The sequence below is a fragment of the Rousettus aegyptiacus genome, unplaced genomic scaffold (assembly GCF_014176215.1).
Source record: "Rousettus aegyptiacus isolate mRouAeg1 unplaced genomic scaffold, mRouAeg1.p scaffold_m13_p_5, whole genome shotgun sequence".
Taxonomy (NCBI): Eukaryota; Metazoa; Chordata; class Mammalia; order Chiroptera; family Pteropodidae; genus Rousettus; species Rousettus aegyptiacus.
The window spans coordinates 88595277-88737689 of NW_023416308.1; the positions used below are offsets into that span (position 1 = coordinate 88595277).

The window sequence follows — 142413 nt, forward strand, 5'->3', positions numbered from 1 at the left end:
TGCACTGGCGATACTAAAAAGATGATTCTGGGTGAATTATCTCAATTAGGGATTAGCAATTCTTTTCTGTAAAGAGTCAGATAGTAAACACTTTCGGCTCTGAGGGCCATATAGTCTCTATCACAACCACTCAACCCTGCCATTATAGTACAAAAGCAACCATACACAATACATAGACAAATGAATGTGGCTGCTGAGTATGAATGTGTTTTAATAAATGCGTTTACAAAAATAGGCAGTTGGTTGATTTGACCTGAAGGGCCATCGTTTGCTGACTTCTGATCTAGACAATAGAACTAGAAGTCTTGGTTCCCATGCACAGCGCACTGTTGACTTTTCTTTGTTTCTGATTACTTACTGTCTCTTGAAAATATGCACTACTGCCTCCCTCTTCCCTCTTCAGAACACAATGAAGAACTTAACTAGTTTTGTTCAGTGGGATCCTAAAAGTGACAAGGGGAAAAATTGAAGTGTTAAATTGACAGAATCTCCTTGACACCCTTTTCCCCCGCTGGAGTACCAAGAAATGTTATATGGGGGTAGACTTCACATCAGCTAGTTCTCTGGAGTTGTTTCCCTTTAATTTTCCCCTGGGCTCTAGTAATCTCATTTTGAGCTTCTCAGCTGAGCCAAGGGAAATCAAGGAAAGATATTTTATCCCTGTTTAGACCAGGTTGAGGAACAGGTTCTTGATAGCGGTGACATTGGTAATCAGAGAGGGGTTCAAAAGTAACAGGCTGGGGGTGGCAGGGGAGTAGGGGATACAGAAGGGTAATAATATCTAATTGAGCATCTCCTAGCACTTTACATATATCATTTGAATCTGTACAATAAATTCAGTATTATGATCCCAGGTTACAGATGGAGAAACTGAGACCAATATTTTTTATGTATGCCAATCATCACTTTGCTTTACAAATAAAGACTCATTTAATCCTCATATTCTGTGAGGTGGGAGCTATTATTGACTTCATGTCAGAGATGGGGAATTTATGCTATGAAGAGAGGTTAAGTAACTTGCCAGACATTCAGCTAATTAAAGTGGAACTGGGTTTTTAATCCAGGCAAAGCTGGGACCCAAAGCCTTGTTTTTTTCCCTTGTACAGTGTAGTAGGTATGTTCTTCAATCCTCCTCCCCATCAGATTTTCCATCAGCGTTTTACCTATTAAGTGAAATAACATTTCCTCATAAATTCCTCAGATCATAGGCTATGTTTCCGGGGCTCACTATCAACATTCCTATTTTTCTCTACCACAAAGCAATCTTTATAAGAGATGGTGTCACCTGCTTTATATATGCACATGACATTCTGAAATATTTTATTAGTGATAAATATTAGTGATCTCCTAATCCTGCACCTTGCTATTTGTTTGCCCTGTCTTCCTTGTTTTCTTTTTCCCTCATCTCAGAATATTGCTGAGAATAATGCTGGCATCTCAGTCAACAAGCTAGTGTTTATTATCCTTTTCCTTTTACTGTATTGTTCGACTAATCCAGTCTTCTCACTTTCCATTCTTTGTCTGCGTTGGGTTACTATAAATGATCTAGATAATTATCAGATAATAATCTATTAAAGTGTCTATCCCAAATTTTAGTGCCTAGACCAGGCACTGTGTATTTGGCTTAACCTCAAGGCACTGTTCTAAGTATGTAGATGAAAAGTATATGAGTAAAGATCGCTGGTTTTGGAATCCAGAGACTTAAGTTATAGTGCTAGCTCAGCCACTAACGCGAGAATTGCTAATATTTACTATGTGCCAGTCACTTTTTTATTAACTTCTTATGCTGTAAGGAGTGTGGTATTATTATTCCTATTTTACAGACAAGGAAATTGAGGTACAGAGCGCTTAAGTAACTTGCTCCAAGTCATGGAGTTGGTTTGCGATAAGTAGAGTTCGGTTTTGCAAATGAGCAGTTTAGCTCCAAATTGGTGCACTTAGCGAATACACTCTCTTACTTCCTGATAAAAATCTAATATTAATATATGCAGCAGGTTCTATTTTGGTTTTCTGGAATGTTATCTCATCTAATCTTTGCTAACAACTCTGAGGTAGGTGATGCCATTTTTCACAAGTGAGAAAATTGAGGCTCAGATGGGTGCTTATTGTTTAGCAGATGCTTCGAAACCAGCGTCAGAGACTCGGAAAGCTTCTCTAATCCGCGAGCCACGTTGATCTTTGAGCCTGTTTCCTCATCTTTAAAATGAGGGTTGTAGAGTAGATAGATCTCTCAGTCCTATGAGGGGAAGGTGTGGAGATAAGAGATATGTCTGCAAATGGGTGTAAAAAGGTGGAGTAAAAAGCCACAGTGGCCGAGGCCCCAGCATAAGGGGGATGGCTGCGTGAATTTACAAATATGAGTAAGTCTAGCAATGGAGGAGGCCTGGGGGTATTAGACACTAGCGAGGTCTATGGGTGAAAATGGGCCTGACAGCACGTCTCTGACCTGTCTGGGCTCTTCCAGCGCAGGCCAGCAGCCAAGGGGGAAGCGATCTTTGGGGCCTGGATCCCGGGCAGCACCTCACCCGGCCAAATCCTGCTCTACAAGCTTCATGAAAGCTAAAGAAGGAAGGGGCGCGGCTTCCCCGCCCGCGTCGCAGAGCGCCACGTCCCTCTTGGCTCAGACTCCCCCAGGCTTCTTCGCGTTCGCGTTCGCGTTCCCAGCCGTCCACCTCCCAGCCCGCCGGCGCGGGCTCATCTCCGCTGCCACCAATCAGCATCCTCCGTGATCCTAGTCGGACCAATTAGCGGCTGCCTAGAGGCGGGGACTGTCGCCATGGCAGCGAGGAGGCGGGAGCGCGCGGTGGGCAGAGGTACCCAGCAAAGCTGCGGGCAGGGGTTTGGAGAGACAGGTCGGTGCGTTGCAGGCATTCAGCGGGCAGAACCTTGCGCGCCGAGACTGGGGCTAGGTAAGGGCGGTGACCCTATGCTGGGTACGGATCAGTACTGCGGAGGGCTGGGGCGAGTTCTGAGATAAGGCTCAGGTCTTTGCCAGCTCAGCCCCGGCAATGAGGATGGCGGGGGCCGCACAGTGGGCCAGCACGGGTGGGAGGGGGCTTCCATATCGAGCCTAGGGTGCGGAGTCCCTTCTGCTGCTCCACTCACTGCAGGGGATCTAAGCTTTTTGAGGGGTCGAGCGTGGCCGGCTCTTGACTGGGAGCATGCGGGGGTGGGTGCAAGACCGAGACTTCGGCGGGATTCCAGGCTGGCCTTGGCAGGTCGATGGGTGAGGAAGGTGCCAACTGGTAAGGAGGGTGTACCCACCAATTCCCAGCTGATGCATACTACCCCCCTGCGCCGCGGAGCAAAGCTAGGCCGGTGAATCCTGCTCTTCTGCCCGTTCTGTTAAGCCGGCAACCCCTATTACTTAGGAGGGGAGAAAGTTCGTGTCAGCTGTGATATTGTTTTCCCTTAAGTGACAAATCATTGGGTTTCAGATGAGCTCTTTCGGTTTCAGAGTATGAGAAAGATGGCACTTCCTTGTTGCACCTGCTAAGTGGAAACTCAGTGAACAGATGTGGTTATTGTTGTGGCTGGTGCTGTCCACTAAACTCCTAAATTGGATAATGTACATTTTACACAATTGAATAAGTAAGTGCTGCCATCTATGCCTTTTGTTAAGGCTTTTAAATCCATGGATGAATATGAAAACCAAATGAACACCTTGTTTTAAAAAAGGTGGAGAGAGGATGAGGTTAAATGCAAATATTTCTAATAGTCAGTTTTGTTTGAAGGAAATTGTGAAATTTCTCCTTAAGAATTGAAGGAATTAATGAGACATTTGCTTTAAGGAATTCTTTAAAAGTGGCGTGACTAGTGGTATAATAGCTTTAGATCAGAATACCTATAGCTTCTTTTACAACCTATTAAAATTTTTTGTTTCTTAAGGCCTTCCCTGGTGAATTCTGTTAAATAATTAGAATTAGACCATATCCAGAGTTTAGCATTGTGTCCTGCATAGATATTGTCCTAGGATTCATCCATATTTAATCTGAGTGTGAGTTTGTGTTTTATAAAACTTGAACAAGTTCAATAAATGTTGAACAAATAGATGTTTCAACAAACATTCACCCAGTTAATAGAGTCAAGACTTTAAACAAATTAACAAACATGGACATTTAGAATTAGAAATGAAATCTCATAATATCACCATTGTTATTAGAGTGAACATGGAAATTTCTCTTTTTCATCTTGGTCTGTAAACTCCATGATCTGGTCCAGTTTTCTAGTATGAGTGAAAAATTAATTTCTGTCTCTTCGTGTTTGGTTACTCATACTGTTCTCCAAAATCTATTCTAATTTTACCCATCTTGCAAGGCTTGGTCCTCTTATGTTTACCTTTCTCTGATCTCCTGAGAGACTTATTGTTCATATCACACATTTTGTATATATCCTTTCAGTATGCTTTTTACCAAGTTGGTTTGTGGTCTGTAAAGACCAGTTAATATGAAATGCACAATTAAGGCAATGAGGATAGCTTTCAAAACACTAGTTATTGATTATGGGCACTAATATAGAGTATCAATAATATGATTAGTACCAGTGTCATTTTGTCTTGGCATATGTTGCATATAGCTCTATAGATATACCAAACTAATTTTGTGTTATTTCGAAGAATACTTAAATTGCCTTCCACTTGTACAGGATGCTTTGAATGCCTTAGGTGGGCAAAATACCCTTGTAAGTGTTGGGTAGCTGGAAGAATCAGGTGAAGGATTTTAAAATGTATTAAAAATAATCCTTAAAGTAGATAAATCTTTTAAGCATTGTTCATTGAGTTGACTATATTTGGCATGATAGATGATTAATTTTTTCTAAATAATCGAAGGTCTAGAAAAGGGAAATTTATTATTTTTATATTTAATACATGCAATTAATTTATAGCCTTAAAAAGAGACTTCTAACAATTTCAAATACTTCGTTTGAAAAAAAAAAACCCTCAGTTTAATGATCTTCAATCTAAAGTTAAAAAAAAACCCAACTCACCATGATATGATGAAAAGTATATTTAATTAGAATTTGATGGCCAGATTCCCGGCTCTACCAAATGATCTTGGCCAGGTCAGTTAACTTTCTTGTGTTTTCTAAACTTTTATGAAAGTAAGGTCTGAATCAAACCATTTCTAAGGTCATTTCAGGTCCCAGAATTCTCTGATTGAGACAGCAGTTGCATGCTTCCATTTTTGGCAGAGTTTTTTGACATATTGTGTTTTAGTTACCTGAAGTAAGTATGTATAAATAATGAAGACATTGTAATTTTAATAATTTTTTTATTGAGCCATACAGAAGAACAATATCTACAGTTTATAAGCCTATTATCAACAATACTATAACTGATTGTTAAGTGGGAAAAAAGGGCCATGTAATGGTTTCTTTGATTGATGTCCTTTTCTACAGCTACAAACATCAGAGACACTAACATCTATACTAATGTCCTGACATAGAGAAGGATTGAAATTCAGCTCAGCTGGTCATACATGTCATATTTTATTTTGAACTTCGCTTTCTCATTGACTCTCATTTTCAGGGGGAAAAATGGAGTCAAACATCAGGTTACCAGTTGTCCTTGTCATTGCTGCCATCAAGAAACTTGGAAGCCATTTAGTTCTCTCCACCCACTCCTTTTCACTGTTAGAATTATGACATCAACAGTTAGATGAAGTAACTTAGGTTTCTTGGCTCAGGGGAGTGCCTTGCAGAAAGGAACCTGGGCCTCTTGCCGAAGCTCTGTTTTAATGCCAGGGAGGAAGAGATTGTGCTCCTCTTTTGTTAGACGTATTCTTTCATTGTACCATAGCTGCATCAGGACTTTCGTTGTGGCAATGCTCAGAGGAGAGCTCTGAGAGTTTTTAAATTGGCCCTTTAAAAACTGACTTTTAAAGGTTATATGTCAAATTGGTTTATTACTTTTTAAGGTTTAGAAATTTAGGTGGTTGCAGAACAGATTTTCATTATTTTAATATATAACTATTTCATTTTCAAGACAGAAAGAGCATTAATATTTATTGAGCATTTACTTTTGCTGTGTACTGTGCTACTCATGTTGTATTCATTCTTATTTTCATCTGATCAAAAACTTTTGAAGACGTATTAGTTCAGTTTTATAGATAGGAAAACGGAGACTGAGAGAGGCAAGTAGCTTTCTAGTAAATGAGAGTGGTTAGGATTCAATCTGCTGTTTGTTTATTTTTGACCATACTGTGCTGATAAAAGCCATATGCCTTTCCCACATATATAACATGCATATGATCACTCTCCTGCTCATATGATTTTATAGTAATTTTACCATAAAAAGAAAGAAATATATATATCCTTATAATTTGGAGATATTTTATTTGGTTATTTTCTTACATACTGCTTAGAAATAATTGATTGTGTTCACCAGTGAGTTTGCATGTGAGCTAACTGTCTTGTATCTTACAGTTAGGTAGTGGGGTTTCAAAAAAGAGTTTGAGATGGTTTGCTTTATTACTGATCTCTGACTGAGACTGGGGCCAAGGTTAATTTTTAAAAGTGATGGTAAAGATAAAGAAAGGTTCCGGTTAAGGATTTAATGGAAAAACAACATTTTATCTTGATGTTTTATTGCTGAACAAAATAAGCTTTTAGTTGGAATTCTTATTTAATTGAAAGGGTAGCAATATGGTAAACCTGGGTACAACAAATCAATATCTTGTTTATTCTGGTCTTCTGTTTAATATATCTTTCTCCCCTCACTGCTGGAATATGGTATAATTTAGTCTTCTTCCACATCATAAAAACTTGGTACTGACAAATGCACACACTTCGTGTGCCATTACCACGTGATAAGGCTAAATTTATGTTTATAGTTAATGTTTTCATTTAATTTTTTTTTTTTTTTTTTTTTTTTTTTTTTTTTTTACATTTAGAACCTGTTAAGAGTCAGAAAAAGCATTGAGCTTGGAGCCAAGACCCCGTTAAGAGTCAGTGAAAAGCACTGAGCTTGGAGATAAGACCTACCTCTTCACGAGTTTGATATTGTATTGGTCATCTCACCTCTCTAGTTCTCAGTTGTCTCGTCTGTAAAAAGGAGATACAAATTCTTTACCTAGCTCAAGGTAAGTGATCAGTTAAGAAAGAAAAAAAAACCCAAAAAACAAAAAACAAAAATAGACAATGATGGCTTAAACACACAGTATTTATTTTCTCATTTGAAATAATTCTTGAAGTAGGCTGTCTACATTAGGTGTTATAGCTTCATGAAGTCATCAAGGACCTAAGCTTTTTCCAGTTCTTTTATTTGCTATTCCTAAGGTGTGTCCCTGGTCCTTGTAGTTCAAGATAGCTGTGAGAGCTCTAACTATCACAGCCAAATTCCAGGCAGTGAGGCAAAGACAAGGATGTATCCTCTTCTTTTAAGGTGACATTCTGAACCAAAGCTCAGGCTACCAGAAAAACCGGAAAATGTAGCTGTATGCATGGCTGCCCTGAATAAAATTAGCTTTTTTTATTGAGAAGGAAGGGAAGGTTTGGATGTTGGCAGGCAAATAGAAGGCTCTGCCATAGTATGGATCTTTTTTCTTTCATCTCTGAGAACTGTAAACTACAATAACTGCTCACAGAAACTTTAGTACTTTGCCATGGCAGAACCTTAATTTGACCTCGTCCAGAAGGAAATAACTTTCATCTAATAAATTGTGTTTTTCTTTCTTTCTTTCTTTCTTTCTTTCTTTCTTTCTTTCTTTCTTTCTTTCTTTCTTTCTTTCTTTCCTTCCTTCCTTCCTTCCTTCCTTCCTTCCTTCCTTCCTTCCTTCCTTTCTTTTCTTTTCTTTTCTTTTCTTTTCTTTCTTTTCTTTTTTCTTTTTTTTTAACCTTTATCCCATAATTTACTGTAGATGCCTTTCTGTCTCGGTTGGGTATTTATTCTGGTTATCTTTTCAAATTACCTATAAATGCTAATAGATGTTCGTTGTGCAATTTATGGATGTTTTAAAGAAGAGATAACTTTTTTTGAGCCACTTGCTTTATGTAAGACACTAAAAAGATAAGTTATCCTAAGGGTATCACATAACAAATAATAAGAAAGTAAATTTACATTGAAAGGTATAATCCATTTCCAGATACATTTAAGTTCAATATGGTCATCTGAGGCACATTTTTGCCTTCCTTATTATTTAGAAGTTGTTGTATTTTCCTTTAACCACTTAACTTTTACCTGTCTTGAAATGTCTTCTTAATTAACTATTAGTCCTTGCTTAACTTACTTAGGTATACCAATATTTTATTTCATTCCAGACTTTTCTTTGTTAATATTATGTGAACATACCCTACCCTGTACATGTCATGTGAAGTGGTTCAGTAGCCACTAACTATATCTGTGAAGAAAGTGACTTAAAATAAAGTTTCAAGAAAAGGAAATGAAAATTCAGAGAATGGAAATTAGAGGGGGAGACAATCTAAGGATTCAGTTACTCTTTTAGGGATATTAGAAGGATGATTAGGAGCAAATAAAAATTTTGTTTCTATGACGTATGTTTGTGTTTTTACAAGGTTTTGAATTTTTCTTTGTGTAACTAGGGGCGAAGTATAGTAATTCTTTTACTATACTAGTACTTCAATTTCTTTTTTCTCCAATCTAGAACCATTGATCCCAAATAAACAGAATAATCAGGAGGCTTATAAGTATAAAAATGGCTTGGTTTTGTTTTTAAGAGACATTTAGCATTATTTGCTGAATGCAATTGTAATGCCTTTAAATATTTGCTAATTAATGGAAAAAAGATCATGCTATGCATTGTTTTGTAAGCAGCTTTTTTCAAATTGCAACTGTTTATTTAATAGGCTGCCTTCCATCCTAGATTGAAAGTCCTACAAGGGTAGGGATTATGTCTATCTCACTTATTTTTGTATCCAGCATAAAATTTCATACATAGTGGGTACTTAATAAATATTTGTTAAATTAATAAATACATACAACAGATGAAATAAAATGTACTTCGATTCAGTCTTAAATTTAAAAGGAAAAGGAGTAAAAGAAGAGAGTTAAGGGAGGAAGAGAGACTATTATAAGGAAAGAGATAAACCAGTTTCAGTTTTCTGTAGTCTTTACCCTTCTCGCCCATGACCATTCTTTTTAAACACTTCCAAGATATTTCTCCCTACAGTCAAAACAGGAAACTATCTGATACATACCTCTTCCCACCTACCTACCCACTAAGTAAACTTAACCTAGATAACTACTGGTATGAATCAATAGTTAAGAGATCTGTCTCTGTGTATGAATGGGAATTTTGATTTGGTGGAGACAGGGGAGGAGAGATAAGCTTCCTTTTAGGACCTGGAAATTTAGGGAAATCATTTTGTGTCTATTGAATGCTGTAATTTTGCTTGAGGTTTTAGTGCTCTTGGGATCAGTGCTTTCCATGCAGTCTTGAGATCACTGCTTGATTTGGAATTTCTAATCATTCTGGTTTGGATCAGACTACTGTTTCAGTGTAGTTCAGCCCAGTGTCTCCTCTTTAGATCTCTGTTCTTATGGAAGAAGAGGGTGGTAAAAGACAGGAGAAGACCATTCTTACTGATCCGATAATGGAAGAAAAGTAAGATAGTCTCCCATTCTGATTGCCCGTCCTTATCCCTCATCATTCCTTTTGTACGGACATTTATTTGTATATTATCGGGTTTATGAACATCTGTAAACCCTTCTCTGACACATTTGACATTATCTTGGTATTTAAAAAGATTTTTATGTCATTACTTTTCTACCTAATGTGCTAGAACATTTTCCATTTCTTTTATGACAACAGTTAACATTTATTGAAGCCTTATTAAGGAGTAGAGTAAATATTTTACTTAACTTTGGCCTTCAGTAAGTTAGTTGTCCTAATTATTTCTAGAACAAACACTAAAAGATTAGAAACTAGTGGTGGGGAGAAGTGTTTAAAAATTCTCTATCAAGCAAAAACAAAACAAGACAAAAAAAAAAAAAAGACGAGAAAAGAGAAGAATTAAATATTAAAGAGGCAGGATAATAGAAAGCCCAAAAGAAAATGTTACATTTAAAACCGAAGATGAGATATTTCCTTGACACGAAGACATGTTATATATACCATATAGAACGAAGCTGCCAATTACATTATGACACTATACTTATCACTTACAATTTCATTTTATGTTTAATGAAAGTGCTTCTTTAGGTTCAGTTAGACATACAGATTTTTCTCATATCATTTTTGTGCATACATAAATTACAAGTTAAATAAATTTATTAAAGTATTTCTAACAATTTATCACTTTCATACTTTCATTCTTTTAAAAAGCTTCCTTGATTCAGACCTGTCAATGTCAGTGTTTTTCCACAAAGAATCGTTCTTCCTATTATGGGGAGTGAGGGTGATTTTCTTCTGAAAATTTCTTCAAATCTCTTTGCCTAGAATTTTGTTCCAAGCCTCTGACACATTTTGCAAGCTTTGATGCTAGTGCTTTTCAAAAGATGACAATGGACATTTTTAAGATCATCATCTTTCCTCAACTTTTCCTTCAATGGTTTGTTGGCTGAAATGCTGAGGTGTTCTAGTTGTCTACACATGGTATGAGGATTAACATCAAGTTGTTATTTTTCAGGCAACTTATTCTTTAAATATTCAGATACACATCCTTAGAAGCCATCAAGAACTATACTAATACACTAGGCAGGTTATGAAGGTCGTTCAGACCAGATTTAGCCAGCCATCCTTTAGCTCAGCCATCATCCATTCCTTGCCACCTCTTCCCCCTTTTTTGCATAAAATAACATTTTGGGGAAATTATTTTGTAGTTTAAAATTTAACAGGCAGTAACTTTTAGCCATAGGCATTTATGATAGTGTTACAGTGATATACTATTTCGTAATCCATTCTCAGGATATCAGTCTCTGGCACCTTTAGCATTAGTGTACTGTTTTAAGGCATGTAAAAGAACATCAGGATTTTACTAGCATTTCCTATTGGCTAAATTCAGCTTTGTTTTTCCTCAATTACATGGAATTATGCAGCTTTTGTTCAATGTTAGTAGGAAGTTTCTGACAAATTGGCATTTGCCTTAATGATGCATGAATCCATTCAATTAACTTCATATTCCATATAAATTTTTTAATCATCAGAGGCATCATCAGTTTCTACCACCTTCATCTATAGTGTTTGGCTGCTCATGGGTATCTTGTTCCATTTCAATAACAAAATGTAACACAGCTTTGTCTACTCTTGGGTATCTTCCTGTCTAAAGTCAGGTAAAGCACTCATTTCTTTCACAAGAAAAATGTAAAGATGATGTTATTCCTTTAGCATCAAATATTTATTTCATGCATGTCAGCTGCTACATTACTATGTTTACAAAATAACTTTTCATTTCAGTGCCAAATTATAATTTACTCTTTTAAAGACATTTAAACTGGTAACTAAACTCAATTTGTGAAGTATCAACAATGTAAAAATACAATCTGAAGTTATGGCAATAAGAATAGCTATGTTAAAGTTCCTGCATGTGCAGACAGTAAAGATTATGTTGCTATTGCCACTTGATCAACCACAATTTTAATATTCCATCAGCTGAAAAGCGTTCTCTGATTTCTAAGATGTTAAATTGAGGAATTGTGCATCTTGGAATTGCTTATGTACATTATCGGTAATTTGATCAAATATAAATGGAGAAAATACTCCAGTTAGAAGACAGAGATTACTAGGCTGGGTGAAAAAGAAATGTGTGTGTCTACATGTGTATATTCAAGCACTAATCAAAAAAAAAATGGTTTAGCTATATTACTATCAAATAAATATACCTTAAGGCAATAGACCTTAGCTATATTACTATCAAATAAATAGAACTTAAGGCAAATTGGGGCCTCAAGGTCACTCAAATGTGATAAAAGAGTAAATCCATCAGAGAGCTGGAAAATCTTAAATTTGTGTAGGCTTAACGACATAGCCTCAAAATATTTATACTGCAAGATTATGACTTACTTTGTAGTAATGATAGTACAAGCAGACAAAAATCATTAAGAAGATAAAAACTGGATAATTATGAAAAGTTATAGAGTATGACTAGTTCTATACTTCTATATTCCTATAGGTTAATGATGGTTTGTAAATTGCATTTATTCCTTTTTTTATGCCCACATTTTATTGTATAAGGTCAGATTTTTGCTCTATTTTTTATTACTTCATTTCATAAAATCTACACTTTCAAAGTGTACAATTCAGGGGCTTTTAGTATATTCACAAGGTTGTTTACCTATCACTATCTATCTTTAGAACATTTTGGTTACCCCAAAAGGAGCCCCATTCCTATTAGGAGTTATTTCTCATTCCCTTCTTCCCTCACCAGAAGCCCTAAGCAACCGTTAATCCACTTTCTCTATGGATTTGTGTATTCTGGAATCATAAAATATGTGTTCTTTTGCATCTGGTTGTATTTGTTATTAATCGATTCTGTTGTATTGGATTTTGAAACAAACAAGTGTAAGTATCTCCTGGAACATTCAGTCTTTTTTCCTCTAAAATTATTAAAAAGTGAAACTGGTTTTGGTTTTGAAAAGGCAGTCATAATTCACTATCTCCTTCCTGCAGAAGTTAAAAACAAATCCAGCTTGAATGAAATGCGAGTCTGTCAATCTCCAAACTTAAAATCAAAGAGGAACCTATACTTTCCATAGAAGCAAGATGTTTAAGTTTGATTAAAGAACACAACATCTCACACCCTGTATTCAAAGTGTGAAGCAATCCTGGCTTTACCTCATTTTTATTATATCTAGATAGGAACTCTCTTTGATAGTTGATTTTTGTATTCTTTGTATCCTAGCACCTAGATCTTCTACTTGCTCTACCAATGTAATTTTGAGATGACTCATAAACAATATTTAGTTTGAAGGCATTTATAAATCATGTAACTCAATTTCATACAATTAGTATAAATGCAATCAATTTTATTAGTATTTTTGATGATGTAACAGAAAAGATCTATAACTTATTCAAAAGACTAAATTGATAATAGAATTTAAGAGCTTAAAGAACATTGAGATTTAGTTAAGTTCCTCATTTTTTAAAAAAATCCATTATTTAAAAAAATGAGGGAACAAACCGAGAAAGTTAATTGACTGAACTGTGATCATATAGCAAGTGAGTGGTGCAGCTGGACTTAGAATATAGACCTAAATGAAATTTTGTCTTACTTTTCTTAAGTATATGCCTGTTTTTCTTGTCCTAGAGGATTTAAATTTCCTTTTCAGATAAGCATTCTCTTTGTCTCCTATTGTGTGGAGGAGGTTCATGAATAATAGAGCAAAGGAAAGCTGTGTGTGGTTTCAAATGGCAGCATGAATCGCAATCACCAGTAGAGCTTGTTAATATATATTGTATCCCCCCCCCCCCCCGCCCCCCGCCTGTACCCTTCCACCCTCAAAGATTCTCTGATTTAGAATGTCTAGAGTTAGCCTCGTGAATTTGCATTTCTAGCAAATGGAGTGCTGCTCCCTGCCCAGGGACCACACTTTGAGAACCACTACTTAAACACAGACACAGGCTTTGGAGTCTGTCACTTCCGGTTCCAAAATCTGGCTTTATTACTTACTCCTATGTGACCTAGATCAAGTTTTTAAATTGATATGTCTGAGTTTTCTATACTTTAGGTTGAGGATAATTATATATATATATATATTACAGAATTAAGCATTAAATTAGTTAATATAAAAAAAAAAGCTTAGCATGCTGCTTGGTACATAGTAAACACTCAGTAGATGGTTTTTATGGCTATTTATAACAAGCCTGGGGCCCAATTAAAAGTTTATGAACCATAAATTCAGCCAATGTTTTAGAGTAGATATCCAGAGACTTTTAGTCACTTCGAGATGCTGTCAGCACGCGCGTGCGCGCGCGCGCACACACACACACACACACACACACACACACACATTTCTCTTTTGACTTGCCTTCTTATTTCTGGTAGACTTAGCAGAAGAGTGAGAGTAAAGTGACAAATTTGCCAAGCAATTTCACTTCCAAAATTGGATTTATTGTAGTTTACTTTTATTACTCTCAGGCTTCTATTGTGTGATGAAGTAAAGGTGAATTCTATTTTACAAAAGTGTGTTTTAAAATATGTGATATAGCTGCCAGTTGCTCAGACAGAACTGCTTATTAACTGCTTATGTGTGCTGTATGGTGGGCAGAGAGCCTAAGGCACGTTGGAGATAATGTGAGTTGGAGGGGAGGAGTCTATGTGAAAGATTCTTTTAAACTTTGGGTGGCTCATATTAAGGGATAGTCACAGTTTCTGTTGAGGTCTTCAAAATGAAGTTACAGAGGCACATAACTGAGTTGACTTTATATGTGCATATCATAAGAAGACTATTCCAATATTATTTTTCTGAGCAAGCCTGGGTTCCTGAATCAAACATTTTTACAATTATTCATATATTAGGAACCATGGAGACACAATTAAGCTCCAGAAGTGTGTGTAGAAGACATTAAAATTGATTTAAGGAGTTTAAGTCTTAATTTGAACTTTTCAACAATGATTACTCTTTAAACTGTTATCCTTTTTAATGGGCATCTGGCCAGTCTGTTTACAGTGACACATGGGACTTGCAAAGGTAAACAAAAGTTTCTATTCAGAGTTTGTTTCTTTGTTTTTTAGAAAACAACTAACTCAATGATACTTTTAAATTAACTTTTTTAAAAAAGGTAAAAGGTGTAGCTAATAAATATGTGAAAAGATACTCAACATCATTAGCCAATGAAATGTGAATCAAAATCACAATGAGATATCACTTCACACCCAGTAGGTTGGCTATAATAAAAAAGATAGACAATAACACATGTGGGTGAGGGTGTGGAGAAATTGGAAGCCTTATAAATTGCTGGTGGTTCTGCTGCTATGGAAAACAGTGTGGCAGTTCCTCAAAATGTTAAACATGGAGTTACCAAATTGACCCAGCAATTCTATTCATAGGTATGTAACCAAAAGAATTGAAAACATGTTAACCAATAACTTGAACCCAAATGTTCATAGTAGCATTATTCATAGGAGCCAGAAGTAGAAACAACCCAAATGTCCATCAATTGATGAATTGATAAATAAAATATGATATATCCATACAATGGAGTATCTTATTCAGCTGTAAGAAAAAAATGAGATACTGACTCATGTTGCAACATGGTTGAATCTTGAGAACATAATGCTAAGTGAAAAAAAAGCCAGATACAAAAGGCCACATATTATATTATTCCATTTTTATGACATGCCCAGAATAGGTAAATCTATGCACACTAAAAGTAGGTTAATGTTTGTCAGGAGCTGAGAGAATGGGGGTGTGGGGCGTGACTGCTAATGGATATGTAGTTCCTTTTTAGTGTGATGAAAATCTTCTAATTGGGTAGTAGTAATCATACACTAAAAACCACTAAACTGTGTAACTTAAAAGGGTAAGTTTTATGGCATGTGAATTATATCTCAGAAAAAAATAAAACTTACCTGCAGTGGGCATGAAACATGAATGAGAAATAAACTTTTGTTACCATAGAAAATAATTGTGAGAAGAGGAATTGTACGAATTCATGGTGGGAAGACATTCTATGGAGAAACCATCCTTCTTTAGAGATTCATAATACATAGTGCCCATCACAAGTTCTGAAAGTCTTACAAAAATGAAAACCGATTTAGCTTACCACTAGGCAACAGCTTTCATGCATTTCATCATGAAAAAACATTTACTCAACAACCATCATGTTGAGGAACTAGTGTCCTAGAGAGAGACTCTTGGCCTTGAGCATACATAGGTAGGTCTCACCTGGAAAGTTTGTTAAAACAGATTTCTGGGCCACATCCCAGAGATTCTGGTTGGAGCTGTTTTGGGTGCCGCCAGAAAATTTGCATTTTGGACAAGCTCTCAGGTGATTTGATTCTTAAGTTTTGAAAACTGAAGTCTGAGAAACATCTTAACAGAAAAGACAAATCCCATGTCTTAAATGGGTGAATTTTATGTGAATTGTACCTCAAGAAAGATGTTAAAATTTTGATATACTAGAAATAACACTAAAATGTAAGTTCTAGTGATTTCGCTAATACAAGAAAGTGCTCTGTAAATGAATTGTTTTAATTAAAAATTTCTTCATTGTAAAATGAGTCACTGCACTATATGCTACCTAGGGTTGTGGTGAAAATGAGGTAATGTACTCTGTGTTCTGTGGATAAAGACATGTTATTTAAAAAAAAAAATCCATGGCCATCTAAGATTTTGAGACTGAGTTAATGCATTTCCCAGAATGATGGTTAGATCACTATTCTTAACTTGAACCATAACATGAGTCTATGTGTATAAAATCAATTAAATATGAGGTTTCTATTCATTTTAATTCTTGTAGTAGATCCTCTGGAGCTACTCAGATCCTTATGGAGTGGAAAACTATTTGAATAAGCAAAATTTGAATCATATTGTGGGACCAGAAGTAGTTGCTCTTTGTTTGTTTCAACCTTGTTATATCCTGCTTGATATTTTATTGACCTATTTATTTGAAAAATTATTGCCCACAGTGAATTTTGGCAAATTGTCATTGGCTATGATAAAATAATGTTTAATGAGGTTAAGAGAATATTTGTAACCAGTTATTTGTCTCTTTCAATCAACATGTACATAGAGCACCTTATTTTCCAAATTAGGTTGAAGCTAATTAAATATCATATCTCTAATGTTTTAATTTAGAAAAAAATATGTAGTTTTTCCTTACGTCTCCCTTTCTTAAATTTGGGCTATTTATTTTTAAAAATTTTGAGTCTCTCATTGCCATATGTATTTGAAGCTTTTATAATTTACCAATTGTTTTCTTATAGTATATAAACTTTAAAAGTTTGTTTCCTTGTCTTTTTAACTTTGGCTGAAATGCATTTTTTTTTCCTGATTTTCTTTGGTAATCTATTTTAAGCATTAGTTTTTACGTTATAATCTGTTTTTAACATATTTCCTACAATTCTTTGTTATATTTATTTCATTAAATTGAATATATTTGGAAATGCATGTACATGTAGTGTGAAAAAATCTTTACAGGACCTTACTATAATTATATCTATTTCAGATGAGGTGGAGGACCATCCTGCTACAATATTGTTTTCTCTTGGTTTTATGTCTACTTATTGTTCTTGAAGCTGTGCCTATAGACATAGACAAGACAAAAGTAAAAAATGCTCAGCCTGTGGACAGTGCAAAGATAGAACCACCAGTAAGTGAAATGATAAAGATAACCTTGTGGCAAGAACCTTAACTAAATTATTGCAAATATTTATTAGTTACAAAATTGGACATTTAGAACCTATTTCTGAAATAGCATTGAAAAGAGTATTTGATAAGCATATGTTATTTAATAGTAGCCAGTGTTTATTTAATATAGTTAGTATATTAGATAGTGCATAGAAGTATTTATCATAATACATTTCCAATCTAGAGCTGACCAGCCAAGAAAACATTGTATTATATTCAAAGGAGAGACAGACAGCAATGAGGAGAGACAGGTAACAATGGGGTAAAAGCAATATTATTAAAGTTTTCATTGTTAAAGCTGTACAGAAAATCTACCTTTATGTAACAGTAAAACATGATTTCTGAAACTCTTCATTTAAGCTTTTTACTTTGTCTAAACTAGCAAAGTAGGTGTGTCTCAATGCCATTTTGTTAGACATTTCTTTTCCTTTTTTTTTCCTTTCTTTAGAATTGAGATCTTTAGATGCAGGGAAGGAAAAACTTTTAGAAGCATTATTGTTTGTTTCTTAATTTGAAGGATACTGGACTTTATTATGATGAATATCTCAAGCAAGTAATTGATGTGCTGGAAACAGATAATCATTTCAGAGAAAAGCTCCAGAAAGCAGACATAGAGGAAATAAAGGTAAATGTAATTAAATAATTATTTAACAAATATTTGAACATGTCAAACACTGATCTAAGTACTGGGGATACACAGATGAGATTCACTCCCAGCCCTTAAAGAACTCTCAAGGGAGAATAATATCCAGAAAAAGATTATTAGGATGAATATATGATGAGTATATGTTACATTTTGGATATACAGAGGATGAACACATAATTCAGTATGAAGCAGTGGGGGAAGGTGAGAAGTCATTTTTGGTAGATATTATACCAGTGCTTAAAGATGTGACTGAGAAAAGGAAAGAGACTGGCAGGCATCCTAGGCCAAGGTACAAGGTTATAGAGACAAGAGATATACCAGACACTGGAAATAGTAACTTGCTGGAATCTAGTCTGGGAAGTGAAGGCCATGATTGGCTAAAAGATGAAGTTGGAAAGACTCATGGGCCAGAGGAGAGAAGGCCTTGTACATCATGTTAAGGGGCTTGGATCATGATGTAAGGATGGTAGGAAGCTATCCAATAGGTTTTGTTCTCTTTAAATCAGTTTCAGATTCATAGAAGAGGTAATGGGCCATATAGTATGGAAAGGTTTAGCTATTTGCTTCCTTTCTAAGGACACTATTAGATATAATCCTAGCCCTAGACATCTCCTTAGTACTCATAATAATAAAAAAAAAAGGAGTTGTAAAGTTCTGACATGAGATTATTTTTTTTAATTAAATTTATTGGGGTGATATTGGTTAATAAAACTATATAGCTTTCAAGTGTACAGTTCAATAATAGATCATATATATATTGCATTGTGTGTTCACTACACAAAGTTAAATTTTCTTCTGTCACCACATATTTGACCTCCCTTACCCTTATCTGCTTTCTCCCTTCCCCTGCTTTGCAACTAAACTATTGTCCCTGTCCATGAGTCTCCATCTTGTTCATTTGTTCCTATCAGTTTTATATCTCACATATAATGAAATCATATGATTCTCAACTTTTTCTGTCTGACTTATATCACTTAGCATCCCTGAAGGGCAATGAATCAGTTTAGTTGGGTTTATTTTAGAGTCAGCAGTAAAAAAAAAAAAAAAAAAAAAGTTATACCTCTCAAGATAGTTTTGTTTGCTTATGTTATTTTGTTTCTTTTTAACTTTCCTAAAAAAATATCTCACCTATTTCTAGAATCAGAATTAGAGAACTTTGAAAGAACTTTTCTTGGTCAAACATCCTTCTTTTCGTCTCTGTCTGTGCTGTGGGGCCTTTGCAAGAAGACTATTATGCATCATGTTGTGGCAACTATTAACGCCTGCGTGTGCCTCTTAGTTCACAGCTCTCCTCTTAGAGGCTATAAACTTCTGGGGGGAAAGCATTATGCTAGTAATTCTCCTGAACTGCCTTTAGAATAATCATGTGTTTCCTTTGAAGAATTACTTTGATCTGTGAAATTAATTTCCTGGGGTGAATAATATTTAATGTAGAACATTCAATGTCTCTTACCTATTTAAATTAGGATTAAGAGCTTCATTTGGGAGTAACATTAAAATGTGGATAATAGTGATAATCAGGGAAAAGAAGACAACAAGCTTCCTGGTTTGGTATAGGGAATACATTTATAAATGTCTTCCTTTAGCAGTCAGTTCCTATTCCCTGCTGGGGAATGGGGAGGGACAAAATCAAGTAAGTTAACAGTTATTCAATGAAAAAAAATGAGTGAAAATAAAAAACAAGCCAATAGAATTATTACAAATAGCTTAGCAAAGCCTCTTGTCTCAGGAAAAACTGGAGAAGAAAAGTTAGAATTTATCCTTTCCTTTTTCCACAGGCATGTTGAAAAGGGAATCATACTACACTCTTCATCTCCTAAACACTGCTAACTGGAAAGATGGCTTTGCTTGCACCATTTCACTAAATGCACTTTTTTTGCGAAGGGTTGTCAGTGACTTCTTAATCATCAAGTCCAGCTATTTCATTTCTTAAATTTTGGAACATGTATCTAATTACTTATTGATGAAAAAAGTAGTCAAAGGAGAAAGCCTAAAATAGATGAATTTTGAAAAGTTATTTATATATAGGATGACTAAAGCTTAAGGAGGCCAAGTTACTTTAAAAAATAACTTTATTGAAACATAATTCACATACTATAAAATTTGCCCCTTTAAAGTATATACAATTCAGTGGTTTTTAGTTTATCCACAAAGTCGTGTAACCATCACCACTATCTAATTTTAGAACAATTTCATTTGTCCCCAAAAGAAACCCATTAAGCAAGCATTCCTTTTTTCTTCCTCTCCCCAGCCCCTGGCAAGCATTAATCTACTTTCTATCTCTATGGATTTGTCTATTCAGGACAATTCATACAAATGGAATCATGTTATATATGGCCTTTTGTGTCTGTCTTCTTTGACTTAGCATAATGAATGAAAACATATATTTTCAAGGTTGATCATGTTATAGCATATATTAGTACACTCATTACTTTTTATAGCTGAGTACTATTCCATTGTATGGATATTCCATATATTGTTTATCAATTCACCAGTTGATGGACATTTGGGTTATTTCTACTTTTGGGGCTAATATGAATAATGCCACTGTGAACACTCATGCATAAGTTTTTATGTGAAAATTTGTTTCAATTCTTCAGGTATATGCTTAGAAATGGAATTGCTGGGTCATATGGTAACTCTGTGTTTGAAGAACTGCCAAATTGTTTTCCCAAATGGCTGTACCATTTTACAGTTCAAGTTACTTTTTGAATTTCTCCTTTGTGCTTTCATTAGGCTTTTCTAAGTTTCACTCCTTTTAGACATCTTGATTTTAGAGTTACATACTGAGTACCTCCTGAAAGAAATGCTTTCATAATATCAAATTTATCTGAATTAGTCAAAAGTATCTATCAGTATTGTATTATAACCTTATTTTTAATATATGTATCTGTTCTAAAAATGCAATGTACTTAGTAAAATTACTTACTCTTTTGTCAACAGAGTGGGAAGCTAAGCAAAGAGCTGGATTTAGTAAGTCACCATGTGAGGACAAAACTAGATGAACTGAAAAGGCAAGAAGTAGGAAGGTTAAGAATGCTAATTAAAGCTAAATTGGATTCTCTTCAAGGTAAGTATGAAATAAAAGGTAGAAAAATTTCAATATTTGGTTGTTGAGGTCAGTCTCAGCATGTGCCATGTTCTTCTAGCCAAAATTTAATGGTAGTATTGATTTGTCTTTTAATTTTTAGAATTTAATTTTTTGAATAGGTAATACATTCACATCATTCAAAAATCAAAATGATTAGCCTTAATTACATCAATAAAAAAGAAGAATGAAAAGTAATGAATTAAGCCACTGAATTAAAAGAGGAAAAATAACATCAAAGCAAATCAAAAGATAGCAGAGGTAGAAAATCTAATTGGAGCAAATTCCATAGATGAAATAGGAAAATTGTCAGAGAGCTAGTTCCACAAAAAACACCAGGGCAGTGTCAAAGGGAATTCTATCAAATCATTAAAGAGCAGATTGTCAATGCTATTTAAACTATTCCAGAGCACAGAGAAAGAAGGAAAGCTTCCATACTCTTATAATATATTGACGTCAAAACCAAAATTATTTCAGGAGTGCAAGATTGACTTAATATTAGAAAATCTAATACTATAAACCATCATATGACTAGAAATAAGGAAAAAATATTTGAGTGCGACAAAGGAAATCATGAAGTCAAAGGACAAATGATAAATTGGAATAAATCTTTTAAGCTTGTATTTTTTTAAAAAAAAATTAAGACAATATTTTAGAGCAATATGTAGTTCACAGCAGAATCAAGGGGAAGGTACAGAGATTTTCTATTTCCCCTTTGCTCTCAAACATGCATAGCCTCCCCTATTACTAACATCTGTTACCAGAGTGTACATTTGTTACAACTGATGAACCTACACTGACACATCATAATCACCAAAAGTCCATACTTTACATTAGAGTTCACTCTTGATGTTATATATCCTGCACATTTGGACAAATTTACAATGGCATGTATTTACAATGATAGCATCATACAGAGTAATTTCATTGCCTTGAAAATCCTCTGTGCTCTGTCTATTTATCCACCCATTCTAAATTCAAGGACATTACCTTTGCCTAGAATAATGATAGGTACAGTCTTCTAAAAGGAAATGTGAACCCTTGATCTAAAACTTTGTATTATAAAATCCTATAGGATTAAATATGAATGCTTATTCTTATATATTTATTGATATTAATTTTTCTAGCTTCTCATAATTTATCATTTATAGTTTTCTCATTTTCTTTCAGATACAGGCATCGACCATCATGCTCTTCTAAAACAATTTGATCACCTAAACCACATGAATCCTGACAAGTTTGAATCTATGGATTTAGATATGCTAATCAAAGCGGTGAGAATAATTCCAAAAAATACTGTCTTTGTTGTGCCTTTGAGATTTTGTAATTTGACAAGTAAATTCAATGAAGTGGAAATATAACTTTTATATACTTTCTAGAATATATTTAGAGGGAGACAGCTTGACTTTTGTAGTATATATAAGAATTTGAACATATAGGTCTATAATCTCTTACCCACAATTCTAAAATTCAAAAAATGAAAAACTAAAATCTGACTTGTTTCACCCAGTCTATTTATAGTTATTATTTACCCTACTTAGTGAGTATTCATAGATTTTGCTAAAGAAGTACTAATCTTTTTGATTATAGACGCTGCACAGATATTCCCTAATGTGGCATATGTACCATATTCCCTTTCTAAATTCTAGAAAATTCTTTTTTGTTTTATTTTTTTGCTTCTAGTTTTATGGAGATATAATTGACATACAACATTGTTTAAGTTTAAGGTATACAACATAATAACTTCACATACATACATATTGCAAAATAATTACCAAAAAAAGTTTAGTTAACATCCATTACCTCATATAGTTACAAAATTTTTGTCTTGTGATAACTTCTTTTAGTATTTACACTTTTAGCAACTTTCAAGTATACAATACAGTATTGTTAGCTGCAGTCATCATGTTGTATATTATATCCCCAGGATTTATTTATCTTATCACTGGAAGTTTGTACCACCTTCACCCACCCCCACCCCTGCCTTTGGCAATCATAAATTTTATTTCTTTTTCTGTGATTAGTTTGTTTGTTTGTTTGTTTGTTTGTTTGTTTGTTTTTAACATTCCCCATATAAGTGAGACCATACAGTATTTGCCATTGTCTGACTCATTTCACTTAGCATTACATGCCCTAAGGGTCCATCTGTGTTGGCACAAATGGTAGGATTTCCTTCTTTTTATAGCTGAATAATATTCCATTATATATATATACACACACACACCACATTTTCTTTGTCCATTCATCTGATGATAGACACTTAGGTTGTTTCCATCTCTTGGCTCTTGTAAACATTGTTTCAGTGAACGTGGGGGTGCATGTCTTTATGACATAATTAATAATTTTGTTTCCTTTGGGTATATACCCAGTGGTAGAATTGCTGGATCATATGGTAGTTCCATTTTTAATTATTTGAGGAACCTCCACACTGTTTTTCATAGTGGCTGCACCAATTTACATTCCCACCAACAGTGCATGAGGGTTCCCTTTTCTCCATATCCTCACCAGCATTTATCTTTTTATTTTTTAATAGCCATTCTAAGGGGTATAAGGTAATATATCATTGTGGTCATTGTGGTTTTGATTTGCATTTTCCTAATGATTAGTGATGTCGAGTACCTTTTTACGTACCTGTTGGCCATTCAAATATCTTCTTTGGAAAAATATCTGTTCAATTCCTTTGCCCATTTTTAAATTGGATTATTTGTTCTTTTTGCTCTTGAGTTATGTGTTTATATATTTTAGATATTAGCCCCTTATTCGATTTGCAGATATTTTCTCCCATTCCATAGGTTTTCGTTTCCTTTTATTTATTGTTTTTTTTTTTTTTCTGTGCAGAAGCTTTTTAATTTCATGTAGTCTCACTTATTTTTTATTTTGTTGTCTGTACTTTAGGTATAATACTTTTAAAAAATCATTGTCAAGACCCATCTCAAGAAGCTTTTCCCCTATATTTTCGTCTAGGAGTTTATGGTTTCAGGTCTTGCATTTAAATCTTCAATCCACTTAGAGTTAAGTTTTGAGAGTGGTGTAAGGCAGGGGTTTAGCTTCATTCTTTTACATGTAACTATCCAGTTTCCCCAGCACCATTTATTGAAGAAACAGTCTTTTCTCCATTGGTTGGTTCCCTTGTCAAATGGTTGGTAGAAAAGTTGGAAACACATCTGGTCTCAAGGATTTTAGATAGGAGTTTATACACCTCTCACATTGTACTGTACAGAGTTATCAAACTAGAATGTTCTTGTTTTGATGCTATTAGATTTAATTAAGTGTTTAGAAACCAATCTAGTTTTTAATACTGTATGGGTTTGATACAGTCCCTTCCTTCTTTTTCAAATCACCTTGTATATTACTTGCTTATGAGGAACTTTCTGAACTTTGAGGTTCTTTGAATTCCTCCGTTTCTGGTAATAATAATGCCTAAAATAAAATGGTAGAATTTCAAAAAAGGAGTCCAGTATTTTTGGTCCTTCTGTACTACCTTCTGTTAGGAAATATGCAAAATGCAATAATGTCTTTATTTATATTTTTCAACCACATCTTTTTATTTAATTTAAATATTTTAATATAGGCTACAAGTGACCTGGAACACTATGATAAGACTCGACATGAAGAATTTAAAAAATATGAAATGATGAAGGAACATGAAAGGAGAGAATATTTAAAAACACTGAGTGAAGAAAAGAGAAAAGAAGAAGAATATAAATTTGAAGAAATGAAGAAAAAGCATGAAAATCACCCCAAAATTAATCATCCAGTAAGGATTTTGACTTTATGAAACCACGATTAGGTGAAAATACTTCTTTGTACCAGATAGTAGAATTTTATCATGTTATTAGTATTTAAATCTTGATTCTTAATTCCCTAAAGTTTCTCAAGTTTATGTTATTTTGATAATGTCCACACATTATCTTCTGAGAAGTTTTTATTTTTAATTTTTTATTGATTTACAGGGAAGCAAAGATCAACTAAAAGAGGTATGGGAAGAGACTGATGGATTGGATCCTAATGACTTTGACCCTAAGACATTTTTCAAATTACATGGTAACAAATCTGATACAAATATTAATATTTTTATCTGTTGTTTGAAAAATTATAGTTGCCTTACTCTTAATTGATTTCTGCCAAGGTATTCTATTGAGTTTTATTGATAGTAAATGTTTAGAGTTTTTCTCTAGCCTAATATAATAGTCTTTATTGCTGATCTGCAGTATAAAATATTTTAGGTTAGTAGTTGTATCTTTATATCTGCTTTTAGTGTTGAGTCATGTGACTTATAACGAGATTCTCTGTAAAATGAAGATATTTCTTTGACGAGGTAGGTTATATCTAACAAGCTTTATGCTATAATGTTAAATTTTATTTTTACTCTTATAGCACATTGCTTTACTTTATATTTTTGTAAAAAATTTTCAAGATATGTTTTTCTAAAAAAACTGTGATGAATTATAAATAAGTAGTGAATTGTTATTAGTTGAACTCATCTGAGGCTCCATAAAAAAAGAAGAGACCTTTTTCTGTAGCATATCAATGTTTCATGTCGGTACTACTTTTGCAAACCATTTGTATATAGTTGCACTTTAATTATTTTCTAAGGCATTAAAATCAATTTTTTGCATTGGTAACTTTAGATGTCAATAATGATGGCTTTCTGGATGAACAGGAATTAGAAGCCCTATTTACTAAAGAGGTAAATGAGGTCATTAAGTATTCAGTGTTTTTGCTCTCTTTTTTCCTTTTATTATCTTTCTTTTATGTTGGTTTAAAATTTTTTTTTTAGTTGGAGAAAGTATATGATCCCAAAAATGAAGAGGATGATATGGTAGAAATGGAGGAAGAAAGGCTTAGAATGAGGGAACATGTAATGAATGAGGTATGTCTTAGAAGTATAAGATATGTTATTTCTGTGGATTATTCAAATTATTGTAATAAATTTCACCATAAAATAGATAATAAATATACAGAAGAGGTATTTAATTGGAGTTTTCATTTTTGATGCAGAATATTTAGTAGATTCCCTTAGCGTAAGTAAAATTATTTTGTAACTTCTTTAAAGTATTTTAAAAGATTAAGATGCTACTGCATATCAGCTAAAAAACATTCTTTTAGGACTAAAAAATAATGTAGTCCAACATTTGATATCTTAAAAGCCTATTTCAGTTTTCACTAAATCCAAAAACCCAATACCTAAATGGTTTATAACAACAAATATTTATTTCTTGTTCACATTACTAAGCTGAAAACTGTGATAGAGACATCATAGACGGGTTGACTATTTTGCCTCAGTGATTTCCCCCTGACATTGATGAATTGGGATTTCTTTTGACTGCTAACATCCCAAGTATCAAATGAATTTCTTTGGCCATTACGGAGTTTACTTTTGTAACTGAATTTGCATAGTCTATAAGAGCCATTGGAAGGTTTGGAGAGGTTGTCAACTTCAGTTCTGATTTACTTAGTTGTTTGTTTTTAAGAGAAAATGTTGAAAGAATTTGAACTTAAACTCCTTTACTCTTGGCTACAATAGTCATCTTACTGGAAAGGTTATTTTTTTTTTTTCCCAAACACTTGGCTTCAAGAAGGATTATACATGCTGTGGTGAGGGAGGAAGACAATAATACCAGCCTAACCAGTCAGATTAGCAGACTCAAACTTGGTGATCTTCGGGGGTGTCAGGTGTATAGATATTTCACTCTATTTTCAAGTTTGAATTATGTAGAAGAGTAAGGTATCTATTTTCTGATTCTAGGATAGTGTTGAGTGTTCTGTGTTGTCTCTGCCCCCAGTTTCTGTGGATGTTTGGCTAGCTCTGATTGCTGTATGTTTATATAGTAGCATCTATTAGAAGAGAGTTTCTAGTGTTTAAATAATATTAGGGTTATTTTATTTTACATATACACTTTCCTTTAATCAGGTTGATGCTAACAAAGACCGCCTGGTGACACTACAAGAGTTTTTGAAAGCTACAGAAAAAAAGGAATTCTTGGAGCCAGATAGCTGGGAGGTAATAGAACCCACCTGAAGCAGGATGTATGGTTCAATAAATTCTACATCAGTCTATTCTACTTTTAACTTTTGTTCTCCATCATGTTTGCATGTATAGTCTTATCATTTTGGCTTTTCATATGAAGTATCACTTTAAAAATGAACTTGATTTCTTGGAAAGTTTCTGGTAATTGATCTCATGAATAATCACATTGCATATAATTAGATGTCTTTTTCTAAGTTTAAAATAACATTCATTCTCAAAAATTAGAAATTTAGGTAAATTAAAGAATAAATTAGAAGATACATATAATTCTGCCATCCAGAGGTAGACACTTAAATTGTGCATTGTGTTATGCCAATTTAGAATATTTAGAATATTTTGTATATTTAATATATGCATATATAGCGTACAGCATATAGTGTACCCATTTTAATTTACATATAGACATAATTCAAAACTATGTATTTTTTAAATGGTTTTTATAAATGCTTTGTATCTTTGTGAAATTCTGGTTTTTTTTTAAATTTATCATTATTTCATGAACATTTTGCAATGCCATTTCTCAAAAACATGATTTAAAAAATGGCTACTTTGCTTGCAATTGTGTGGTTGTAGCATAATTTATATAACTATTCTTACAGATGTAGACATTCTGGATCGATTCTACTTTTTTTTTTTTTTTTTACTGTAATAAGTGACACTATTAAAACTATTTATTTGTTCATATATTTTTGGTATCTATGGTGACTTCCCTAAAATTCCTAGAAAAAGAAGTATTCTCAAGGTTTATGAACATTTTTTAGTTTCTAAATATATCTGTCAAATTGCTCCCGAAAAGAAAACTAAGTTATACCATAGCTTACTGTGTATAAATTAGTGCATACACATCTTTAAGAGTGGTTGAGAGATACCAACCAAACTAGAATGAAGAAAGAATTGTTCTTTTCTATAGAATATAAAATTTAAAAATTACATTTTAATTAGATTTTTAATTGTCCAGAAAATAGTTTGAGATAGAGTAACCAACTGTCCTAGCTTACCTGAACCTGAAGGATTTCCCAGGATGTTAAACTTTTCAGTGCTAAAACCAGACAGTCATGGGAAAATTGGGACAGTTGGTTATCTTAGTTTGAGATTAAAGAAATCGACTATTTTTTTTGTTATAAATTTTTGTTTAAAATTTGAAATATTTCTGGACTTTGGTGAAACAGAATTCTAAGATTATTTAAACATGCATTCCCTTTAGTGCCTCTAGTGAGCTAGATTAATGGATAATCATATACTTTTCTCATTTTGACATAATTTCAGATTTATAAAAAAGTTATAAGAATAGAAAAGTACCTCCTGAATACCCTTTACCTAGATTTCTCACTGCACTACATTTACTTTCTACCCCTCTTTTCTCTTTCTCTTTTTAATCTGGGTGTATATGTATGTATGTATGACATATATAATTATTTGAGGGTAAATTATACACGATGCTGCTCTAACCTTAAATACTCGAGTGTATATTTCTTGGAAACATGGATTTACTTTACATAATCACAGTAAAATGATCAATCCTCTACACACAATACCATTCTCTAGACTTTATTGATGTTTTCGTCAGTTTTCTCGATATTGTTTTAAAGCAAAAGAAAACCTAAGGTCATGCATTGAATTTAGATGTGATGTCTTTCTAATCTCCTTTAATCTGAAATAGTTTCTTCATCTTTCTGTCTCATGGTATTGCTATTTCTAAGGAGTCTGGACAAGTTATTTTGTAGAATATCCATCAATTTGAACATGTTTGCTGTTTCTTTATGATTTCTACTTTGGTAGGAATGTCACTGAAGTGATGCTAAGTTCTTTGTTTTAGGAGGCATATGCTGCCAGTTATTCCCATAACTGGTAATGTTTATTTTATTTGGTGAAGATGGTATCTACCAGATTTCCTCACTGTAAAGTTACTATTTTACTTTTTGTAACTTAAAAAGTATCTTGTCAAATCTACCATAATGCCAGAATCAAAGTTAGCCTTAAAAAAAAAAAATATTCACTCTACATCATATCAGAAGTTTTTACAAAAATACTATTTGTAAGCATTATTTTAATACCTATGCGGTGCTTAACTGTTTTCTCAGGGTTAGACATTTAGGTTATCGTCAGTCTTTTACTGTTTTACTGTTATTTTAAAAAATGCTGCAGATTGCCAAGAGATGTAGACTTTCCTCTCTGAGAGCTTTTACCTCTAAGTCTGAGTCTATTCAAAAATGAGATTTTGTAAAAGTAACAAATAAATAAGATCGGACATCAAAAAAAAAAAAAAGTACTGCTATAAACACATTTTTATATAAAGTTTTTTAAATGTGTATTTAGGGCTATTTTATAGGATAAATTCTCAATGTAGCATTACCAGGTTCAAGGGAATATTTTTAAAGGCTGTTGATATACTTTGTAAAAGTGCTTTTCAAAGAATTATACTACTTTGAATTTCTACTAATAAGATATGAGAGTGTTCTGTTAAAAATTTATCTTTACAGATATAGTTTGAGACTCATTATCCACTAGTTTTAGCATTCACTGATGATTCTGGTCAGAATCAATTGTTACTGTGACTGTTGACAAATGGTGGGTTTTTTTTCTTTTTTAAAAAAATTTATCTATCTGTCTGTCTATTTTTATGGTGGTATTGGTTAATGAAATACAAGAGTTTCAGCTGTACACTTTAACAGTAAGGTATATATATATATATATAGATATATTTACACTGTGTGTTCACCTCCCATAGTTAGATTTCTGTCACCACATATTTGACGCCTTTTACTCCAGCTATCTCGCTCCTCCCCCCAACCTCCTACCCTCTCGTAAGCACTAGTCTATTGTCCATGTCCATAAGTTTCTGTTTGTTTGTCCTGTTCATTTGTTGCTTTTAGGTTTACATCCCACATATAAGGGATATTATGTGGGTTTCAACTTTTTCTGTGTGGCTTATTTTGCTTAGCATTATTTCAAGGTCCATCCATGTTGTCGCAAATGGCCGTATTTCAACTCTTCTTATGGCCGAGTAATATTCCATTGTATATATGTACCACAGCTTCTTTATCCAATCATCTATTGTAGGACACTTCAGTTGCTTCCATATCCTGGCCACTGTGAACAATGCTGCTATGAACATTGGTGTGCAGATATCTTTTCGGATATGGGTTTTCAAGTCTTTGGGGTAAATACCCGGTAGAAGGATTACTGGATCATATGGTAGATCCATTTGTAGTTTTCGGAGGAACCTCCATACTGTTTTCCATGTGGCTGTACCAATTTGCAGTTCCACCTGCAGTGTATGAGGGTTCTTTTCTCTCCTCATCTTTTCTAACATTTGTTATTACTCGTCCTTTGGGGTATGGCTATTCTAACAGGTGTGAGATGGTAGCTCATTGTGGTTTTGATTTGCATTTCCTTAATAGCTAGTGATGTTGAGCATCTTTTCATATATTTGTTGACCATTTATTTGTATGTCCTCTAGGGAGAAGTGTCTGTTCAGGTCCTCTACCCATTTTTTGATTGGATCATTTGTTTTTTTTGTTGTTATTGAGTCGTATGAGTTTGTATATTTCAGATATTGTGCTCTTATAAGAGGTGTTGCTTGCAAATATATTTTTCCAACTTCACCTTGTTGACAGTTTCTTTTGCTAAGCAGAAGCTTTTAAGTTTGATGTAGTCTCATTCATTTATTTTAGCTTTTACTTCCTTTGCCTTTGAGGTCAAATTCATAAAATCCTCTTTAAGTCCGAGGTACTTGAGTTTCGATCCTATGTTTTCTTCTAAGCATTTTATTGTTTCAGGTCTTAAATTTAGGTCCTTAATCCATTTTGAGTTAATTTTGGTGTGTGGTCATAGACAACAGTCTAGTTTCATTCCTTTGCAGGTTTCTTTCTAGTTTTCCCAGCACCATTTATTGAAGAGGCTTGTATGTTTTGGGCTTTTTTCTCAAAAATTATTTGCCCATACAAATATGGGTTTACTTCTGGACTCTCAATTCCATGTGTCTGTTTTTCTGCCAATACCATGCTGTTTTGATCATTGTCACTTTGTAGTATAACTTGAAGTTGGGCAGAATGATGCCTCCAGCCTCATTCTTTTTTCTCAGGATAGCTTTGGCAATTCAGAGTCTTTTGTGCTTCCACAAAAATCTGATGATTTTTTTGTTCTATTTCTTTAAAAAAAATGCCAATGGGATTTTGATGGGGATTGCATTAAATCTGTATAATGTATTAAGTAATAAGGTCATTTTAACTATGTTCATTCTTCCAATCCAAGAACACGGAGTATCTTTCCATTTCTTTGTATCTTCTTTGATTTCTTTTAATAAGGTCTTATAGTTTTCATTATATAGGTCCTTCACATGTTTCATTAGATTTATTTCTAGGTATTTTATTTTTTTGTTGCAATTGCAAAAGGAATTATTTTTTTCTAATCCTTTTTCTGATACTTCATTATTAGAGTATAGGAACGCTATGGATTTTTGAACATTTATTTTGTATCCAGAGACTTTACTGTATTTGCTTATTGTTTCTAGTAGTGTTCTTGTGGAGTCTTTAGGGTTTTCTATACAGAGAATCATGTCATCTGCAAATAGTGACAGTTTCACTTTTTCATTTCCTATTTGGATGCCTTTTATATATTTCTCTTGTCTGATTGCACTTGCTAGGAATTCCAATGTTATATTGAATAACAGTAGGGATAGTGGACAGCCTTGCTTTATTCCTGATCTTAGAGGGAAGGTTTTTAGTTTTTCACCATTAACTATAATGTTAGCTGATGGTTTGTCATAGATGGCCTTTATTATGTTAAGGTACTTTCCCTCTATACCAATTTTGTTAGGTGTTTTGATCATAAATGGATGCTTTATCTTATTGAAGGCTTTTTCTGCACCTATTGATATGATCATATAATTCATATTTTTAAATTTGTTTATGTGGTGTAACACATTAATCGATTTGTGTATGTTGAACCATGCCTGTGCCCTTGGGATGAAGCCCACTTGATCATGTTTTATAATCATTTTAATATGTTGCTGTATTCAGTTCGCTAATATCTTATTTAGGATTTTTGCATCTGTGTTCATGAGAGGTACCGGTCTGTAGTTTCCTTTTTTTCTGTTTTGTCTTTACCAGGTTTTGGTATCAGGGTAATATTGGCCTCATAAAATGAGTTGGGAAGTATTGCCTCCTTTTTGATTTTTTGGAAGAATTTGAGGAGAATAGGTATTCAATCATTGAATGTTTGGTAGAATTCACTGGTGAAACCACCTGGTCTTGGACTTTTACTTTTTGGTAGGTTTTTGATGATTGTTTAAATTTTCATACTGCTGATTGGTCTATTTAGATTTTCCAGTTCTTCTCGATTCAGTCTAGGAAGGTTGTATTTTTCTAAGTACTGGTCCATTTCTTCTAGGTTATTAAATTTGGTGTTATATACTTTTTCATAATATTCTTGTTATGATCCTCTGTATTTCTGTGATGTCAGTTGTAATTTCCCCTCTTTCATCCCTGATTTTGTTTATTTGTGTTCTTTCTATTTTTTCTTTAGTGAGTCTAGCCAGGGGTTTGTCAATTTTATTAACTTTCTCAAAGAACCAGCTCTTTGCTGCATTTATTTTTTTCTATTTATTTTTTTGTTTTCAATTTAATTTATCTCTGCTCTAATTTTGATACTTTCTTTCCTTCTGCTGACTTTAGGCTTCATGTGTTCTTCCTTTTCTGGATTTTTTAAGATGAAGTGTTAGGTTGTTTATTCAGGCTTGTTCTTGTTTTTGGAGATAGGCCTGTAACGATATGAACTTTCCTCTTATGACCGCTTTTGTGTGTCCCAAAAGTTTTGATATGTTGTACTATCATTACCATTTGTTTCTATATATCTCTTGATCTCTTTATTTCTTCGCTGTTCCAGTTATTCTTCAGTAGTATGTTGTGTAATCTCCATGTATTTGTGGTTCTTCCTGATGTCCTTTTGCAGTTGATCTCTAGTTTCAAAGCATTATGCTCAGAGAATATGGTTGGTATGATTTCAACCCTCTTATATTTGTTGGGGCTATCTCTGTGTCCCAGTATGTCAATCCTTGAGAATGTTCCATGTGCACTAGAGAAGAATGTATAAGCAGCTGTTTTGAGATGAAGGACTCTCTAAATGTCGATTATGTCCAGTTGGTCTACTGTGTCATTTAAGGATGTAATTTCCTTATTGATTTTCTGTTTGGATAATCTGTCCATATCCAGCAGTGGGTATTTAGGTCCCCTACTACGATAACGTTTTGGTCTGTTTCTCTCTTTAGTTCTGTTAGTAATTGCTTTATATTTTTCAGCGTTCCCTGACTGAGAGCATAGATATTAATAAATGTTATATCTTCTTGGTGCATGATTCCCTTTATCATTATGAAATATCCCTCAGTATCTTTCTTTACCTTTTTATTTTGAACTCTGATATTTCGTTTGATATTAGTTCCACTACTCCTACTTTTCTCTGAATTCCATTTGCTTGAAATATCATTTTCCACCCTTTCATTTTGAGTCTTTATTTGTCTTTGGAACTGAGATGTGTCTCCTGGAGGCAGCATATGGTTGGGTTTTGTTTTTTGATCCATTTTGCAACTCTGTGATTGGTGAGTTCAGTCCATTTACATTTAGAGTGATTATTGAAATACGAGGTCTTCTTATAGCCATTTTATCTTTTGCTTTCTGGTAGCTGGGTGTTTCCATTGCTTCCTTGTCCTTGTGTTTCTGTTTTCTTTATTTTGGTTGGGTTTGTGGGTTTTCCCTCTGGTCCTTCTTGTTTTATGTTATATATTTCAGTTCTGAATCTTTGGTGTGTGGTTACCATTACAAATATATAAAGGATAGTTATATGTATATATATAGTCATCCATTTTCTTCTGCTCATGCCTTATCTCCATTCTCCTTTGTTGAATTTGAATCTTAGAATCCTCCCCTTTTCAGTCATTGTCACCTCAATTTGTCCCTATGTATGCTGGACATTCATTACTATCTTGCTATAGCAAATTTCTTCTTATCATTTAAGCTTATATTGCCCTGTTCTTAATAAGGGTTACTCTCATCTGCTTCTATCAGCTTGCTAGTCACCTTACTCCTAATTATGTTTTTTTTTTTTTTTGTCATTTTGTTCTAGATGAGCTGACCCCTTTCAGCATTTCCTGTGATGCAGGCCTCATAGGAGAGAATCCCCCTCAAATTTTTTATTTTTGGAAAGGTCTTTATTTCTCCTTCATATCTAAAGGAGAGCTTAGCTGGATACATTATTCTTGGCTTGTATGGTTTGTGCTGAGAAGTTTGATGATAATCTAATGGGTTTTCCTTTATAGATTACCGTCTTCTTTTCCCTGACCACCCTGATAATTCTGTCTTTTTCAGTGATTTTTGATAATTTTAATAGAATGTGTCATGGTGAAGGCCTTTTTAGGTTGAAATAATTCTGTGTTCTGTTGACTTCTTGAATTCCAAGCTCCAGCTCATTCTTTAGATTTGGGAAATTCTCACCAACTATTTGTCTGAAAATGCTTTCTAATCCCTGCTCCTTTTCCTTCCCTTCGAGAATGCCCATGATTCTTATGTTTTCCCTCCTGATGGTATCTGCTAGTGCTTGTATTTCTCTTTCATTATTTTTCATTCTTCGCTTTCTCTCATCTTCCTTCTGATTTAGTTCTACAGTTCTGTCTTTGATATCACTGATCCTTTCCTCCATTTGGTCGACTCTATTTTCCAAGCTTGATATTTTATTTTTCAACTTTTGCAGTGTGTTCTTTATTTCCAGAAGTTAAAGAACTCATTCTGCTCATGTAATTGTTTTTTCAATTCCTGAAATTGCTGATATGATTTGTTTTGGATCTTATTGAGTTTTTTCAAAAATACCATCCTGAATTCTCTGTCATTTAAGTTTCATACTTCTATTTTTGTAAGCTTATTTTTTGGAGATTTTTCTCTTTCTTTCTGAGATGCCTCATCTCCTTTTTAATGGATGTATATTCTGCTCTTTTTCCCAGAAAGATTTATTATATAAAGGTCTCTCTAGCCTGTTGCAAAGAAGGTGTTTTTCTTTGATTTCCAGGACATGGCGTTTACGCCTCTTGGATCCCTGCTTTATATAAAGCCTTAATAATGCCTTTTTTTCCCTTATAGATATTTAATCACACTTGCTCCCCTCAGTCTCAGTCCCTGTCAGTGTTAGCGACAGTTTCGGTAGCTTTTCCTCTGGGGCTCCACAGTGTTTGGTCTCAGAAGATATGAGGGGAGGTGCGCTCTGGGTTGGGGGATGCAGGCTGTGGCTCAGCCTTGATTTTGCAACTGTGGCTGGTAAAAATCAACTGTTGTTTCTCTGCCATCCCCGCTTCTCTGCTTTCTGCCTTGATGAGCAGGTCCTGGCGCTGGCTGCATGGAACTCACAACATTTCCAGGCAGGGCTGTTCAGGGAAGTCACTGCACCTTCTCCCCTCCCCCATCCTCCTGCAGGGAGCTCTGGCAGCTGCAAGAGGCAGATTCTTTGTTTCTCCCAGTTCACCACCCAACACCCGGGGTTCTGACCTGTGGCAGATCTTATGCTCAGATCTCACACTCAGACGTGTTGGTGTGCAGTTCAGGTGTTTTATGTTGAGTTTTAGATGCTCAGCTTATTGTTGTTTCAAGATGAGAGACCTGGAGACATCTTTCACTCTGCCATGTTTCTAAGTGATTTTCTAATCTTCATTACTTCTACATTGATTAGTTGCCTTTCTATTGTAAGAAAAAGTTATCCCTTCTCCCTTTTCTGTTTATGTCAGTGTAGACTCATGGCTTCTTACTTTATTCAGTAAGCTCAGGTCCTTATTATATTTAATGTCGATGCTCAAAGTGTCCCAGATTTGGCTAGTGGGAGTTTCACAAATTGGTTTTTGTGGCCTTCTGGCATGTCTGTATCATTCTTTGAGGACTTTCTTACCTTTTAACATAACAGATTTTTAAGGCTCATCTTGTTCTTTGGCCCACCTCTGAAATCAGCAATTTTTCTGAGGAGCACTATTTTTTATTTGTTTGTTTGTTTTAGTGAGATTGATATTACTGACCAGGATCTGGCTATCAGATGTGTTCCTTTTTACTGGAGTGTCATTACTTCTTCTAGGCCTTGTCAGATAACAGACCTAGGGAAGTAAAAAAAAAAATTTTAAATATGTTTTTATTTATATTATGTATATGTTCATATGTACACACATACTTACACATACACATATCTACGCACACATTTTTATATAGTTAATTATCAATATATATTAAAACTCATGAGTTCACACTATCTCCTTAAATTTCAATCCAACACCTTTAATTGTAATGCAACATTTTATCTTTTCCTCTTCCCATATTTCATACAAAACCTGGCTCCCATTTTCCACAATACCATTCCACCTATTTGCTCAGTCCTAGGATGTACAAAGAATTTCAGAATTGCTAGTACGTGCCTCTGCAAAACAGGAGTTTAATATTTGTTCAGATTTTTTTGTTTGTTTTAAACCTCAGGACACATAGTTCAAATGTCGTGTTCAAAAGTTTCCTGGGTTAGTCCTCCCTGCCCCTGTCAGTTATTTTATTCACTTAAAATAAAACTACTGTTTATTTGCTTCTGATTGTATTCAATTTGGGTGCTTTTTCTGTCCTTGTGGATTTTCTTTTCTTTTTTTTTTTTTTGAGTATTTGAAATACTGTCCAAAAATCAAATCTGTATAAAAAAGGTGTATTCAGAGGAATGTGATTTCCTTTTCCTCATTCCCTTTGTCCTTTCTACCCAGTTCTCTCCCTTGTTCTGTAAACAATCTCATTAATCTCTAGCTTTTTGTTCTTGTTTTCCTTTTTGCTTAAATAGGTACATAAATATATTTTTTCTTATTTCACCTTCTTTCTTACCCAAAAGGTGTCATATCATATTCTATTGTATTTTGCTAATCATAGAATTTTAAAGCCGAATCAGATCTTATTGTTGTATTTCTAAGATTATTCTTTCTTCATTTTTTTTTTTTTCTTTTAGACATTGGATCAGCAACAGTTCTTCACAGAGGAAGAACTGAAAGAATATGAGAATCTTATCTCTTTACAAGAAAATGAACTTAAGAAAAAGGCAGATGAGCTTCAGAAACAAAAAGAAGAACTGCAGCGTCAGCATGAACAACTTGAGGCTCAGAAGCTGGAATATCATCAGGTAGTATTTTGTATAAGCGTTGTGGCTTTAAAAAGGATTTTAGGTGCTATGCTAAAAGCCTATGTTTTTGTAATGTATATTTCAACGTACTATTAGCTATAGTATTTTAAATTTTGGCATTTTTAAAACTGCATTGTATATTAATCTAAATTTTAGAATTTGAATATCTCATTTGGAGAGGATTTTTCATTTAGTTTGTTGTGATTTGTCAAAGGTCACACATGTCAGAAAATCAAATAGTACTTTCTTTCAAAACATTCTTTTTCTATTCACTAGGTTATACAGCAGATGGAACAAAAAAAATTACAACAAGAAATTTCTCCATCAGGGCCAGGTGGAGAATCAAAGTTATAGCCACGTAAGTAATTTTGTTTGCTTATTTGTTTAAGGAAATAAAAAATTGAATAAATTGAAATCTATATTTATTACAAATATAATTCAAGTGATTAATATCTATGTTATTTTCAATGTATTTGTGGAAATAGAGCACCCTGTATTACAGAAAAATGAAAAGGCCTCTAAAATTTTTATGTATATATATTTCAAAAGCTCTATAATTTGATAGCCATGTTTATAATGAAATAATTTATAGATTATTTGTAATTCTTTCTCATCAACTATTGATATTATTAGAGAATATATTTTTTAAATTGTTATTTATGATTACCTAAGCATATTTCAAAAATATTATATATAGAAGAAGATTCAGAATACAGAGATACCTTTAAAATGAGTTTTATTTTTTTCTGAACAGTCATTTGAAGTCCGAAGTCCACCAGAACTTGGAAGAAAACTATAAAATAAACATCTCTGTCATATTTTTACCTCCCTTCCTTTTTCTCTACTCAATAAATATTTTAAAGCATATATGGAATAAAAGAAGATACGTTTTAAATGAGAGCACTTTTTTTGGACACAGATATTTAAGGATGATGTCTACCAGAACCAGGAAGAAAACAAACTCAATATTTGCTCTCACTTTCGTATCTCCTTTCTTTTTTCTTTGTTCTCCTTTAGTGATTTAATTAAGTGGCCTTGTGCCATAATTTAATGAAACTATCACTAACTGTTTAAGTGAGAAAGCTCCATCTATTGCTTTTAACATCAATTGCTCTCACTCATAAAGATAGCTATCCTTTTGTGGGTGCTTGTCATCCCCTCTCTCAATAAAAGTCTCTTTGCTATTAATACTTCTTCTCCTGACAAGACCATAGTATTCCCCAGTGGTAACTTTTTCCCACTTTCAGCACCCTTAACTCTTAGAATTTCTTCTACTGAATAGTTTTTGCTACCATTTCAGGTCATTTTTTTTATTCATATTTATACTCTGATCATTTTAGATCAGGTTCTAATATACATAATGAAAAAACCAAAGATAACAGTGGTTTTAAACTAAACAGAAGTTTTTCCTTTTCACATAAAAGAAATCTGTAAGTAGGTAGTGTCCAGGTTCCTATCTTTCCACTCTGCTATCCTCAGTGCGTAGTTTTTATCTTCATGTTACCGCATCCTCACTGTAAGATTGCTTTTGGAGGAAGCAGGGAAGGGCAGGAAAAAGAACTTTCCCCAGCTTCCTTGTGGCAATTTTCCTGGAGAACCACACAGCATTTGAACTTACATCTCACTGGCCCACACTGAGTCACATGGCTATCTCTCTTGCTGTTAGGGAAGCTGAGAATTCCCTGTGGCATTGTGACTAGCTAAAAGTTACTATTCTTTAACTAAGGAAAATGGGAAGAAGGAATGGTTGGTAGGTAACTTTTAATTTTAACCCAAACAGCCTTGTTGGCCACCTAAATATCTATTGTACATTACTTTGAAACATATAGAAAACAGTCATTTCCCCCATCCCAAAAGGAGACCACCAAAATACAATCTGTTATTGCATATAGATCAAAGACCATGAAATCTGAATATAGTCCCCTCCATCAGGTTAGGATGTGGCTCTCTATGTTCTGGCCATCTACAAACAAAAAGCAAGATGTCTGCCCCATGAACATATGTATAATGGTGGGATAGGTACAAGATAACTGCAATAAAATTAACCTTTTTGAAAAGGGGAAAATGGGAAACATGGCAGTCCCTGATCCATAACATTAAAAAACAAAAAACAAAAAACAATACTACTTGGGAAATATAGCAAGATCTCTCTGCTCTGTCTATAAATATATTCCCTGGTTTTCCTATCAGGCAACTTCAGATTCACCTTTCTGGGAGGATCTTCCTTGTCTAATGTCCTCAGGGGCCCCTGACGTTGCCCTCTAGAAAGTTTTTATTGTCCATTAATTTTTAAGGACATATCTGAGTGGACATTGGAAAGGGTGCTCTTCTTAAAAGCTGGGCAGACTTAGCAGTGCGCTTCCTGTTATTTTGGGTTTGGGGATTGGGGGTCGTTTTAGGCTGTAGGCCAGATTTAGGGTTTTTATTTTGTTTCATTTTGTTTTGGCAAAAAAGTACCCTAAAAACTAAGTAAGTTTCTGGTTTGTTTTCCTCAGTGATTACCATGAGTAACTTCAAGATCTTGTCAAGACATAGTTTTTCACAAAGAACCTCATCTTTACTTGCTGGCCTCTGTATTCTCGTTCTCCCCTGGGGTCTTGAATGGCACCTACTTGGGTACCATTTTAAACTATAGGCTTGGATGGGATAACAACACTCTTTATATGACCTTTCTCCTTAGGATGGCTCTCTTACTTGGTAGAAAAGTCTTCAGATAAGGTTCTTGAAAAAGGTTAAGGAAGCATTAGCGGCCTCCTCAAAACCTTTACTTATAACTGTTTCAGTTTGAAGTTTGATGGTAGTTGACTTTTTCAGTCCTTAGGGGCTCCAGATTTGAGACTTTGTCAATTTATTTTGTAGACAGCAGTTCCCTCAACAAAGCTATATACCCTTCCATCTTTGCAGACTTATTAACTTTAGCTTGAGTCACATTTCTCCTGTAGGACTTTGCTGAAAGAGGCAAGAGGCAGCCCACACATGCTAGCATTCTGAAATTCTACCACCACTTTCTCTGACATCTTAACTTCAGTTAGCATGAGGTCTCACCTCTCAAAGCCCTACCTCCTCAACTCATCCCACTTCATATTTAAGATCTTTTTATTTTGCTGCACTTTACTTTTAGCTACCAAGTTCTGTATAGGTCAAGATTTTTGGTTGTAGATAATAGAATCTTCTTTAGCTATTAAACAGAATGGGATTGATGAGGGGTACAGATAACTCACAGAATCTCGAGAACCCTTTGAGAGGGTCGAAGAAACAGAACCTAGGCTGAGCTTCTAGGACCTATATCACAAGAGAGGGCTGCCAAGGAAACTGCTGCTTTTAGAGCAGTGAAGACTGCCTGCCAGGTTGGGCTGCTGCCTGTTAGATTAGGAAGACACAGGCAGTTGCCAGCTCTAGGATACACCACTGCTGCCATACTTTTTGTTGGCAAAAATGGATACCTCTCGTCCTGCTTTTCTCCCCTTGTAACTCAGTTCTGAGTGACAGTCTCAGGTGAGTGCATCTGATTGTTGGACCAATCATTCCTGGAACCCTAGCTGCAAGAAAGGTTGGGAAATGATAGTGTTTGACTTTCCTACCACTGTAGTATAGGAATGCATGTTTAAAGCTCTTGAGTGAACTAGTCCAGTTTAACACCTCATAATTTTACATTGTTTCTCCCAACATCAGTAATTTTTTAAACTCTCAGTCCTCATTTTGCAAATTTTAAAATATCATTGCATATTTCTCCAAATATACTTCAGATTTTTTTTTCTTAAATCATGGGTCCCCAAATTAAATATAACAATCTAGAAAAATTCTGCTTATATTCAGCTTAAAAGCCTCCAGAAAAGCCACTCAACAGAGTAATGCTATGTTCTTTAGAGATGGAGAAAAATTCCTATCTCTGTTGTTTGAATTGTAGGAAACATTAAAAAATGGTCTGGAATATTTTTTTGTCAATCATTCTACCTGTTCCCAGAAACTATGATAATACAGATATTCTTCTAGGGTAAACTTTTTTAGATGGTGGACTAGAGTTAAATCAGAAAGTAATTGGAGGAGAACTTAAGAGAAATTTCTTTAAATGCTTTTTTGGCATGAATAAGTAATGGATAGATATATAGACATACCTCACAATTTCCAGCAAATTATTATAATTTATATTATTTTAAAAACAATTGTTAGCTTAAAATTATTTATGGCTTAAGGAATTATAGTTCTTGTGAATATTGGGCATTTATAAGTGAATATTATTTCTTAGAGAGTGCCTAACAGTACTCTTTCCAGTTCTGTTATAAAACATTGATCCTATGCTTTTACACCATTCTTCACACTTTAGATTTTAAATACTCTTTGGTTTAGCTGACTTAGTGGTATGTATTGGTAATTTGGGGTTTTGTTTCACATAGGAATTTTTGTGAAGCATGTCAATTTTATAGTATACTTAGATCTATGTAATTAAATTTTTACAAGATGATGGGCCTTTGTAATATTTAATTCTTTCTAAAGAGAATTGCAATTTAGAAATAGTGGTAAGAATCCTTTGAGACATGGCTCTACATTTTTTTTTAAGCCAAATTTGTTCGCAACAGTATTATTTTTCATGCTAATTGAACAGATTTGTATTACCACAAACCTAAATGGAAATCTGGCCTTCACATGAGGAAAACATAAAGAAAATTTTAATGTGTTATGATAATGTGATTTTTAGGATAGCCAACCTAATAAAAGGGGGGCTGAGAGAAGTATTTTCTTTAGGGTGAAATTTTGACAAACTCAGTTCTGGTTAGTGCCTAAAATTTAATCTTTATTTTATAGCTGTGCAGTACAGTCAAGAAGAGATTGAAAAAGCCAGAGTTAGATGATGAGCTTCGTCCCTTTCATGCAAGATGTTTATCTTCTGAAGAATCTACTAGAGAGAAATCTACCTTCACCCTTAACCACTGGTGCCTCTAATTTAATACTTTAATTCATTTTCCTTGGAAATGAGAGACTAAGGTGTATTGAGTAAACCACGAAGCTTACTTTTGCATTCCTTTTGGATGATATAATGGAAGATTAATGACAACTTGCTTTCAAAGTGTGAGATAGAAAGGAAATGAGATCCTTTCCTTTCTTTCTTTTATATTTTAACACAATGTCATTAGCAAGATTCTAATCTTTCTCTACTTGTTTTCATTTATTAAATGAGTAGTTAGCTATGAATTAGTAGCCATTTCTTAGTAAATCTAAAAGCTGAGCCAGAACAATCATCTACAGCAAATGGTGAAGATACCAAATTGAAAAATTAGAATTTATGATTACCAGCACTGCCAACCTGTTTATTCAGGCATAAACAAAGCAAAACAAAACCAATGAAAACTTTGATTTAATTGAGGAATTTAGATTTTTTTTTTTCAAATGTGGCCTATAGACTTATGTCGAAAAACAACAGATGTCTACTGTTTTCACTGCAGAGCTTTTAGTATACATTTTAATTCATATTAGTCCGGTTCTTGATGATGAATGTCATGTACCGGCTTAGCAGTCAGCCAGCCCCTGACAATGTACTTTTCCTTACATGTTCACCCTTCTAGTTGCCTTCAGAGCTCTGCATGCCTTTAAACAAATTTTCTTTGGGTTATGTAATTTGTACATAATCTCTTGTAAGCAATAGCTTTGACTTTTCCTGTGCAAATTTTCTTATCCTCTTTTGTTTTATTCTTAAGACTAAATATATTTACCAAGGCTTTTCCAGGATTATAAATGCACATCTTATAATTAAAGCGTTAAAGTATTTTATTTTACAATTCTTATAATTTTGCTACTCCATGGAATTTAAAAATGAATAATAATTTACCAGATGATTTTTAAGTTAAAATTTATCTGAGTGCTTTAAAATTGAGAGAAAAAAAGTAAACCTCCATCTAGTTGTCTTTGCTATCCCCCATGGGTCGTTGTATTAAAATGTTATTTTTGTTCAATTTTAGTCCATTTTAAATGTTCACTTTTAGTGATATGAGAGTATCTGAATTAAATCCTTACCTTCACTTTAGATTCCTCCTCTATGGAGTATGAAACACATGGGCAGCCCATGCTGTATGTGTTTTGTACCATGTGGCTTTTCTTATTTTGCTGGCCACTATTACCCTTCAGTTGTTAAAGTGGTTTGAATTTGCTTTACTTTTGATCTTAACCCTTTCTGTTCTTGTGGTTGATACTTTATAAATATTTCCTTATTAGAGTAGTGATGTCTTATAGATTATTTCCTTTTAAAAAACATATTTGCCATGCCCCTTGATATTTTAAACATTTTCATTATAGTATTGAAGCATCAAACAACAATTTAAAACTCCTGTAATCTTTGTGTAGTGATTCCTTCCTATTCTATAGCATTTAGTAAGGTATCTTAGAATTTGTATCTTAATTTTTTTCTCAGTTCTAATCTTGTATACATTTCTTATTCCTTAGATATGTATTTATTTTCACTCTTTTATATTCATAGTATGTTTCATTGAGATTGATTCAACATTGATCTTGGCCTAAGAAAACAAAAACAAAAACATTTGCAGAAAAGTCAGCTTTTCTATAGCTACTTCAAGCAGGCTGTAATTCCTAAGGTGGTTTCTGAGCACTGTGGAAAGTGCTTTTAAGCCTGAAGAAAATTTGTAATTCATAAATAGAATCCCTGACTCCTGACTCCTTCCCTTTGACAGAGTGAACCAAACTCTGATGAATATCCCTTGTCCAATTCTTCAGCTTTTTGTACCCTCCTTATTAAATAATAATAGTTTAAAAAATATGTCGTGCATCCAAGCAGGCATTTTCCATCTTACAGTTGTTAATAAAGGAACATTTTTTTTTTTTTTGGAATAGAAAGCCCAGGACATGAATTTAGCAATCTCTGATTAGAAGTAGTGGCATTTGTTGCTTCTTCATTACTTTGCCTGGATGATCTGAATTTTAATTAAATTCTTTCCTCTCTTTGTACTTCTATTTCCCTACTTTTGTGTTGACTTTTCCATTGTATTTCTAATGCATCTCCCTAATCACTGGAGAAAGCTTTGAGGGATGAAGAACAAGGTAGCATGTTGTCAAGTTTCTTAAAGTTTCATAGCCTTCAGCTTCATAGAGCTTAATTTCAGACCTTTCAAATGAATTCTTCCCTTCCCTCACAGTCTCAAACTATTCATCTTTTCTCTAGGAGAGTCTGTTGTATTTATTACTAATTAAGAGGCAGAGGCAACTTTATTAAAACAAGATTAATTTCCAAAAGATTTATACAAAAGATAAAATAGAGGCTAAATATTTTTCTTTAAGGACAACAATTTGAAGCCAGTTAATGGCCAGAGTGACTGTTTCATTCTTTTGTGGTGGCTCTGGTGACTTTCCAATAGTTCTGTCTGTGGCTATCTATCTAGTTAGTGTCAGGGCCTAAGAACAGAAAAGGACTGGAGGTTGAAATACTGCAGCCAAGGTGCAGGGGGGAGCCTCATGCAGTGAAGGTGTTTTTTTTTCCCTCTGAAACTGTTAGTGCAGGATCTGTTCTAAGCCCTAGCAATTTTCAAACTATCTGTCTCTGTACCACTTTATATAGCCTCTAATTGAAATACCATATTTTTGGAAGGAATTTATAGGTGTTTATATGTAAACTTGTGCCTAAAATAGGTCTGGAGGGAAGACCATAGTTATTCTGTGTCTTCAGGAATTAAAACAAGAAAAAAAAATTTTTTTCTTTATTGTTTTTCCTTTTCATGAAGGAAACCAGTGCTGTATAATCTATATTTTATCAATATTTATTATGTTTTAAAAATCATTTAATAATGATGGTTTCTACATCCTATTTTAAAGTCGGGATTTTAAAGATCATTTATTTTATCTGTTATTACTAATTTGGGAGGATTTTCAATTTAAATGTTGAATTTAAAATGTAATCTGTTATAAATATGTGGCTAAAAATGTCCTGTTAAACTTTGGAAAGAAATTTTATTAGTCTGAAGTGTACTTAGATTTGATTTTCCTTGGTTTATTTATATAATTGGACTATTTTTAAAACTACAAAAATTGGATTTTAACTTGATAATCAGGAAGACATTGAGACTGTATACAAGTTTATTATATTTGAATTTGTTGACATTTGTTGTGAAAATTCTTTCAGTGCAATATTTGTTGGAAAATATTTTAGTCATTTGTATGGGTCCATTTTAATTATATTAAAACAAAATTTGAAAAATATGTAATGTTTGTCATACTTTTCTAGGAGAAAAGACAAATTTGAGGATTTTGAAAGGATGGATTGTTTGCAAAACATTAACATTATAGAGTAATCGAATCTCTGGGCCTTAGAGATCAATGAAAGTAGTCCTCTTCCATCATTTCTCCACAGATACTTTATCCAGCCCCCACTTTCCAGTCTTCCAGAGATAGCAGTGAAGTCAAAATCACAGTGGTTTCCATGTTTGTCTGCATATTGGAATTACCTAGGAGTTTCAAAAATTACCAATGCCTTAGTCCTATCTCTAGAGATTGTGATTTCATCCTTCTGTAGTGTGGTCTGGTCTTCGGAATTTTCAAAAGGTAATTATAATGTGCAGACAAATTTGGAAACTGCTGATAAATCATGCTGAAACCACAACAACCTTTTTCAGCATTACAGATTCTACACTGAGGAGGAAACCTGACTGATGTTGAACGACAGGGCAAATTTCCCCGAGGTGGTGGGGGGCAGACCAAGCCTTACACTGAGAGAAGAAGAGAGTCCTTTGGCAGAGAGTGAAGAAAGAATTTAACACATACACCAAAGTTAGGTCAAAAGGAAAGTTTATTAGAAAAGGGGTAACACTGCACAGACAGTGTAGTCTCTTCTCAGAGGCAGAGAGTGAAGGGGACAGTGAGAGAGACAGAGTAAAGGCACTGAGAAGGACACTGGGTGTTCAGGGAATTCAGTTTATATGTCATTCTTTAGTTCCCATTTCCTTTGATATGGACATACAGTGAGGAAGAGGGAAAATACATAGAGTAAAAGGCCTGCCAGCAGTTCCTAGTCTTTCATACTTAGTTTCCCCATGGTTTTAGCCATAGAGAATGACTCTGCGGGTTCCTGTTTCCCCTTCACAGGTGTGGGGAATGGGTTGTTAGCAATACCAGTAAAAATCTTCTTTTGTTCCAAAGGTGTCCTCCTGGCCTGGCTGCAGGGCTGATCAGCATGTTGCAGTCTCTGATTGTAGTTTGATTAACATTTTAATTCTCTTGCTTCCTTCCTACATTAATGTGATGAATGTTCCTCTATAAAGATTTAGATGTCACTTCAGAAGATTTATAGCTACATGTATGCACACACCCATGTTTGTGTAATGTGTAGGGAACATTTATTTCTACTAAAATTCAAGAACCATTTAAGAGGAAGATATCACAGTGACACAGAATCCATGATGAAGGTATAGTAGAAAGTACTCAGGACCAGGTGTTAGGACCCAGGCTCTCATTTTCTAACTAAAGTTGACCCTTGAACAACACAGATTTGAACTGTGCTGGTCCACTTATACATGGTTTTTTTTTTTTTCAATAAATACTATAAATGTATTTTCTCTTAGGATTATCATACTATTTTCCCTAGCTTGCTTTATTATAAGAATATAGTACATAATACATATAACATACAAAATATGTGTTAATAGACTTTATGTTATTAGTAAGGCTTCTGGTCTATAGTACACTATTAGTATAATTTTGGGGAACTCAAAAGTTATACACAGATTTTCAATTGTGCAGGTGTCGGTGCCCCTAACCCTTGCATTGTTCAAGGGTCAACTGTGTATGATTTTTTCCCTTCTAAAGTCTAGAGGAAAAAAATCCAGAAGTTCTAGACTGTGAGGGTTTAATTTTGTTCTAACTTTTTAATTTGAAACTATTTCAGATTTAGAAAAACTTGCAAAAATAGCACTTTTTACATGCCCTTCACCTAGCTTCCTCAAATGGTAACACCTTACAAAGTTAATTAAAATCAGGCAATCAATATTAATACAATTCTAACTAATCCTCATATTTTGCCAATTTTCCTACTAACATACTTTTTCTAAGCCTAGAACTAACCTGGGATCACACGTTGGATTTAGTTGTATGTATATATATCTATGTTTAATTGTTAACTTTTAACAATTATTAACCTAACCAAACAAATTGCAACAATAGTAAAACTAATTCTAGTATGTCCTTTCCTAGATTTATCAGTTGTTAGCATCTTGCCACATTTGCGCTAGAGCTCTCTCTGTATCATTTTTTTTTTTTTACTGAAGCATTTCAGAATTAAGTTGCAGACATTATGATACTTTACCCTATAACTATGTGAATGAGCATATCTCCTAAGAACCAAGACATTATTTCGTAATAGCCATCTTATAGTGATCAAATTCAGGAAATTAAACATTGTTACTATACTATTAATCTAATACGGTCCACGTTCAGATTTTTTCACCAATTCTCTCAGTACTGTCCTTTACAGTAATTTTTTTCACAACCCAGGATTTCACCCAGGATTAAGCTTTGCATTTAGTTGTCATGTCGCTTTTATTTCCCTTGATCTGGAATAGCCTTTCTTTGTCTTTCATGGTATGGATATTTTTGAAGAGTACAGGTCAGTTGTTTTATAGAATGGCCCTCAATTTGCCTTTGTCTAGATGATGTTTCTCAAACTGGTCTGTGACTGATGCTGGTCTACTTATCAGTCAGTATTGCCCACAGTGAGGGGTCAATGTATAAAGTGAAATTACTTACACTTTTGGAAAAAATTTTATGCCAGTTTAATAAAAATTGGAGGCTTACATTTTTATATCTTTTGTTTTCATTTTTCTAAGAATTTATTTTTATTGAATTTTACAAAATAGCAGTCATAAATTGGTTGGACATTTTCTTTAAAAAGGGTCCTTTGTCATAGCTACTTTGAACAGCACTGGTCTAAGTAAGCTTTTTGAGGCAAAGAGCTCTGATTTACTCACCTGTACACTTGGACTATGCCAAGCGGAGCTCAATAAATGGCTGCTGTGGGATGACTTGAAATGGCCCATTTCTTTGTTGAGAAACTTTTCTTAATGCTGAATCAAAATCTATGTCCATAAATTCCACATAGGAACCTTTCTTCTGCCTTCAAAAACGTCATATAACATGTCTACTCATATGCTTAGGTGTTAACCTTTCAAGAGATTTAAAGACTGATAATGCATCTTAAACCCCCAGTCTATTCCCAGCAAACCTGGCTCCATTACTTTTGCCACTTGTAGTGATTAGGATTAAGTTCTGCTGAAAATGAGAACACCTCAGATAAGAGTGGCTTATTGACTTTATTATGTACTACGAGTTTAGAGGTATCATTCTAGGGCTAGTAGAATATTTCACAAGTCATCAGAGACCCGGCACCCTTCTTTGCCATCTCATTTTCCTCAATGTGTACCTTCTACACTGTGGTCTAAGATAGCTGCTCAAGCTCTAGTTATGGCATCTGCATTTCTACCAGCAGAAGAAAGAAGAGTAGTAGCAGAGGCCGAGCTGTTTCCTATGATGGTTGAAGGTTGTTCACTGCTCTTCTCATAATAGGTAAGAGACTTTCCAGTGTCACAGCTGATGTGGCACAGACCACCAGCCCTGGTCAGCTACTCCCCTTACGGCTCACCAACCAATCAAAATACACTTTACTGTGAGGAAGTATAAAATGTATATAAAAGGGAAAGCCCCACTGTGATTGGGGCTCTGCCTTTGGGTGTGAATCCGCTGAGCTGGTGCCAGCACCAATAATCGCTTTTTCCTGCTTATTGCCTCGGTGTCCCATCTCTGTCTGAGTATCCTGCAACAGAAGGTAAAGAAGATCCCTGCCTTTAAGGACATTTCCTAGAAGTTACACAGAACACTTCCATTTATATTACTTTGGTCAGAACTTGGTCAAATCGCCACTCCAGGAGAGGCTTGGAAATAGAAGCTTTTATTTTGGAAAGTCCTATGCTCAGGAAGAAATTAGTGGCTTTTTCAAAGAAAATGGATATCACTTGACAGTATATCTACCGTTTCTGCTGTATTGTCCTTGTATGCATGTCCTTATATAGTATGTCTCTTCTTCACCATTCTGATTACTTGTTGGATGTTTTCATGCATTTAAATATGGTTCCAAATTGTATGTGACATTCCAAAAGCAAGCTGGACGTAATGTGTCTTGTATCAATGACCTCAGTGTTAACCAACATTTGAAAATTATGTCTTAATGCTATGCAGCAATTAAGGACATGCAAAGTCAGAGTATATATACCCATTTGTTTAAGATGCACTTGTGAAGCTTCTGGTGTATGTTTTGGGGTTGAATGAAAAATTTGCAAAAGTGTTAGAAGATATGTTTTCTTGCCTGTTTACAGAAATTAAATAATGAAATTAGTAGAAATAATAGCATGAGTATTTAAAATATTTTTGATTTATCTTAAAATCTAATATAAATGGTGAAATCTGCTAATTTTATTTTTTTTTTTTTTTTTTTTTTGGTAATTTCTTCAATTTCCTACTGGGTGATATGCATGTGCCACAACTTTGTGAATTTCTATTCTGGGCAATATAGAGATTTGGCATATATTTCTCCTGCAGATGTTATCTAATGCGTCAGTAATAGCAGAAGAGGTTCCTCCCAGATAAGGCTCGTTGGAGGAGGCAGCAGTTGAGAAGAGGTGTAGCACAGAATTTTAGAATTCTAGAGCTGGACCTAACCTTGCAGATCTCTACTTGTTAAAATTGTGGCCCAGAAACTGTGACCTTCTGCAGCCCCCTCAGCTAGCAGGTGCTTGGTTCTATGCTCTTTAAGCTATGCATGCTGTTGGTTCACAGGTGAGAATGTAAATATTTGCTTAGTTACTGAAGTATCATCAACTTTAAATTCACTATGCCAATAAGACTATTCTTTACTAGGGATTTGCTCCACACCCCACCGGATTCTTTAATTCTTACAATGCCCTTCAGGGAAGATTCAACTATCTCAATTTTAGAGAAGTGGAAACTAAGCCTGGGGTGTGAGACAACTTGCCCACTGTTCCACAATCGTCAGATGGCATACCTGGCATTTGAGTCCGGGTCTGCCTGTGATTTTCTGTAGATCACACTTTTTTTTAACGATACGAGAAGAAAATTAAGTAGAATCAATGAAACTACTGTCATGCAAGATGCTGGGGGAAACAGGTGTGTGCATTTATAATATACTAGCAATGCCACTTGTGTTCTGAACTTTGTCGTTAAATTGATTTAAAAACTGGTCTCGAGGTGGTAAAACTTGGTTATTAAATGAGCATTTTAGGTTTTTGCTTGACAAAGTCACGCCACTTTGTTTAGTAAGGGGAGGGGAAATTAAAGGCTGCTTTCAGACGTTTGACTGAAGCGTCCTGGAGCTATAAATTTAGCTTTCGGTTTAAGTGTGGCAAGATTTCACTTATCTTTATTTTTTAAAATAAATAACGTTAAGTTTATCATGGCGATGGGAAGAGCAGTCACCCCCAACACGTGGGCAGCGCACTCACGTGAAGCATCCAAAGACAGTGGTCACCACCCCTCAGCAGATGGCCATTGGAACTCCCCTTCCTGGCATTCTGGGAACACAAAAGCAAGAAATTAAAAGCAAAACTAATCCCCAGCGCGGCAGGGGCTCGCCGCTTTTCTTGCAGCATAAATAATGCAGTCAGAACAAGTTGGCAGAATTCCAAAAGAGGCACAAAGACCGAGAGGCGGAGCAAGACGCCTCACACCCTCCGCGCATGGATAAACCCTCCTACGAATAAACCCTCCTCCTACAAATCCCGTTACCAGACAAGGGAGGGTTCCTTTCTTTCAAGTGGTGGTGGTCTCCTACGCGGGCCCAGGCTCGGAGAGCCGCCGTAATTGCGACTCATGGCCTTCGACAGGGCGGAGAGGGTAGCCGGTCGAGTATCACGGGGCTTCTGGAGACTGCTTCTAATTTTGATTCTGGATCCGGTCGCGTGGCGCACGTTGCCCGCCGCAGGTAGGACCCCAGCGTCGGTGGAGGTGGAGGTGGGGAGCCGGGATGCGAGGTGGGGAGCCGGGATGGGAAGTGAGGAGCCGGGATGGGAGGATGAGATGAAGGGTTTGCCCGGGAGTGCGGAACGGTGCGGAGGAGGAACAGGAGGTGCCGCAGCCACCATGAGGCTGTTTTAAAGATCCTCGGCTCTGAGCTCTTCATTGGGAAGTTGGATTCATGTATTGATTCAACGATTACATATCGACGCCTTATGTGTAGAGTGAGCACTTGTAGGAACCTGAGACTAAGTGCCTCCTTAAGTTTTGTACTTTTGAGTGCTCGTAAATTTCAGCCTCTCTTACATCATCCTAGATATAGTGAAAAGGGAAGGTGAAATAAAAATCCTCCACCTGCCTGTCAAGAAGAAAACTACTACTCTTTAAGTCTTTACTGAGAGTAAGTGGTGATATTCAAACATACACTTTTTCTCTTTTTCTGGGAACACTGATAGACATGTTTCTAATTATTTAACAGGAAACCAAAAGCCTGAAAGGCATATAAAGAGATATTTAAAACTCATTACAAACCAGAGGATAGAAGTTAAAACAGCAATAAGATATCTCTTGACATTTATTAGGCTGGCCAATATAGGCTGGGTGATGCCAAGCGGTTGGTAGTAGTGGGGATGTGGGACTCTAGGAAGAACCTCTGGGTGTCCATCCATGGGGCTGTAGATGAGCCAGATGTGGGTGGAGCCAGATGTGGATGGAGAACTGGGCAGCAACTTCAAGCAAAGGACTAGCAGCACACAGAAATGTGGAATGATCAGAAAAGTGTAGTGCCAAAAGGTGAAACAGTGACGTATAACTCAATACCATTTCCATAAGTTTGAGAAACAAGACAGTTTTAAAGAGAACAAAAATGTAGACATTAAACATCTTAGATGGGTTGTCTGATAGGGAAGAGAAATGAAAAAGAATAAATTGTATTTCTATACACTTGCAATAAGCAATCTGAAAATAAAATTAAGAAAACCATTCTAAGTGTATGGCCATGCCACCCTGAACAAGCCCAATCCTGTCTGATCTCGGAAGCTAAGCAGGGTCGGGCCTGGTTAGTTCTTGGATGGGAGACTACCTAGGACGACCAGGTGCTGTAGGTGTAAAAAATAAAAAATAAAAATAAGGGATTGTAAGCTGACAAGGTCCTTGCAATCTGTGAGGTCAACCAAGGGTTATCTAGCCTAAAAAAAAGATAAAAAGAAGACCATTCTATTTACAGTACCATCAAAAGAATAAAATACTTAGGAATAAATTTATAAGAGGAGCACAACAAAACCTTCTATACATGAGACCCCTCATCCCCCCCCCCCAAAAAAAAGGGAATTTGTGTTTGAGAGTATAAAGGCTATATTTTTTCCAAGGTCTCTCATAACTGAGTTCTCTTATTGCCACAGATTTCCTAGAAGTGGAGATGCCAGAGAGGACTCAAACCGTGTTTCTGAATGACAATGCCACCATCTCATGCAAGGTCCCTGGTTCCCCAAAACTGGACATCAACATTATAGGTATTACCTGGTTTCGGAAGAGTCAGGAGAATGAAACAGAGGTCAAAGTGTTTGAGTTTTTTGGAAACCACCAAGAGACATTTGGATCAGGAGCCACTGTGTCTCTACTGAGGCTGAAGACAGGGGATGCCTCACTGCAACTGTTTGGAATCCAGCTGAGAGAAGCGGGAAGGTACCGATGTGAGTTGGTAGTCACCCCTGAGAAGGCACAGGGAACAGTCTTGCTGAAGGTTGTAGGTGAGTGCCTGATGACAGCACCCGGTGGTTCTGATGATGATAGGACTTGAGGTGGAAATGTGGATGGGCCTAGTGGAGCAGAGGTTTAGAGCATGGGCTTAGGAGCTAGATAGACACAGGTTTGAGTTTTGGGCTTCTATGGACATCTGGACCACTTTGGAAAGTTGTTAATCACAATGACCTCAGTGCTCTTTGCTCTAAACAAATATAATAATATCTACCTAAGAGGACTGATTGTAGGGAAAAGCCTATGAAAAATGCAGGTCAAATGCTTAACATAGTGCTTGTTCTGAAGTCTATTTTGAAATTTATAGAGCTATTCCAGCTTTCATTGGATTAGTGTTAGTATGGTGTACCTTTCTCAGTCTCTTTACTTTTAATCTATCTGGGTCTTCATATGTAAAGTGGGTTTCTTGTAGAACACACATATTTGAGTGTTTTTTTCTTTATCCACTCTGACAGTTTCTGTCCCTTAGTTGATATACTTGGACCATTCATTTAAAGTGACTACATATATAGTTGGATCAATATATACCATGCTTGTATTTGTTTCTGTTTGATACATTTGTTCTTACCTTTTTTTAATGCCCTCTCTAGTTTTGTTTGTTTGTTTATTTATTTATTATTTTTTATTATGGTGACATTGGTTAACAAAACCCAGTAGGTTTCAGGTGTACAGTTTAGCAGTAAGGTGTGTGTGTGTGTGTGTGTATGTGTGTGTGTGTATGTGTGTGTGTGTGTGTGTGTGTGTGATTGTGTCCTCTCTAGGTTTAAATGAACATTTCATATTATTCCATTTTCTCTCCTCTCTTCATATATCAATTATGTGTTTTAGAATTTTTTTTCAGGGGTTGCCCTAGAGTTTGCAGTGTACTTTTACAACTAATCAAACTCTACTTTGAAATAACACGATACTGCTTCATGGGTAGTACAGATACTTTATAACAGAATATTCCCAATTCTCCCCTCTTATGTCTTATAACATTACTGTCATTCATTTTATATATCCATATTCTTAACCACCCAATATATGGTTGATATTATTATTTTGAATCAATGATTATCTATTAGGTCTATTAAGCATAAGAAGAATAATGTTTTATTTTACCTTCATTTATTTCTTCTCTGACACTCTCTTTCTTTACGTAGATTCTAGTTTCCGACCTGAATCATTTTCCTTCTCTCTGAAGAATTTCTTTTGACATCTTGCAATGCAGGTCTACTGGGATCAGATTCCCTAAGTTTTTGCTTGTCTGAGAAAGTATTTATACTTTACTTTTTAAGGGTAATTTTTCAGGATATAGTATTCTAGATTGGTGGATTATTTTCTTTCAACACCTGTCTTTAAATATTTTACATATCTCTCTTCCTGCTTTAAATAGTTAAATGGAGAGAAGGGCACAGTTCTTTTCTTTAAGATACTTAAAAAAGTCCTGTTCTTTAAGGATACTTTCTGGAGGTTGCTCCAAACTACTAGACCCTGAGTTCACATGGCTACACTCAGCTGCAATAGAGGTTGAGAGATGTAGTTTTGAATGTGTCATTGAAGAACGGAAATGGGCAACAATTAGCAGCCTCTACCACCGCAGTATTCCAAGGCATCCCTTAGATTCTCAAAGGTGTCTTTTGACATAAAGCAGCTTAAGAAACAGCTTTACAAAATGGCTGAGGGAATCGGGGTTATGACATATCAGCACTCTGCTGGCAGTGGGGCCAACATACCCAGAATACTTAGCCTAAGCGGAACCCCCAGTCCGGTCATTCACCTTTCCTGAAGGCTTGCTGTGGGTCAGACATTGAACTGATGCTAAGCGAGTCCTGACCTACCGTCAAAGCATGATTTCTCTCCCCTGACAGCTAATCCAGTCAGCAGATTGTTTCAGGATTCAGCCACAGTGAAAGATAATGAAGAAAAACATATTTTGTGTGAGTCAAGTGGGTTCTACCCAAAGGACATAAACATAACATGGACTAAGTGGACCCAAGAGGATCCTCAGTACTTGGAGGTTTCTGAGGGCATCACCACTGGTTCAATCATCAAGAATAAAGATGGCACATTTAATGTCACTAGCTGTTTGAGGCTGAAGTGCTCTCTGGAACACAGCTCGACTGTCTACCAGTGTGTGGTAAGGCACATTTCCTTGCCTACCTCCCAGAGGTTCAACTTCACTGTGCCTGGAATAGGTAAGCATCCTCCTTAGACGTTTCCCCTACTCTTCACCTTGGGAGGTATAACGTAAAACTCAGGTTCCCAGGCAGTCTAGGGGAAGATGGGGGTCAATGTGGAAGGAGAGAAAGCTTAGTTTGGCCTAGCTCAGCCCCAGAGTCAGTAGGTCCCTAAGCCAGGGCAGATGGTCTAATAGGTGGTGGTGACAGTCGTCCTCAGGTGGAAACAGGCTACTTGTTAGCTTATGGAAGCTTGAGTGATTTGGGTGGTCTATATGACTTGGAGTGGGAGGCTTGCCAGCTGCTAGGAGAAAGGTGATAGGAGCCTGTTCATGTCCCTTGAGGATAAGGGTTGTCAGGGGCCAGACACCGAGTCCTGCCAACAACTCTTCTGTTCAGGCTCTAGGTCCACAGAAAACTGTTGGCTGGTAGAGGTTGAATCAGTAGTTCTGTGCCCAAGAAGGGGAGGTCATAGCAGGGGGTCCTGCTGATGCCTAGGTTTTCTCTAGGCACACTGCATCCTTAGCCTAGGATAACACAACTCACTACAGAACCCTTCCTGCTAGTGGAGTTATTTGAGCTCATATCCTGGCTTCTTGTCATGTCTCTGGTCCTGGGTTGTGATGACCCTGCTGGTCCATCTGCCTGGTACTGAGAGGGGTTAGGAAGGCAGGCACTAACTAGTGGCCCTGGGTGATGTGGTCTGGGTGTGCCAGATGGGGCCTGGGATGATCCTGGAGAAACAGAAGGAACTATTCTCAAAAGTAAGGGCCACAGCTGTGTGTGGGTGGTGTGTGTATGGAGATGTGCAGGATTGTGTGGGGCATGGGGAGTATGAAATTGAAATATACTTTGTGTGTATGGTATAAGAGGTCTGTCTGGGTGACGTGTATATGCCTTAGTTTCTTTGGGCCGCTATGACAAATTGCCACAAACTGGGTGGCATATGAATAATAGAACTTTATTATTCACAGTTCTGGAGGCTGGAAGTCTGAAATCAGTGTGCCAATATGGTCAGGTGGGGGCTCTCTTCTGGGTCACAGACTTCTCACTGTATTCTCACACAATGGAAGGGGCGAGGGTTCGTTCTAGCATCTCTTTGATAAGGGCACTAATCTCATTCATGAGGGCTCCACCCTCATGACCTAATGACTTCCCAGAAGCCCACCTCCTAATACCATCATATTGAGTATTAGGATTTCAACATATAATTTTGGGAGGGACACAAACATTCAGTTTATAGCAATTTATAGTGATGTAAGATGGCGTAGTAGTGTGGAAGGTTTGAACATGTGCACAGCATGTATATGTGGTATGTAAGGTTTGATATTGCTGTGGACTCTGGCAAGTACTAAACACACTGTTTGATGTGTGGGTAGGTATATGTGATAGGAATGAAGGATGCCAAAGCATGGCCGAGGATTGGTTGTTATATCTCTGACAGGGAAATGACACACAACCACACAGATCTTAGCAGCAGTTGTGTGGTCTCTTTGGCCTCCGCCAGTAGGTTTTCTCTTAATGTTTTCCTCCTTTCTCTCTGCAGAATCTGAGAAGTCAACAGGTGTGTGGACCATTGTTACCCCTATTGTATTTTTAATCCCTGGACTGATTTTATTAGTTTTTTGTTACTTCCTTCGGAAAAGGTAAGGGTGCTGGAGCACAGTTTAGCCCCACAGTTTAGAGTTGGCTCTAGTTTAGAGATCATCGCCAGATGGTGTTGGGGATGTCTCAGGATTGATGCTGGGGGGTTCTAAGTGTGGTATGTGTTTGTGGTGTGGCTTTTTCTGATATAGTGTTGGGGAGGAACTTTCTCATCTGATCTCTGTATAGTGGCGTGTGACTCGGGGAAGATACACTGTAAAGCCTCTTTGTCTCTTTATAATATACAAGTCTTAGCCTGAACCGGACCTTACCTTATTACTTCACACCAAGACTTTGAACCAGATATGGGCTGCATTGTTGTTCTCACATGGAGAAACCATGGCTCAGAGAGGGAAATTCCGTTCCCCAGGTGCTCATATTTTGCTAAGAGCTCAGTGGGGTAACCTACCACCAGATTTCAGCAGTTAAACTCAGAATTTCTAACCCTCTCTAGGTGTTTCCAAATGTTTATCACTGACTGTGATAATAAAACAGCTGAAGCTGTAGAGGCCCAAGAGACAGTGTAAACATGTTTGTTAAAATGGTTCTAGATAATAAAATTGTCCTTAGTTATTTATGAGCTGGCCAAGGTAGAATCTGTGCAGTAGCTAATACATATCATTATAAATGCTTTAGGAAAAGTAGAATAATCAATTAATCAAGAAAAGAGGCTGTTGGTTTATCTAAAGTTAGCCAACTGATTCATGGGACTTATTCTCCTGATTGGACTTAAGTTAATGTGAAAACTGGATATAATGTGATATCAAATATTTCTTGTGATATTTGTGAATGTTCTCATATTTCTTGCCTTTCTCTGGCTTCCGGTATCTAGGGGTTGTCGTCGTAACTGGACATTGGACAAAGATGCTTATTGAAAAAGAGACTAAAAAAAAAAAAAGACTGAAGCCTTCATGATCAGCCTGGATTTGGTGGCGGTTTTCAAGGGCAGCCTCCATCCGTCACTCTTCCCTATATCTGTGTCCTTTGCCATGCGACTGCATTGTCCTCCAGCCGTGGGCTGCCTCTTAACATTGGGCTCGACCTTGTGATTTGCTTTGGCTAATAGAATGAGACAGAAGTGAAAGAGCACCCGTTCTAAGCCTTGGCATCGCGAGGCCTTGTGTATTTCTCCTTGCTTTCTTTTGTGCTTCTGACATTAGTGAGAGGAGGACATGCTCATGCTAGTCTGCTGGAGGATAGAAGATACTGGAAGCTGGAGCGAATTGTTCTATTGGAGACCGGCCTACACTAAGTCTTCACTTAATGTTGTCGATGGGTTCTGCTACTTTAAATGAAATGATGTATAATGAAACCAATTTTACTGCGTTAGTTGATATAAACAAGATTTAAGTTCTTACAGCATTTCATCAGCATTATAATGAGACGACATTGAATGAAACCACATTATTTGAGGACCTGCTGCAATCAAATGACAGCTACTCAACTCCCAGACATGTGAGCAAATCTCCCTGAGATCATCAGCACCAACAGAGCCAACTGTCAGATGTGTGAGAAATACTTATTTTTTTAAGCCACCGTATTTTAGGCTAGCTTGTTACACAGCAAAAGCTAACTGATATAAGCTCCTCAGGAAGCTTGAGTTTTGACCAAAACAATGTGATTGCCATGAGGATGTCCTGCTGAAACTCCCTTTTGGACTGAGCCTGTACTCAGCGAACATGCTCCAACTGTGCCACCTCAGGAATCTGCTGCAGTTTTCAAACCTATGTGATGCTCTCCCTGGGCATCTCCAGCCAGCTGCTGAACAAAGGAGGAGTCTTTGAAGCTCCTATTGAGGTGGCTAAGACTTTCTCAGTATTGTACTGTAGTCTAAGGCTCTTGATAATCCGTTCTTGCTCCTTGTTTCCCAGGTATCAGTCCTGCATCATGGTCTGAAGGTTTTTCCCACCTAATTCTGTACTGTTTCTTGTTTAACTTTCATTGGCTTAACCGCGCAATTCTCTTGTAGTTCTAATACCAGCTTGACAGCTGCTTTTCAGAAGACTGAAACTAACACCTGGAGGCACTAAGAATTATAACAAGGTGCTTTCATTATGATACATTCATGGCTTATTCAAATGCAGGAAACACTGGGACATTGCCAGTACTAACATAAAGACAGACAGCAGATACACATTGTTTCTCAGAGAATGTATAAGTTACTGCAATTACTCTACCAATTGCCAGACAGCTTGTTCAAGAGCAGACTATTCAAACTGCTCTCCTTGACAGCCTCTAGCCAACCAGCTTTTTCCAAGAAAAAGCAAAAGCAATACATTCCAAAGAAGATATACAAATGGCCAATAGGTACATGAAAAGATGCTCAACAATCATTAATCATCAAGGAAATGCTGATCAAAACAATGAGATACCTCTTCACTCCTGTTAGAATGGCTATTATCAAAAAGACAAAAAGTAAAAAGTATTGACGAGGATATAGAGAAAAGGGAACACTTGTGTATTGTTGGTGGGAATATAAATTGATGCAATTATTACAGAAAACAGTATGGAAGTTTTTAAAAAAATTAAAAATAGCATTACCACATGATCCAGCAATTCTACTTCAAGGTATTTATCTGAAGGAAAAAAAAAAAACAACATGAAGAGATACATGGACCCCCGCATTCACTGCCACATTATGTACGACAGCCAAGACATGGAAATAAGTGTCTATCGATAGATGAATGGGCAAATATGATATATGTGTACACACACACACACACTCATGTGTCACAACGAGATACATTCTGAAAAATGTGTTATTAGGGGGTTTTATCATTGTGTGAATGCCACCAAATGTACTTATACAAACGTAGACAGTATCTACTGCACACCTAGTCTGTGTGGTATACTTTATTGCTTCTAGGCCACACACCTGCATAGAATGTTGCTGTATTGGATACTGTAGGCAATTGTAACACATAGTATTTATGTATCTAAACATAGAAAATGTACAGTAAAAATATGGTATAAAAGATAAAAAATGGTACACCTGTATAGGGTACCAAGCATGAATAGAGCTTGTAGGACTGGAAGTTGCTCTGGGTGAGTGAGTGAGTGAGTGGTGAGTGAATGTGAAGGCGTAGAACATTATTGCACACTGCTGTAGACTTTATAAACACTGTGCACTTAGGCTATGCTAAATTATAAAATCACATGAGATTAAGCACAAGAGAAAACAATGCAATCAGGAGATGCTGTTAAATATGAGATGAAGCTTCTGCAAGCATATCGCTACATACTGTTTTATAGCAAACTTCTTATAAGTAGAATGAGTAGACTCTAAAATGGCGATAAAAGTATATATAGCATGGTAAATACGTAAGCTAGTAACATAGTAATTTTCATTATCAAGTATTACGTACTGCATATAATTATATGTGCTATACTTTTATGGTACTGTAGTAGGTTTGTTTATACCAGCATCACCACACCTACCTGAGTCATGCGTTGTGCTACAACGTTATGATGTCTATAACGTCATTAGGTGATGGAAAATTTTCAGTTCCACTACAAGCTTAAGGGACCACTCTTGTTTGCATGGACTGTCCACTGTTGGCCAAAACATCGTTATGCAGTGTGACTGTATACACAATGGAATACAGTCACTTTAAGTGAAATAAGTCAGAGAAAGACAGATACATATGATCTCACTTATATGTGGATCTAAAAACAGAAAAAGAGCTGATACAGAAATCAGACTGGTGGTTGCTTGAGGTGGGAAATAAGAAGGTGGGGCCAAAAGATAAAGACCTTGGATTTTTAAAAATTTATTTATAAACTTCGAATTTTAAATATATCATGAGGATGTAATGTATAGTATGGTAACTAGAGTTAATCATACTGTATGGTATATTTGAAAGTTGCAAAGAATAAATCTTAAAAGTTATCACGAAAAAAATTGTAATTGGTTATGGATTTTAACTAGATTTATTGTGATCATTTTGCAATATATACAAATATCAAATCTTATGTCATATGCCTAAAACTAATGTTATAAGTCAGTTATACCTCAATTAAAAAAAGAGAAAAAAATAAAACCAAAGCAACACTTACTGTTTCCAGACTATGGCCTGTTTCCATTTCAAATGCTACTTTGTTGTTCGGTGAGTTCAATCTGTACACGCCAATATATGAATAAAAGCATTCAACTGCACTTTTAATTTACTACTTCTGAGTTTTTCTTTGATAGAACATAAGCGACTTGCCCCTAGTCTCATGGCTAGTAGAGTGGAGCTTGGATTTTTAATTAATATACCATACCACCAAGGAAGATCTAGGCTGAGGCTGGGCTGCGAAGGATGAATTTGATCATTAGGTCTACAAGAGAGGCTCACTCTGTACAATTCTAGTCTGTTCTCACAAGAGGACCTTGTGGTTGGTGTGTTTGGCCCTTGCCCTATTTTCTGTATCTGAACCAAGGTGGCTGATGCTATTCCTAACTGGAAATAAGTATGGGGACCTCATCCAGGACAGAGGTTAACAGGCCTGTGGAGGGTCTCATGCCAGGTGTTGGTCATGGATAACATAGTGTGGTTCTGAGTGCAGGCAGTTATCAGGGATGTGCAGTTGTATTTCGGACCTTTGTGGGGCAGAGAAGCCCTGTTCCCATCTCTATTGGAAGCTGGAGGGGCACAGTGAAAACACAAGTATAAGACATGGAAGTCTCTTGGCTTGGAGAGGTGAATAGCTGAGCGGCCACAATGGTGATTTAGAGTGGCCTCTAGTGGTGGTGTTTGGGGATTGCAGCATCGGTGTGGTTTGTGCCTATTATGAGACTGTAATTAGGGGAACCAATGAATTTCAAGGTGGAGAACTGGAAGGAGGAACATGGCAACAGTTCAAGTAGTCCAGAGTTGGTTATAGTGGTTGCAAGTGGTTGAAAGAGAATGACACCCTTTGGGAAAAAGTGGTAAGGCAGTTGAAATTTTATACATTTAGTAAAATATAATTTTGTAGATTGCGATAGAACAGTAAAATAATACAAGGGTAGAAAATGAAACACATTAGATGGGAAAATCACATATGGGATCTTTTTGTAGGATGATTAAAATATTAGAAAGATGTAAAATGTGGGGAATTGTTAAATGAACATTATTGACTGGAAGAGAATCTGTGAAGTAGAAAAAAGAAAAGGCATCAAGGGATTACTAAACTTAGAAAAAATGCTGGTCATAACTTGAAAAAACTGAAGAGAAGCACAAAAGAGACAATTTTGGGATGATTTTCATTTTTCCACTTCCAAGATGGGTGGGAAACCAAGGACACAGTAGGAATTTAACAAAAGTATCCAAGCCTCAGAATTGTATTGCATTTACTTCTATCTGGGTTACTCTGGAGCGACTCCCCTTGCCCAATAATAATGGCTTTATGAGAAAAACTGGAATTGATCAAATGAAGTAAGGAAGACAGAGGCATAGCTACCCGAAGTTTGGTTTGCTTCATCACTTTAGGTGCTAAGGGTCTGTGGAGGAGGAGTTTGGGATATATTCGTGCTGCAAAGAATGAAACCTCTTCATGAAGGGGGGGTGTGTGACTAACAAGCCAAAGAAAGCTCTTGGGTACCGTTGACCCGATCGTACTCCTGTACACTCTTACTTCTCCCAGTGGAGGAGTAAGTGCATACGCACTTGGCGTTACTTTTCCACTCACTGATATCAGTGCCTAAAAGGACCTGAGTTGAGGGGAAAGACAGAAGTTCACACTCCTGTACCCAAGTTGGCCAGCCTAAGTGACCTGCCTCTCATGTCATTCAGAGTTGGGTCTGCCCAGAGTGGAAATAGAATGAGATATAGGTAGTACCTGCTTCCTTTTCCATGAAGGTATAAAATACCCCAGGCAGATGGACCTGGCAGAGAGAATGCCAATAAGTTAGATTCTAGGGCAATAAACCTACTCTCTGACCCGGTTCTCACTTGAATCCCATTGTTCTGCCTTTCCCAATTTTTTTTTTTTTAAGCTAAAGCAGATCCATAGTTCTTGATATCTACATGACTTTGGCATGCAAAAATTCATATCTTCTTCCCCAAAGTCTTCTGCATGTTTTGGTACAAGATAGGATGTCTGATTCCTGGACCTGGAGAAGCATCAGCGGTGAGCCCAGAGACGCTGAGAAAGCCATGGCTACTGTACTTGCAGCAAGCTCCCTAGGGAAGTTCTCCCTAAGAAAAGCTGTCAAGGAGGAGCTTAAGTGCAGGACAGAGCTGGGGAGGTGCCACCTGTGGAGAGTGGGTCCTATAGAAGCTGGGCGAATCCTCTCCAGCAGCAGAGCTACATACGGGCCTCATGGTGACTGGCTGGAGATACCAAATCCATAGACGTTATCGCAGCTGAATCTGTTGTTAGTCTCCCATCTGGGACCTCAGGGAGGCCCAGGGGCTTCCTGAGTTACACTTTCCCTCTTGTTCTTCATCTAAAGAACAGGTGTCTCCCTGTGGTGGATTTGACACTTAGGAAAGGTGGCACCCCTAGTAAAAGCTGGAGCTCAGGTCACTGGGACTGTGCAGCAATCTGAGACAGACTCAGGTCCAAACCTTGGACCTGCCATTTATTAGCTGTGAGATCTTAGCAAGTTAATGTCACTTTTGATCCTGTTTCCTCATCTGCAGAATTGGAGGAAAACAGAGCCTCCCTCAGCACTGAACCACAGAACGGTGTCTCCTTCAGCATTGGACCTTGGTGACATGAGCTACTTCCATCCCTTTTCTGTGGGCCTAGAGGAGAGCTAGTTCTGCACGCAGGGTGTAGATTAATGTGGACTGCTCTGTCTGCTCTTATATGATGCTTGATGCTGTCCTAGAGGCAGAATATCAGACACTAAATTGTCACAGAAGTTCCTGCTGGCCTGAGTGAAGCTTGGAGAAGCTTCCTGGGCCAGTGTAGTTCAATGCCTTAAAGCAGGAGTGCCCCAGAGGGAGGGAGAATTATCAATGGACAAAAACATTCAGAGGGGTCAAGGAAGACTTGGTCCAGCTGCCCCTTCATGCCTGGAACTTTCCAGGTCTTCCCTGAGCAAGGCCTTAAGGCCGGGGGACAGGGGGTAGGGATTTCTCTCTTAGAGTGGAGAGCCTAGGACCAGTGGCCCACATTTTCTGGGCTCAAGTAGGTCTTCTTCGGGGCCAGCAGGTGGAGCCGAGCCCTCAGTCCTGCCAGTTCACTGTCACCAGCTACTTAAAGTCTATGAGGGACTGGAAGAAGGTTACTTTAGAAGTAACCTTCTAGAAGGGGTCCCAAGGATGGTGCTGCCAAGGGGTTTCTCAGTGAGTCTGGCCCCTCCCTGGATCTTAAACACAGCCAAGCTAAGTTCCAAGAGCCAAGCATTGGCCCCAGAAAGTCTGGGCTGACTCTGAGTAACTTTTCATCCCTTCTTCCTTTAAACCAGAAATGGGTCAGCTAAGCAAGGAAGGGAACCAATGTTGGGGGACTGTGTGGTGCAGGGAGGAGGCAACTTAGAGCGTGAAACAGCAGCAGCAGCTTCCTGGCCCCTTAGCTCTGCTTCTGGAGTAGCCTATGACAAACTCTCACCAATCCAGCAAAAGCCCTCTGCAATCCTCAATAACTTGGCTTATTGTCCTGTAGCATCCATCCATCCATCCATCCATCCGTCCATGCATCTATCAACTATTCATTCATCCCTCTATTAATTCACTCATTCAGCACTTACTCAGTGCCAGGCACAGTGCTAAATGAGACATAGTCCCTGACCTCAAGAAGCCATGACATGATATGGGATGGGAACACAGACATGAGAACACAGGCCACAGTAGAATGCCCATAAATACAGAGGAAGGCATGGGACCATCCTTTTGCAGAGGAACAAGGGAAGGCTTCAAGGAAGCATCATTTGGCCTGGACTTACAGATTTGAAAAGGCAGGAATGAGGCCTTGGGCAGTGCAGGCAAAAGGAGTAACATAAGCAAGGCTCAAAAGTAGGAAGGTCAACGTTATATGCAAGAAGGGGAGAGTAAGGGAGCCAGGGGAGTGAGAGGGTGCACAGGGTCCTGGCAAGAGAACAGTGAACTGTAAGGCTAGAAAGCAGGAAAAGCGTGAAATGGCTGGCTATGGGGTCTAGCCTTGACCCAGAAGGCGATGGGAAACCACTGAAGGTAGTTGACCTGGAGGGGATGATCACAACCCTTTTAATAATACCACTGGTGGCTGCATGGCAGATGGACTGAAGGGGCGAGACGGAGACAAGAAGACCAGGTAATAGGCGGTGCTACAGCTGGGAGAGGACATTGGGAAGGAAGTAAGACCAGGCAGAGAAAACCATCACTGAGGGGAAATATAATAGCACCTTCTTTCTTAACATTCATTTGGTCAGTTGTCTCATCATGTGGCTGACTCAATAGTAATCACAAGAGTTAACATTTATTAAGTACTTATTATGTATCAGACACTTAGGCATTTTATATATGTTTTTTACTTACTCCCACAACAATTCTATGAGGTAGGTGCCATTAGTATCCCACTTTATAGATGAGACGACTGAGGCATAGAGAGGTTAGTTATTTGACCAAGATTTTAGAGCTAGAGCCAGGATTTGAACCCAGGCAGTTGGTTTATGGTCCAATCACTACACTAATGCATATGACGTCCTCATGTCTTTCCCTGAGCACCCCAGCCTTCCCGCAGATTCCCAGGAGTGGAGGCAGGGCTATAAGCCTGATAAGTGTCCAAAGGTTGAAATGTCCAGACAGGCTGGCAGGGCTGGGCTACCTGAGGCAAGAGGGCAAAAGTCTCCCTGAACTGGGGAAGAAGGCCAGCCTTAGATCCCTTCCCAGGCCTTGGATTATGGTCCATGGCACCTCTGGAATGTGGACTGGCAGCTCCAGCCCCTGCCCTCCCTGTCTGCCAGTATACTTCCTGCCTCCCCAGCAAGCACAGCCCAGAGTTTAGGTCACAGAGGAGGGAGTCTTTATTGATAAGAGAAAAGGCAGAATTCTGGGCAAGTCCACACAGCGCTGCTCCAGAGTCCAGGTTTGGGGTCAAGCCTATTAGAGACAAGGGCCTCCTCGCCTCAGGGACTTTGCTCACCCCCACCATTTTGAGCTTTCCAACCTCTCCTTTCCTAGCAACCCAAAGACCCTCTGTGGTCACCCTCTGGATAAAGTGAGTGGCAGCCACAGGTGGGGAGCCAGGACTAGAATTTGGTCTGAGGCCCACCAATTATAGTGAACCCAAGACCACTGCCTCCCCCCATCCAGCCTCTTTCTTTATGGCATGCCATTGTCTGCCCCAGCCCACCTCAGCCTCTGTGGGGGGGGGGGGTGGCGGGGCAGAAAGAGAGCAGGCAGGCACAGCAGCCTCACTCAGCCTATGCAGCCCTCACTGGAGAAGCCTTAGTGTTGGGGCAAAGGTCAGGAGTACAGGGCCCATCTCCTCTTCTCTGTGCCTGAGCAGGACTCAGCAAAGTTGAGCATCCTCGCACCCTTCCCCGTGGATGGGAGCCCTGTGAGCTTCAGCCAGTTCCTGTTTGTGTAGGCTCAACACCTCCAATCTTACAGCTGGGATGTGCTCCCTCATTGACCGCCTTTCCCAGCTAACTGGGCCCACTTTTTAGCTCATTACATTTTCAGGGCCCAAGGGCTGCTAGGACCTGGCCACAGGCATCTCTTGGGGCCACGGAAGCACAGCAGCAGGCCCCCAACCTGGGGACTGTTCTTCCCCAGCCATCTGCTCAGCCTGTGGATGGTTGATCATGGGGGCCCAGGATAAGCTGGAGACCCAGCTTTAGGGCCCAACACTTCCCACAGCTTCCCGAACTTGGGATGGGGGAAGGAGTCTAACCAGTCCTGGGCTGGGGCTGGGAGAAGCAGGGACAAAAATAACTCAGTACAGGCTCCTGCTGAGGCCAGAAATAGCATAGTGATAAGTGCCTTGTAACACCCTGGGCGAGCAGTAGGGGGGGAGGCCGAGCTGGGGAAGGCCAAGTCTCACACCAGGTCCTGGTCTGGCCAAGAAGCCCACACCATGTCCACTCTACATACCATACCATATTGCCCTTGTGCACACACGTGGTGCGGGGGCCCAAGGGACCATAGTTCAGGACAGGGAATCTGGAGAGATGCTAAACCTGGGCTTGGCCTTGGCCACGGCCACGCTGCGCTTGCGCAGTGGCCCACGGGCAGAAGCAAGGGTTAGGGCGTCCAGCAGGCTGCGGTCCTCATCAAGCTGGCGGGCTGTGCAGAGTGGCGTGGGCACTTTGACGGTGTTGCCAAACTTGGAGTAGTCCACGGAGTAGCGGCCATCCTCCTCAGCCACAATGGGCACAAAGCGCTGGCCCCACAGGATCTCGTCGGCCAGGTAGGAGGTGCGGGCTTGGGTGGTGATGCCTGTGGTTTCCACCACACCTTCCAGGATGACGATGATCTCGAGGTCCTGATGGTGGTGCAGGTCACTGGGCGCCAGGTCGTAGAGCGGGCTGTTGGCATCGATGACGTGGTAGATGATGAGGGGAGCCACCAAGAAGATGCTGTTGCCACCCACGCCGTTCTCCATAGGGATGTCCACCTGGTGGAGGGGCACCACCTCGCCCTCGGGGCTGGTGGTCTTGCGCACCACCTGCATGTGGATGGTGGCGCTGATGATCATGCTCTTGCGAAGGTCGCCCACGCGCAGCATGAAGCAGAGGCGGCCATGGCGCAAGGCGATGACCGCGTGCTTGCTGAAGATGAGGGTCTCAGCCCTTCGGTGGGCCTGCGCAGTCTTCATGAAGATGCAGCCCAGCATGATGGCATTGATCATGAGCCCCACAATGTTCTGCACTATGAGGATCAAGATGGCCAATGGGCACTCCTCAGTCACCATGCGCCCTCCAAAACCAATGGTCACTTGGACTTCAATAGAGAAAAGGAAGGCAGACGAAAAAGAGTGGATGCTGGTGACGCAGGGCACAATGGTGCCCTCGCTGGGGGCCAGGTTGCCAGGGGCCAGGTCACCGTGGGCGAAGGCGATGAGCCACCAGACCATGGCGAAGAGCAGCCAGCTGCACAGGAAGGACATGGTGAAGATGAGCAGCGTGTGCGGCCACTTGAGGTCCACCAGCGTGGTGAACACATCCTGCAGGAAGCGGCCCTGCTCCCGGATGTTCTTGTGGGCCACGTTGCAGTTGCCGTTCTTGGACACGAAGCGGGCCCTTCGCTCACGCGCACGGTACCGGGGCTCTGCAGGGTCTTCTGCCAGTCGCGTCAGCACATACTCCTCAGGGATGATGCCCTTTCGGGACAGCATGGCTCCAACGACCACCAAGGAGAGGCTTCCCTCATGGGGGGTGCCTCCCTGACCCGCCTAGGCCTCACTGTGGAGTTCCCTCCCTGGGTACCCTTACTCTCTGGGACCACTCTCACTCAGTCTATGCTGGCCTCATTTCTGAGATGACTCCCCAACCAGACTCATCCACGCCTCCATCTGGCCTCTGCTTCGCTTCTTTAAACCAGCCTCACACCTCAGCCTACTTGTCCGCTGCCTAGTGAGACCCCAGCCTGCCTGTTCTCCACCTGGCCCTGGGTCTCAGCTCAACACTCCTCCTCCACCCACTGACCATCCCTGGGCGTCCCACTAAGCCCCTTCTTCCCACCGAGGCTTACTTTTCAACCCACCTCTCCCACGTTAAAACTTAACACCTCCAACCGACCAGCCCTCACACAACCCCTACCGTGTCTCCTGCCCCACCCATTTCTGCCCCCTGCCCCCCTCCAAGCCCCAGTTTCATATTCTGACTACCCCCAGTCTCACCTCCAAGTATGCCCCCTCTCTCTTACCCCACCCCCCGTAGCGCTCTCTCCGCTCTTCGGATCCCCCTCCAGCTTTCGTCCTCCCTGTCTCCTTGGGATCCTGCGCCCTCCAGAGTCACCACCCCACCCGGCTGAACTCCAGATCCCCTCGCCCCCAGAGCGACCTGGCCCGGCTCGCTCTAGAGTCCTGGCCTCCCAGCTCCTCGCCCGCCGCACGCACGCCGGCGCCGCGCCCCCGCCCCGCGCTCCGTCCCTGCCCCGCCCGCTTGTCGCCGAAGCACCTGCTCCTGCTCCTCAAGCTGCAGCCGTCCCCTCCCCGCCCCCTCCTGCTGCCCGGGCGCTCGCAGCGGGCGGTCCTCTCATCCTTTTGTGGGTGGGTGGAGACCGACCTGTGCTAGGTGGGGGTAGAAGGTTGAAGGCGAGGGGCGCCTGAAGAATGGAGAATGGAGTAGGGGCCTGGTGCCGCCAGGGGGAGCCCGACCTATTCCTGAGCTAGAGCCGGGCGGGCACAGGCTCAAGCCCCGCCCCTCACCGTTCACCTCCCACGGCCGGACTTCTCCAGGTTCAAAGTCTGGCCTTGGGGGTTTGCGCAATCAGAAGGACCAAAAGAAGTCCCTTCTGCTCATGGTCTATGAAATTAGGGCGGGAGAGGGGCTCCGTAACCGACTCAGTGACTGGGGGAAAATTAGGAGGCCCGAGGACTTCTCAACTGACTGCTTCTTCTCTTCGGGGATGCTCTTAATCTATTCTGAGTCACGGCTCTTTTGAGAATCTGATGAAAGCCAGTCTTCCTCCCCAGAAAACAATGTACCTTAGAAGGTGTAGGAAAACAGTCTAATAGCCACTATAGGGGATTCTGGTTGCATTTTCCCATTCATGACGCAGCTCCCCCCTCCCCCGCGCCCCAGCGCATTTTAAGGAGGGTTTGAGCTACTGGCGCTTGCTTCACATCTCCTTACATCTGCAGCCTAATTTCTTCTACCTTGTGTAATAGGAGGCATCTGGGTCTGAGTGGCTGTATTAGAGCCGGCTTGGGCACGGGGGGGCGGGGGGGAGCACAAACTGTTGGCCTGGACATGAGTGATGTTTCTATTGCAGGCGTCAACCTGGGGTTGCCCTGTGGCTTGGACCCCAGATGGGGGGCCCCCAGTTCTCAGCTGAAAGGGAAAGCCTGCTAGGTCTCTGTTGTGGCAATAATGGCCCCACTCCCTCTCTGTGTCTATTCATTGGAGTCGGGGTTTGAGGCAGGAACTGGAAAGAGGGACTGTGAGGATATGGGCCAGAGTGGGGCAGGGTGTGACTTTCATATTGAGTGCGCCTTTCTCTCTCATACCTACCTATAGGCACAGTGAACACTACTCAGGGTATGTGTGATCTTGGCCTAGATCACCAGATGTGCAGTGCCTAGGGTGGGGAGGGGAAACAGGATGAGCAGAGTGGAAGCTCAAGGAGACAGGGTTATACAGGAAAATTCTGGGGCAACTGCAGCTCTTGAGCCATCAGAAAAGAAGCACTGAAGAGCCCCCCAGGGAGTTTGGGTACTATTGCAGAAGCCTCTGGAGTCCGAGGAGTGGAACAGAGGCAGGCTTTGATTTCACATATAGAAGAGTCAGTTCTAATAACCAGAGATGACCTATATAACTATATGGTATCCAAGTCAAGGTTGGCAGACCATCAGGGATGTTATGGAGGGGTTTGGGCTAGGAGGGCCTTGGGCATCTCTGCAAGACTTCAGTGTGGGCCCTGCCCTTCTCCTGCTACTTGTACTCAATTCCTTGGTGGTGGGGGGGTGGGGTGGACATGCAGGGGATGGAAATCCTCTCCCCTCCCAGGCTCTGCTCCTGAGAGGCCCTACAGTGGAGGATACTGCAGGGCTCCAAGAGGCATCTCAGAGCTGGAAGGGCGAGTCCCTGCCTCACAATGTGGCCCTGAGGCTTCAGCTATTCCCTGCTCTACCCTTTCCAGGACAGCAAACCCCCTACCCAAAGGGCTCAGCCTCCTTCCCTGATCCATCCCGTACCTCCTCATATTCATCTCTACCAAACATTGCACTTGTCAGGCCCATTTCTCACTTAAAAATGTCTCTGCTTCCTTTTTTTCAGAGGCTTATCCCAGACTCCTTGTCCAGGCATTCGAGGCTGTCTAATCTTATGCCACCGCACGCTGCATGGGCCCATTTCGCCAACTCTCTGCCTGCTAATTCCTACCCCTCCCATGCCCAATTCAAATCCTGCCTCTCCCAGGCAGCCTCACGGAACTCTCCCTTTCTGAGCTCCTGAAACACCCAGAAGGGTTTGTTTTGTGCTGGGCCCCTCTCCAATGACTGGTGGTTTTTTTTGTTTTGTTTTTTTTTTTTTTGTTTTTGTTTTTTTATGTTGCATGTGTTCCACTTGCAAACAAGACAGACACAGGCCCAAGACTTCTGGGTCTATAGCCCAGGGCCTGGTAGAACCGGTACTGAAGGCAACATGTAAATGATAATAAAGTGATATGCAAATGAGCACTTGCTGTTTCTTGGCTGAGGGCAGGTGTGCAGTCCTGTTTGATGATGCAGATGGAATCTGAGGACAGCTGGTTGTTTTGGTCACCCCAATGTCTGGGCCCCAGTGTCTCCCAGCCACCACTTGGCTGACTTACAGTATATACCCTGTGTTTTCCCTCTGAAAGGCCTCCCTTCTCCCACTTCTGAATGCCCCTGCATGGGGGACAGGGAAAGGGACATGTGATTCAGTCCTAGCCAGTCAGGATATACCAGCCCTCTGACCACAGTGATTGGGCCAAAGGTGGGGATAAGACCCAAATCGGTCCACTGAGATTTGCTCCCAAGATTTTTGTGGGAACTATTGGGAAAGGACATCTTTCCCAAGATACCAGAGATGTATGCACACAGAGGAAAAGCCATGTGAGGATACAGCTAGAAGATGGCTATCTGGACCAAGAAGTGAAGCCTCAGGAGAAACCAAATCTGTGACCTTGATCTTAGACTTCCATTCTTTAGAACGGTCAGAAATAAATTTCTGTTGTTTAAGCCACCCAGTCTGTGGTACTTTGTTCTGGTAGCCCTAGGAAACAAATACACCCTCATTTCACAGATAAGGAGACTCCCTTTGCCCACACTCACACAGCTTCTTCAGGTCTGCCGATGCCAAAGTCATGCTGGCTCCACTGGACTCACAGGCCACTCAGCCCCTGCCCACCGGTGCCAAGGCTTTTGGTAGGAAATAACCAATCTCTTTATTTACAAGTGATTTACAGTTAGAAAACCCAGGCAGGAGGTGGGAGCGGGCTGGGGCATAGGACGGCACTTGGGCTCTGGCAGGTCACTTGTCTGCACGAACAAAGGAGGCGAAGACGCTGTCCTTCCGGCTGAGCAGTTTCTCTGGCTTGTCAAACTCAAGGATGGCGCCGCGTTTCAGGACAATCACCAGGTCTGCACTCAGGATGGTGTGCACGCGGTGCTGGGCCAGGCAGGAGGGGGCTGGTCAGGGTGGTGGGGGAAGGGGCAGGGCAGCTGAGGGTATCCCTCCTGCAGCTTGGAGGAGGAGGCATGTGGCCAGAATGTCCTATTTCTGTGGTGACAGCCCTTTCTTGGGGTGGCTGTGACTAATGATACCCTCTCCCCTTACCAAGTCTCAGCTCTGCTCCAACCTCCAGGTTTCAAGTCCCAGAGAGTCACCCCATTCCCCGTTTCCTATGGAGAAGTAACCCCAGCCTAGCTCTCAAGGCCTTGGGACAGAAGGGGGCTTTGGAACCTGGAGAATGAGAGGGGAGTTGTGATGGACGTGCAGGCGAAAACCCCTCTCCCCCTAATCCTGCAATCCAGCCTCCCTGCCCAGCTCCAGGATTCTCTCTTGGTTACCAGGCCCAAGTGATCTCAGGGGCTGCTCACTGATGATGACCTCAGAAAGCCAGCCCTGTGTCCAGGTATCCCCCTGCACCCCACCAACGGGCCCCTTACCGCGATGGTGACCACGGTACGGTCTGCGAAGGCTGTCATCACCACCTTCTGGAGGATGTTTTCCTGCCAGGTGGGAGCAGCAGCTGTTGGCTGACCCGCCTGGTGCCAGTAGATGGGGTCCAGTCTGGTTCTGGGGATGTGGGGCCCAGGCTTGTGGCCCAGCTCCCATCTGACCCCAATCCTAGTACCACCCCCTCCCTCTGTCTGGCCATAGTCCCGATAGGACTGACCAGGTCCCCAGCCTATTGGGAGCTCAGCTCTGTGCATGTATGTGTGCTGTGAGTGTGTCTGGGGTATGCTGTGTGGCGGGTAACAGGTGGGAAGTCTCGGTAGGTCTCTGTGCAGCTTGTGTGTAGATGGGTTTGGGTTGTGAAGAGGACCTAAGACTAGCTGGAGTCACGGTTCTCTGGCCCTTTGCTTTTTCTTCCACAAATGGCCCTTGATATTAAAGGCAACTTAAACTTCAGGACTACTTTGTGCAAACTTCTTCCTAACATCCCCACGAGACCTCCAAGACCCCCAGCCCATGGATGTGCCCAGGACCGACCGTGGCCATGTCGATGGAAGCTGTGGCCTCATCCATGATGAAGATGCTGGTCTTCCTCACGAAGGCTCGTGCCAGGCAGAACAGCTGCCTCTGGCCTTGGCTGAAATTCTCCCCACCTTCTGTGATGATGGCATCTGAAATCAGCCCCAGGGAGAGTAGCAGGGCTGAGTGAATCCTGCCTTGTGAGTAGAGTAGATGGTGTGGCTTGCGGTGGATGGGGGGGGGTGGAGGGAGGTGTCAGGAAATGTGTGTACAGGGGCACATCTGAGGGTGTTTGTCATGAGTACAGGTGTGTAGGGTTGCTGTGCCTTATAAAACAACACAGGTTACATGAGGTTACATGGATTACGATGAGAAGAACAGCCTCTGGAGTTTTGTGCTGCTGGGGCCCTGGGCAGTGCAGGGGTGGGTGTGTGCACTGAGTGTGTATGTGCTCCCTGTGTGGGGGCCTTGGCGGGGGGATGCTCTGAAGCCAAGGCTTGGCCAGCCTCTGCTGCCACAGAGGTTGCAGTAAATATGCCAAGGCTCTACCAACCGCTGGGGTGAGGGCGTCTTCCCAGTAGCCTCGAGTGCCCTGTGCCTGTGATTCCCCAGTCTATCCTCTCCTTCCTCCTTCCACAGCACTGGGCAGGCAGGTGGACAGGGAAGGACAGGGCTGAAAATATTGCCAGGGTATCGGGGGCTTGCAAGTCCCATCTCACAGTGACCTCCATGTTTCCCCTGTGCCCTGCAGGAGGGGCCAGACCCTGAACTGACCAGTTAGGCAAGTCGCTTGACCTTTCTGAGCTTCTGTTTGGAGAGAGGTAGGACTAAATGGTCTGAGTTTTCTTTCCCCAGCCGTTACAGGAGCCCTTTAGTGCCTGACCAAGTGTTCAGTCAGTAGTGGTTACCGAGGCCTCCCGGCAGCGCCTTCACCACCAGCTTCAACTGGGCTATCTCCAGGGCCTCCCACAGTGTGCTGTCAGAGCACTTCCTCTCTGGGTCCAGGTTAAATCTGGAGGACGACACAGAAAGCTCCTTTAGGGAGGGCGGATGGTCTTGGCTCTGCCTCTACGGGACTCTCAGAGGGTGAAGCTGGTGAAAGGAGCAGTGAGCGAGAACTGATTAACTTGCAGGGCACCAAGGTGGTGGCATCCCAGACCTGAGGGTTGGGGTACCTCTACCCGCACCTGCCTAAGTCTAATGGGAAAGACAAGGGCATGAGGGTAGAACTCCTCTGAAGAACTGCCACCAGCCCCTAGTGCCCAGGCCTGAGCAGGGCTGCTTGGCCAGGGAGGTGGGTACCTAGGGTGGGTACCCGAGTGCTCTGGGCCCTGCCCACCCCCTTCCTCTTTGTACTCAGAGGCTGAGCTGGCCCTGGGGCCTGGGCGGCCTGGCAGGGTGGTGGGGCTGACCGGATGGTGCCGCTGAAGAGCACTGGGTCCTGCAGGATGATGGAGAGGCGTGAGCGCAGGGTGTGCAGCGGCAGTTTGGCGATGTCAATGCCATCAATGATGATGCGCCCTGCGTGGAGATGATGGCACAGGTGGGACACCACAGAGGAGAACTGTGGTGCTGGGGACGGGTGTAGCCTGGGACGTGGGTCCCGGTGAAGATGCAGGGGACGACAGTGATTGCTGGGCTGTACACCAGGGCCGAGGTCCCATCTGGTGGCTGTGGGCAATTAATTGAGGGTGCCCGCCATACTACTCACCTTCGAACATGTCCACCATGCGGAAGAAGGCGAGAGAGAAGGAAGACTTCCCACTGCCTGTGCGGCCACAGATCCCAATCTGGAAAGAGAGAAATAGGTATGCTGAGGGGCCTCTGGAGGTGGCTGGGAGCCTCTGGTGCTAACTCTGGGGACACACAGGTATGGGAAGCCACGGTGTGTCTTCATGTCCTGGTTTTCTGTCCAGCTTCTCTTTGGCCAGGACTGGGACCTGGGCTTGGTCTTGTTTCCTGCAGCGGGTCCAGAGGCGGCTCCCATGGAACCCCACAAGCAAGTATAAGCTGTAGACGTTCATTTGCTTGGGCTTGGGTGTGGGTCTGTCTGTGCCTGGTACTTGGCTGCAGGGGAGTTGGGGGCATTTGTGTGTTTCTATGTGCATGGATGTGTCAGGAGGGCATGCGGTGCCTGAGTGCGGTGTGCAGGGATGTTTCTGTGTGTCCCACTTTAAACTGGAGTCATTTCTGACCCCATAGCTTCCTGGCCCTTGGGTACCAACAGAAAGGACAGTAAGGAAGCATTATAGAGACATAGATAGTTACAAAGGGATGGAAGGAGAGGGTCAGTGGCAGAGAGAGCAGGAGGGGAGTGAGGAGGAGGGACTCAATCAGAGAGGTAGGTCATAGTGCCATACAGGGGCTCCCTCCCCAGTGCAAGGGTGCCTCACACTTTACCCCTATGACAGTCCTGAAGCTCAGGGGGCAGTGCTCTGGGAGAGTCCTGACCATCTGCAGCAGCAGGTAGGGGGTAGGGCTGACAAAGCCCCTCTAATCCAGGGAGTCCAGGTATCTATCTCCTTGGTAGGTAAGTGAGGAAGGGAGGGGAGAGGTGGGCTGAGTCTAGTCAGTTTGAGGGGCCCAGGGCCAGGCAACTGGGGACTCTGAATGGGTGTGAGGCCTGGAGGGCCATCAGGTGCCCGTGAGACTGCCAGCCCTATGCCCTTGTGCCCCTGACCTTCTGTCCCGGGGAGATGAGGGCGTTGACATGCTTCAGCACGGGCTTCAGGGAGCTGTCGTAGCGCACACTCAGGTTCTGGATCTGGATCTTCCCCTGGTCCGGCCAGTTCTTCGGGATCAGTGATGGTGCTGTGGGCCAGGCTAGGGGTCAGCCACCAGGCGTGGGCTACAGCTGGTATCGAGGAGTGCCCCCTACCCCCAAGGCTCCCTCAATCCAAACACACCCCTCCTTCTGGCCCTCCCGTGCCCCTCACCCAGCAGCCCCTCGTAGCTCTCTGCCTCAGTTTTCAGGAGCCCATGGATGCGTTTCACGGCCCCCAGCTGGATCTCCATGTCTGCCAGGTTCCTCACCATCCAGTTGAGGTAGTTGGAGACCTGTGGGGAGTGAGCTGGTCATGGTCCTCTTGTCCTGGGCCTGGCTGTGCCTGGTACTTGGGGAGTTGGGGATGTTCTTACAGCTGATGTCTTTTACTGCTACTTGCTGGCTATTCAGGGTGGCCCTTCCCAGAGGCATGGAGAGGGTTACAGTGAATATGGTTCCTCACCCACCACCCTCTGGGCCTGGGGTCTGGGCAAAGAGGCGGGGGGCTCTGCTGTTAGCATTCCTGCCAACATGGTCTCTCTGGCATCAAACTCAAAGTAGCTGGGAGTAAGGCCTGGGGGGAGGGTGTCTTATTTGGGAAAGGGGCCCTGGGCTTCCATGGGTGCTGGTGTCTGATGCTGCCCCTGCCCCACCCTGCTGCCACTTACCATTAAGGCATAGGTGAGGCCCAGACCCACCAAGCCAGCAGAGAGCTCCCTGTGCAGGGAGTTGGAGATGGAAGTCACAGCTGCGATGAGGACCACACATGCACCAATGTACTCCTGTGGAAGGATGGGGGCTGGCCTGGGCCCTCAGGGGTTGAAGTCACAATGGGCCCCCAACCCCCTCTTCAGGGCAGAGAGAGTAGCTCAGCCATGACTCAACCCCAGTCTCAAAACTCATGTGCATATTATTAGATACGCAAGCGGCCTGTGATGGCTGGAGTCCTAGGAGACAATGACTACACACAGCTTATGCACCCCTTTACTCCCCAACGACCTGCATGTATGCCTCATCAGCTGACCCACACATGTACACAACGTAGGTGTCATATGACCCACTTCAGACACACACTGCTCACAGTTAAACATACAACCGTTCCATCTATGGGCACACGTCTCAGAGACACAGCCCCCAGGCAGTGATATGGAGAAGAGGGGGCTCAGGTCAGACACTGGGAGGACTGATCACCAGGTCTGGGGGAAGCAGGAGGGCTCTGTGCCCATCCTGTGTGCACACTTGAACTGGCGTTCCATTCTCTCTTCCCACCCTCTGGTCCATGTTTGGTCCTTCCTATCAGAACCCCCTGTCCCAGGGCCTGGGGTGGGGCAAGTGGCACTTGCCATGCGGACTTCTAGCCATCTATTGGCAGCTGTGAGGAAGAGGGAGGCGATGTTGTTGGAGTCCGTGTATTCGAGGAGCTTCTGCTGGAACCGGGTCTCGTACCTGGAGGGAGGATGAAAAGGGTTGCATGTAGCCCGTGGGAACCTGCCCTGACCCTCTAAGGTAGAAGGGACTTCTCTATACAAGGGACTCTGGAGCCTTCTTTCCCACCCTCGTACCCACATCACATTCTCTCCCAAGTTACTACGTATGAATCTGCCTCCTCTCTCTGACCAGCCTGGGATCCCGGAATCACTCATTCTGGCTGGCTCGGGCCAGGCCCCGGGGAGGGGCAGGAGCACTCGTTTGATGATGAATGATGTAACGAATGAAAGCCATCTCAGCTCTAGCCTCAGGGACACAACTGAGGGGACTCAGAGGGACTCAAGACAAGCCTTCTCGGGCATTTGCTTTTCACTTCAGGAAGGTGTTTGTTCTGCTTTGATTATTTCTGAGTGGAGGGCCTGTGACTGAACTATATGTTTGAGGAGACTGAAGTGAGTCTCTGATGTGTGAGGGAGCGTGTGATTTCACAGCCACAGGGTGGATGTGTGCGGGTGGGTGACATGTCTGAGGTGAGTGGGAAACCATACATCTGAAGGGTTTGATTAAGAGCAGGTTGAAGATGTGTATTTGTGAGTGTGTGTGTGGGTGCATGCGTGTGCATGCGTGTGTGATAGGAGAGTCTGAGAGGTGTGTGATTGCTCTGAGGGGTGGGTGTGTATGAAGGTGTGTGTGAGCTTCTGTGACAGGTGCATGTTGGCGTGAGGACTCTGGAAAGAGCCGTAGCTTTGGGGCCACACAGACCCAGGTTGGAGTCCTATCCATTACTTACTGGCTGTGTGTCAAGAGAGATAGTTTCCTCATTGGTAACGTGGGGATAGTAATAGTTCCTGCATGGATTGAAACAACCTCTGAGCCCAACACGGAAGCAAGTGCTGGATACTCTTGAAACTTTTTTGGGAAAAAGCAGGGTCTCCTAGAAAAACCAAGTTAGATGGGCTTGGGTTCCAAGCCCAGCACCAGCTTCCACTGTCTATGTGGTCTCGAGTTGGTTTCTCAGCCTTTGTGGGTCTCTTCTCTTTATTTGGTATGAGTTTACAGTAACTATGTCATGGGGCTCTTGTGAGGATTAAATGCAATACACATGCAACACTTAGCACAGGGCCTGGCACTTGGCAAGAGCACAATCAGTAAGTGCTCCTTAGCTCTTGACAGGGTGATCTACTGGGCAGAAGCCAATGAGTTAAACACATCCAAGGGATAATTTAAAAGTTTCTTGTTCATTTAAAAACCATCCACTGTGTCAGTGCAGTGTATGGGAGGCCTTGCTAGGCAGCAGTTCCTCTGGCTGGCCATCGGCTTGGTCTGGGGCTAGATGCTGGGACCCATTTAGATCCTAGTGGGAAGGTCTGGCCCACTCTGGGAAAATCACAATCTTTCTGCCCCAGACTCAGCCTGAAGGCCTCCAGGACACCAATTATAAGAGGGACATCTCCAAGACTTAGAGTAGAGGGTGTGTAGGGTTCTGGAACTTGAAGGAACTAGGGAAGTTCAGGCTTGAGAAGTGGGGTGGGAGGAGACCTGAGGGTTATACGCCAGGCTCAAAGGAGCGTCTGTGTGGAAGACAGCACAGGGTTGCACGGGAGCAGAGGATATCCAGGGAGCCAAGGCTGTGGCACAGTTCTGCTTTGCTTTGCTTTACTCAGACAAGACCCCTAAGAGGACCTCCCACTGGCCCCAGAAGCCCTAAGGTGTGAACAGGGGCTGCAGTGTTGCATCAGGAGCCTGGGCACCTCTCCCAGGGCTGCAGCTGACTTTAGGGGTTCAGGGGAGGAGATGCAAACCTCCGTGGACCCTCTGCTGGTCCTTGAGCCCTAGGGTTACTCCTGGACACAGGGCTTGGTATAGCACAGTTACCGTCACACCCTGCACAGTGATGCCATCCTAAAAATAACCTAGGATCACTCTCTGGCTAAAGCTAACATACCAGAGTCCAACTATCTGGGTCAGGGGTCTGGCCTGTATGGCTAGAGAAGAGATGCCCAAATTCCTCAGATGGAAACTGGGGTGGGGAATAACAGTTTCCCCAGCAGCCTTAGGTGCTCCCATCCAGTCCAACATCATGACTCAGGGTGGAAAGAAGATGGCAGGGGCACTGAAGTTTTGGGGCATTCCAGCCTAGTGAACTCATCTATACTTTGAGCCTTAGCTCCAATGGCACCACCTCTATGAAGACTTCCATGACTGCTTCCCTTATGTATTTACTGTGTCCCCCTTTCTTTCAGAAACATGGTTTTGTCTTGGCCTGCTTAAAGCCTGGACTGTAAATACCTCCAGGGAAGGGGCTCATTTGACTCATCTCTGTCTTTTTTAGTACCTGGCATGGGGCTCAGTACATGGTGAGTACTTTGTAAATGTTCAATGAACAAGCAGTTTCAAGTCTGGGCTTTATGGGACCTTATACAGAGCGGTCATATAACCTCTCTGAGCCTCAATTTCCTTTTCTGAGAAATGGGAATAGACATAATCACCACCTCGATTGCAGTGCAGAATGAACAAAATTGGCCTGGAAAGTGCTCAGGATAGTGTTTCTCCCAGGAGAGTCTCAATAAAAGGTCGCCTCAGGGCTGGCCCGCATGATGTAAATCTTTCTAGCATTGATATGTGAGGATCTGCCCCAGTCTCGTTTCTTTTGATGTTCTGCCTTATTTGACAAAGGTCCTGGGCTTGGCTGCAGGGCTGAGATTTTCCTCTCTGATGGATCATACAGTAGAGTGCACCTGGCCTGATCCCCCACCCAGTGGGCATCATTTGGCCCTTGAGGCCTGAGGAGGGGTTGGGAGATATATGTCCTGGGCCTTTGTAAGTAGAGCCCTGAGAATCGAATCTCATGATCTGTGACACTGGTTTCCCCCACGCCCCTCGCACCCCCACCCTGGGGTGAATCTGGTACCTGAAGGCCCGGATGGTGGTGAGGCCTTCCACAGTTTCAGCAAAGTGCGAGAGCAGTGGGAGCTGGGTGGTGTCATCCAGCTGCTGCAGGTCCCTGTGCCAAAGGAGCAGAGAGGAATGGTTAGAAGGGCAGGCTCAGGGCTCAGCCTCTGTCTGAATCCTAGCTCAGCCCTACTATCATGTGGACAAATGGCTTCACCTCTCTAGATCTCAGTCTCTCACCTGAAAGGAGGGAAGACCATGGTACCACTCTATCAGCACTTGTGAGGATCAGACAGCTCATTTAGGTAAAGTGCTTAACCAGGATGCCACCATAGTTACTGCCAACCTGGGCATCGCCCGCCTCATGTCTGTGCTTCTGCTGCATAGCCTTGCTCTGTGGTAAGGCTGGACAGGCAGTGTTAGTTCCCTTTCACAGATGAACAATCTTAACCGTGAAACATCTAGTCAAAGGAATGGGAAGGCCAACTCAGAGCTATCAGTCCCCTCTCCAGTAACCATAATAGGTTTCAGCACATCTCAGGTCAGAATCTAAAGAGCCCCATGAAAGGCCAGTGGTTTCCATGGCAACAGAATTGCTCCTGCTCCCTATTGCTGCACCTTGACAAGTGCATTAGTGCAGGAGAGGCCAGGCTGGAATGCTCGAAGCAGCTTTCCTGGACAAACCGTCTCCAGGAAGAGTGGGTTCCAGGAGAACAGGGCATTTTCTCTGGCAGCAGAAATGAACTTTGTAGAACAGCTTGTACAGTGTTTAAAAAGCCACTGTGATTGTGTGACTGTCAGTGTATTATATTCCTTATGGGTACCGGGGGATTCTGGGTCATCCCGGCAAAAAGTCATTTATACAAATCTTGATCCTTATGGGCAAAGTAATTGTGACCAAGATGTATGTATCTAAATTTTATCTTCATTGCTAATCAGCATTTTGACTCCAGTTTCTGAACAACTTTGTGTACTCGGGAAAGGTATTTAACCTTTCTGACCACAACCTGCAGTAAGAAATACATTTTATGTAACAAATCAATACACACATACCTACAGAATCCAAAGGTTTCATGAAGCAAAGCTTACTGTTACTATGTGAATACGGTCTGTTCTATTTCTTTTTCTTTTTCCTTTCTCTTTTCTTTTCTTTTCCTTTCCTTTCCTTTCCTTTCCTTTCCTTTCCTTTCCTTTCCTTTCCTTTCCTTTCCTTTCCTTTCCTTTCCTTTCCTTTCCTTTCCTTTCCTTTCCTTTCCTTTTCTTCTCTTTTTCTCTTCTTTTCTCCTCTCCTCCTCTCCTCTCTTCTCCTCTCCTCTCCTCTCCTCTCCTCTCCTCTCCTCTCCTCTCCTCTCCTCTCCTCTCCTCTCCTCTCCTCTCCTCTCTTCTCTTTCCTTTCCTTTCTTTTCTTTTCTTTCTTTTCTTTTTTAAAATCCTGGTTGTGATCTATGATATTGATTTCATGACCCAAAGCTAGGTTGTAATTGGCAGTTTGAGAAATGGTGGCTTTAAAGTTCTTTAAACTTGTCCTTATAATTCTTTGAATCTATGAGTTGAACAGAATCACTCCCCTCCAAAAATTCCTAAAATTCCTAGGGAATGTTCTTAAAATTTTTGAGTAGGAAAGAGGCACGCGTGGCTCCAAAGGTCATGAGGGTGAATGTGATAATGAGAATGGTGGAGAGAGGCTCCCTCGTGTTGTGTCGAGGCCTCCAGCCTTTCTCTGGACCCGCATGGACGGGGGCATGTGGTTGTCATAACACGCCTCACATCAGGTGTGCTCTGACTTCACGCATTAGCAATCAGCCTGGTCATTGGACTCATGTGACCCTTCTGTGAAGCATTTTGGCAAAATGAATGAAGGGAATAAGCACATGCAGTTCCATTCTTGACCATAGCTCCCTAAGGAAATAGTTCAGATGTGTGTGCAGACAGATGGTTATATTACGGTAGTGGATGCAAATATTTCATTTCCTTCATTTCTATTTTTCTTTGGGGGTGGGGGGAACATGACTCTACTGCTTTTATGATGATGACTCTGACAAGAGTACCAAACTACCCATTGCAAAGTACCTCCCATCGCCCACCCCATCCTCAACCCTGGAGGCTGGAAAATGCTGCCATCACCTGGATGCTACCCGGAAGTACTTCTGGATGAAGTAGCACACGATGGCCAGGGGCAAGAGGGCCACGAGGAACACAGGTGTGACATAGGAGATGACGGCCACGGCTGAGACACACAGCAGAGTGGATCGGCTCAGGCACTCCAGCGTGGATGGGATGTGCTGAGAAAGGGGAGGGTGAGAAAGGGAGATGACTTTTGGTATTTGACGATGTTCAGTGTGTACCTGCTGCCAAGTTTTTGCCTTCCCACATTATTACAGGCATACATCTTATCTCTCCAGCTACACTGTAGGCTCCCTGAGGGCAAGAGTCAGGACTTTGTTTTCTTACCATCTACTACAATGGTAGATAAAGAGCACAGGCTGAATCAGAATAAATATTCTCCACAAAATCATTCACCTTGGTTCGGAATATGCTGGAACCTTACTGGATGGAGTGAGCCAGAGGTTCCTGGGTGGAAGCCACAGGAATATGGTTTCCCTCAGCCTTATTCTGATGGTTTCACTGGGAGTGGGGACAGCCCCTGAGGCAGCATTATAATCATATTGGGGTCCACTGGGTCCCTCCATCCAGGGCTCTGGTCGCTGGATCTGGGGAAGCCATCGACAGACAGGGGCTTGGCCTCTCTCTGAATGGGGAAGTGGGTCACAGTTCTGCATACCTGATCAATGGTATTAAAATCACAGCTCTGTGTACCTGGTCGATAGTATTACAATCAGAGGAAAATCTGTTCAGGATGCTTCCAAGGGGTGTGGTCTCAAAAAACCTAAGAGGTAACCAGAAGAAGTTACTCATTTGTTTATTGATTTCCTTCCTGTTTATTGAACGAGGGTAGTTATTTCTTTTATTTTGGTGTCTCTGGAGTCATTCTTGGGTCTGGCTTCCCAGAGGTGATGGCCTTTGCTGGTCTGTAGACATCTGGCCTGTCTCCCTGAGAATTCCCACAGCAGCCTAAAGGGGGACTGGCCCCTCACTAGCCTCTCTGACTCTCAAGCCCATGTGTGACCACTGCCACCTTTCTCAGCTGCCTTCTTGGCCTGACTCACCCAGCAGCTGTCTTCCCAAGGACATAGAGTCCTCTCCAGAGGGACAACTGGCCAGGGGGAACAGGGCCCTGAGGACAGCCTGTCAACTGGCTGACCCTTTGAGGCCACTCAGGCTGTCATCACTCTGTCTGTGACACAGCCAGCCCAACCTTAACCAGAGAATTTCAGAATCACAGATCTGGGACAAATAGAGAGTAGGTAAACATTGAGGCCATGTCTATGGGCCACAAAGAGCTCAGGAACCTGGAAAATAAACAGTGCAGTCGGATAGTTAGGTCTGGCATTAATAAGGGTGGGCCAGATAACCTGTTTGCCTGTTGTGCTTTTAAACTGAATTGGCCAGCCAGCTGGGCAGTGACATTTTTCACACCACACGGCCTTTGGGGTTTCTATCTATCTCATCACAGAAGATTAGAACAGCTATACCATGTCCCCAGTGTCAGAACCTGCAAGTTGGCTGAGGGAGAACAGAGAGGAGGGGGAAAAGCTGAATCTGTGTGTAGAGACGGGCAGATGGTACCCGCCCGGGGAAGGGAAACTAACACGTATGCAGAGCCTGCAGACACGCGCTTTGAGGGACTGCTGTGACAATTAGATGAGGGGACCATGTAAAATGCCTAGGACCATGTCTGGTTGAGTAAATGCCAGTTTCCCTCTGCTTTCTGTACTGAGCAGGGCACTTTTGCACACACTTGGGTCTCTTTATCCCAGATCCAGTGACAGAGATTGTATTTTACTATTTTATAGATTGAACTGAGGCCCAGAGAACAGAGACTTGCCCACAGCCCCAGCATGGTCAGGGGAGCCCTCTCATATGCTGGGGAGTTCCCAGCGTACCTCATGGGAGCCAGGATGATCTGGTTCAGCAGGCTGCGATGCAACCTCTTGGCCACCTTCAGCCCTGTCCACTCTACTGTGACAGATGTGACCAGACACAGCACGATGCCCAGGCTGCAGAGCACCGTGAACACCATGGCGTAGACGGTCTGGTCGAGGGAGCACTCCTGAGCCAGGCAGAGAATGAGGAGGGTCCCAGGGGTGTCCATGGCACAGCCCTCTCCCCCAGCCCTTCCCTGGGGCTGCCAGCCCCACCTGGCTGAGGGAGCAGTTCCTGGTCATGGGGCTCAGGGTCAGGACGCTGTCGGTCCACTTGGCCAGCCAGTAGTCGATGGCCACCAAAACCATGTGCTTGAGCAGCTGCGAGAAGATGAGCAGCGACAGGAGCAAGATGCCGGCAGACGACAGATACTTGGCGCAGGCTCGCCACGGGATTTTGGCACGCTGGTGCAGCACCGACGACAGGTTGTCCTCCTCCTCACTCTCGGCTGCCTCCTCTGCAGGCCGCAAAAACCCACCCTGTGGCTTCGTATTTCATATCCCTCTGAGGGTAAATCAGGGAGTATGTTATCCCCACTTACAGATGGGAAGACTGAGGTACACGGAAAGGAAAGGATTTAATCAAAGGCACACTATCTTACTACCCTTAGAACTCCCAAACCTTAGTCTCCTCGTAGTTGATCAGACCTCAGGCCATGATTTCATTCCAAGTCCCCCTGTCTGTACCTTCCTCTTCTTCCTCATACTGCAGGAGGCCATCTCTCGAGGACATGGCCCGGGGCAGGCCCTGGGGTGGCTCTGGGACTTTTCTCTCCATGACAGTCTCCTGAAAGGCAAGGGGGACTTGGCCAATGTCTTCAGGATATGTGAAAGGGAAAAGGTAGGATAGGGGGCAGCCACCCCTGGTAATGACCAGTATCAGTTTCTAGGTTGTCTCTGCCTAAGGCGGGGTCCCGTGGGACAAATGTTTGTCTTCCCAGCATTTACTCTTTCCTTTCATCAGCTAACAGCACCCCAATGTCCCTGTGGGAGACCACTTTTTCCCTATTCTTAGTCTCTGAGATTCAGGTGGGCTGATCATTCTCCCTGGCTCCAGGGGTGAGCATATGATACAGGGCTGGCCAGTCCTCACATTCCACGTCTCTGGCCACAATGATTTGTTCAGGAGTGGGTATACTACCAAATTGGACCAATGAGAGTCAGCCTTGGAGCTTTTGCTAAACAACCATGAAAGAGGTACCCTTTCTGGCAGTCATTAATCTCGGAGAATGTAAACCAAAGAATGCCAATGACTCTCACCGCTAACATGGGAATGAAGCCAGTTTGAGGGGAGCAGAGCCAAGGAATGGGGAGATATAGATTCCTGATGACATTGTTTGACTGCCTGGATCCAGCTCCACCTGAAGCTATGACACTCATGGGCTTTCTGGTTTCATGAGCCAATAAATCCTTAAATACATCCCTTTTTTTTTCTTTGCTTAGCCAGTTTGAGTTGATTTTCTGAAACTGTAAACTAAATGGTATCTGATTATCTCAGGATAAAGGAAGGGCAACCACCTGATTCTGCCTTAGGTAGCTGGCAGAGGTACTGGCTCTCCTCTGGCAGGAGCAAGTTCATGGCCAGCTCCCACATCTGTCCTTTGGAGGGGTTCCTGGGGGCAATGAGGGCCGGAAGGCCTTGATGAGCTTAGCATTATCAGAACCATCTACTTAGGGGTAGCTTTCTGGCCCCCAGGATATACCCACCTTCTCCAGCTCTTGGTCTTGCCGGTTCATGAGAGTCTTCCAGTGTTCAAAGAGCTGGCACTCAGACCTCTGGAAGTCCTTGAGTGTGCCCTCCCTCTGGATGGTGCCATCCTTCATAGCAATGATCTGGAAAGGCAGAAACAAATCCTGCTGAGGGCTGGCTGGGGAGGGGGAGTGGAGGTCATATCCCACCTGACCGAGGATCTGAGATGGATATGCACACATCTTTTCCCCACCACAAACAGCCTTTGTCTTGCCCACTGCAGTAAGCTGGTAGCGATAACCTACTCTTATCAACATACTCCCAGGATTTAGAGTTTTGAACACCTGGGGAGTAATTCTTAATGGTTGCCCCGTGGTTGATAGGAGAGTTTGCAGAGCAATTAGTGTAACCTGATCAAGCTGTTTATCCACGAGGAATCCATCAGTGTCCACTGATTTCATACATTTAATGGAATGATTACGCACTACTCTTAGCTCCTTGGCAGGTTCGAGAGGTGTTTGGCAAAGCCCCTTTTGGTCTAAGTGTTTGTGGTCACATCTCTTTGAAATCAATAAAACATTTTATTTTAAACACTCAGTGTTTCACACTCATGTAGATTCATCATTAATTCAGACATCCATCCCTGTTCCTGTCTCCCCCCTACACACTGGAGTTAGGGAGAGGTGCTCAAGAATCCTATCCACTGATACTTTAAGGAACCAGGCACCTCCATATGTGCCTTCTTTGGACTAAAGATTGTCTTGCGCTGTCTTGCCCAGGTCATCACAGAAACTCAGACATAAATCTGAACCTGTTTTAATAGCTTATTTTTCCCTCTGGATTTTTTCTCTTTTTCATAGTGGAAGGAGGATCTCGCCACATACAGAAAGGAGACTTATTTGGGCTTAGCAGGGCCATTTAGCACAGGCCTGAAACTCCAGGAGGGCCTCAATTTTCAGGAGCAACTTTATATAGGGATCAGGTAAGGCCCAGATTTCAAGTCACATGATATTCATCTTAAAAATCATATGGTTTCCAATTAATTAAAAAGTAATTTTGAAAAGCATGTGAATTTAGATAATGTGGGGCTTCACAAATTGCATTCCACTGATAAAACTGAAGTTTCTATTACTACCACTATTATTTGTTCCATCTTTTATCTGGTCCTAGCTTGAATCTGATCCACTGGAGGGCAGAAAGACGATTTTCCCATCCAGACGGGTACTCCCCAAGGCCAGGGAGATGAGTCATCCAACAGGGCAAAAAACCAGACTTAGGAACTGAGTATCTGCTTCTTTCTCAGACTTCTTGGTATCAGCCCTGTGATACCCACAGGCGCCCTGGGCCAGGATAGGGAATGTCTGCAGCTCTAGGTGACACCAAACTCTTGTCTGTGTGGGTCTCCCTGATCTGCCCAAATTGCACAAAGCCATCCCATCTCTTTCACTCGGTATCCCTCAGCCACTGCTACGAGACATTCAATTGGCTTTTTTGAAGATGTCTAACTGCCTCTCCCACCTCAGCCCTCTACAGTTTTGACCCTTTTGTGACCCCTCACCCAGTCGGCATGTGGCAGGTACTGTAGCTTGTGGGTCACAAGGACTACTGTCCTCTTATCATCTCGGAGTAGCTCAAGGATCCCGGCCTGCATCAGGTGGTCACTCAGATGGATATCCAGAGCTGAGAAGGGGTCATCCTGGGTGAAGGGGAGAAGGTTGAGGCAAGTGTGAAAGGAGGGGGTGACAGGGATTATAAAAACCAGTTCTGGCCTAGGGACTGACAGTAGTTAGCTGTGTGGCCTTGAACAATGTACCTTGGTTGCCTCATCTTAAAATGGGGCTGTTATCAGTTATTTTCAAACAGATCTAATCACAAGCTTTCTGATTCTTCATCCTCCAGTGGCTCCCCATAATCTATGAAGTCTGAATTCCTTAACATGGGAATTCTGCTCAGCCTTCCTTTCCAGCCTCATTTCAAATCTATTTTATACAAGCTGCCTACACTCCAAGTTTCCAGGGAACTTGGCATTCAAGGCCTCTGCCTAAACCGTTCGCTCTGCCTGGAGTGCTGATCTGCCTTTTGTCTGCCTGGCAAACTACTTAACTTGCAGCGCTCCACTCATGCACTAGGCTCTTCCTCAGTCCTTTCTGACCCCCACGCCCAGGCTTCCCTCTTCTCTGCTTCAGCGATACCCGCACAAAGCCAGATATGAGAGTTATTTTCATGAGGACCCTAAGAACTAAGACCCGCTGTGCCTGTGCCTGGCAAATATTAGGAGCTTAATTAAAGTTTGCTAGAATAAACTAAATTATCCGCTTTATTTCTAACAAAGTTATTTAAAGCTCACATGGGCTCGCGAACGAGCTAGTCCTTTGCAAAGGGCTGCGCATGTGTCAGATGGTAACAGACTGTGAGCCTTACTTTTTGAAATGTGTTTGGTAGGGAGTGTTTGTGGGAGAGAGAGAATAAAGCTGGGATCAGAAACCTGAGTTTCTTTCTTCCAGATCTCTGTCCAAATGGCCGCCCCGTGTCCTTCTGTTTAATTGACTCACATTTTAAGACCCTCCTCCAGGAAGCCCTCCCTGATTACTCTAGCCCTCGCTGTTGTCTTCCTGGACAAGGCTTCTCATAGTCTGTGCCATACAGTGTAACTTTCAACTGGGCTGTATGTAGCTCTCGAGTGAGCTTGGGTGAGCTCTGTCTCCCTAACCAGACTCTACATCTTTGAGGTCAGGAGACGGAGTCTTAGAATTCTTCGGCATCGACTAAGGTACCTGGCACAGAGCTTCACATGAAGTAGGGCAGGGATAGTTAATAAGTTTACCTCATGTGTGATTGCTAGTGGCTACCTAGAATTCTGTGTTGAGAAGGATTCTGAGGCCAAGTTAGGTTTCTGTGGAAAAGCATGCTGCGATCAGTTAGCAACGTCTGCTCTGGGCACGAGATGGGGAGTGGCAGCACACGTTCCATGTGTTGGCCATTCGTACGGTCAGGCTAAATAAATATCGGTAGGTTGGGGCTGTCCTACAGGGAGGCAGTTACAGAACTACTTGCTTCCCCTCACGGCTACTGCAGAGCTCAGCGTGAAGTCCACAGTGGGGCATTTGCACTACCCTTACCTCAGTTTCCCCATAAATAAGATGAGTAGGTAATATCTCTGGCAGGAGAGGTTTGCTTCTGAAGAGGGAGGTAGGTGGGCGATGGAGTGCTTGTCTGTAGGTGTGCATGTGTGTGCATGTGTACACTTGTACATGCGTGTACATGTGTGTATGTGTGTGTGATGTGTGTGCAGGCAATGACCAGGGAGACACCCAGAGACGAGAGCCCCTAAAGAGGTGACGGTTGGTGCACTCACCAAGAAGATGACATTGGTATGCTGGTAGAGGGCTCGGGCCACACTGATTCGCTGGCGCTGACCACCAGACAGGTTGATGCCCTGTCGCCAAAGGGGAGGAGAGAGGTCATTCCCTCATAGCCCTTCAGGAGAGACTGTTCTGACCCCTACTTAACCGTGAGCTCTTTGGGATAGAGGCCTGGCTCTATCTACCTCCTTGTTCCATCCTCACTGAGCAGAGAAAAGAAACATGTATATGTTTACTGAACTCACTGGGAAGTGGGGAGTATGATCCCCAAGTCTGTGAAGATTCATTGCGTAGGTGCTAGAGACCATCTGACCAGTGAAGCCCAAGATCGAGAAAGTAGGGGTTTCATTTTACGCAAGGAGGACAGCTACTGGAGAATCCTATTTGTCTGAGCTTGTGGAGGAGGGAACAGGAAGGGCATACCCCTGAGCCTAGCACAGTGCCGTGGGGGCTCTCAGTACATACTTGGGGCATGAGTGAAGGAGATGTCAGTCATCTCCAGCCTGGGCAGATGCTGAGCTGACCTTTGCAGCAAGCGGGGCTGAAAACCTGTCAAGGACAGCTACTAGCCTAGGGCTCAAGGAGATCATTTTGAGCCCACTGCTGGCAGCCCTGAGGCTTCCACCCTTTTATTTTCTAAGTACCTGCTCCCCCTGGTCTTGGGGCCTGTTGGCGGTGATAGGTGGGGAGCAGGGGATATTGAAGGCGCCGACTTTGAGCAAACCCCTTAGAGGCTCTACTAACCCGTTCCCCAATCTGAGTCTGGTCTCCATGGGGCAGGATGTCGATGTCTGGCTGCAGGGAGCAGGCTTCGATGACCATCTTGTACCTGGAGTGGGTGGCGGTGGACACAGCTGACCAGCCTGCCCAGAGTGGGGCCTGAGCGCTTGCAGAGGGTCATTAGCCTCTGGGCAGCTGTGCCCACGGTGAGCAATGGCTTTAATGGGCCTCCTGCTTGGGTGCAAGCAAACACCATGCGAGCTTAAAAAGAGCTGAGGGCAGCACCTCACATGGTCTTGGAGCAAGTTAAATATTTGAAGGATGGAATTAGATGGCAGCAAATAAGCCACATAGGTGACAAGAGAGGGCCAATGGTTCCTGCGCAGTAGGAAAAGTGACAGCCAGGGCCCATGCTTGGGGCACCGCCAGGGAAAATCGCTGCTGGTTGGTTTAGGTAGTAATGATAATAACTGGTCAAATATTTGCCCAGCCTGCTCCTCTCATACTTCCCTGGTCAGCTTTTCACCTGGGCAGGTGCCAGCCAGCGTACATTCAGGAGGCATCAGACTGTCCTGGTGACAAGTATTTGGGTATCAGGTGGCCTTGGGTTTCTGTCACTTACTGGCTGGGTGGCCTTGGGCAAGCTATCTAACCTTTCTGAACCTTGCTTTCTCCATCTGTGAAATGAGATGGATAGTAATACCTGCCTATTGAGATTGTTGTGAGCATTAGAAGACATCACATGTACAAAGAGCGTGGTACCTGGTAAGGGCTCAATCAATGTTAGTGGTTATTATCATCACTGGAGGGAAAGTGCGCACAGGCCGCGGAGCTGGGGGTGAGGAATTGTGAGTACAGAGGATCAGGGGGGCTGGGTCAGCCTTCTACAGGCCGCAGGAGAGGGCAGCGGGCTCCCTCACCTCCCTTGCCTCCCGCCCTCTCACCCACAGGAGCTGGACTGCCCCGATGCCCAGACACATCTGGATCATTTCCAGATGACCATATGAACAGGATGGAATTTAGATAAGCGGGCCGGAGAGCAGGACGGCTGGGTGTGGGAGATCGATGAAGGGGCAGGCCGGCTGGCTAGGGCTTGGGGACTAGGGCAGGTGGCTAATGCTGCCCAAGAGGATTTTACCGTTGTTTGTTGAAGGGACTCTCGAAGGTGATATTTTCCTCCACAGTGGCATTTAGCAGCCATGGTTTCTGAGAAGCATAGGCCACAGGGCCTCTCCTCCTAAAAAAAGCAGAAGGTAATAGGAAGGTAATTCTCAGGGGCAGCTGTCAAGACAATGGCTTAGACCAGGGCAAGGGGGTGTGGGCAGTGCTAAGATGGGGAGGTGAAGTTGGCAGAAGTCTGTTTTGTGTGGCCCCTGGTGGACCCTTTCCCCAGGGCCGGAGACAGGCCTGGGCACCAAGTCTCATCTGACCTGGGGGATGAGACCTCAACCCCTCCCTTCCCTACATCCACCTGCCCCACTCCTGCACTCTGTACTTCTTCCCGAGTCTCTACCTAGAGCCCAGGAGGAAAACCAGCCAACACTGAATCCCTGATTTCTTGCTTCCTTGAGTAGCCCTCGAACCACTCAATTTGGACATTGGCAGGTAACTCTTCAAAAGGAACTTTTAAAAATGCGGAGCCAAGGAAACCATATTTAGTGTGATGTAGATTTTTAAGAATGCCCCAAACTAAAAAATTTTTTAAAAGCAAAGGAATAGTCTATGACCACGCCACCCTGAACAACCCTCTGATCTCAGAAGCTAAGCAGGGTCGGGCCTGGTTAGTACTTGGATGAGAGACCACCAAGGAAGACTAGGTCCTGTAGGCATAAAAAAATAAATAAATAAGGGATTGTAAGCTGAAAAGGTCCTTGCAATCTGGGAGGTAAACCAAGGGTTGCCTCGTTTAAAAAAATAAAAATAAAAAATAAATAAATAAAAATTAAAAAAAAAAAAAAGAAAGAAAGAAAGAAAAGGAAAAGATGACCACTGGATAAAAATGATCTGCTGTAAAGGGTGCCCGATTTACAGAAGAGGTGGCGGCTTCCAAACCTCCCCATGGAGCATGGAGCCCTCCCTGGCCTCCTCCCTGCAGCTGGGCTGGAGCTGCAGGGCGGTGCTCCAGAGTTCTGTGGCTCCCTTGTCCTGACAGCCCCTCTGAGGAAGCCTGCCCCGGAGGGCAGGTGCTTCCAGGACACAGTACCTGACATCCACATCGGCTGCTGGCTCCCTCTCTGGGCTGCAGCAAGGGAGGAAAGATACTTTCAGTGTTCATATGAGTGGGCTCTATAGACGTTCTGAGCTCCCTTGAACCCAACATAAGCGCCTTTATCATCCCTGTGACCAAGTCTGCAGCCAATGACAAAGTGCTGCATGGAGGGGCATGGGAGTTGTGTGGAGAGCCTCTGCTGCCTGACTCCCAGTATTGTCCAGAACCCATGTGGCTCTGGGGGTCACAGTTAACATGAGAGAAGATAAGGAGAAAGACACCATCAGAGTAGGTCATGGGGTGGGGATCGTCCCACATCAGAGGAGTACGAGCTCCAACATATGGCTCCTCCACACTCAGCCTCTGCATCAAGGCTCAGATGCACTGGCTGAGGTCTCAGGCTGACACAGGGTAGGGAGTGATCTCTGGCCAGAGCCAGGCCTGGCTGGGCAGGCTGACATGTGCACTCAGGTGGCACCTAGAGAGCCAAGAAGGGCTCCAGGTGTAATTTGCAGCCCCAGGTGGTCCTCTCAGAAGATAACTGAAGAATCTGGGGGTCTGTCAGGAGAGACACGGTCAGCTGTGGTGTGCATGTGCTCTGGACTGACCCAGACTGCTCTGGTGTCAACTATTACTCTCATCCACACGTGCATATTTGTCGCGTACCATGAGGCCTGATTTTTGTATCAAGAAATATGGTCATTATGGCTAGAGAGGCTGGGCTTGTCATCTTACTCTGGCACTTGGGGACAAGGTAGGAGGAAGGCAGAGAAACACTGGGAAGTGAAGCCTCTTTGGTGTTGGAGAATGAAGGCCAGAAGATTATACTTATTTACAAAGTCAGCCTTCCCAGCCCTGACTTCCTACCACCTCCAGGTGGTTCGAATGTTCTTGGGAGAGGTGAGGTTGTCGGGGTGGGGTTTGAGGGTCTCAGATTTTTTTAGACAAGAACATAAAGCACATTAAACATAAAGCAACAAAACCAGATTTTCCATCTGGCCTGGAGGACACCCACCTTTTCTCCTGTGTTTCTCAACTATTTTTTCACAACCACCCCCTAAGGCCATTTTAGACAATTTTTTTTTCTAATTGTCCTTTCATAATCACAAGGTTGTGTAACTATCAATCACTCTGATCTGATTCTAGAATATTTTTATCACCCCCAAAAGAAACCCTGTACCCATAAGCAGTCACTGTCTTCCTCCCGTCTAAGTTTTTTCTTTCCCCAAGAACCAGATTTTGCCCTCATTGAGAGTGCATGCCTTATTATTAGGTCTCATGCCTCTGAAATTGTATAGGCTGCACACTTCCGAATCCATACTCAGTATCCCTCCCCCAAGCATCTCGCGCCACCCCTTTATCAGGACCCACTTACAACCCAAATCAAGGCTGTACCTGGGGTCCTCTCCTGTCTCACTGTCGGGAAGGCTGCTGGGGGCACAAATGGGAAAAAAAAAAACATTGATTACTTCCCATTCCATTGCCATTCTCTCCATCACGCTGGGTCTTTGGGGAGAAGCAATCCCCACATTTGCCACGCCCCCCCATCCCCATAACCCCAAGTTGCTTTCTTAGGGACAGAAACTGCTCTTCTCAATCTCTGTTCCTCCTGCAGCACCTGGATGAGGACCCTCCAAATAGCAAGGGCTTAATCAGTGCTCCTGGCATGACTCAGAGAGGCAGTGAGGCTGGTTGGGCATCAAGACTGTTTTATAGTTGGGAAAAAGAAAGCTCAGAAAGAGAAAATGAGTTCCCCAAGATCACAATCATTTCATACAGTGTTTTCAGCTTTGGATTGGGACTCAATAAGTGGGTCTGCAATAAGTGAATTGCAACTGCACTGAAGAAAAAAAAAAAGAATAAAAAATAGTGTGCACTGCATGTGGTCAAGATGTGTATATTTTTGGGTGAAATTTTTTTCTCTGTCAATGAATACATAAATGTAGTGGACTATGATGGGAAATGCATTTCGTTCTGTGGATAACAGTAAAAAATTTTTTGAATATCACTGAGTGAGGCGACCTGAATTTTGGTGCCAGCTTTATCAGTGCTTTTTCTCCTGCCCCAGGCCATCTCGACCTTTCAGAATCAGCTTCCCGTCAATGAAATGTATACTTCTGACATGGACATTTGGGGAAAAACAATCCACTCTGTTTTCATCCTGATCTTACTTTAATAATATTAACACTAGCTAACATTTACTGAACTTTTATAAGCACTGTGATAAGCAGTGTTATCTATTTTAAAGCTAAAAATAACCATATGAAGGCCATTTATTTTGATTGTCCCTATTTTACAGATAAAGTGAGGCTCAGAGAGGCTAAGTAACTTGCCCAAAGTCACAGAGCCAGCAAGCAGCGGAGAAAATAGATTTGAGTGACTCCTAAGCTTCACGCTTTTAATGACTATGCTATGGTATTTCACTGTGATTACCCATGGTCTGTCTCTTATAAATACCTTCTTTTCTGGAAAACAAGGATGGAGAAAAACAGGGATGGAAGAAGTCTGAGAAAATTCTAATCTACCCTCTGCTGAGGGGCAGAACTGAATGGAGACCCTGATGGTTATGAAATCACTAGTCCCCTCTGATCCTGTTCTCCAGTCTTTGTAGTCTCGTTTCATTCTCTCAATCTATCCTTGCTTTGTGTTCCCTAAACCATCAGATAGCTGTAATTTATGGACAAGTTGGTAACATGAGATAGATAAAAAACGGAAGCGTACGAATTCCAGCTCTGTGCCCACAGCCCAGATAAGCTTATTGGTGAAGTCTCTTGCCTTGACTGCTTCCAGAGTTGCAAAGGTTATTATTTATCTGGAGGAAAGAATGTCTGAGGCCTCCCTGAGGACCTGGACACACAATGAGCTTTCTCAGCCCTAACTCAGTTTGTATCATTGTCCAGGCTGTTCAATTAGCCTTTATAATGGACTGTCTCTCTCTCTCTCTCTCTAATCAGCTTCTGTGTAAATCTTTTATCCTCATGGGGATTTTAAGGCAAGAAGAGCATCTTTTCCAGCCCCCACAGTGCTGAGCACATGACAGGTCTATAATAAATGGAGGCTGTTAACTGACATGTTAATCACTTGGGAAGAAGAAAGGGAGGGGACTTGCACTCAGTCAGTACAGGTGTCCCCATGCCAGGCACTGTGTGAAGTTGTTCGTATTCACAACTTCACCCTCATGACAATCCCATAAAGAGGTGCTATCATCCCCATTTTACGGATGGGGAAGCTGAGGCTCATTTAGCAGAATGTGCCCAATGGTACAGAGCTGGGAAGAGAGGAAATTGGAGTGCAAATTCCTCTTCCCCTCTTTCCAGTGTAGGCCCAGCCTATCTAGAAGGAGCCTCCTCAAGACATTGTGTATCTATGTTTTAATCTGAAAATTAAAGACTAGTACATGTGGCACACACTTTCTCTCACGGGTGTTTGGGCTCTTGAATGAGTGTTGAGGGCATTTGATTCCTCCTCTACGTGCACTTTCGGGACCAAATACTGAGCTGACAGGACAGTCCCCCGGTTGTCTAGTCCCATTTCCTTTCCTCCAGCCAGCCATGGGCTGGGCACTTGTGCGTGCCCACCTGAATCAAGGCACAGAGCTTGCCCTCCAGGGGCTCATAGTCTGATGTAGTGAATCAGACAGGTACTCAAGTCAGAAAGTTATAGGGCCAGAAGTAGGAGCAAGAAAATACAGAAAACTTGAGAGATGTGCACCAACACATATGCAAATGTTCAGAGAAAAGACTGGAAACTGAATAAGGGGATATTAGGTGGTTTTTAGTATCTTTACACTTGCATATCTTTTCTAATTTAATGTATATTATTTTAGAATCAGATGAAAATGTAATTTTTAAAAAGTAGTTTGGATGTGGTGATAGAAAGAAATCTAACTATGGGAGGTGAACGCAGAATGTAAATATACACATACACATACATATACACGTTTATGTATATATATATGCCTATATATAATATAAATAAATATATGCCTTTTATATATGCCTTACTGTTAAAGTGTATAGGTGAAACTTATTGGATTTTGTTAACCAATGTCACCATTAAATAAATAAATAAATTTAAAAATAGTAGTTTGGAGGAGGAATTAATCTGAGTAAGCGAAGAAGGGCTCACAGAAGTTATAGGTGAGCTGAATCTTGTGGGGACAGTGGAGATGCAGAGAGGGATCACTGGGTTGGAGGAGGAGGCAGCATGAGCGCACATGGCCTGGAGAAGCGGAAAGAATACGGACTCTAAAGTTTGTATCCGAGGGGCTTCTCTACTCACTGGATATGAAATCTTTGGTAAGTCCCTTTACTTAGAGGAACCTTGGTTTCCTTATCTATAAAATTAGGGTAATGGTCTAAACCACGCAGTGACGCTGGGAGAAAATATTATAAATATAGCTCGTAGCTGGTTGGAAGGAGGACATGGAGTTGGAGAACTGGGGTCGGGGGATCATCCTTTCGGTTCAGTGCTTGGTCCCGAAGTTGTAGGCAGAGGAGGGATTGAATGGACCCAACACTCATTTTCGATCTCAGCAATAAATGAAAAGGGAAGAGGTGGAACTGAGGTTGGAAGAAGTTGAGACTTGTAGGTCTCTACATTCCATTCGTCCTGCCTGAGACGGCCTTGTCGCTCCCCTGAAACATTACCTCTCACTCACAGGGTCCCTTCCAGTTGATGTCATTGGGTCTTAATGCCAAATCTGTGAGAGGGGAAAGGGCTTTCTTATTGTCTAGATGAGGAAATTAAATTTCAGAGAAGTGAAGTAACCTGCCCAAGGTCCCACAACCAGTGAGTGGTAGAGTGAGGACTACAGCCAGGGAGCATCTGGTTCCTGAGCCTGGCTCCATGCGGCGTCTTCTCCTGTTTGCCTGCCATCTCACCACACCTGCCTCCTCCAGTAAACCTGGGGTGCAACTGAGCCTCTGACCCCAACTCCCCAAGGCCCCAGGAACTATATGGGTGGATGGGACCACAGGGTAGTCCTGAAAGAAGCTTATTTCTCATCCCTGGGGAACCAGGGGTCTTGGGAGGCAGACTTCACAGCAACCACCACAAGGCCTCCTGAGTGGACACAGATGGAAATAATAAATAATTGACTTGTGGAAGCCCCAGCAGGTAGTGGGGGTAGGGGCGGCAGGCAGCTCCAGTGAGCTGACTTGAAGTTCCTCATATGGAGGTGGGAACTTCCTCCCCATCCCATGCTTTCCTCCGGGCTCAGCTTCCTGCTGGCTCCCTGGGGATGTTTAAAATCATTCTACTGCAGATCTTAATGGCCTTATTTTTTATTTCCAGGGAAAGGATATCGCTTGAGTATATCCGCTAACGTTTTTTATCAAAATGTTTTCCTCTTAAAGATTAAGGAGAGAGTTTGCAAATTCCCAGGTTGGCAGTGCATTGAAGCCAGAGAGCCAGGCAGGGGTAGGTGACTATGATTAAAGTGAATGTTTGGGAGCTACACAGTTCTCCTTGAGACCTGGACCCAGGTGGTTAACATGCTGGATCTGTGTAGGGCTTCCACAGTAACTCTCCTGCCTAGAACGCTGGACCTCACCCAGTGAACCCTCCGTGCCCACCTTAGGGCTCTGTCTGCATGCCTCTGTCCACCAGAACTGGTAAGCTCCCTGAAGGCAGGGGCCAGGTCTCCTCCTTTGTAGACTGCACAGAGCGGTTCACAAAATATACACCCTGTGCCTGGCATCGGTGTGCATTGGGGTACAACATAGAATAATCCTCCAGCCCTGTCTTCAAGGAGCTCATCGTCATGGGGAAGACAGAGGCATCAGCGAAAAATCACAATACAGTGTGCAACGTGGGTTAATAGGATTCACTCGTTCCAAATGTTGGTACAGAAGTTGGGTGGTGGAATTCTGGGTTAGGGAAACATCTTATGCAAAGGCAAGAAAGAAAGAGAGATGTAATGACACATTTATAATGGCAGTCTCTCGAAGGTCATAAGTTATTCCTGGTTCACTCATTTAGCAAATAAATTCATTTAGCAAAGGCATAATGGATATAGAGAGACAAATAAGATATGGTCCCTGTCCCTGGGGAGTTCAGTACAATCTCTCTGGGGAGAAAGGGTGGAGTACAATTAAAGAGCAATAGGAGAATTTTGTTCCTGGCATAGAAGCACGTTGTCAAAGAATAATATTTATAGGGCACTTACTACATGCTAGGTTAAGCCTCATATCAACCCTATAGGTTATAAGGGAAAACTGGTACAGAGAGGTCACAGATTCCCCAAAGCACAGAGTCCACATTGGAATCCAGGCAGCCTGACTCCAGAGCTTCTTAGCCATACTGCTCATTTGTTCATTGAAGGAATAAATGCACAGTTGTACAAGAAACCAATCTTCTCAGTGCATTATCCATTCTGTGCCGCCTAATTCTCCACCTCCCAGCCTTGTGCATCCTGCTACTCTTTCTGGCTGCCAGATCACCACGCCTTGGCCTTGGTATGGATGAAAAACATGAGAGCAGCCTGGCATCACCATTGCCTCTGGCTGCAGACAGGAGGGGCTGCCAGGTCAAGTGCCGTTTTGCTCTTGGCTTATGTTGCAAGTACATCATCCCCCTGCAGACCTGAGGTCCAGTGTCTGAGGCATGCAGCTCCTGCAAGTAACAGAGGGAGGCCCTCAATACACAGGCCCACATTTATCTTGTTGTCCAAGATAGGTGGGCTGGACAGAGCTGTGTATGCATCCAGGGTTTTGAGAGACAAACAGCACATGAAGCCTACTGAGTTGTGTCTACCCAGACTCCTTCTCTCAGCCATTGTAATGAGTTCCTGTCTCCTTTCCTGCAGCCTTTCTCTCTCCCATCTGTTCATCACCAGCATGATTCCTCTATAGCCTTCAGGCTAAATCTTATTTCCCAGGCCTGGCAGACAGGGGTGTCTGACCAGAGCCCAGCTCACTTCTTCAGTCCAGTCTTTCACCACTGCACCCACATGCCCACTCCTCCAGGTACCAGAACCATGTTCTTTCACATCAGCAAGACTGCCCAGGCTGATACTCTTGCCTGGAACACCATCTTCTCCCACCCTTGCCTTTTCCAGCTGAGGAAATCACACTCTTCCTTCAAGGCTCAAACACCACATCTACGTGAACCTTCTCTCCTTGCCACAGAGTACATTGTTCCTCTGCGCTCCATGATGGCAATGATCTCCTTTCCCTCTCTTAAAAGCAGGGGCCTCGTCTTCATCATCTGGGCATTCCTACTGCTGTGGCCAGAGTCTGGCACACAGTAGGTGAGTGTCTACATTGATATAGAGAAACTGGCGCAAGAGTTGAGTCACAAACACATTCTCACAACTTCCTAGGGTTGGCTGCAAGCAAGTTTGATGCACTCGCTATGCTTGGGAGGGAAGCTGTACTGTGGAGAAGGGCAAAGTGGATCCTGACAAACTAAAAGCCTTTTCATCACCTCCCCTACCCCAAGCCTCACACAGAGCCAGGAGCCGGGACCCAGGCTTCCTGTTGAGGAGAGTGTCGATGAGGACAGAGCTGTGAGCACCTGTGCGGTGCCTCTGCTGAGGAAGTGGGTATGGGGTGTCATGGCCAGAGGGGCTGCTGGCCATTGGACTGTCAGGCCATCTATTTCTTCACGTTGCCTTTGAGTCCCTTCTCTTAGCACACAGTGGGGCCCATGTACCTGAGCACCTAGGTGCAAATCCCACTCTGCCATTTAAGAGCTGGTGGCTTTGGGCAGCTTGCTTCATCTCAGTTTCCTCATCTGTAAATGGGGATAATAACAATACCTATCTCACAGTGTGGTGAAGAATGACTGAGACAGCATCTGGTACACAGAAGTGCTTCAGCGCCCTGGAGAGACCCCCTGTGTCCCCAGGGTTGGGGCAGAGGTTTCCAAAGAGGGAGGAGGCAGCAGTCAGACTCTGTGGGTTGGCATAGCTTGGAGAAGTGGGGGCTGAGGCAGGGAAGGGCCGAACCTTTGCCAAGCATGCCTGCCACCTCCGCAGAGGACAGACAAGTGCTGATACTGGTGTGAGGGCACCTGAGGGCAAGGGAGATGGGGAAGAGATGAAGAAAGTGGGCAAAGAGACTAGGCTCAGAGGGGGTTTGGGGAATCCAAGGGCAGACCTTGCCTCTGTGCTCTATAATCGCATCAGAAAAGGCCTGCCCTCAGAGTGGCCTGGATCCATGGAACTTGGAGGAAAATCCCTGGGAATGGACCCAGAGGAACCCAGCCCAAGGCAGAGGCTAGGTGCCAGGGAAAGAGCCCAGCCTTGGGTCCCTGCTCCACACACTGACCAGTAAGTCACCCGACTTTATCCTCAGTCTCTACTTCTGTGAAATAGGGTAGTAACATCCAGTGGGAGGCTTAGTGAAAGCAATCAATATGATCATATTTGCAATGCACTGAGTAGGCCTGGCACTAAGGCCTGGCCCATAGCAGCTGCCCAATCAATAGTGGGTGTTTTCTTCAGTTCGTGGTTCACTGGGGGATCCTGTCTTCCTGTCACAACACACGCTGTCTGCCAACAGGCAAGGGCTCTTCGCTCCAAAGGCCTGAGGGGTAGTCGGTACGAGGACTGGCGAAGTGGCCTCAAACCCAATGCCTGGACCTTCCCAGTCAGGCTGTGTTGAAATGGAGATAGAAGCTCTTCTGTCCCCATACACATCACAGTCCTCAATGGATTGAAGGTTCCAGAGACTGAGTTTATGGGAAACCCAAGGGGGCTCTTCTGGCAGCTCACATCTCCACTGAGGAGGAAAACATGCCATCTGGAGGCTTAGTGAAAGCAATCATTAATGGTGCACCATTCAGGGACATTTTGGAAGATCAGCACATGGGGAGTATGCGTAGATATTCGGACACGAGGCTCAAAATCTTTCTCTCAGTCTGTACTCACGCTTATGAAAAACCTGAAATCTTGAATAATAATTTCCCCCTAAAATGATTGCTGGGGAAAGCTTGCTCTCTGCCGGAACGGCTACATTACAAATAGAACGAGCGCTACAAACCTCCATCAGGTCCCCCCTTCCCCTGGCTACCGGGGAGCTCTGAGCCAGCCTGTGTGTTGATTGCAGTAGTCATCTTCTGTTAGGTTTCTCAATGCTTTTTCCAACTTCTTCGTTTCTTAGCTCCTTTTTTCTTACTTTTTAAAAAGCTCCTACTTTATATGTATCTTTTGTCAACTCATTTCAAGTGCTTTTTGGAAATCGGTGGGTATAAATAATAGAGTATAGGTTTCCAGCTCCTTAATTAAGATAGTGATCTTTCCCCAGAAACCTATGTTTGTCTGGGTTATTTTTGGCTCCTCAAAACACCCACTGAATGGTCTGTTCCAGCTCTGCTGTTGATCAAGCCGGAAACCAATGTTTGTGTTATAGTCTCCACACCGGATGGCAGTGCTGCTGAGTGAGCACACGCTTCGTAGCCAAACAGAACTGAGTTCAAATCCCAGCTCTGCCACTTATTAGCTGGGAGAATTAGGGTAAATAGTTTAACTCTCATCTATAAAATGTGAACTGTTACTTGCCTTGCTGGCTCTCGTAAGGACTAAGTGGAATAATACATACAGAAGACTTAGCGAAGTACCTGGCACATAGTGAGGCTTTAGTAAGTACTAGTGATCATAGCGAGAATAACAGTTAACGCCATTTATCGAGTACTCACTGAACACAGAACGCACAATGCATTTCCAGCTGAGCAGGAGGGTTGAAAGGAGGACTGCCCACCTGGCCACTGTCAGTCTCTCCCCACTAACTGAGCCCTGAGGATGTGTTTATTACCTGTTCCAGAAGACGGCCCCTGCGATCTTCTGCATCTCCCCCAGGGTGGCAAGGAGGAGCGAGGATTTGCCACAGCCCACCTGTCCCACGATCATGGTCAGCTGGCCTGTAAGGAGGGAGGGTGACAGATGGGAGCGGGGCCAGGAGGGAGTGTGAACAAACACCACCCAGAAAGACAGACAGATACACCTGGCCTTGGGGCCCCATCTGCTTTCCTCCTCTCTAGACTCCCCAGGGAGTCGTTCCTCATTGGAGGCTTTCTGTCTGAAAACCTACATCCTCTTTCTGGCTCCCTGGGTCCTTTCTCATCGATGACCCCCCCCCGCCCCTTCCTAAGCACTTGCTTCTCCTTTCCATTGCTCCCCAGTGTAAGCCCAGCTCCTCATGATCCCACTAATGCCACCCTGGGTCCCACCTTCATTCCACTTCCATGCTTCGCTCATGCCGTTGTACCTGCCAGAATGACCACCCTGCCTTATGGCCCAAAGGACCCTGCTCATTCTCAGAAACCCTACCTCTTCCATAACACCTTCCCTGGCTACTTGGGTCTGACCTTTCTGTGAAGTGCCCTACTCTGCACCCAGTGGTTTGACATCAAGGCCCCCTGTCTTGCCCTGTCCTTGCTGCCACAGTCCCACCTGGCACATGGACTCCTCAAGGGTGAAGCCCACCCCCTCTCTGGCGTTCATACCCTAGAGCACCCACCAAAAGTACACAGAGAGCAGGTACTTAGTAAATGCTGATATTTCTTTTTCTCTCCACATCATTTGGTGGGACATGGGGAGGGGGACACTTCAGACATGACTTGTAGGAGGACACCTCCAGACCATGATGGAAGGATAAGTTGAGCTATACCTCGGGGGATGCGGATGGTGACGTTGGACAGTGTGGGGATTCCATCGGGGGTCCATGTGAAGAAGCCTCCAATGACCTTCCCGAAAGGGAACAGAAAGGCAGCTGGATTCTCAGCATGAAAGTCCCCTCCTCCATGAAAGCCAAAAAACACCGATTCCAGTCCCCGGATCTGGACTGGCAGGGAGTGAGGGAATGGCTTTCTCCTGCTTACCCTCACCCGAGACACCCTTCCCAAGAGGACAGCCATGGGTCTCCCTACCAGTTGAGATGGGAGACTTGTCCCTAGTCTCTGGACTTCTATGGACCCTACTGGAAGGCAGGGTGACCTTGGGGCAGAAGTCAGTACATAGGTCCCTGGTCCTTTAGGTACTGAGCTCCCTCTTGGAGATAGTGCCTGGGGACTGGGCTTGGGGTGCAGGGTCTAGGACTCACCTGGACACAGCAATTGTCAGCATCCCCATCTGCACTGGGGGCCAGCCTCTGCGGTGGACCCATGAAACCCTGACAGTCTTCTCGGGCTGGACACTTGCGGTTCACAACCTTGAGGGGCTAGGGATAGTTAGGAGGAGGTGAGGGCCCATAAGCCTGGGGACTGTGCATAAAAAGGAGTCCCCCTTCCTGTGAGGAAAGGCTGAGGCAGGATGCAGCAGGGCTGGAGTAGCAAACGGAGTCTGAGCACTCACCACTGCCTGGTATTTGCTAGTTTGGCCCTGGGGCGCGGGCTCCCGGGGAGCACACTGCTCCTCCCGGATCTCTGCACTGGATAAGAACTCGCTCAGCTTTTGCACGCTGCAGAGGAAGCACAGAGACCCCCCTCACCCCTGCCAGCGGCAGAGGGGAGGGAAGAGAGGAGAGGGTGCAGCCTGAGAGAACAGTTCTGAGAAGGTTCTTGGCTCTGGGGTGTGGCCCCCACAAAGCTCCCATTGGAGTGGGATAGGGCAGGGGCATCCATGGGGGGTGGGCAACAGGATTTGTTAGGGTTGATTAGTCAGCTGGAGTAGGTTGGGGTCTGGATTATGGAGGATTTGGTTAATTTTAGGGATCATTTAATGTTAAGGTTGGTTAGATTGAAGGATGGTTGGTGTTAGGCTTTGTCAGTTACTATTAGAGCGAAGGTTAGTATATGTTAAGGTTAGCTAGTGTTAGGATTTGTTATTAATAGCAGCTAATATTGAGCATGTAATATATACCAGACACTATGTTAAATGCCTTATTGGCATATAATTTCATCCTGCAGGGGGAGATGTGGGGAGGTGTTAGTGCTAACTCATAGAGCAGGAAGCATTTTCCCCAATCTCTTCCCCGCCAGGGGATCTCCTTCTGGACCCAGAGGAGGCTCCAAAAGTTTCGATTCACTCATTCCCTCATCCCTGGGGCTGTGGAAGCTGTCCAGGAAAGCGTGAGAATTGTTTGTATACTCCTTTCCTCCCTTTTGCTAAATGTCCAACAGGACTGGGGCCTGACGAGGCCTCCAACTCTCAAGGCGAGAAAAGTCTAGGGCTCTAAATGCTACGATCCCCAGTTTCTGTTCTGCGCATGACCACCGCCCCTCCCCCGACCAGGAGTAGACTGCCAGCCTCTGCCTGCTTCCCTCTGTCTCTTGTTGATCTAGCTCTCTCTCAACAGTTGGTGCCTGGGAAGGTTGAAGTTGGCCTTGTGCCCTGCTCCCATCTTCAGCCCAGAGTCTGATCTCCCTCTTTAAAAAGGCCTCAGCTACATGGGTGACAGTGAGGTTAGGAGAGTCTGCATGTGGAAACGCTTCTGAATCAGCATAAGAGATTTTCAACAGGTGCAGCACCCTTGAACCTGTGGTTTATACACAGAATCACAGGGCTGGGGTGGGAGTGGGGGAGGAAGGGTGAGTATTAGAAGTCACAATGCTGTGGCCAATAAAATTGAATCAGCACAGCTAACCCTGGAAATGGGACTTTTTTTGCAGACTGCTACTCCTTGGTTAGATATTCCTTTGACCACAATCCTGCTGAGTTATGCTCCCTTCTACCCTTGAACCCCTGCCAGAGCTTCCTTGTATAAATCGTGCCTTCTATCAGCTACTTTATTCCAACAGCTACTCCTCTCTGTCAGCTGTCCAGAACCCACCAGAGTCCCATGAGACACAGTGTCACTTCCCTCAAGGCTTAAGGGTCTTGGGTACAAAAGACATTTGATACTGACTGGTACCATTGGTAATGTGAAAGAACATACTCAGCTCTCCCAAGAGGTGTGACAGGCCATTGCTTTCAAGGAATTATTTCAGAGGCCCAAAGAGATCTTCACACTCCAGCTACGGCATTCCCCAGTCAAAGTTTCAGCCTTCTACCTTCAGGCTTTCATTCCTAAGAGGGCAATGCCTTGGGGAGAGTGGCAGAATCACCACTTGGCTCTAGAGCCTGGAAGTGGGGGCCTCCAAGAGCTGCAGGCCAACTGGGGATAGGATGTACAGGCATGTTGGGGAAGCTGCTTCACCAACGGGGGCTGTGAAGGCTCTGGGACCCATGGGAAGAACAGGGGATGCTCGGCATGGGGAAGATTCAGTGGATGCCTTCTGAAATCTGAGGGGCTGTCCTGTGGGGCAGGGATGGTGCTCATTCTGGGTGGCGCTGGAGGGTGGAACCAGGGCCAACGTGCAGAATTTATGAAGTGCACCAATTTTGGCCTAATATTGATTTTTTATTTACGGAGTTACCTTCAAGGTGACATTGAGTTCCCTCTCCTTGGAAATATGCAAGTAAGTTGGCTAGTCCTTTCTCAGGGATGGTGTGAAGGGAAGCCACGCATGGCCTCTGCCCTTTTGACCAACCACAACGAGCTCAGAGGTCCCAGGGGGAGTAAGTCCTGGGACAAAACAGATGTGGTTGCAGTGGTCACCAGAGCAAGTCTCGGGGCTGCCACAGGAGCCGCCTGTCTAGTGTGCTTGCTGGTCCTCCTCTCACCTGACCAGAGCTTTGACTGTCGACCGGACCACACTGGACAGCAGGAACAGTGGTGTGACCAGGATGTGGAAGAGGGAGAGGGAGGCGAAGGCCACAGACGGCGAACAGTCCACCTCTTTGAAGAAGATAACGTGGCCCACGAAGGTCTGCGGACAGAGGCACATGTGAGATGAGGGCGACTGTGCGTGGGCGCTTCTCGTCCTGGAAGCACTCAGCCCGTGGGAAGGAAACAAGAGGTCTGGAACAGGGCGCTCGAGGAGATCTTTCTGTTAGGGGCACCATCATCCTCATAGTCATCTCATGGCAACAACCCTGGCAAGTTCAGGACTTTAAGCTGGAGGGCCGGGGCCACCCCGTCCCTGTCCTGCCCACCCCTTGCCCGGAAGGACCAGGGAAGAGTCCTCAGGTTAGGTCAGCTCTGCCCCCTCTCAGATAGCAGTCCTCAGCTGGGAAAATGGAAACAGCCATCTCTGTTACCCAGAGTTCTCCGAAGAGCCAGGCCAGAACCAGCACAATAAATCAGGCCAAAAGTGAATTCCCAAGCGTGCCTGACAGGCTGTAAACTTGCCACAACTCAGGGACACTGGCCCCAGGGGAAATACATGCATCTTTTTAAAGAACTGCAGGCATCATAGAAGCCAGGGATGGAGCCACGAAGTTATGGGGGCCCAGGCCTTTCTGGAGGGGTGTGTGCTGCTGGCCCCCACTGTTGAGCTCACACACGGCTTTGGTCAAAATTGCTTTAGAAATCCTCCACTGTAACAGTTAACGACATGGAGAATTGTTTGTGCCATATTCTTACATTTCAAAAGGCAGGTTACAAAACTGCATGTGCAGCATAATCCTATTTTTATAAAAAGGTCATATTATGTGCCTTAAAAAGAGACTGGAAAGATATTAAAGATGTTGGCAGTGGGATTATGGGTGATTTAAGTTCTCTCTGCCCTTTCCTTTCTAAATTTCCCAACATTTCTACAATGAACATGTTTTGCTTTTATAATTTAAAAAGTTCGATAGCTATTTTCAAAAGAACGTTTAATGTTTTTAAAGACTAAGCCTCAGGTCTTCTGGGACTGGAGGCTGAGGCCCCAGTCTGCTGAAGCGGGGAGGGACCCGCCCGGTATAGACTTTCAGTCCATTGCCCTATTTTCAGCCTGACTGCCGAGCCATCTTACGAAGTCCTTCTGCAGAAAGGCCAAACCCCGGGTGGCCTCTCACTCCAGACATCCTGCCTCCCCACCCCATTACCCACCAGGAAATGGAGGAAATATCTACTTACGATGAGGACGGCTGCAATGGGGATGGCTGTGTTCATGAAAACTGCGGAGGAAGCACAAGGGGAAGCTTAGTGGGAGGCATGAGACAGCTAAAATAGAAGCCGCTCAGGGCACCCTGGAGGCAATGCGGCTTGTGAAGTCCTCTCCCCAGCCTGCAGATGGGGCTGGGGCAGAAGTCTAGCCCTGTGCCACCTCCAGCTCCTTACCTACTTCCCTCAGGACTCCTGTCCTATGTCTCTGAGACTTAAGCCTTTAAATAAAGGCTTAAATGCTCCTATCTGCTCCACGTGAACAGCATGAAGGAAGCCCTGTGAGAAAGTGGGATCAGAGACTTGGCTGCTTGTGGTCAACAGCTTGTGTTGGGGCACCAAGTTGCTACTCCTTCCCGTGCTTTTGGTTTCTGTGTTCCCCTAAGCTAGGTTTTCTCTAAGGCTTAGAGCTTTTCAGATCTCCCATGGCTCTTGGGAAGGATTTCTATCTCATTCACAATGAGATAGAAAGTTGCTACTCCTTCCCGTGCTTTTGGTTTCTGTGTTCCCCTAAGCTAGGTTTTCTCTAAGGCTTAGAGCTTTTCAGATCTCCCATGGCTCTTGGGAAGGATTTCTATCTCATTCACAATGAGATGTCAGTGACTAAAGACAGCTAAACACAAGGTGTCCCTCAGCCCTAAGGCTGGGAATCCATGCCCAGGAGGGGCAGTTGGTGTGCTTCTTATTCTATTTAGAGTAAAGTCCTCAGAACTGTCACGGAGACACCAGAGAGCAAAGAGAGCTAGACTTAAAGTTAGAAAAGGGCAGAGTCCCTGTTACGTATAAGCTGTGCAGCCTTGGGCAGCTCATTTCCCTTCTCTGTGCCTCGGCATCTTCATCTGATTTTTGTAAGTTTGTACTTACTTGTCCACACACTCTGGCTCTCTCCAAGGTGAGAGGAGATAATGCAGGGAACAGGCTCTGTGAGGCTTAGGTGCTGCCTGAGTATCATACCTCATGAACTACTAGCTTAGTCCTGCTCTACAGGTAACTGCTCCTCTAGCCCAAATTCTGAGATGCCTGAGGTTGAGCATGGGGTCCTGGACTTCTTCCAGAGAAAGCAGCCCTTCTAGAGTAAGAGATGGCCATCTAACTGTCACCTCCCTATCTCATCTTTCTTCCTTCCATCCAGGAGCTTCTTCCAGGCCAGCCCAGAAAGGACTCTGGTTCTGCAATTAGCCAAATGAAAGCAGAATGAGCTGGGAGCCAGGAGCCAGAGGTCAAGGGCCCAGACTGTGCATATGGCCCCTGTCTAATGAGTGGTGAAGTTTCTAATACTCTGAAGTCTAGATGGTCAACACCATTCTAAGAAGCTGGCTGTCCAATTACTCTAATAATCCTGCTCCAGCAAGTGCACACACAGTGTACGTTAGAGATGCGGCCCCCTGAGCAGGTGGAAGAATATGGCTCCTGCCCTCAGGGGGCTCCTAGTTTGAGGAAGGAGACAGAACTATGCTCCCAGGAAGGCCCTGATATGCTGAGGAGAAAGGCAACTTGCCCGTAGGGTGTTCTCAGGCAGATAGGAAAAACAATGTGTCCATCTTGGGGGATTCCTAATCTGACGAGGGAAACACAGTCCCTGCCGTGGCAGAGCTCCCCGTCTCATGGAGGAGACATGGCTGGAGCTCTTGGGGCACCACTGATATCTTTGACCACAAGGCTTTTTATCAACCCCAATATCACGTGTGACCACACTTTAACTTTTCATCCAGAAGAGGCCTCTATGTCTCTAGGTGCCCACTGCAGTGCCACAGACCTCCCTCATAGTCTCTGGCAGTGTAAGCACAATTGGTTTTCCTACATTAGAAGAAATCAGATCTGAGACCCAGGACACAGCACGACTTTCACTGGCTGCGGGGAGGAGGGAGACAGGACTCCTATGATGCCTGGGGCCTTTGACCATCACCAACTACATAGCTCTAAACATGCGATAGTCTTGCCCCTCCCCTCCAGGGCCAGTTATTTCAGGGACCTCCCTCAGGGCTTGGGCCTCATTCTGTTCCTCTCCTGCCCACTTCATCAATTACCAAAGAGGAGGGGTTCAAACTAGAGAGGGCACCTGTGTACCACCCCTTGGCCTCCTGCCCCGAGCCGACACCCTTCCCATATATTTCGAGGCTCATCTCCCAGCTAAAAAATAGGCTTGGAGTTAGATTGTAAATTGGTACAACTCTGCTTAGAAAGCAATGTGGTGCTTGGTAGCTAGAGCCACACAGAAGTTTAGACCTTCTGATCCTGTAATCCCTCTCCTGGGAATTTATCTTGACTATGTAATCACTCAAGAGAAACACAAAGCCCTCAGCAAGACGGTGTTAGCTATAGCACTATCTGTCACAACAAAACAAAACCACAACCAAAGCAACAAACCACCTGCAACAATATCAACTGGTAACTTCCAAGAAGGGCTGTTTTAGTAAAATGTGGTACATCGTCCCTCAGGAAGATTCTGAAGCCAGAAACCATGTGATAATTGAGATTTTGTAGTTTTGCATGCTTTCCCAGTCGTGACATTTTTCAATTTATATTTTTTCTACTTTGTCGTCTTTATTCTTTCAGCTGCCTGAACTCCTTTGAGGCATGAGACAAACTATAAGTAAATTTTAAAATGATACAACGCTGATGAACCAACAAAGAGAATACATATGATGTAATGAATTTCCGCCCTGTTCTGACTGTTATATGAAGATACTAAAGGATGAAAATATAATTTTCCATTTCCCGCAGCCTCTCCTGCAAGGACGGCCTTCTCGCAGGGGCTTTGGGTCCCCTTTAGGGGGCATGGAAATACCAGCTGCTTGTGTTTTCAAAGCCTCTCTGAAGATCACCCCCTTGGCGCCTGGGGTGGGCATGGCTGGAACTGGAAATGTCAGTGCCAGAGGCTGAGAGGCCTGTGAGGCTTTGGCACCACTCTGAGCTCAGCAGACACCGGGCACCCTAGTGAGGGAGAAGAAGGAAAGGAGCCGGGCATCCCAGCTGTCATAGGCTGAAGGCTTGTGGCCTTGCCTCTATTTTCCTGAACCACATACAGCCCTGTAAGATACTAAAAGTGATGGAGGGGTAAAAATATATGACCGAGAATAGATTTCTCTCCAACTTTGGCATGGGGCGGGCTGACTCACTTTGATTTGATGTAGGAAAGAGAAAAAAAGGAGAACATGACAGTGCTTAAATCTTGATAGAGCAAGAAATCCTGTTAAATAACAACTAAGTGAAAGCAGAAGATTACAAAATGATGTGTGTGATACTGTTATGGAAAGTTTAGTTGCATGTAGGCGGGCCTGAAAGGCCACCTTCAGAAGCAAAAGCCTTTCTGTAATGGTGTAGAGATGTGGGTAGGTGTTGTTTTAATCCTCTCCCCAAAATATCCTTTAAGAAGTATTTATTCAGAAATTATTTTTTGAAGATCTTCTCTGTTCCAAGCACGAGCTGGGTTCTGGGGGTACGGTAGTGAACAAAGTGTCAGCTTTTCCTATTCCCCCCAAATGAAACAAAAACAAATCAACAAAAGCTGGCCTCAGATTACTGCTCCCCTGGCTTTGCCTAAGGAATGCTGCCTGACCTTGTGGGCGCTGGCAAGTACCACAATACTAGCAGCTTTTCATTTCCAAAGTATCAATAAATATTTCAGAAGCCACGTGTCAGGGAGGCACAGCCAGCCATTTGTGCCTCTGGTTAACTTCAGCTTTGTCTCCCTGGGGGGTAAGGGGGAGCTACAGCCTCACAGTCTGTGACTGCAGATTGCACTGGCTGGAGGGAGAAGTGTACTTTGAAGTGCACAGAGCTATTTTCTATTCAATCCAAGAGTCATTCTGAGGTCCACAGAGGGGGAAGGAAAGCAGGTTCAGGGTGTATCTGTCGCTGGCAGCGCTGAGAACCCCTCACAAGTCACACCGATTTCCTTTCCACTCCTTTCATTGATGAACCTCCCCAGCCCTCCCAGCTCAAGCAGGCCAGGGTTTGCATCAGCAACCCACCGTGGCTGCCCCAGCTGGCCACAGGAAGGGCAAATATTGAAGAAGAATTTCAGGGAAGCTGGAGAAGGAAGCGGAACCAGGTCTGGAGGTCACCTTGTCCTTGACACTGGCTATTCTGAGTCAGGGCCCCCACCAAGGAGGACAGAAGGGGCATGAGTCTTGGGCTGTGGAGAAGGGGTGGGTGCTGTCTTTTTGTTTTTCGAGACATTGTAAGAGGTCAGTCACACTCATCCAAGGAGGGCCCATCTATTGTGGTTCAGACTGGACTGGGAAGAGGAAAGACCTCCAACTCTAGAACACTGGGAGAGACGCCGAACACATCTTCCCTTTATTAAACTCCTTCAATGGCTCCCCTGCCCCAGGAGAAAGCCCAGAGGCCTGAACGCAGGGCACAGGGTCCTGCACGATCTGATCCTGTTTCCCTCTCCTCACCGAATTATCTTCTCTTAAACACACTATCATCCTTCTCACCTCTAGGCTTGTGTGCCTGGAACATTCTTCCCCTCATCTGGTTAACATATAGTCATTCTTCGGGCATCGGCAATGGGCTTCACCTGTGACAAAGCTTCCTTGACACCCACCAGCCCTAAGACTAGGGTGGTTACAACTCTCATGGGGCCCAGAATATCTCTTTCTATTCCTGTCATTCACAACATAGTTTCACGTCTGTCTTCCCTACTAGCCTGGGAGCAGGCAGGGACTGACATTTCTTCTCGTCACTGCATCTCCCATGCTTAGCACAGGTCCTGACACATAGTAGGTACCCAGTAAATATTTGTTAAATAAGTAAATAAAAGAAACAAAAGAAGCTGGGGCCAGGTGAGTACCGTGAAAGAGAAAGCGGGGTGCTTGGAACTGACCCCGTGGCTCTGGCCACATGCCCGGCCACTGTTCACGGCATGGTCTCCCACAAGACCGTGAGGATGAGGACCATGCCTCCCCTGTAACCGCCAGGGCCTCAGTAGAGTCTGGCACAGAGAGAAGGCTCTGGGACGGGTGCAGCACAAAGGACAGAATGAACTGGCAGCATGTTGGTTTGTTGACTGGTATATCTAGGCCCCCTTTGTCCCTCCTGCAAAGGTTGTCCTCAAATAAGTGGCTGGACACCTGAGGTCATGCTGCTTCTGCGAACAGACAAGGATCGAACTGACTTCCAAGGGGAGTGGCCACCGCACTCGCCTCTAGCTTTTCCCCACTTTAGTTTCTACTCATTGAAATCTTGCCCAGCTGGCAAGGTGCCCCCGCAAGGCCTCCCTTGCATAAAGCTCCGTGTGAACTCCCAGTCCACACAGTCTTCCTTCTTCTCTGTTCTCTGCAGTTTACTAGCTGAGGACCTCAGTGAGTCATTTCACTCCACCAAGCCTCAATCTTCTCTGCTGTAAAATGGGACAATAAAGCTACACGCCTCGCCAGGTTGATATGAGGAGTAAGTGCGGTCAGTCCAGTGCCCCCTGCCATACTGTTTCATGTAGGTTAGCTCTGACTGTTCAGCAGAGTATAAACTCCTTGAGAAAAGGAGCACATCTTCCTGTCTTTTGCACCCCTCCCAGCGCTGAGCATGGATGGGGCTGATCCCACAGGGCTGGCTCACTCAATATCCACCAAGTAACTTATATCTGTTTTCCTTTGATTCTGGATTTTGATGACAAGGAAACTGCACCCATTTTCTTTTTGCACCCCTCATCCCTGCCACACACACGTACTCGCGCGCACACACACACACACACACACACACACCTGCACTAGCGCAGGCTCCACACACAGGAGCTCTCAGTGATGCTGACAGTGAGACCATCAGAAAGAAAGAGTGTCAGAGGTAACCTTGTCTGCCTGACAGTCTGACTGCCTGGCACAGGACGACAGACTGAAAGCCCAGCGGGCGGCACCAGGATGGGCTCCATCAGCAAACGTGACTCCGGGGCTCCCTGGTGGCGCCAGGACCCCATGGCTGGCGCCAGGGGTGAGAATAAAAGATGTCCCATTACCTCGTGCCTAATGACCTGTGCCCTGATGCCTGGTGACAGAGTAAAAGGCAGGAAGTCCGGGAGGAGATAAATGAAAACACACTCAAAGCATACACCTGTAGCCGGGAGGGACCTCCACTCTACCACTCGTCTCCCAGCTCCACTGACCAAATCGAAGAAACCCATCCCAGGAAGGGCGAACACTGAGCAAACAGCACTTGGCTTTCCGAGCTCCCCCAAAGGGCTCTTCCCTTTCTCTCCACGGTGCTTCTTCCAGGTTAGCCTGGGCTGCTCTGTTTATTCTATAGGTCACTGAGTCCTGGACAGGTAGGGGGCCTTGCACTGACCCCTTCTTGGCTCCAGAGCCCCTCACTCCTTTCTGAGTCATCTCAGCTTTTGACAACATAGAGTCTCCTTTTCTCAGGTCCTCCAGCCCCAGGCCCGGCACAAAGCTCTGGCTTGTCTTCTGAGATCCCTATGGGACCAAGAACACCTACTAGCTAGGAATCCGTGGGTTAACTTGGAACCTAGGCATCGTATGATGCCATTTACATAGGAAAACACATTTCAGGTTGCAGTTTGGAATGCAGAAAATGACCGTACATCTTCTAGAAGCAACGTAGCTGCCGCCTACCCCTATCTATATGACCCAAGGTTGTCCCTACTTTGCTGCCAGGAATCTTAGGGACCCGGTGCCCCAGTTTCCTTGATGCTTCCCTTCCCACTGCAGGAACAATGAGTCTGCCCTCACTTTGCCACGCCGTTGCTGGGAGAGAAAGTGACCCGGCTGTGGGGGGAAGCCCTCTCCCACCTCAGCAGCTGTTCTCCCTGACGTGATGCCTGAGAGCCAGGTGTCTGTAACTCAGCGGGCCGCACACCGTGTGGAGTTACCATTAACAGGACCAAACCCAGGGGCAAGCAGAGCAGGTAGCAGGTAAAGAAAAGGGTGAAGAGAGCCTGGGTCTGCAGACGCAGATTTCTGAGCTCCCCAGATGGTGCTTCCCAATTTCTCCTGTCCTATGAAGTGCTCAGCCTGAGGGTCGGAGGCCAGAGGTAAAGGGACGAGACCAGCACACTGGAACATCTTGGCAAGGAATCCAGGAAGCAGTGGCTGCCTGCCACGCTCACAGCTCCAGTCTGAGAAAATCAGATCCTAGCAGGAAGATACCATGGCCGGCACTGTGGATGGTGGTGGCCTGGCCACTGCTGACTGGATCAGGGTCCCTGCCTGAGGCACAGGACACCAGGGTCTGGCTGAACACAGAGAGGCAGGACACCGGGGTGCTCGGTGCAAGCTCTACCCTGTGAGAGCCATGCTGTTAGCCTCAGAGAACGACCTCAGGAAGATGCCCCCTCTGGGCCTCAACTTCCCATCTATGAAATGGTTCTCCCATTTACAGAAAACGTTTTCCATTTACCTCCTTTGCTACGTTCTGTGTAATTTTCACAGATCTGCCTTTTAATTCGCAAATTCTCTCTTCAGCTATGTTATTTCTTTTAACCTGTACACTGAGTGGTTTTTTGTTTCCATTCTATTTTTTCTCTATGGAGACTTCCTTTTGGCCTTTCCTACCATAATGGCTCTTAAACTGGACAGGTCAGGCAACCAGTGTGAAGTGGGCACTTGAGCAATAACCACCACCGGGTGGGTCCAGGGAGCCGCTAGACCAACTGAGAGATAACCTTGAGTCAGGATTCTATCCATCGCCAGAACTCACAGGCCCTGACTCTGACCTGGGGACTGTGACCCACCGAATTAACTTCGATAACTAAAATTTCAATTTCTAGGATTTCTTTGGCATTCTTTTCCCTTGATGCTTTCCTGTTTTTCCTCGTAGTTTTTACACCTTCTTTAAATCTTTAATTATTTTACATGCACTTATTTATTATCTGTTTCAGATTATTCTATCAGCTTTAGGTACTGAGGGAGTAATTCTCCTATTTTTTGCATTTGCCGACTCACTCTGGTGGTGTATTTTTCTCTGGTGGATTTTTCTTTCTTTATTATTTGCTCTTTGTTCAACAGGAATGTTTGCCACAGGAGCCCCATGTTCTCTGGAAAGTATTTTTATTATGCGTGTCTGCTGGGACCCGAGGGGTTTTAGAGGTTCGTGTCTCCCCGCCCCTCTATTTTTTGGGTTCAGTGTTCCCAAATCATTTGGCGAATGTAAATTTGTTAATGTAGATATGCCCGTGAGGACCTCACATGTGAGCTCCTGTTGTTTAAATAAAATGTTTCTCCTTCTCAGGGCCCCAGACATATGGACGCTTCCTTGTATCTTTCCCAGGGAAGTGGCAGCTCAGTCTGACTCGTCGAAAAGGAGTCTTTGCACTTGGGAGAATTCAAAGCTGTTGTTGTTTATGTGTTTACTGCTGCCTCTCAAGAACATATCAGGTCAATAGCATATCAAAGATTCATCTCTTGTTCTTATCACTGTATCTTGAGGGTCAGCACAGTGCCCCACCCATGGCAGGCTCTTAATCTATGAAGAACACTGTGATTTCTGGGGAGCTCTCTGCTACATGAGACAGTTTGAGGCTCACCTGGATTGGATGACCCCCAAGCCTCCAGCATCTGCTACCGGCCCCCTCCCCCAAGCCCTGATGCCCTATCCTAACACAAAGGCACGCAGGGCTGGCTGGTTGGGGCGGACTCACTGGAGATGGAGGTGTAGATGGCAAAGGCTCTGAGGCTGGTCATCTCCTTCTTGCGGGTCATCTCCACCCGTGTGCAGAAGATGTTCTCCCAGGCGTAGAGCTTGAGCAGCTTGATGCCACGGAGCATCTCGTTGGTCTGCTTCAGCCTCTCATTGGAATACTCCTGCCAGGAGTCACCGAGTCAGAGAAGGGTTTCCTCTGCCCCCATCCCACCCAAGAGCAAGGAGCCGAGTCCATGTCCTCACCATTTCACAGACAACGCCCAGCTCCTGTCCCCACGGGGAGGCTCCCTGCCTTCTCCACTAATCCCATTTCACAGGCAAAGAAACTGTGCCTAGACAGGTGAAGTGGCCTCCTTAAGGTCAATGATAGTGTGGATGTGTGTGTGGGAGCTGTTTGGTGGCCTCAAGGGGAAGAGTGAGAAGACCCACTGATGAGAGGGGAGAGGGAGCAGGCAGGCACACGGGGGAAGGATAAGGAAAAAGGGCCGGTCCACACCTGAGGACACTCACCAGGGTGCTCCGCTGGGCCTGAGAGAGCTTGGTGGCCACGAAGTACTGGACGGGGGCCAGCAGGATGATGACAGCTGCCCCGATTAAGGCACTGACTCCGAGGATGTAGTAAAGGAGAATCACACCCACGATGATCTGAGGGAGGGTTGTGGGCGTGAGTTCCCTTTGACCTGGTGGCTGCCTGCCACAGGGTGTTGACAACCCCCGCCCCCTTTCCTCAGTCCCTGAAGTGGGACAGGCCTTGGTGCTCAGGTTTCCAAATTGTCTTGGGGAGCAGAGGAGGAGAGATGACAAAGCAATTACAGAAGGAGGAATTACCATGATGAGCACAGAGAGTTTCTGGGCCAACGACTAACTGCATTTATCTGCAAGGCTGGCGGAAGCGTTAGCTCTCCCCAGGTCCGCTTTCCAGATGGAAGTCTCAGAGCTGAGGTTGCACAATGCGTGTGACAGCACCTTTTGTTCTGTGTGCCGGTTAGCAAGGCTGACATTTCACTCTCATTGGGAAAAAGTGAAACATGAGCAAAGGGGCAAAATTGCTACATCCATGTCGGATGGAACCAGTCCCGGATCTGAGAGTTTACTTTTCATTCATATGCTCCTGGCATCTTTAATTTTTCAGGGAATCTGGAAGATAGTCTCTGAAAAGAGAATTCGATCTGCATCTAGCTTCTAGCTTGACTGCCTGCTTCTGAATATTTATGAGAAATGGAAGTTAGTCTTGCCAGCCCCCAAAGCATCAAGATGACAGTTTCCTAGGTCGCCTTCAAAAGCACCTACCTCTAAATTCAGGGCTAATTCTAGAAGAACAGATATGCTGTCTTCTTTAATTGAAAAAAAAAAAAAGTCTGCCCGGGTTGGCCCTGTACCCCTTGAGCTCTACATTAGATTGGCACCAAGCTTCTTGTACCACCTGACCACCTGAAGGACAGAGGAGTGGGCGGGTGGCTCTGAAATTTCCGTTAATTATGGAATGCCTCGGGCATTAGCAGGTTCTTAGGGGCTGGCACGTGACCCCTTCACCACTCGCCTTCCAGTGTTTAACTGATGTTAAATGCTGGCACGGATGGGCAGAGGAGCACATTAGGGGGTGAAGAGCTCTCCTACTCCTGCTGGGCCCCACTGTCATCATCCTTCGGGAAAAATTATCCCTGGCATCCGGTCCTTTCATTAGCCGTCCTCATATGGAAGCAATCTGTTGTTCGGCAGCTTGGGTAGAGCTGGACACCAAGGGGTGCCCGGAGCACTTCCAGAGTCACTACCAGGGCACCGACTGGGGGTCGATGCCTGCATCCCCACCACCTCCAGGCGCTAACAGCTGCTGTGACAGGAGCTGGGGTCGCAGCACGTGCTGCTGCCAAGGCTCCTCGTGGGATTCCACCGTCCCCACCTGTGCTCCCCAGATTCTGCCGTCCACCCCTCTCTGCTGCAGGGGTCTGAATGGACCCCGCAGGAGAACATACCAGAAATCAGGGATTCTGAGTGTGCAAAACGAGTGTGGGGAATAAAAGAGCTATTTTATCTTCTATTCATTCACAGGTTAAGAAAGCAATCTAGTGCAGTAGTGGGGAGATCACAGTCCCTGGGGTCTGCAGCCCCGAGTTTGAATGCAGTCCCAGCACTTACTGGTTATGCATTCTTGGGCGATCTACTTAATCAGAGTCTCAGCTTCTTCATCTTTAAAATGGTGCATTTAATGCCAATTTAGCAGGACTGCTGAGAAGATTAAATGAACATATACGATAAGCACCTAGAACAGTACCTGGCACACAGTTGGAGATCAATACAGGGGGGCCCACCCTCCCTTAAAACAAATAAAAAACAAACCAACCAGCAAACAAAGAGGCTTCCCTGTCACTAGAGAACCACAGAAGGAGATGTCTGGGCATGCTGCCAAGGCTCCTCGTGGGATTCCACCGTCCCCACCTGTGCTCCCCAGATTCTGCTGTCCACCCCTCTCTGCTGCAGGGGTCTGAATGGACCCCACCGGAGAACATTCCAGAAATCAGGGATTCTGAGTGTGCAAAACACTCAGCTGTCAGCTCATTGTGTGGCCCAGGGTAACGTCCCTGCCCTCTCCGGGCCTCTGATGCCCGTGATGTGAGGAATCACAGAGGTCTTTGCTATGGCTGAGTTCCTTAACATAGTGTCCATAAGCTTCAGGGGCCCCAAAATCCCTGAAATTGTAGGCAAAATATATGAATGTACATTTGTTATCTAAGGAGGTTTGATTAGATTTTCAAAAGTATATGTAGATCAGTGGTTGCCTAGGGCTGGAGGAGGAGATGAGGGGTGACTGACAATGCGCGTAGGTTTCTTTTAGAGGTGCCAAAATATTCTAAAATTGCGATGATTGTTGCACAATTCTGCGAGTATGCTAATGCTTATTAAAGTTGTACCCTTTATATGAGTGAATTATATCTCAATAATGCTGTTATTTTTTAAAAAGTATATGTGGCCAAAAAAAGATTACAAACCAGGGAGAGTCCTTGGCGGGGTCAAAGGACTGGGACTTCTGAGCTAATTTCAATATTATCGAAAGCCTCATGTGCCCAATGGCTAACCAAGCTCCACACAGAATCCTGCCCAGGTTGAAGGCACTGTATCAACTCTGGCTGGTAACACTGGATCTTGAGGGCTGACCAAAGGCACAAGTGGCAAAGGTATAGTCTTTGAGGAATTAAAATTGGAAAACCGAATAACGCTTCGTGATAAATAAGCATAAGTAAGTAATTAGTGGAGATAAAAAATTTCTTCCCTCCCTTTCTACCATGACCATGAGGGTTAATTACGCCAGTGAGAGAGGCTGGGGCAGGCCAGCACAGGGCAGGAGTTATTTACTAGTTAGTATTATTAGCAATGGTGTATGTATAACAAACATTATAAATAATAGTAATGACAACAATGCAGCCGGTTTGATGGACAACACCTTTGAAACAGGTTGCTCAAGGGGACGTAATGGAAAGGATAAACGGCTCTCGACTGCATTTCGATGTGCCCTCCAGATCCTTCTATAGCTTTTGCAGTCACTGATTCGTCTTGGCAGAGTGGAGGGGGTACAGGGGTCGGTGTGGCTACGTGGTAATGGAGGATGGCACAGAGGGGTGTTCCTGTAAATAGGACCACCAGATTCTCTGTCCCACTTGTCTTGTGTTTAGTCGCCCTCCCTGCGCGAGCCTCTTCTCCTATTTTCCTTTAATGTCTTTTAAGTAAATACTTTACAGGTAAGGAGGACCAAAAAAAATAAAATCATTTGAGAGTAAGGTTTATGAAAGGTACATTCTAAGAAACAAGCAGTGAATTCTGAACAGTAAAGTCCTCTCACTCACACCAGAGTGTGGAAGTGAGAGGGACCTGATATTTACTTAGTGACTACTCTGTGCCAGGCACTCTGCTTGGTGCTCTGCTTACATTATCTAATTGAATCATTATAGCACCTCCAGAGGGTGGGAATCACCCCTATTTCATAGATGAGAAAAATGAGGCTCAAAGAGATTATTTGAATCAGCCTGTCTCACCTAGATCCAGACATTTTCCTTTATACCGGACAGGAGCCTGCAGGCCCTCTGGGAATAGTTCTGGGGTTGCCACTTCTGGCTTGAGCACCCAAGTGAAGAATTCATTCCCAGCTTCAGGATGGGAATCACAGACTCCCTGATGGAGGATGGGAGCCGGGGCAGAGGAGGCCACAGGAGTCAGGTAAACCATGGATAGTAAGATTCTCCTGTTGCCAGGGGAGAATGCACCTCCTTCAGAGCCAGCCCCAAAGGTTATTTGGTTTTTGGTTTTCAAAAATAATACACAGTTATTGGAGAATTTAGAAAATAAAAGTCACCTGCAATCCCACCGTGGAGCCTTCCAGTTCTTTTTACTGTATGATTCTTTGCAAACATATACATATAGATATTCCAATTTAGTAGGTAGTTCACCGCACATACAATTTTGTAATTAACTCTTTTTGCTTAAAAAGACATCAGAACACTTTTTAATGTAATTAAGCAATTTGTTACAACATAGCTTTTAATGTCTGCAAAAGTGTTCTACATATGATTATTCTATAGGTTTTTTTTTTTTTTTAAGGTTTAAGCTGAATTTTAAAAGTCTCAAGTCTTAATGGCACTGCCTTCTCTGATCATGAAGAGAGGCAACTAGATGCACGCAGAGTGTGAGGCAGTATAGAGACCCAGGAATACACCCCATGGAGACCCCGGGGGGGTGGAAGGTACAGGCAGACATGGAATGGAAGATGGTCAGCTCCTACTCACTGAGTATGTACCAGCAGATTCGGGTTTTGTGTCCCCTTTCCCATCCCTACCAAGGCACATATCCCTTACCTGTACTGGCATAGCCCAGAGGTTTGGGCACAAGAAGAAAAACCACATGAGCTGGTTGGTGTCGATGGCAACCAGGTTACAGATCTGCCCGGCAGTCATTTCCCCCATGGATAGGTTGGAGGTGGACAGGTGCATAATTTTATTGTAAATCTTGGTCTAGAAATGAGAACAGAGAACTTCACATTTGTCATCATTATCATTCTAATCACCACCCCAGACGCCACAAGTCTCTAACGTGCCAGGGGCTTCTCAGACATTCCTTCCATGGATAAAGCAGCTTGGTAAGGGGTATTATTGTTCCAATTTTACAAACGAGGTAACTAAGGTTTGGAGAGGTAAAGGGCGTTGATGACAGATCAAGCAAGTCAGAGAGGCAGATTTCACGCAGAGAATCCACGCCAGCGCGGCAAGCTACTTCCCTAGGAAGCAAGAACTCTCCCTTGGGGGGTTGCATTAAATTAGCTCTTAAATCTTAAAAACAGATCTTCGTGCCCAGTTGTATTCTTGATTTACCAGAAGCCAGTGGAGAACACACTTCAGAGCCATAAAAATGATGAAGTGGGGCAGCGTCTATTTTAATGTGTCCATCTCCAGCTGGCGAGGAAATATGCTCTGAAGCCAAGTTCTGTTTTAACTGAATCTCAAAACAAAACAAGGGCTCAGATTGGATGGTCTTATGTGAGAGATGGTGTACGAGGGTAGATCAGCTCCGGCACCGTCCCAGAGTCCAGCCACTCCGAGGACCTTGCCCTGTCCCCCTGGGGTGGATGGGAACACACATGATAATGGTTCCCTGTGAGTTCTCAGCCTGAAAGCTGTACGTGCAGAGTGATTGTGACTCCCAGAAGGATGGCAATTTTCAGGCTGTGCACACCCGAAAGAAGAAAAATGCGTTCTTGTCTTAAATGTCCTAGGGGTGCCTGCTTTCAAATGAAATTCTATCACACATTTTGCTGTAAGGTGGATTCCCAGCCCTTTATTCATCTTTTTGCAAACCCAGGCTTTTTTGTAGGTCAGATTATGCTTTAAGCATATGTCTTTTTGTGATTTTATATAAACCGTGGGTAAGGCTTAAAATAATGGTGATAACATTTTTGGATAAATCTATGCACATCCTAGGTTATGTGAAATTGGTCTTCAAAGAATAATAATAAGCATAGTTCAGTAAAGTAGGAACATAGATTAATCTATCGAAGAAGCATTACTGAGACCAGGATGCACAGAAATACACAAGCAACTGATAGCCAGTACGTCAAAAATTATATATAACACAGGAATTGGGCTGAATAACTTTTCATGCAAGAAATGTGATTATTCTCAAACTCATGAAGATGCAGACCATTATCTATAATTTTCTGTAAATTTCTGAAAGTTTTCGAATTTGTTTCCATAATTATTGCTAGTATTCCTTTTTATGACATATGAGTCAATCACTTTGATTAATGCAAAAGATTCAGACAGTTTGATAAAAACATGCTAACACATTTTTTAAAAACCATTTATTTTTGGCTCTTTCAGTGTAATTGGAAAGTGCTGGACCAGAGTGTGAGTTATGACATACAGATAAAAAGTAGATTTAATTACAAAACTGTTGTGACTACAAAATTGGCTGTTTGTGGTAGCGCATGCCTGCCTGTCACTAGAGGGGTCTGAGCAAAGGATGGGATTTTCAGAGAAGTTTTCTGCACTGAGCAATAGCTTTGCTCCTCCTAGCTCTGAGCCCCTATGAGTCTCAGAGAGTTTTGGAGCGTCTTTCCATCATTCTCAACTGATGACATTCCTGAGGAAATGGCTCTGCTTTCTCAAAGAGAAACCACTGGGGATGGCAGTGTTGTCATGTGCAGCTGCAGAGGTTGTGCATTATACATTTTCAGGGGGCACCATACACATGCACTACACTGAGATAATCAGAGTATGGACCCTGACACTCTCCCCAAGCCCATGCTATACCCGTCTCCTCTCGGTCCCTTTTTCACAACGCCTCTGATCCTGGCTCCCCAACGGCTAGGTCAGTCGGTGTTAATGATTCTCAGGAACATTTCTAAAGAATGAGGTGGCTTTGGGATTTAGCCACAACTTCCTAGTGTTTTACTGACTTCATGGGAGTTGGTGGATATGGCAGAATCTGTAGTTGTCCCTCAATATCCAATCTCTCTTTTTCATAAGAAGAATTTCTTGTGGGCATATATGGCTGTCAAGAATAAAGACCACACTTTTTAATCTCTCCAGGTATGGCCATGTGGGAAATTTCTTGCTAATGAGATGGAAGAGAGCATGTGCAACTTCTGCTCTATGATTTTAAAAGAAGGCAGTGTTCTCTCCTATCGTCCCGTCTTTCTCCTTGCTGGTTTAAATGTAGACATAACAGTGGCAATTTCAATAGTCATCTTAAACTGCAAGACAAAAGTAATCGTGAAAAGTCTGGCAGAGCAATACTACAGAAAGAACCAAGTGTCTGATGATTGTGTAGCTGCCATACCGGGCCTGTGAAAAACAAACTTCTATCCTATGTAAACCACTATGGACATTCCCTCCATTCCAATAGCTGAACCAAACTTTAAATAAAAATACTAGGGCTTAGACAATTCTCATCACCACCTCGCCTAAAGGGGTCCTGAATCCTCCCTGACTTTGATCATCCTTCCAACTGACTCTGAGAAGAAAGGAGCCCACAGAAGGCAGGAGCAAGAAGCTAGGCCCAAGGGACCTATCAGACTAGATAAGTCTCTCTCATGATGACCCAAGATGTAAGATCTCCAGTATATCTTAGAGGCTCTCTGGTCATGGTATGCCAAACATGTTTCCTGTTTTGCACTCAAAAAAGGCTGTCTGGTAGCAGAACTCTGGAATAGTATCTAGAGAAGGATTCTGAGGCTGCATCTGCAGTCAGCAGAAAAGCGTGCTATGATAGTTTAGTGACGTCTGTCCCATTCGAGGCTGGAAAATGTGAAGGTACAAGGGCTGAGCAGTTGACATCTGGGGTCTAGTTCAAGGTAGAACCAGGGCTAGAACTACTACATTTCCCAAGTTCAGCTCAAGGCACTTTCCACGATTCCAACTACCTTATCAACGGTCATTGTTTCAAAAACGCTGTTAAAGAGCCACACACACACACAAAATAAATTCGCAGCAGAATTATTCCTGAGTGTCCACGAGGACAGGTAATGTTCTTACTATGAAGTGAAAAAATAATTGGCCAAGTACCTGTATTGCTCCTCTTAAGTTAATTCCGGTTTCAATGGCGACGTAGTAGGATGCTTGCAGAAATGTCCTTTGCAGTAGGAGGGCAAGGAACAGAAGCACGGCTAAGACGTAGGCATTAGCAAGGAACTCTTGAGATGAGACAAAGTAAACCCCGAGAAACTGTGTCTGTTGGAAAGAGAAGTTCAGAGACGGCTGTCATTTCCAGCAAAAAGATTGCTGTTAGTACCTGTTACTGTGCCATAATGGCCATTATTATACGGTCCCCCATGCTTGCAAAGTCTGTGCAATTGTTTATGAGGGGAAAATCAGATTGATAAGTTCAACTAAACATTCTTCTAATTACAGGGGGGGCTGCCTATACTCTTCATCATCCCACTTAGGAGAACAGAATGCAGCCCAGTTCTAACCTCATGCCCAGAAATACGCTTTGCAGCGTTGTGGCCACCAGGCCCAGGGGAGCTCGCTCCCCTGGACCAAGAATAAATAGAGCAAATCACAGCAGCCCAAACCAGAACTGCTAGAACAAATCCCATGATGTGTGTTCTCTGCTCCAAAACCGAATCAGCTGAGATCTTGTCCCAGCCAGCTCCATAGTAATTTCTGGGCAGAAAAGATCAGTGGAAAACATGACAGTGTAGTGGTCCCAGGTCAGAGATGGGAACTCATCTCTCGCCCATAATAGAATGAAAAGGTTTCAGACCCAAGCTCCCCAGCCTTGTAGGCTCCCAGGACCTCATTTTAAATTAAAGGTTCTCTTGCTGCTCCTCTAGCAAGATCTCAGATGATAAGCACTGGGAAAAAAAACAAACGTTTTGACTTTGTTGTTAAAGACACCAGGGAACAGCAGCATGTCTGTTTCCAAATTCAGCATCAAGAACTTCCAGGGAAATGTTGATCTTGATGAAGTTCATTGCTCCTCAGCAGAGCCACATCAATATTTCCACAAAGACAGAACTCTCCCCTTTCTGAGACTCTGCTCTGAACTCTGCAAGCTATTTGGAAGGGTGTGGGAGCTGCCGCAGGGTAAAGAGTGGTGGGAACAAAGTGATGAGAAGGAGCCGAGGGCATGTGCATGACCAATGACCACAGTCAGGCAGAAAGGGGCAGGGCTCTGAGCGGAGGCCTTTTCTTAGAGTCAGAAATTCCTTGATCCTAGATACAGGACTTCCTGATGGTAGAAAAGATCTTGCCTCTCAGTTCAACAGAGGCCTCTAAATTAATCCTCACTGCTCTGTGGTGCTGGTCATGTTTACAGTTGTCTTTCCCTTGCTCTGTGGGATGGGCGTCTCTCTCTTTTGGGGACAGCAGAAAGCAGACATAGGGAGACCACTGAGGGATACACATGGGACTCTTAGTGGAAGGCCGACTGAAGCCTGAAGACTCTGACTCTCTTTCTCATTTGTCAAAGTACCAGAGGGAGAAGGTAAAAGGTCTCAGAGGGGGGCTAGAAGCAGCAAAATGGATCTTAAAATTAGGCTGCAGGATGGGAGGGGGCGGAACCTGACTCTACAGGGAAGCAAGGGGTGGGACACAATATTTATCAAATGCGGAACTCCGTCCTCACAAAGCTCTAATTAGAAGGGTACCATTATTAGCCTAATATCATACATGAGGAAATGGAGTTTCAGCACCATTAAGTGGCTGGCCCAAGTCACATGCTGGTAAGGGAGAACATGAACCCGTGTGATGCCAAAAACACCATCCCAGACCCACTGTCTAGGCCTCATCCAGCTATTTGACCTTGAGTCTCTTCTTGTTAGCTATAAGCTTGTGACCTGTGTGGGACGAAAACATGCTCCCTTGTCTGGTTCTGTGTCAAAAACGAAGGGATGCGTGCTTGGGAAAACCTGGTCCTGCTTAATACGCCTTAGAATTCTTCTGTTCTACTGTTCTCTGCAGAGATCCAGCTGTGGAGAATGGAGTCCATTATTTTAAAGCAACAAAGTCCATTATGTGACTTCATCCAAAAGAGAATAATTTAACAGAAGGAAATGACTGTATGTGCAAAGATGTTCTGTCTCTGGATTAGAGCAGGGGGAGAGTGTAAAAATCCATGTAAATGCCCAACTATAGGGAATGGTCAGGTATATATATTATGATACTCATGATACTCATGGGAACGCTATGCATCCATGAACACCGATTATCATGAAAGCTCTTGAGCAGCAAGGAATGCCTCACGTGTGCTATGTCACAATGATCAGGTAACACACAGGCTGGAGAATGAGGGCTAGAAAAATCAATGGATCGTAAATATTGGTTAGGCTGTGGGTGATATTTGTTAAACGTACTCATCAACATTTGTAAATTTTTAACAAGGCAACGAACTTTTAACAAGCTGCCTTTTTTGGCAGCTCCAAAGGCAAAGCCTTGACTCCTTACCTGTGCAAGACACACACCCAAGGGTCAGAAACTACATCTCTTTGGATCGAGAATTTTGTGAACCATTAAAATAAAAATCTTCCTGTAGGTACGAGTTATCAGGTCATTATTTCATCTCTCTTCAGAGAGACAGCTTAATAAAGATGGAGTCCAGAACAGTTAAGTTTTGATTAAGGAGTGGGACTAGATTAGTGAAAAGGCCCAGGATGCTGCCCAAGGGTGGCAGGCCCTAGGGAAGTCTAGAAAGGAGGGAGCCCTGGGAAGCTGTGAATGGGTGTGAGGGCACTGGCCACTGCTCAGCACCCTAAGGGCATCATGGCAGGAGAGAGAAGGCCGAGGACCAGCAACTCGACATTTGGTGGAAGGTAAATGCTTTGGAAGATCAGATGTCCTAGTCTCACATTTTCCTAAGTGCTCACAGAAGAAATCGTGTTTGTTTCCAGGGACTGCCCCAGTAGTGCTCAACAAATATTTTTAAGTTAATCAATGTGTATGATCTCCGTTCCCTATCTGTTCTCCATAGGAATTATTACACACTTCCCCGTTTTGCACTTGAGCCGACCAACGCCTGCAGAAGAGCATAAAGACAGTCGGTTGCAGAGCTAGGAGTAGAACTAGGATGTAGGCTCTTGATTCTACATTTCTGCCCCCCATTGCCCCTGCCTGGCCAGAGATATGTCTGGGAAGGCCCCCTTCCCTTGTTCTCTAGAGCTTACAGGGGAGGCGGTCATTTGCATTCTCGCTTTCAATTTTGGCAGGGGCCAAAAAGTGAACCGCTCATAGGTCCCAGTCCTGGGAGGCTGTGGGTAAAAACAGTGAGAACTATCTTTGACCACTCATGGACGAATGCACCCACCCATCTGTCCACAACTATTTGACATGCTGGTTTAGAGCCTATAGATTTTGAGACATCTATATCTCAGTTAGAGCTCTAACTCATTATATACATATATTAGCCACTGTGTCCTTAGGTAAATTCCTCAACTTCTCTGAGCTTCTGTTTCCTCACCTGTAAAATGAGGCCATTAAAGTTTTCTAAGAGAGTTGTTGTGAGGATTTAATGTAAAAATAAGTTAAAAAATTTAGTAAGCATAAGCTCTCAGTAAAAGCTAACTTCTGCATTATTCGTTGAAGAATCATTTCTCCTGTGCATCCTGGGTGTCAGCCTGGGCACGCAGAAGTCAGGCTATGCAGTTCCCTTCTTAGGGAACTCAGGGTCTAGTCAAGGAAGGAGACAAGGTGTGCTTGCTTGGGGCAAGCATTAGATGCCTTAGAGGAGGGGCATCTAATTTAATCAGAGGAAGGTTTCCTAGAGGAGGTGACATTTGAGCTGAGTTTTGGTGGCTGAGAAGGAGTTAGTGAGGTAAAGGGAGGCATGCCAGACCAGAGAAGTTGCCTTGTCATGAAGAGACTAACCCACACGTTGACATCACAAAGCCATAGAAATGCATACAAGTTCACAAAGTCACCCATAGTGATACCCAAAATGAGGGTACCCAAGTGGGGACACAGATGCACATGGAAAAAGACAGACCAAGAGACACAGGGACGAACAGAAGGACACACATGTAGAACCATATGCAGTTCCCAGGAGAACTCATTCAGAAACAAACACATACACACTCCCAAACCTACACATGTTTTTTCCCACTGAGATTTAGAGGCCATTCGAAGCTTTGGCCCTAGATCATATCCAGACTGTTCCTTCTTTTTCTGCTCAGCTGACAGCCTAGAGAAGTGCTGGCAGGTTTCAGACACCAGCAGTTCTATATGAATCCAATTCCCTCACCCTCTACCCAGATAAGTGGCATCCATAGCAGGTGACAGATTGTGGGTGGGGGTTGGGTGGGATAGAAGGCTGGAAAGAGATATATCATGAGCCATGCCCAGCCTGAATCCCAGCTTCTCCTGGGGAGTGTCAGGGGAAACAAGAGGGTCAAAGATTTGGCAGGCCATAACACTTCCAGTAATTAAAGAAGAAATAAAAGATGTTTGTCCTTATAATTGCCAAGGGCGGTGTGATTCCTGCTAACTGTGAGTGCCATGGAAAGGGCAGCCACCGATAATGAAGCCCGACTGCAGACTGAAGCAGGGTGGATACAGGCTGAGCAGAAAGAAAGGCGTTCTCACCGAGAGCATTGTTAAAACACTGTAACATGCCGCTAGACAGCTTCTCTTTGTTGGTTCATAAAGACCAGAATAGCTCCTGTCTCTCTGGGTTAAATTTGCTGGGAGGTAGAGGAATGAACCAAATGATCTAAATAAATGCCCTCTTTCCCCCATTTTTCTGGGCCTAGAAGCCCAAACGAGAATTAAGTCCTATCCCAGGCAACCCTGTGACTGAAGATTCTTTGTTGCTGACATTAGACACTATTCTTACTTTCAACTCTCATTGCTATGTCTGTAATTTGCTGATTGTATTTGGGCCACAGGGAACAAATACTAAATCTGATAAGGCCTGCTGCCACTGAGGCAAAGCCATCTGTCTCAGGGATTTATGTGCTGACAAGTAACTGGGACAAGAGCATTCCAATGAGAGGGTAGTAAAGCTCAGGGTTAGTGTATAAGTAAAGAGAAAAGAGAGGGCAAGCTAATGTTCCGATGAACTAATATTCTAAGTGCAGTTCTCACCATCTCTTTGGTGCATCCTGCCCCAGAGCTGTCTCCTTGGGAGAATCCTACAAGATTTTTTTGGGAAACACAGGAAGAAGATGACGTGGACAAGCAGATAAGGGCTCTGGCCTCTGTCATTTCCTCCTAATAGTAACAACTGGATCCACAAAGCTGTGGTATTATCAATGTGGAGTGTTCTAGGGTTGCTTATGGTCAGACTTAAGCTAAAAGGTGAAACTCCTGTGAAAAAGGGAGTCTTTTCCCCTTACTTTTTGGGCCAAGTAAAATTCAGAGTCTCAAAAGCCAGAGAAGTCTAAATAAACAAAAGCAGTCCTCACATTCTTGGTTGAACAAGAAATCTGCTCATTTTTGCCTGGTCAACTCCTATTCCTCTGTCAAGGCCCCATTCAGATACCTCCCTCCTCTACCAAGTTGTCATGACCACTGGGTGAGTTAGTCACTCTCCTCTTAGTTCCCCATATCTGCCTCCTAAGGGTAGTATTTAACATACAGTATAAAAATATTTTATTTATATTTCTCTCTCCTCCATTGGATTTCACAATCCTTGGAGCCAGAGATGATGGCTTGATAATAACAATTTAGCATCATGATTGTAAGTGCGCAGACTATGGAGTGAAAGAGACTCAGGTTCAAATCCTGACTTTATCATTAACTAGCTGAGAGAATTTACAGAAAGTTACTTAACTTCTCTGAGCTTCAAATTCCACATTTGTAAAATGGAAATAAAAATACCTTATAAGTTGTATGGTATGTGAATCACATCTCAATAGAGCCGTTACAAAAACAAAACTTACCATAAAGGGTTGTTTTAAGGATTAAATAGGATAACATATGGATAACTCCTGCACATAGCCAGGCATGTATTAAGCAGTCAATAAGTGTTATTATTGTTAATAGTCCTCACCATAACCATTGCCTCTGTATTCCCACAGCTTGACCCAGGTCTGGCACATAGTAGGGTTCAATAAATGTTTGTTAAATAAATCAAACAGACTTGGGATGTCTCATATTCCTTACCAAAAGTGCTCAGCTGATTAATTATAGATCAAGAAAAAATTAATATAAACCTCCTGAGGATTACATGCTATCTGCAATTTTGAAGCCCATGAGATGAATCACATTGCACAAGGGAGTGCCATAATTATTAAGATTCCTTATTAGTAATTCTCTGCATCATTTTGGGATTGTTTGTGGTTAAAAAGTTATAATGATGTTCTTGCTGAGAAACTTTGAGTCTTATTAGAGATGAAAAGTTTTCCATTTTGTGACCATCTAAACTTAAGTGGCAGCAAAGAAACAGATGAAAGAATTAAGTACCCTGCCTCCCCCAACCCTGGAGTGGACGCTATTGCCCCAAACAGGGGAAATAAACCCCCAGAAAGATTTTCTGTTTCTTTCGTCTAAAAAATTCAGTTCGTAGCATCTTTTGAGCTGGAAAGACCAGTGGATATCATCTAGTCCAATGAATTTCAAATATTTTTAAGACATGAAACTCTTTTTTAAAGACATTTTAGTGGAAACTCCAACATATTAATAAAACCGGGGCAGCTCTGAACGAATTTTGGAGTGGAGGGAAAAAGCCTTATGCATGGAGGTTTCCCCATCCCCTCCCACCAACAGCAGCCTTCAAGATGCCCCGCAGAATCTTAAGTACTATGCATTTAGAGAACTGAGGAAGACAGATTCCTGAAAAGGTATTTAGAGTCTATTAAGATGACATGAACTAAAAGCCAACAAATTATAAAAGTTCTAGGTACCAAGGAAACAAATGCACTTCCTGCAACTTTCTCAATGACAAAATTACTGGGAGAGGTATTATTGTGGTGATGGTGTGGTGAGGAGAGAAGGGCACCAGAAATCCTCCTGGGGCACAAGCTCAGCCCCTGGCATTTCTGTTGACTGGATGCAGAGCATCTTCTGGAGGGGGGCATTGCCATGTGTGAGGAGCTGCCCCAGCTCAGCCACAGCTCACACACACTGGCCTCTGGCTCATTCTCACCCGCCGGTGAAAACCTTCCAGAGGGTGCCCTCCTCTACCCCTGGTGACCTACCTTGGGCTGGAAGACTCGGTTCTCCTTCCCAAGATGGTCCACAATTCCAAAGATGCACAGAGGCCCTGCGAAGCTCAGCAGGTCGGCCAGGATCCGGAAAGTGCTGCTGAGGACCAGGCGTCTCCCAAAGGCGTGGCAGAGTGCCCGCCAGATGGCCCGGGCACCCTGAGGACTATGCGTGTCCTTCTGCTGCCCAGAGAGACCCATGTCCAGGTCAGAGAAGGGCCCAACATCCCAGGAAGCCCCAGGCTCCTGCTGCCTGGGGAAACTCAGGTGCCATGTCTGCTGCGAACAGGTAAACTCCAGGAAAAAATGGAACCACTAGGTTGGGTGGGCCCTAGCCGTGTCAACATGATCCAGATAGGGAAACTGAGGCCAGAAGATCGATCAAGTCATTGAGCTGCTCGGGGACCATGTGATGGGCATGGCATGCTAATGAGGGAGTGGCATATGCCACACTCATTTGTAACTGCCTGCTGCCACAACTGCCTCGGAGTTTCACCCCTGTTCTGGGGCAGAGGCAGCAAAGGAGCACTGGGCAGGGAGTCAGATCAGCTCTGCCACCTACCAGCTGTGGGCCTGCTTTAGGGAAGTCAGGCCTTTCTCTGGGCCTCTGCTTTTTTCTCAGTGATATAGGGAGATCTTTGTCTGGCCCAGCGCATAGAATCAGGTCACTAATGCCCATACTCTTGAAAATGGGTAAATATCCTTATCTTTCCAGTCATTGTGCTCCAAGGCATGGGCGAATTCAGCGAGGTCATTTCCCTGGGCCTCAGTTTCCCCACCTGGACAGTGAGGGTGTTCGACTAGATGACTTAGGGTCCATTCCAACTCTGTCCTATGAATCTTTAGTCCTGAACTTGTCCCTGGTTCACTGTGTGACTTAGGGAAAGCTTCTTCGCCTTCCTGAGCCTCAGTTTCCCCACCTGTCCCACCAGAGGTTTGACCCGATGTTTTCTGAGGTCCCCATCTGTGACTCTACACCAGAGGGCAGGGAATGGATGGTGTGGCTATGCCCCTACTGACCGCTTGGACATCGAAGGCCTCGCGGAGCCGCCGGTAATTGGTGAGGGCCCTCATGGCGATGGGCAGCTTCCCGATGGCTCGGAGATCAATGGGCTTCTTGTGGGCAGTCTTGATGAAGGCGTTCATCCACCAGTAGGTGCCTTTGGACAGCAGGTTCACGAAGGGCTGCAGGAAGCGCACCCCCAGGTCTTGCAGGTCTTCAGGGGGCTTCACCTCTCTTGGCGTCTTGAAGAAGATGTATCTCTGTGGGACACACAGGCCACTGGGGATGTGTAAGTGCAACTTCTCACCCTTCTCCAGTTTGCTTCAACAAAGAGCTGGAGTGATGACATCTCATCCTGACCTCTAACAGATGGGGCCATCGTTCACCTATTTCCAGGAAAGGGAATACCCAAACCACTTTGCCGCCAACACCAGGGCCTCCTGATTTGTGAATCTTCATTGAGTATTGCTTGGAATCCCTGGGCTGGGTTGGGTTGGGTTCAAGTTGGGTTGGGGAAGAGTAGAGATCTCCCATATACCATCTTCTCCACAGATCTGAGAATACCACCATGTAGAGCCATGCAAACCTACCTCCTCCACTTACTAACAAGGTGTTTTTGGATAAATCTCATCTAGAATGTTTCTTCATTTAAAAAGGGGATGGTATTTGCATAATAGGGTGGGTGTGAAGATGAGTTGAAGTAAGAAATATAGAAAGCCTTTGTACCCTGCAAATCAACTAAAAGCAGAGGAGACAGAGAAATGCAAATTAAAGTAGCATTTCACACTTATCAGACTGGCCCAGATTAGAAATGGCTATAACCCCCACTGCTGGTAGAAAGAAGAAAAAGGGTTTTCTTATGTGTTGCTGATAGATTACAGTTTTTCTAGAAGGCAATCTGTAACATCAATTAAATTTAAAATACACAGACCCTTTGAACCAGCAACTCCACTCCTTGAACTCTCTTCCATAGAAATAAAAGCAGCAATACATAAAGATATAAGTATGTTTGATATACTATTATTTGCAAAGGCAAAAACTTGGCAACAAAGTGAATAGGATAATGGCTGAATAAATCACGCCTCATCCACATGATGGAATATTATACAGCCATTAAGAAAACTAAATAAGCCGTACTAGACTTGGAGGGAGTCCTAAGAGATATCTGTTGGATGAGAAAAGCAAGATGCAGAAAAACGTGTACATGATTCCATTTTTATGGAACAAATATTGAGAGAAAAAAACTGCATACATATGTGTTGAGGAAAAAACCCCTGAATAGATACAAGTGTATGGTATTATAGTAATAAAAACAAAAAATGGAAGACCATATACTAGGTTGTTAATTTGGGTTACCTGGGGAGGAAAAGGTCAGGCAGGGGAGGGTATGAATCTGAGAGAGGGAAAGGGGGCAAGCAAATATAATAACAAAACGAAACAAAAGACATGTGTGTAGCCACATTTACTCATTCATGTATATGTGTAACTATATAAATACATTAAAATAAATACAAGTATCACTCCACACACCAAGAAAAAACTCAAAAAACCCGAAGAAGCTAGTACCTGAAGCTTTAATTTACTGTCTGTGGGATTAAACCCAGCATCTTATAAGCCTGGCTAACACAACCTATCAACACCTCTACCTCTGAGCAGTGAGGCCAGATGAAATGTTTTCCCCTAAACTTCTCCCACTGGCCTCAGCTTCCCTTTCTGGGGCAGATAAAACAAGCTGACTCCTTCTAGGGCTAAGAAGCAGAGTAGGGGCCCACGCCCAGCAGCAAGACATTGCTCAGGAGCCTGGCTCTGGCCCATGTGTATCCTCAGGTGGGTGGCAGCCCAGGAGGAGCCTGCTTACCCTCACCCTGATGACGTTGACCTCCACAAGCAGCAGCATGCCGTAGAGGATGACCAGCAGCCCCGTGAGGCAGAAGCGCAGCTGCGAGAAGCCGATGTCGTGGTCGTAGAACTTGACAAACTTGATGGTCTTGGTGATAAAGGCCAGGGTCCAGTACACCAGCAGGGCTGCCGAGGATAGACAGAGAGCACAGAGGGTGTGTGTGCACAGTTTGTGTGCGTGTGTGCGTGCGCATGTGTGTGCAAGTATGTGAGGAGAGAAAGAGTGTCGGAGAGGAAGTATATGTGTGAACGAGCAAGTGTCATAGATGTGTACGCACATTTCTGAGTAAAGGAATGTGCATGTGTCAATACATAAGTGTGTAATTTTGAGATGATGCACATACATTAAAACGTTCATGATAGGCATGTTCAAAACAGTAATAATCTTGACCCGCCAGGCTGGTCACCTTTTATAATAAATAATAATAAGAAAAACAGGAAAATTATTTCTTGAATTTAACTAAATTTAGGCGCTGTGTCAAGTAAGAATTTTAAACATATGATCTCACTTATTCCTTACAATAACCCTGTGACAGAAGGATCGTATCGCACTCCCAATTTAACAGACAAAGGAATTGCGGCTCAGAAAGATTAGGTCACTGATCCAAGTTCACGTAGTCATTAAGTGGCAGGGCTGCCCACAGTGCCCACCTATAATGGCTTCCTTGTGGCTTTTCCAAGCTGGAAAGATCTTAACATTTCTTCATTCTGGCTCTTTCATTTTACAGTTGAGGAAGCTGAGGGCCAGAGAGAGGAGGTGTGACCTGCCCAAGCTTACTGCAAGCTAGTAACAGAGAGAGGGTGAGGGCTTAGGTCCCTGGCCCCCAAGTCCAGAGCCCCATACAATATGATGATATTCCACGTAGGGGACTGAGGAGTCACAGACGTGTGAGGCAAGTATATATAGTGATTGGAGTTGGGCTCTGCAGCCAGATACACCTGGGCTCAGATCCTGTGACTTAATAGTAACGTGACTTTAGGTAAGTCATGTAACCTATCGAGGCCTCAGTTTCCTCACCCATAAAGTGAGGATAATAATAGTACTGCGTCAGAGGTTGTTGTGAGCAATGTATGGAAAGTATTTAGCACAGTGAGCCTGGCATGCAGTAGGTGTTCTTTAGACATCAGCTGCTAATACTTTTATTATCTCCAGATTTCAGATCCGGGTCTGTAAACATCAGAAGCCACCAGTGGAGTTATCCTCTTAATTCCCACCACCACCACCCACCAATAAAATACTGGCAGCAGGCAACAACAATAAATCAGCACCCCTTTAGAGGGTGCTTTAGCACAGGCAGCTCCTTCCCTTCTCATTCCCTAGGCCATCTGCAGATAAGGGGACCCTAAATCCCCTAGAGTTCTTAGGAACCATAGAGAAGAAAGGAAAACTTTACCTTGCTCTCCATCCTTAGGCGTGCTTGGAGGTGAATGTCAGGGCATCTCTTGGAGACAAAAGCTGGGGTCTGCCCCAGCCTGAAGCTGGGCAAGAAGCTAGGTAGAGACATTGAACTTGCCTGGGCAGGGCCAAATGCCCTTTATCTCAGGTCCCTGGGTGAGAGCATTAGGACAGAAGGCAGAAGCATCCTTGGGACTGGGATGATGTTCTCTCAGCTCAGTCTGGTGTCTAGTTCATGAGAAATCCCACAGATGGAAGCCATCCCTCTGCCTCCACACCTACGCTCCCTCAGACAGACTCTATCCCAGGCATCAGAACCTCTTTTGCCCTTACTGAGGGTCACCTACTGGGGTCAAGACTTGGCAATATGCCTCACACTGGTCTTGCCTCTAACACTTAAAAGACATGATCTGATCTGATTTTCATAACAACCCTACAGCTCAGGCAGGGACTAGCTGTTCCTGTCCAGAGATGGAAACCAAGGCTCTGAGAGCCTGAGTGTCTTGTCTGAGGTCACACAGAGAGTTAAAGGTGGACCCAGGACTAAGCCCAGGGGGTTATTTCTACAATCCCATCCTACACTGCTGAGCCCTCAGTCTGTTGACAGATATAGCAGCACCTAGCAGAGGTGTAGTGCTTGACTGAAAAGGGGGGAAAGACAGTGGTACGACACGGGCTGCTGGGGAGGTTTAACCTCAGACTTCTCATTTCTCCTGCTTCTTCCCTCCCTTTCCTCTCCCTCAGCCCCACATTCCACCTATTACAAAGTTCTGTCTCTTTCACCCTCCAAATATTTTGAATTCATTCACTTCTTTCTTTCCCGGAGGCTACGAGAGGCCACCTGGGTCCAGGCTGCTATCATGTCTCCCCTGGACCACCTTGAGACCCTTTTCATGGTTCTCCTACTCCCTCTCCTCCAATCTAGCCCCCACAAAGCAATAAATATAATCAAATATGATCTCAGTGCACTCATGTTCAGAGCAGCATTATTCAAAATAGACAAAGGTGGAAGAGACTCAAGTGTCCACGGACTGATTAACGGATAAACAAAATGTAGTATATACACAGTATGGAATATCATTTGGCATTAAAAAGGAAGGAAATTCTGACACATGCTACAACAGGATGAACTTTAAGGATATTATATTAAATTAAATGAGCCAGTCACAAGAGGACAAAATAGTGTGTGATTTCACTTATAAGAGGTGCCTAGAGTTGTTAGATTTCTAGAGACGGAAAGAATGGTGGTTGAGAAGGGTTGGGGGAAGAAGGAAATGAGAGTTCTTGTTTAATGGATATAGAGTTTCAATTTGAGAAGATAAAAGATCTTGGAGATGGATGGTGGTAATGGTTGCACAACGATATAAATGTACTTAATTTCACTGAGCTATAGACTTAAAAGTGGTTACAAGGGTAAATTTTATTTTATGTATGTTCACACGCATGCATGTGCAGACCTGTGATTTATATCTCTGGTCCACACGCAGCCCGAGACCCTTAGACACACAGTCTCAGAAACGTTTAAGAGCCTGCTGGGGTGCCAGACCTCTGGGATCTAAATCCAGCTTTGTCCCTTGACTAGCTGGGCACACTAGTGCAAGCCACTTAACTGCTGAGCCTCGGTTTCCTGATCTGTAAAAGGGAAATAATGACGGTACCTACCTCGCAGTGTTTTTGTAAGGATTAAATGAGTTAACCTATGCAAAATGCTTAGGATAGTGTCTGCCACATAATTAAGTGCTAAACGAGTGTCCGCTGTTAGAATTTTTAACCTCTCTGAGTTTCAGTGTCCACATCTATAAAATGGGATAGCAATAGTACCAATAGGGAGATCGTGGGAATTAAGTGAGATAATTCATGTAAGAGCTTAGCACAGAGCTTGGCACATAGTACATGCTCAATAAATGTCAATAGTCATCACTATCGTTTCTGTCTGGGACCTAAGCCATACAACGTCAGAAGCTCTAAGCCGGGACTCTTTCCTGAGTCTCTCTAAATGTCAGCAAATGCAGCCTCTGGTCCTGGGACCTTTCCCTTCTCTCTCCAGGTGACTAAATCCAGGCTCAAGCTTTAGATGCCACCTATAAGCCTGTGACTGTTTACTATGCATTTCCAGCCCTGTTCTCCTGAATGTCTAACTCATTTATCTAATTGTCCACTTGATTCTTGAGTAGGCATCTCAGCGACATCTCACACTCAACATGCAGACTGAAAACTTGGTCCCCACTCCACCCTAATACCTATTCCTTTGCCATGTTGGTTATTCATACCACTGTTTTCCCAGGTGCTCAGACTCAGAGCCTGGGAGCAAGTCTTCCTTGCTCCTTTCCTGGGTCCTGACCTTATCTCCAATCATTCTTGCCCTTGCTCATCTGGTTCACCCCCACTGGCATCTTTGCCAAGTTTATTCCTATTGGAAGGCCTTTGCACATACTATGTCATCTGCACGGAACAGTCTTCCCCCAAATATTTGCATGCTCACCCTTTTCGGAGGCCTCCCCTATACAGTCAGCAACATCGTCATCACTCTCTACCACTTACCCAGCTTTATGTTCTTCACAGCATCATCATTACTTATTTGTTTGTTTATTTATTTACTGCCTTTGCCTGTCTGTCTCCTTCATGAGCTCCATGAGCTCCGCAATGGCAGGGAGCTTTTTCTTTTCCACTTCTGAACCTCTAGCACTTAGAACAGTGCCTGGCACACAGGAAGTCCTCGGTAAACATTACATGAAGGTAATAAACGGAGGCACCTATCCCTCCCCCCACCTCTTCCCCTCCCCTACCTATCAGCAGCTTGGGGAAGTTGGAGGTCTCAATGTTGTGATAGTAGACCACGGAGGTGACAGCAGCCATGAACGCCATCCCGGCTGGCATGTACAGGTGGAGATGGCGGGATTCGGTCACTCTGAGATGGGGGGTGGGGAGGGGTTGGAGAGAGAGAGGTGGGGAGAAAGAGAGAGAGAGCAAGAGAAAGGGAATGTAGATGTGCTGAGTACCCCCAATAGAGCAGCTCAGGCCTTGGGCTAAGGGCTTAGCACACAGTGGGGCCTCCAGGACACCTGCACAGCTCTACACCATATATTGGCAGCTCTGCCCAGCCCATGTCCTAAATATGCCTGTTAACTAAGGAGCCCAGGAGTCCACGCAGAGATGCTATGAGGGCCTAGTGTTCAGGCTTTGAAATTCGCAGCCTCCTCTCCCTGGGGTCATACTTACAGAGCCTGGCATAGAGAAGCAAACCTTGGCAGTTGCAGCTACAAAACCTCTGGCCTGGAATCACTTGTTAGAAAGTGAGCAAAGAAGTTCACTCCCAAAGCTGTGTCTCTGTCTTTGGGGTCCTCTGGGCAGTACAGGGACCTGTACATCACAACTATCTTAGTGACAGCCCCATTTAACATGAACAGCATAAGTCAGCATTGGCACTCCTCCTCAGGTGGTGTAATAATAACACCGATAGTCAATATTTACTGAGCATTTACCATGTACCAGGCACTGTTCTAAGTACTTGATGTATGCTAACTCATTTCATCTTTGTAAAATCTCACGAAGTGGTACTCTTAGTCTCCTCATTTTATGGTTGAGGAAACTGAAGCAGAAAAAGGTTAAGTAACAAGCCCAAGGTCACTGTTTTTGTTTCCTTCCTTTGAATGGGGATGGAGGCAGTCAATATCAGCTCATCACCTCCCCCACTTTAACTCACAGAGGCCTTGGTGCATGGTCTCTGGTCTGGTGATAAGACGTGTAGGAAGCCAGAGCTCTTTCCCAGATCTCAGGCTTCCTCATGACCGGTGAGGAGTCTTACCTTACTTGGCCCTGATCATGACCTTCCAAGGCTCCCTCCTATAGATAGCAAAACTCACAGCCTGGTACCAAAGGTCCAATGATGTGGCCTCAAACCATTTTTCTACCACTGCCTAGCTTGTTCTTTCTACTGGAGCCATGTTGGGACCCCCTCTACCAGAATGCCTCTTCCGATCTCCTTCCTCAGCGCTACTCTTGCTTGCTCTCCTCCTTCTATCCAGCATGCCAAAGATCCCTGCCCTTGAGAAGCTGACAGCAGGCATGGGGCAACAAAGCTGAGAGCTAACTGTCTGACCAGACAGTGTAGGGAAGTGATATGGCAGGTGGACAGAGGCTGAGAGCACAAAGAAGGGGGTAGGCAACCAGGGAAAGCTTCACAGAGGAGGTGGCACCAGGCTGGACTCAGAAGGATGAGTAGGAGTTCAACAGAGAAGGAGGAGGGAACCTGAGGAGAACCACGTTGGAATCTCAAGTGGTCTGGGGGTGGGACTAGGATGTAGGTCAGAGGCAGGGTGAGCTGTTCACCGGGTAGCATGCTCCTCTCCTTTCTTGTTAAAAGAACCACAAGTTTGCTCCAGCAGCAATGTGCCTAGCCCCAGGAATGGTTGGTGATTGGTTCAAGCAGCCATGCAATTCCATACCCCTTTGCCAGTGATCGGTCTAAGAGCGGTTATATCACCTAATTCTGGCCAATGAGATGTAAAGGAAAGTCTGCAGAAGCTGATCTCCCACATAAGAAAAAGGTCTATCTCTTTGTCCTTGCCTGAGTGATACCCACAGCTAGGCAGCCATCTTGTGACCATGGGGGAAGATACGGCCAACACACAGGGGACGCCGTAGAAACATAGGAAGAGGCTGGGTCCCACATGCCATCGCTAAGCCCGCACACCAACTAAAGAAGGCAACCTTCAGATTTCTTGTTAAGTGAGATCGTAAATGTCAATATTCTTTAATCTTCAATTAGTAGATATTCTCAACAAAATACTGATACAGGAGGTACAAGACAGTCAGTCACTAGTGGGGACACTACCAGCAACCAGCACTCTGCCCAGGGGTTTTCAAAACTCTTGCCTCTGTGCTCCTTGAAATAATTTTGAAAAACTCTATACTGTCTCATACATTTTTAAAATGATATCTAAAATGTTGTATCATTAAGTTTAAATAGTCCTTTTTTTTTTTTTTTTGCAATAGGAGTTAAAAATTATAAACATTTTATGAAATGAAATAAGATGAAGAGTAACCATACCCGAAATAAATGTTTCATGACATGACTTCATAAAATGGGTTTTGGCTGCTTTACTGAATAATATACACTGAGTTAGGTTTAAAAAAAAAATAGGTTAAAAATTTTATATATGGGCTTCATCCAGTGTATGTGGTCTGGGAAAACATTATGTGTGTGTGTGTGTGTGTGTGTGTGTGTGTGTGTGTGTGTGTGTAAAAGTTTCCTCATTAACGCATGCCTCTCTGGTTGTTCTGAATTCAGAGTACCACATAGAAATAATACCCAAAGGAAGACAGGAAGCCCTGTCCCCTAGACTTCTAGGCAGGTTTGTAAACCTGGGCCTGGATGGATTGGGAGTGCCTCAGGGTAGGGTCTGTATGAGACAGTGTAGAGTTTTTCAAAATTATTTCAAGGAGTACAGAGTAGCTTCTCCTCCTGTCTCCTCTCTTCTGATGCCCCTCCCTTATGCTGCTTGTCTAGGGAATGGGCCCACAGATGGAGGCCAACAAAGACCAGGTGACAAGTACTCAGTTCAGGAGCTGACCTGCCCGCTGGGGAGGAGGTGGTGGTTTGCACTGAGCTGGAGGGGTCTGGGATACAGGTGCAGCCCACACAGGAGGGGCTGCTGGACACCACAGGAAGGAGTCCTGGACCTGATTTATTCCAGTCTCCCACATTCCAGGAAAGTACTATCTGCCTAAGGTTTGCCACTCTGTGCTCTGCACCCTGTCCATGCTCTACTTTCATCCTCCATGGCCCTGTGAAGCAGGCAGGGCAGAGATTATGATGCTTGTTTCACAGAAAGACAAAGCAAGGCTCAGTGGCTTGCCCAAAGTCCCACAGCTACCTACAACTTCTGTAGATAGCAGAAGTGCTAGAGGAAAACTCAGGCCTACTTTCTCCATGAGCAGAATGTCTTCCTCTCTGTTACTCGCTCATTATAACCCAGTGAACATTTCTGGCCTGAGGGTTCACAAGACATCACTTCTCTCTCTAGCATTTGTGTGCTTTGGAAGGGGTATTGAGGGTGGGGGGGTGGGAGGAGGGCTTGTCACCTCCTAGTTATGTGGCAGTATGTATCCTGGTCTTCTTGCTGGTCTGGGGATTTTGATAATCAGGAAGAGCTCCAAGGCAAGCAGTCATCACAGAAATACTGCTGAAGCCAGGATGCAGGGACTTGGTGGGTGGAACGGTGGGGAGGAATGGGGGATCCCATATCCTTGTCATTCAGCTGCAGGAACCAGGGATGGCAGGAGTGGAGTCTGGGTGTAGTCTAATTCTAACTCAGAGAAGTTGCCCCTCAGATATTTAAGCCACAGGGCCCCTATTCTCCACTCCCTCACCCAGGCCATCGCTGAGCCTCGCCAATTCTTCCATTCTTCCTTAGTGACATGGCTGGTTCACTTCCTCCTTCTGCTCCCCCCCTCTCCCCCATTGCTGACACACCATTTCTGGCTGCTGTTATCTTTCACCCAGACTGCTGCAATCACCTCCTAAGTGCTGTGTCTACCTCCAGTCTCTCTCTGCCTGCAACCTCCCCTGGATACCCCCTAGGGTTCTCACCTAAAAGTTCTGTGCTGCTTATATCTCTCTTCTGTTCCAAACGGCTGACAAAATCCAATTCAAACACTCGGCTTGGCATTGGAAGCCCTCCTGTAGATGCTTCCAACCCAGTTGCCAAGTCTCAGCCTCCATCACTCCCCTCTTTCCTTTGCTGTGTTTCACGCTTCAGCCTGCTGCACTGCTCCCACCCCACCTTTGTTCCTACAGGCAGGGAGAGCTCACTGTGAGGCCCCTGGAGGCCAGGCTGAGGACTTGGGACCTTATATACAACTGGGAACCAAGGAAAGATCTTAAGCAAGAGTAATTTTTTCCCCCAAGAAGGTAACTCCAGCAGCTTGCAGAGGAAGCTGGGCATCTTCCACAGGAGCTGGGGCACTCTAATAGGCTCTAGGATGATTTCGTTGGGTAATGGCATGCAGATCCAGGTTCCTTTCACCCTAATGCACTGAGCAGGGCCTAGGTCTCACTTGTGTCTAGTGCCTGGCAGAGAAGGCCAGGTAAACAGTTGCTGGATTTCTTAGTAAATGATACTGGCTCATGGAATGCAGGTGAGCTGGGGTCTCCCTGAGCCTTTCAGGAAGCACCCTGGAGCAGATCCACTCTCCTGAGTTCTCAGAGGGTCGCTCACCCATCAGACAGGATGCCCTCTGCGATCTCACACACCAGGATGAAGAGCAGCATGAAGGTCAGGATCCAGCGTAAGTTGTGCCCAGGGAAGTGGAGCCATGTGCTGTGGTGGATGTGTACCTTGGAGCTCTGACTGCCCCATCCTGAAGGAGACAAGAAGAAGAAGAGATGGGAAGGCTGGTGCACTGCGGGGGGGGGGGGGGTGCATGAACCCTAAGAAGGTGCTTAGGTACTGATCCATGAT

At 43.3% G+C, this 142413-nt stretch overlaps 4 protein-coding genes and 1 pseudogene across 17 annotated transcripts in view; 3 read left to right on the forward strand and 2 right to left on the reverse strand.

Moving 5' to 3' along the window:
• Window positions 1–2778: 2778 nt before the first annotated feature.
• On the forward strand, window positions 2779–45379 carry NUCB2 (nucleobindin 2). Of its 4 annotated transcripts, none has more exons than XR_001596241.2 (15): window positions 2779–2909; window positions 6891–7079; window positions 17064–17207; window positions 17763–17870; window positions 20835–20961; window positions 22150–22253; window positions 24551–24736; window positions 24933–25023; window positions 25611–25669; window positions 25760–25852; window positions 26894–26983; window positions 37010–37180; window positions 37457–37538; window positions 37935–40675; window positions 41984–45379. XR_001596241.2 is itself a non-coding variant. In XM_036221096.1 (15 exons), the coding sequence occupies exons 4-14, from the start codon at window positions 17064–17066 to the stop codon at window positions 37532–37534; spliced, it is 1251 nt and encodes a 416-aa protein (XP_036076989.1). In that variant the 5' UTR covers window positions 2794–2909; window positions 3458–3591; window positions 6891–7079; the 3' UTR covers window positions 37535–37538; window positions 37935–38368. The 4 variants fall into 4 exon arrangements, 3 of the variants coding, with proteins under 3 accessions (XP_015995020.2, XP_036076990.1, XP_036076989.1); XM_036221096.1 differs by lacking the exon at window positions 41984–45379 and adding an exon at window positions 3458–3591 and having other exon boundaries at window positions 2794–2909; window positions 37935–38368; XM_016139534.2 differs by lacking the exon at window positions 37935–40675.
• A 5451-nt stretch (window positions 45380–50830) lies between these two features.
• NCR3LG1 (natural killer cell cytotoxicity receptor 3 ligand 1) lies at window positions 50831–57649 on the forward strand. Its single transcript, XM_016139530.2, has 5 exons — window positions 50831–51161; window positions 52594–52941; window positions 54799–55125; window positions 56654–56753; window positions 57584–57649. The coding sequence occupies exons 1-5, from the start codon at window positions 51050–51052 to the stop codon at window positions 57624–57626; spliced, it is 930 nt and encodes a 309-aa protein (XP_015995016.2). The 5' UTR covers window positions 50831–51049; the 3' UTR covers window positions 57627–57649.
• Window positions 52181–52299, forward strand: LOC118603095 (annotated as a pseudogene).
• Window positions 57650–65366: 7717 nt separating the features above from the next.
• KCNJ11 (potassium inwardly rectifying channel subfamily J member 11) lies at window positions 65367–68405 on the reverse strand. The gene has a single exon (XM_016139529.2). The coding sequence runs from the start codon at window positions 67981–67983 to the stop codon at window positions 66796–66798; it is 1188 nt and encodes a 395-aa protein (XP_015995015.1). The 5' UTR covers window positions 67984–68405; the 3' UTR covers window positions 65367–66795.
• A 2952-nt stretch (window positions 68406–71357) lies between these two features.
• Window positions 71358–142413, reverse strand: part of ABCC8 (ATP binding cassette subfamily C member 8) — a 72414-nt gene continuing 1358 nt past the window's right edge. The window contains exons 2-39 of one of the 11 annotated variants that reach the window (XM_016139520.2): window positions 142171–142312; window positions 137737–137858; window positions 133514–133680; window positions 131673–131915; window positions 130647–130835; window positions 123580–123744; window positions 120376–120531; window positions 116042–116176; window positions 115530–115692; window positions 106907–106947; window positions 105628–105773; window positions 103378–103483; window positions 103127–103243; window positions 102695–102770; window positions 101840–101945; window positions 93477–93512; window positions 92076–92111; window positions 91011–91109; window positions 89897–89981; window positions 89146–89226; window positions 87349–87486; window positions 85808–85933; window positions 84788–84887; window positions 84317–84558; window positions 84062–84228; window positions 82875–82944; window positions 82182–82339; window positions 80077–80169; window positions 77081–77183; window positions 76406–76519; window positions 75910–76030; window positions 75654–75784; window positions 74685–74763; window positions 74386–74494; window positions 73882–73985; window positions 72992–73125; window positions 72445–72507; window positions 71358–71944 (exon numbers count right to left, since the gene is read on the reverse strand). In XM_016139520.2, coding sequence (XP_015995006.1) covers window positions 71807–71944; window positions 72445–72507; window positions 72992–73125; window positions 73882–73985; window positions 74386–74494; window positions 74685–74763; window positions 75654–75784; window positions 75910–76030; window positions 76406–76519; window positions 77081–77183; window positions 80077–80169; window positions 82182–82339; window positions 82875–82944; window positions 84062–84228; window positions 84317–84558; window positions 84788–84887; window positions 85808–85933; window positions 87349–87486; window positions 89146–89226; window positions 89897–89981; window positions 91011–91109; window positions 92076–92111; window positions 93477–93512; window positions 101840–101945; window positions 102695–102770; window positions 103127–103243; window positions 103378–103483; window positions 105628–105773; window positions 106907–106947; window positions 115530–115692; window positions 116042–116176; window positions 120376–120531; window positions 123580–123744; window positions 130647–130835; window positions 131673–131915; window positions 133514–133680; window positions 137737–137858; window positions 142171–142312 — 4601 coding nt within the window. In that variant the 3' untranslated portion in view covers window positions 71358–71806. Of the gene's footprint in view, window positions 72575–72991; window positions 73126–73881; window positions 73986–74385; window positions 74495–74684; window positions 74764–75653; window positions 75785–75909; window positions 76031–76405; window positions 76520–77080; window positions 77184–80076; window positions 80170–82181; window positions 82340–82874; window positions 82945–84061; window positions 84229–84316; window positions 84559–84787; window positions 84888–85807; window positions 85934–87348; window positions 87487–89145; window positions 89227–89896; window positions 89982–91010; window positions 91110–92075; window positions 92112–93476; window positions 93513–101839; window positions 101946–102694; window positions 102771–103126; window positions 103244–103377; window positions 103484–105627; window positions 105774–106906; window positions 106948–115529; window positions 115693–116041; window positions 116177–120375; window positions 120532–123579; window positions 123745–130646; window positions 130836–131672; window positions 131916–133513; window positions 133681–137736; window positions 137859–142170; window positions 142313–142413 lie in introns of those variants that run through there. The other 10 variants (XM_016139521.2, XM_016139522.2, XM_036220994.1 and 7 more) reach the window with 10 other exon arrangements.

What these genes read in the sequence shown, in the direction of transcription:
- NUCB2 (XM_016139534.2), top strand. Translation starts at nt 17,064, where the DNA reads ATGAGGTGGAGGACCATCCTGCTACAATATTGTTTTCTCTTGGTTTTA. An exon ending in GTGCAAAGATAGAACCACCA is followed by an intron (nt 17,208 to 17,762) that starts GTAAGTGAAATG and finishes CTTAATTTGAAG; the next exon opens with GATACTGGACTTTATTATGA. An exon ending in TGGAGCCAGATAGCTGGGAG is followed by an intron (nt 26,984 to 37,009) that starts GTAATAGAACCC and finishes TTTTTCTTTTAG; the next exon opens with ACATTGGATCAGCAACAGTT.
- NCR3LG1 (XM_016139530.2), top strand. Translation starts at nt 51,050, where the DNA reads ATGGCCTTCGACAGGGCGGAGAGGGTAGCCGGTCGAGTATCACGGGGC. An exon ending in AGTCTTGCTGAAGGTTGTAG is followed by an intron (nt 52,942 to 54,798) that starts GTGAGTGCCTGA and finishes CTCCCCTGACAG; the next exon opens with CTAATCCAGTCAGCAGATTG. An exon ending in TGTTACTTCCTTCGGAAAAG is followed by an intron (nt 56,754 to 57,583) that starts GTAAGGGTGCTG and finishes TCCGGTATCTAG; the next exon opens with GGGTTGTCGTCGTAACTGGA.
- KCNJ11 (XM_016139529.2), bottom strand. Translation starts at nt 67,983, where the DNA reads ATGCTGTCCCGAAAGGGCATCATCCCTGAGGAGTATGTGCTGACGCGA.